Raw genomic sequence first — 135,889 nt, forward strand, 5'->3', positions numbered from 1 at the left:
GTGACACAGGGTGTGTGGGGGGTAACATGGAGAGAGAGGGGTATTGCTAAGGGTATTAACAGAGAGCCTGAGTAAGAATGGAAAGGAAAGTATGAATGAATCAATATAATGCTGGAGAATAGAAGAGTGTGTTCATCTTAGAAATCAGGGGGGAAAATCGATTAAACTATTCACATCCTCTTGAACACCACATGTTCTGCCTGAAGCCAAGAAACAGAAGAGCAGAGAAGATGGTTAGAAGTGGGTGAAAACCAGAAAGCATTACAAGACAAGCAGGGGCAGATTATTGGGGGGTAATTCCCCCCCTCCCCTCAAACGTTCATACATTGTTAAGATGCAACCTTTTAACCAGGTAGCGAGTCCATGTATCACAACAACTGACTACACTCCCCCCTATAGATATTCTAATGAGGACTTCATAGTTATAATTAGCTGCTGTTATGTGCCTCGCTGTCATCGTGACATGTTATATGCTGACCCGCTGTCTGCAATGGAATTATCTTCACTAATGAACCTGAGCGGAGTCAATGACTCAGGATGGGAGAATGTTGTCGACAAAACAGGAAGAAGACTTGTGTGTGTGGGTGTCGTGCTGGTGTGCAGACACTGTGGGTGTGGATTCAGGCTGCATAGGGTGGAATGGCCCGACAGTTATTGGTGGGTTCTCGTAAAAAAAAAAAGGTATCGAGGCCGTGTTACTGAACAGTCGTTACGCACTGCGGAGCAAGCTATTATACCTGCAAGATTCCAGCCACTAATTTAGCCACATGCCACTTAACATGCGTTTGATATGAATCACAGGGTGCTCGCAGGAGCCGCCTCCTCCCCCCTAACCCTCCCTCCTGCGTGCAGCATGACCCCACTGCTCTTACTTCCTTAAAGAGCGAGTCGTTAAACAGCCGAGGAGGATCCACCAGCAGATATAATGGAGAAATAATGAACGCCGTTGCCTCAGGTATTTATCACAGCAGCAAGTCTCCGAGCTGAGGCCATTTTATTCTCTAAATGGCAGCGAAGGGGGGGGGGGGGTTTAACCAGGTGGGCAATTAACTTCAAAGTCTGAGAGCACCAGCCGTAATAGCAAAGATACAGAACTTGTTCAGCTGTGCATAATGTACATAAATTAAATTTCAAGACAATTCAGCTTAGGTTAATGCAGGTGTCCCGTATCTATGATCGGAAGAGAGTAGATTGAAAGAATGTTCTAAACTTTCAGCTCCTTCAAATCCCAGAGACAAACACAAGTCCAGCATCAAACAATGAACTCCTGCTGACACATCAGACTGGCGTAGCATCCTGGTGTGGACACATTGGCTGTGGTGTGTCTGGTGTCCCGCCACTGGCTGCCTGGCTGCGATGGGTGAGGCCGTCCGGCTCAGACCGGCTGGCTTGGGACTCGGTCGCTTCCTCAGTCGCTCGCGTCCCCTCTCAGACGTCAGCACAGGCCGGTCTCACCGCGGCTCCTTTACAGCCTGCTTTCATGTGTCCTTTTAATGAGCAAACCGCCGGCTCAGCAGCCTGCTATAAAACACAGTCAAATTAAAACACCCAAATATGAATCAGCTACGTAGCCTAATTCGGCAAGCCAGGGTCGAAGGCGTCGCTCGTCTTTGGGGAGACATCGAGAGGGCCGGGGTCTATTGTCTGCGAAGGCCGAGAAGGTGTTGGCGGCTCAAAGATGTCAAATCCTGCTACAACAAAAGCTCATAACATGAAAAGTGATGCTGTGTATGGTAACGATGGCTCCTTAATAAGATTCCTAATGAGATACTGAGCCTGTAAGTACTTCCCCTCTTTTATAATAAGATGGAGATAATCTTCAAAGCGAGGCAAGTGCACAACATCCCCAAAGAACAACAACAGAGTGAGTCACAAGCCCGCGACACAACTCCTGCCACCAGTGGCTCGCCGCAGTCTGCTACAACTGCGGCTGCCACTTAGACGACAGCAGCTCTATAAAATGTCGCAAAGAAACACCAGCCCTCAGGGGAAAAAAAGAGAGTAAAATAAAACAAAACCACATTTGTTTTTCCCCCCTCTCATTTCATTGTAATGATGGAAATAAGGGCATCATCCTGAGATTAGTGCTGCTATTTCTCCCTGACTGACGTTAAATGTTACGAGGGCCTGCTGAAGCGCTTTGGAGGAACAATGGAACAACAACCCACCAAAGAGCAGGAAGGTCGGAGCAGAGGCAGGTCTGCAAACATCAAGCTGCAGCAACAGCCTCATGAAACATGGAACAAGACCATGGTGTGAACAAGCTGACTAACACTTTTGCAAAGTTTTTCATTTCAATGTCTTGTTCTACACCAAATTACACTGTCCATCCCACCTCTGATTCAAATGAGGACTACCTTCACAAATGAAACCCGGTACACCTAGTTACATGTGGACCATCAGAATTCTCAGTTTAGTCAGAACCAAAATATAAGGCATGAAAGGTGCCTCAGACCACAGTTCCGATCAACGGACCCAAATTTTGTTTGAGCAGAAGAAGGTGGTCTTGGTCCGGATCAAACTTGGCCATAGTTTGGTTCATTTGCAATGTGAAATTATTTTGGGGATAGTTCACACTTTCGGACCAATGGCAAGAAGTTGAGACGCCATTAAAGAATAGAAGAAGAAAAAGAAGTGGAAGCGCCTCACTGGATTGCTTGCAGTGTTTGTCTCAGACTTTATAACCCCAGTTACATCAATTTTGCTGGTAGTATTACATTGGCAATTAACAAAGAAATCGGCGGCCAATTTCTGACCGGTTGGCTTAAGTTGGTCTGTCTGTTCACCCACTTTGGTCGAGAGTGCTTCTCTAGTTTGAATTGCCATGAAATGTGGTACAAACATTCATGGTCCTCTGAAGATAAATCCAAACAACTTTGGTGATCCCCTGATTTTTCCTCTAATATGTTTTTTTGTTTTTTTCTTCACAACTGTTGAATTGAAACTGTGGATTGCCATGACATTTATTTCACATATCCATGGTTTTTGCCAGAGTGTCTTTTTACATTTGTGTTTTTTTTAGCGACATGTCTCAGTAGATATTCGATTGCCTTGAAATCTGGTGCTGACGGTCATATCGCCCTCAGGATGAATTTGAATCACTTGATGATACCCTGACTTTTTATACCTTTAAATTTGTATAACGGGTTTATGACCAAAAAGCTGCTACGGTCTTGTCATTCCATGGTGAACATGCTGAAAATCTGCACAATAGCATCGTCGTTGTGACCATATTAGCGAGCTGATGTTAGCATTTAGTTCAAAGCACCTAATGTGCAGCCTCCCTGAGCAGCTAGCCGTGTTTCAGTAGGGAGTGACATAAAAAGTTGGTACATACACTAATATACAGATGGATGATATGACTGCTCCTCAAAAGGGAAATCAAAGCATCTTGATCGCCACCTGGTGGCTGGCTGCAGTATAGGTCACAATTCGCGCTTCCTCCATGTTACTGGATGGGGTATGGACCAAAATATAAGGTCAAAGTACAAGTATCGATGGTTCCTTGCTCCTACACAGACTGCGGCTCCAAATGTGCAGGATGGCGACGTTCATTCTTTGAATATTTTTGAGGGAGGAAGTAAAGACGTGTCGTCCATGACTATATACAGTATTGAATTGGGTACACAAACATGGCCACATCCGCCGATTTGATTTGTTGATATAGCTTATGTACTTTGGACAAAGACATAAACTGATTAAATGTGTTAAAACAGAAAGTACAGAACTGTTTCCATAAACAATTATGGTGTCTATTTTGTCATCAATTAACAGGTAAGATGACTATTGAGCCTCAACTAATCACTGACATGTAATTTGTAAGCTCTACTTTCCCAGTGTGCACCTAAGTCATTGAACATCCAACACTGAGAGGTAACTTCATGAGCTATTTTTAACTTCAGCAACACACTGTACTAACAGACCAGTCAAACACAAAATCCACATAACATCTTTTATTTTAGGCTACAGTGTGACGGAGGATCTGTTTCACAGAGCAAAGACAAACTGTAGAGACAATGAAAGAATTTTACTAAAAAAAGTGACGTTCTTTTAGATTCCTCTTCATTACTACACGACAATATGAATATACATTATGTACATTTGCTCATAGCAGGGAGGAACTGTTCCTCACCGACACATTACACAGACGTCATACATATGCGAGAAGGATCGACCTAACGGGTAAGAGAATGTGTTGGAAATTGAGAACATTGTGTAGTAAACAGTATAAAGTTTTAACAGTGTTGGTCACAAAATAATAATAACAATGCTGCAGTGGATAGCAGATGAAGACAGTAGTGGAGAGAGGTAAGTTATAGGAGATTCTGGAACTGTATCAAAATAACCCAGCACATCACACCGCGATGCACACAGTGCAAAAATAACCAGGTATTTATCTTATGGTGCACTAGAGAAGAACTGGCTGATCCACTGAAACTGTAGAAACCAAGAATTGAAAATACTTTAACTGAGTAAATATGATAACTGGATGATTCATGATTGAAATATTCAAGTTTGTATGTTGGCAGGAAGTCCCAGGTGACACCTGAGTGACCAAGTTCCTGCCAGAAACAAAGAAATGTAACAACAAAGGTAAACTCTCATGTACAACCAGTTTTGTAGTGCCGTGGGATTTTGTTTCCATGAGTGTAGCCCAAACTCTTTCACTGTCTCTTTAAAGAAATTTCCATCACTATGTAAATCCTTACTGTGTCTTGCTTTTGTTAGATTTCTTAAATTACTTTAACAGGGACAGATCCTGGTCATTTGAGTAACAGGCAAAAAGAGCAAACCTGACAAAAACATACTTTTATCATTCATGCAATTATTACTTTACGATCATCCATAAAATACCAAATACATTACGTCTGCCTTGATTTGTGTAAGTCTGCAGCGCCTCGTCCTACCTCTCGTCAGCTGGCTTTGTCTCCAGATACGTATCTAAGGTCAGTTTTAGCATTTCCCCACATTCAAAAGGGAGAGCCATGAATTCAAAGTATGATTCAGCTAATGCAATAAGGGGACATGTGTCAACATACAGTATGTTAATTGGATTGCTGATCTTTGCCTGAGGGCAAGGCCTTAGTCTCTCCTGAGCATAGTGGGATAAGGGGCACTGGGGTGTGTGGTTGAAGTGTGTCTGTGTGTGTTTGTGTGTGTGTGTGTGTGTGTGTGTGTGTGTGTGTGTGTGTGTGTGATGCTAATATCACAGTTAACGTTGCTCCCCCCTGCATTCACTGTCCTTCCTCCTCACGTAGGAATTGGAAGACAGATGAGAAGTCCTTGTTAGCATATCCGCGGGAGCACATGACTCTGAAGATCTGGTGGGCGAGGGAACCCAGAGGGACCGGCGTCTTAGTGTTGGTGGCAGTGATTTGGGCCAAACCAAGATCCTGGAAACAGAAAAAGAAAGATGGAGAATATGAGATAGGTAGACTAACATAATAGTCTTTTTTTTTTTGTCTAATAGCTGCACATATTTATCCCAACTAGTCGGTTCCCATTCTAAACATGTCTGTTATGAATGGACGGTTTTCTTGGCCTGTGTTGATGCTCTGGAGCTACTTCAGATTTATTCCCACTATTCCCAAATCGTCATTAGTGAGTCCTCTTTAAACAGTTTTACAAGATACTGTCACTATTTATCGTCTGTGTGCTGGACGTTGTGTGCAGAGCTTTTTATAAACAGTCTATGGTGCAGAGTGAAGCTAGAAAACGTTGTGTTCATCCTACCTGGTTTATCTGCAGTGAAGATTTTACAGTCAGTGTTTTCCATAAAATGAAACTGAATTTGCTTTATGACTATTCACACGTTACTTACTTATTATTTACTGAGCTGCGGTTATTTTTTCAGAAAATTGCATGTTGGATATTTCAGAGGTGTGCTAGGCAATTAACAATACACATGCCAAGTGTGAACCAGATAAGATGAGTGGTTTGCGAGACATGCGTTCCACATACAGACAGACATTGGTGGAAATAGTAGGTGGGTTCTTTCAGATATTCTTGAGCTGACTGTGTGTGACAGAACTGCATTGGCTGTGTATGCAGAGCACACATTGTAAGTGATTTAACAGACACCTAGACGCACCGAATAATAGACAGACTAACCATTACAGGAGAGCTAATGCAGTAAAAATCAAGTGGCACACAATAAGTCACAGATGGAGTGGTGAAGAGGAGAGCAGACAGAGCCACACTGAGACAATAGAACAGTGAGACAATGACACAGTTGAGAGATGGACAAAAAAGAGACTAAATAAAGAAAAGAACAGTAGAGAGAGTAGCAGCTGAAATGCTTAGTCAAGTGTTTGATTGATTAATGGAAGAAATATTGAGGAATGGTGTAATTATTTCATCATCATTTACCAAGCAAAAATGTGTGGATCTGTTACGTTTCCATGTTTATCTTAATGGTGAAATGAACATTTGTGTTTTGAACCGTTAGTTGGACGAAACAGGAATTGTGAAGATGCCACTTTTGGCTCTGGAAGCATGTTGTGGGTGTTCTTTATTCATTTCAAACAAATACAGACCAATAAAATAATACAAAAATGAACCTGTTAATGAAACAAAGAGTCTCAGATGATTTTTTTAAAGAAAGTGTGACACAAAGACTTGTACCTTTGCCATTAGTGTGGTTCCAAAGCCGCCCTGGTAGTTGTTGGCAGAGGGGACTCCGTCCATGACTCCAGGGACTGGGTTGTACGTGTCGCTGGACCAGCAACGGCCTGAGGACATGTTGAGGATCTTTGCCAGCAGCTTTGGGTCTAAACCAAGTCTGGGACAAGAAGAGGAAGAAGACAAATCAGTATCTTGTTTGGAAATGTTATCTGGGAGATCCAGAGGTACTTCAGAGCAGATGTGCACTGTAACATTACTGACTCTTGTCTATAAGATGTAGAAAAAAGGGAAAAGATGAATATGTAATTGATGAACAGATTATTATACCTCCTTTTTACTTGTTAGGCTAAGTCAGGACATGGTAGAGGTAAGAAAGGAAAGAGGAATTATGCAAGAAGTCTGGAAGAACAGGAACGCCAATTATGGAATACATTTTCTCAACATGGAGAAAGATAGGTGTGGGGGTGCCCTGTGATTGTAGTGACCCCCATTGAACCTTATTCCCGGCTGCGACCATTCCTCAGTGTTAATGGCTGAAGGCTTTGTAATGCCGGCTAATGCAGTATTGATGTTTACCGGCACATCTATCCTTCATCATCCCTTTTTCATGAAAAGAAAGAAAGTGGAGGAGGAGAAGTGGTTAAGCAGCACAGGGGAGCCATAAACCTTGCTGTCACATACAGAAGCATGCTCTTACTTGTGCTGCCCCATTTTGCAGCAACCTACTTCCATATGCAAGAGGACAAATCTCCAGGCTGCGATATGAAGATTTTTTTTTATTTTTTTAAAAGAGGCAAAGAGAGGACAGACAGAAATAAGCAAGGGGCAGACAAACCAAGTGCCAAGCATTACAGCAGGGAGGGTGCAACTACAGCGTCTGTGTCAGTAGTTCAATCTGCCTGTGTAGTGCAGCTTTTGTATATTAACATTTTAAAGGCCAGTGTAAAGCTGACCACATCAAGCCCTGGCTGTCTCACTTCACTGTTACTTACAGGCCCGTAACTCTATTCTGCTCTCTATATGACTATTAAACCATCATAGGTCCTTAAGGCCAGCAGCCTCCCCCCTCCCTCCACCTGGCTCTCATTCTGCCATTACTACCACAGTTTTTATTAGCTGTCTACCAACTAATTAAGAATGGGAATTGCATTTACACTCTCGCCATGTCTCCCTCTTCCTTTCCCCTTCGTCTCTTTTGTGTCCCCTCAGACACCCTCATTTTTGAAAAATGTATCTATTGATAATGTAGCATAAGTGACACTGTGTGTGTGTGTGTGTGTTTGTGTGTTTGTGTGTGTAAACACGTGTTCTAACTCATAGTTCTTTTTTTAATGGCAGCCTCACTCATGATGGCTTTTTTTTAGTTTATGTCTGTAAGCATCTCCCTTAACATCCTGCCTCTCCTCTTCCTCCCCCTCGTCTTCCCTGCTGACACCTCCCTGTCTGAGGACTCTGGGGGACATATGTTTGACATCGCACACAAACCCCCCCCATCCCATTTCTACGTGCACACACACACACAGAGAGCTCCTCCCAGTGTTCTGGGTCAGCAGCTGAAAAGGTTACTGGCTGAGCTACAATAAAGCGCGTCCGAGCGCACAGATCGTTTGTTATAGCGACCAGAGACGCTGACGGGGAGCTGTTGTCCTCTGTTAACGATAAATCAATGAAGATCCCCTCCTGCTCCCCTCACACACACACTCACATACACACATACACACATACACACAGTCGTGGTTATTAGCTGACACGGTGGTGGTGTTCTTCGCCTGCGGTAATTTGCGTGGAGAAGAGGACATGTCACGCTTTAACAGGATTGACATGGGTAAACACACACACACAGGCACGAACACTAAAACAAACGTGTTGCTGTGTGATGCCACTGCAGATTAAAGAAATGTGAGAGAAATGAAGATGGAGGTGGCAGTGGAAATAATAAAAGGGGAGGGCATTTAAGCGTTTATGTGCTGGGAGCTCGAGCAGGTGGAGTTCATTTGCAGCTCAGATATTAACTGTCTTTTCATGGCAATTAGCTCCTCATCCTGGTCTGTACCACGAGAGATGAAGCCCAACCCGTTCCCCATTTATTATTACATTAAAGAGCTAACAAGCACATATACACACAAAAGCATTTACTATTCCATTTATAGAGGCAACAAGCACATTTATCACCCAACTTTAATCTTCATCAGAGCATATGCTCACAATTCATTTGAGCTATGGTGAGAGGAGGAGGAGGAGGAGGTGTCTGTGTTCATGTGTGTGGTGGCAAACCTACTTCTGTCGCGACACAAAGGATTGTATGTTGCTATACCCTTTGATTCGCCGTTGTTCTCCCCGTTAAACAAATAAGGGAGTAAATGTGTGTTCCTACTTGTGTGCACCAATGGCCGCATGTTTGTATGGATGAATGAGTGCAGGTACACAGGTGTGTGAGGTGAACCGTGAGCCGTAAAAGCCTCATATCCCTCCCCGAGCCAGTTGTCTATTTCTCTCGTCGTCTTCCTGTCCTTTTATCTTCAAGTGTATCATTAAAATCACCACTGCCCCTCTATGCTACAGCTTCTCATCCCCCTCCATCACCGACCGGCTGGCTGCGTGCAGAAATTACAACAGGCAGGAAAGAGATGAAGGGATTAAAAGAGAAGAGACAAAATGATAAGGTAAAGCAAATAAAGATGGAGAGGAAAAAGCTGAAAGAGAGGGAAAGAAAGAAAAGCAGAGAGACGGGTGTGTATGGGCGTTTCGGAGCGAGTGTGTGTGTGTGTGCGCGCACGTGCGCACTCATAATTGTCATGCATGGCCATTCCTTGCACTAAGAGAACGTCACGCTCTGTTGGAGGCGGCCCAAGCTTCCATCTGAGATCAACAAATTAGCTCCACGAACAGAACTCTGTATGAGAGTGTGTTTGTGCGTCTGTCTGTGTGAGCAGGTAAGGACCTAGCAGGCACACACACATGCACACACACACACACTCAAAGAAAGGGCAGCTCTATCAGGCCCAAGTCCACAATGATAAAATGTTATTGCTGTTTTGCTTTAAATTGGCTGTGAGCGCTCAGACACCTTTGTGTCGGACTGAGTTGTGTGTCTGTGTGTGTATCAGCACACCTAATGCCTAAGAGAGCGTCCTCTCTGCATAAGAGGCCGCAATGCAGCATGGGAGATTTAAGGGTGTCGTCTCTCTCTAAACAATGACAGTCTCCGTCAAACCCTCTAATAAAGCCCCAGAGGTCAACTAGTAAGAAGAGTGAGAAACACGGTACACATGTATACTCACGTGACAGCGACTGAATATGGGTCAGATGATATAAAAAATAATTCAAATTCAAAATGAGGGGATGCAGTGGTTAGTATTCTCAAGGTTTTTTCAAGGCATACATTATAATGATGTGCACTGAGAGTATAGGTGCTGTTGTAGTTTGGTAGAAAACTGCTGTCTTCAGTGTCTCTGGATGTAAATTTGTGAGTCTAGGTGTGTGCGTGTGTGTGTGAGTGCATCAGTGTGACAATGTGTAAATCTGTGTTGCTCCCTTAATGCCTCCATATTTCAGAGGTCTAGTGTTGGGATTTATGTGCAACTGCTCATGCCAATTTTCCTCCTCTGTCTCAGCACAGATAAATCAGCTGCACTAACACAGCTGCACGGGGCGAAGAGCAACGCACGCACATGCGCACACGCCCATGCACGCACACACACGCAAAATGGGTCCACACACCATTTAAGCTGCAAAACCCATAAAACATATAGAGTAGACAGAGGAAACAGTCTATTATTGACGTGGGATATGTATAATCGGAGTAGAGAATAAATTCATACTTCCAAAGGTGAAAATCTAATCGGACGAACCTGGTAATTTCATTCATATGAGGAATAACAGATGTGAAGACGTTATGAAGAAAAGATAATTTCCTTCCAAAGGTACTGTGACTGTACTTTGGCAGACCCAAACGCTTTGACTGATACTACGACCAAATCAGTATTCAAATGCCATGTTTAAATAATAATTATTGGCTCAATCAAGGAGGTTATGTTTTCTGCTGTGTTTGTTTATTAATTAGCAGGATGTTTAGGTGACTGATATTTATGTGCTTCTTCAATTTGATGCAGATCCAAATAAAAATTCTGATCTAGTGAATTTAAATGTGGTTTCATAAGGGGACTGTTGAGCCTTGGCGGAGGTAGTACTCCACTGAGCATCCACTGGCATATCTGCATTTTCACAAATAGTAATCCAACTTTATTCATCATGCATCAACATTATATATATTAGGTAGATATTCTCAGACCAAGACATTCGAGCTAAGCGATAGTTTTGTTTGTCATAGCTGTTATCTAATGTTACAGGGTTTGGGCCACATGACGAGGCCAAGTAACAACGACGCTAGCATGTTGTCAAAAAAGTGTCTGAAATATCACAAATCTGCAATGATTCAAATCATGTTAAAACTGTATCTAGCAGCTGGGTCACCTTGAAATGCTACATGCTACCAAAGTATCACATTTAAGTGCATCTCCCCTCTCACAGGAATGGGAAAGGGATGACAGACTTAGGGACCCCACTGGTTAAATACACTGTCAACATACAGTATTTACGATATACGATACATTACTGCTGTGTGTCTGGTATCGTGCATAGTAAATATAGTATACACACAGTATATTTGTCATTAATTTACCCAAGCAAGTCTCATTAAGATTCATTTTAAAGAGTAACCTATTCAAGAGATCAACACAAACACTTTAGCAACAGCACTAACAGACAAATACAACACACAAAATACAAACAGAACACTGTTTCCAGTTAGTATGCACTACAAAGTCAAGGATGAAGACCCAGTTATGATGCATAAACATGCACAATTTTCTGTAAATTTAGGTGCAATCAAATTGAATGAGTACCATGTTCTCCATCCTTTTAAGCCATATTGATTGTACTGGTCGAGGACTTCATATCCCATCATGCTCAGTGCTCTGGCCAATGAGGCTTTGTGCAAGGACAAGGCATGATGAATGATGGGATTTCTAGGCGGCGTTCAGTGACAGGGGTGTGACAGGATACTAGTGAGAGCTCAATCAGCAGATGTAAATCAGAGTCTGTGGCTCTGCCCCCTCATCCATCTCTCTCCAGCAGAAGCAGCTCCGACTCTGGGCTGCACTGACCCCTTTGCACCTCCATAAACTGCACACACATGCACGTACGCATGCACGCACACAGACACACACCTTTCTAAACCTGTATTGAAGCAGTAAATTACTGCCACAGTTACAGCCATATCACTGGTACAGTGATTTCGTTTATAGCAATGGCTATATCTAAGGGCGAGTTCACATAGTCGTATTCATGCTTGGTTAAATGTGGAACCATCAATTGTGCTTCTTTAAGTTTGTGGTGATTGTACTTCTCATAATAACCAGATGTTGGTAAACATGTGTTGACTCAGGAGGATATGTCCACCTCTTCACATCCTTCAGAGAGGAAAATGAACCTCAATGGACCCACTACCTAAAACCCTGGCCACAGCCACTTTGAAGAGCCCAGTCACAAGTATCCCTGTGTCAGACTTTCTACCTGTGCTCTCCCACATAATAATTACAGTTGCTCATGTAAATGTAGCCACTGATAACTGTTTTCCTCTTTGTGTTTCTCTCTTCAGCATAGCAGGCTGGAAGCAGCTTAGCACAACACTGACGGACAATACCTGATGCCGAGGTTCATGGTCTCTGCTGTCCCGATCATCCCGATTGCCAGCAGCATGTTGTTGCAGATCTTTGCAGCCTGGTGAGGGTCAAACAGACAAAGACAGAGCACGTTGTGTGTATGTGAATGGGGTTTGTAAGGCAGCATGTAAAACAGATAGTGTAATAAAGAGCGTAAATACATTTAAAGGTCTGTCAGACATAGATGTGAGATGATCCCGCTTTGTAACAAACTAGTGGACACGCCTAAAAATATCTTTAACAGGAACTTTAACTCCAAGAATTAGTAACAGGTAAAATATTCAGGGTTATAGCTTAATATTCATGATGTTAAGCACAAATAGTATACTTAGTGTAAAAGAAAAAAAGATAGTCTTTACAACATATAAACACATGCCAATTTTTAAACCAGTAGTCAAAGATGTCTGTGTGTACTCACATTAAGCAACCTCATGATTAACTGTATAAACAGGCAGTATCCCTGAGGATTAAATACTTTGTCTTTATGTGATTTAAATTTGCTAATTGCTAAATTTGCTAAGTTTTTTTCCGATGTATTAGTCTGTAAGGATGATTATTAAATCCATACACTTTTATGGATAAAATATAACACATGGTGTTTGTGTGTCTGTTTGAATGAATAGAAAAAAACCTAATTGTATATCTACATTTGAGTAAGTGTATTTATATATCTGGATATATTTGTATTTAAATGACTGAACTACGTTTGTTCTCCCTTTCGTCATCAGGTCTCCCCCCCATTCGAATTTAAATTGCTACCTTGTAATCTTGCTTTTAATTCAGCCTGAATCTGATTCTGTTAAAGCCTGGGATTATTATACTTTATCTGTCCTTTTTTAACTGCGATGTCTTTTACTGTGTTTTTCTTGTCGTTTCATTGTGATTTTTATCTTTTTATCCATGATTTTGTTGCTTTTTTTGTGCCATGACTGCAAAGCACTTTTGCTCAACTCCTGTTGATTTTAATGTGTTGACTTAACTGGACTTAAATAAGTTAAATATTGTGTATAACCCCGGTCAAAAAAACCCACTAACACCTACTAACATCTGGCTTTTGTCTGCAGTGGGAATGGATACAATCGTCATTCACTCCCAGGTCAAATGACTCTTTGGCAAGACAAAACGTTGAGAGAGCTTCTCATCATGACATCGAACATGATGCATCATGGAAAAATAAGAGAGGCAGACTCCTCCACTGGCAATGGGAAAGGAGTCAATGACCTTTTTTAATGGGTTTAGCCGCGTAAAAAGAAAGGGGGTTCCGCTAATTTTGTTGTAAATGAGGTATATGTTAGTAGAGGCTGTTTGAAATGAAGAGGGGCATGCATGTGTGTGTTAGCATTTGTGAGTCTTTACCTGCCCAGTGCCGACCTGTCCACAATAGACAACATTGGCTCCCATGCAGGCGAGCAGCTCTTGTGCAGCGTTGTATTCCTCCTCCACTCCACCCACCATGAAAGTCAGTTTGGCCAGGCTGGCTGCCCCAACACCTAAACACACACAAAACACTTGTTAAAAGAGTTGAGCTTAGCTGAGGGGAACACGTACTTGATAGTATACACATTTAACATATTGATCCAAAGTACAGTAGCTCAACCCAGACCTGTAGACCTGCACCACACAGCATCTATGTATAAAGTGGAATAGTGAGTTAAAATTTACAAAGCTTTGAAAAGGCGCAGACTAATCATAGTCACTGAGCAGCGTTAGTTATTAGATACACAAAGAACATCATATATCAACTGTTTGACTGTTTCAACACTACCAACTGCGTCTGAAAGGTCAGCTGTGTACTTTTCTGTGTGTTCGTGTGTGAGACTCATGGTGGGACAGGCGTGTTAAGTAGTTGTGCACCAGAGGGACAGAGGTATCTTTAAAAGCCGATTGTTGCCATCATCCACTGCACAACTCTCGTGGGAGCCCTTGCCTTTTGTCCTGTCACCCCTACTCTCTCTCTCGCTTACACACACACACACACACACACACACACACACACACACACACACACACACACACACACCAACAGCTGTGCCTGAGGCACATGTCCCCCCATGGGGGTATCAGTGACAGGCGTGAGGGGTAATTAACTTTACACTTTATCATGTTCAATTAGGTGTCCCTCCCCATGCCTGATGGCTTAAGAAGCATGCCATGTTGTAGGAGGTAACCTCACCCCCCCACCTCCCCACAGGGTCCATAATGTAGCAATAACCCCCCTTTTCAGCATGGCTTTTACCCAGCTGGCCTAAAGCTCTTATGCAATGGAACTGTCTGTTTAATGTTTAAGTGATGAGACCACAGACATTAACACAATTAATTGATGGTAATCATAATATATAATGTATAAAAATAATAATGTGTACATATAATAGTTTGAAAAGTACTACATGAGCCAAAAAGTAGAGGAAGGTCAGAGAGAAGCATCTTTCAGACAAATGTGCACAAAGTGACCGACTTTCTCCACAGGAAGGAAAGAGAGAAAGAGAGGAGGATGGAGAGGGAAGAGTTCAATCTCTCTTTAGGGTGTTGTCTGGCTCTAATGAAAGGCCTCTTAATAGTAAAAGCCTAATAATGTTGGTGTTAATAATTTAAAGGGAATTACCAGGCACAGAAGAGCTGACATCACATTATCAGACTTCACTGCAGGAGAAGAGGAGAGTTACTGTAGATTTCCATGACCCATAAACATGAATGTTTCTCTTTTTTTTTTACCCTCCCCCTTCTTTAATTGGCGGCAGTGTTGTCAAGTGTTCGATGAGGCCACTTCACTGTATGTGTACAACGTGTGAGTGTCAGCGATGAGCTGTCAGTAGGCCATTAGGGCCACATAATTAAGACCAAGGCCCATGCTGCGGCAGCTGCCCACAGCGCACGACGAACACACGCTTAACATAAGGCCGCCCCACACACCAATCATACACACATATGGTCCACAGACCACTGACATGATAGATTCATCTCCTTTATGCTCTTATTTATATGTCTGACTTAATCTTTTTGAGTCTGGTTTTATTTTATATCAAGTTTTTATTTAGTAGCAGAGATTGTTGAGGCTTTTGTCTGTGACTAAATTGTATTTACATGGAGGCATCATGTAGTGCATAAAGTACAGTGCTGAAGTAGCCGTAGCACTTCTCTTGATGCGGTCATCATTATATAATTAGGGAAAAAATGAATAGATAAAGGTTTTTCTTTTCCTCTTTAATCACAGTTAATGGAAGTCAAAGTTCAGCCAATTACATCAGTTCTGTTCTGATTGTACAACTATCCGGATCTGCAACCATAACGTCACTTTTAAACACGTCATCACCTTAAATTACTATTATACATTTTATTTTCTTAGCCCATTTAGATTAAGAGGACTTGCTTTTTGTCCTAATAAGAGAAGTCCCCATAATGTGACTGTAGAGTTATACTTTTACCACACGCATGCACACACCCACACAGGTTTATGCAGCTTTCCTTATAAGGACTTCGCATTGATTTCCACTCAATGTGTACAGCCTAAAACCTTATCCCTAACCTTAACCATGACCAATTCATGCCTTACAACTAAACCTTAAACAGGTGCACAGAAATTAAGTTGAGCCTCGTCATGACCATGAGGTCCACTGGTCCTGACAAAGTCTGTGTTGATAGAAAAGGTCCTTAAGAGATAACAAAAATGAGCCGCACACACACACACACACACACACACACACACACACACACACACACACACACACACACACACACACACACACACACACACACACACACACACACACACACACACACACACACACACACACACACACACACACACACACACACACACACACACAGAAAGAGCAGTGTGACAACTGAGCTGGCTCATTAGTGGAGATCACTGTTCGCGGACGACTAAAGAGGAGATTATTGATAACAGAGTCAACTTGCTGATCAATAGATCCCACTGTGAATAGAGGGAAGGAAGGATAGGGAGGAGAGTGAGAGAGAGAAAGAGAGAGAGAGAGAAGTAGAGGGAGACGTAGATATGACAGCAGAGAAGAAAAACAATCGTTCTCTCTCTACCTCCCAGCATCCCTCCCAACTCTCCCTCCCTCAAATTAACTAATCACCCATAATAAGCTCTTATGATCTGTAGTGGATTTCTATAAGCAGTGACACCAGGATGATGGAAGATCCTCTGCGCTGGAAGAATAACATATCATTAGCATAACAATGTACGGGTGCATGTGCGCGTGTGTGTTGGGGGTATCAGTGACTGTTTATTGTGCATTTGTGCTTGCATGCAAGTCTACAATAGTGTCTACACTTTATCGTGTGTGTGCATGTCTGTGTTTCAGGGTTTATGTGGGTGTGTACGTCTGTGTGTGTGCATGCCGGGACGTCCTGTTCTTGGGCCGGTCCTGTCAGAGACGGATTAAAGAGGAATCCTAATGAGGTTTCCCGAGCACCGGGTCTACGGCTCATCCATCCCAGCGGGAGTGACAGTCCTGGATCGTTAGCACTACACAACTACACGACGCCCCCTAGGGGGGAGACAAGGTGTGTGTGTGTGTGTGTGTCTGTCTGGGTGTGTGTGTTGGGGGGGGCACCTATGATAGAAGATACAGGGTAGAGAGATGAAGAGGAAAGAGGAAAATAGGGATGACGGTACTAAGAAAAGGAGAAAAAATTAAGCTACACTATATAATGGTACATCAAAATTGACTTAGTAAATTCTCAACAATTTAAATATGCAATAGTGATAAAAACAGTACGTACAGGGAAAGAAAGATCAGACTAAGGAGGGAAGTAATTTAATGTCTTGGAAACGCACTAATGGAAACAATCATGCCTCTGGTCACTGTCTCTCATCCTAATTATAGGGATTTTGGTCAGGTGAGTCGTGGGTGCCTACCTCGGCACCCCAAATAACCCAACACCAATATTATCTGCCCATGTTGAAGCTGGATGGACTATTAATGACGTACTAATTTGAAGAAGCCTGACCGATATATTGGTTGGCTGACAATCTCGGTCATATGAGCCTTTCACAGACGTATCGGTATCTTTTTTTAAGTTTGCCAATATGTGCTGAACTTTTTTTTTACAGATTGCATGTTTACATTAAAATCTAAATAAAATAAAAATGCTTAATGGATTAGGGTTAGGGTCACGTTCTACATGCGTGGTTGTATTTGTGTTTTCTTCTCATTTATGCAAATATCAAGCCTCATTTAAATTTCTTTGTCAAAAGGGTTTGATCACGACATTGTATGACGTATCAGTGTCTGCGACTGTGTGTTTATGTGGCCCATGCTTCTTTGTAGTAGCAGACACATAGACAGCTCCTTCCACTGATCTCCTCTATTAACAAGATTCAAGTTAATAAGCAAGCAATCAAACACGATTAGCACAGATGCTTAACAGCAGGCTTCTACACATCAGGCATTAACCATCAGCATGAGAGGTTGAAACTAGTTGCGTGAAGGCATAGGAAGATCAGAGCAACAACTTTGGTTTTGGCCTGTTTGTAGTAAACACTAAATTCATTAGCACTTCTTACATCAACCCCAAAAGAATCAACCAAAGCAGTTCCTGACAGCCTTGTAACCGTTTAAACTTGGGCTGTTTTGAAGTGGCGCATGTACATACAAAGTAAGCGAGAATGTCTGTGTACATCTGCATGCAGTATCTCTGTGTGTTTCTGTGTTTCTGTGTGTGTGTGTGTGTGTTTGTGTGTTCCTGTGTGTGTGTGTGTGTGTGTACAATGCAGGGACAGGTGCAGATCCCAGAGCCGGCCGCCAATACGACGTCAGTTGGAGCTTCTGAGGCCATGTCTTGGAGTTACGAGCCGCATGTAAACCAGTAGGCACTTTTTATTGGTGGTGGGTTTAAATTAAACTACATTTGTGAATATGAGGTTGCGCAAACACACACAATCACAGACACACATGCACAAAAGAGGGGATGTTCCCAGAGTTTGGTAATGAATGACGCATTTGACAGCATGCCACAGCCGTGCTTTTTTTCCCCCCCAGAGTATATGGAAAAACACTGAGAGCAAAACAACACCTATAATGTCATTAGCGTTCCTTCAAACACCTCATTTCCTCAAATGATAATGTAGCTGTTTTTACAAGAAGAACGGCAGGAGAGATTTAGGGATACACCAGATATAACGCCACACCTTCACGTCCAAATGTAGTTTGTGTAAACAAACTCAGGCTTTGGCAATGCAGTACCTTGTTTGCTACTAGGTTTTAAACTATGTGCACATGTAAGGTTTAAGTTTTGGCTCGGCTGCAGTCATCTATAATTCATACTGAGAGCGCTTTCACACTTAATAGTGTTACAGCCTTGAGTCAATGGGAGTTGACTTCTTGCAGTGTAAGCCAGTGGGGGTAGGATGTTTACAGGCCAACAACGCAGCCTCATGTGGTCGGCCATTATAATTACACCCAAGGGCAGAGATTTTTTTTCCTCAAACAAATTAAAAACCCAAACAGGGCCCGTAAAAAAGCGTAACGGATATCGAGTGAATAAGTCGAACAGTAAGAGGGTATGCGTTAACCAAAATCGCTCACATGCATAAAAACACACGAAAAAATTCAGCACTTTCAACAATTTATCTGCCAACTTTGCTAATGCCCCTCTGTTATGTTAAAAACAGACTCTTTATCGGCTCCAGTTTACGAGCACAGAGCCATGAGAACTGACTCCAACACACAAACGCTCCATGAGAACCTCGAGCAAGTAGGCGACCGGAGAAAGTTTGGGTTTTGGAAAGAAAAATGAAGGGGAAAGAGTCGGCACAGTTTCTTGTACACAAATGACACTCCAGCCTTAAGAGTTTTAGTTTGCAACGTCTGTTCACTGACCACCAGACTAGCCCTTATCATCATCGTCATTATCGTCATTATCATCATCATCATCAGTAACTGCTGTATTCCGTAGGGGGAGAGGCTGGTCAATGTTAGGTGACAGAGGATGGAGGGGGCAGGAGAGATCCACGATCAATCCCTTCCCGTGGCCCGATGAGACTCATCTAGGATAGAGCAAGTTAATAATGATCCCCAATTAGGCTGTTAGCAGGCAGGGACACAAACACACACACACTCAGTACATGGCTAAAGTGCAGAAACTGTCCTTCATACAGACAGAATGCTAATTCCCTTTTAGAAGTGACATGCAGTGTGACATTTGCGCTACGTTTGACGGACAGAGACTTTTTGTATGACTCATACACCAGCTGGCTATTTGTCTGAAAACACACGTGTATATGGACACATACGAGGACACACACACACACACACACACACACACACACACACACACACACACACACACACACACACACACACACACACACACACACACACACACACACACACACACACGACACAGGGGCAGAGATGTAAGAGCCAGTCCCCAGCTGCTGTGGGTCTCCCTCCATCTGGAGCATAGGCTAGAATCCCCCTATAACCACCCCTCCATCATCGCCATCCCTGGTCACTTACACCCTCCCACTGGCCCCCCCCACCACATTCTCCCTCAGTGTCCCCAAAACCTGTCAGTGAAAGGCTTGTTATGCTAATCTAGTCTTTGGACCACTGATGCTCTCTAGTGCTGGTTAGCAATCAACATGACAGACTGCGACAGCAACCACTGCCCCCCCCCGGCACATCCAAACTGATTACTTAACCTAGAGAATGACTACTAACTATTATTTGAATTTAACTTTGTTCCAACTATTTGTTGGAACAAGAGTGTGAGATAAAATCAGTGTTGATCTTTGTGGAAGAAGCTCCAGGCCCTGAATGCCTGGAGGGAGAAGTAGAGCCAAGACCAGTCGTCAGAGGAGTGGATTGGCAGCGCTGATTGACGAACCAACCGGTGCCAGGCTTGGCTCAAACAAGCCGCTGCAGGCTGGAGGATGACGTTCAAACTGTCAGCAAATGACACACTGCAACACTCAGGCTTCAGTGATGTGGTATGGATATGATTAGAGTGGCGTTAAGACTCAGCCTAAATAGGTAGTTAGCTGAGGATTATAAGGCCTCGCAAACAAGCAACATTACCCAGAGCTCACCGAGGCTCCTTCTTTCTTACGATTGCACCAATCACTGACTTTCCCTGCGCTGGGAAAAACACAATGAAAGGTTTTTTAGAGCCTTTTTAAAGCCACCGTCCGTTAGCAAAGTGGCAGCCCACCATGGGTACACAGACACAAACACGAGCATTCTGGGTAATTACTGCTAACGACCCCGTCGCTCGTAGCCAGACCTCCTATTTTTGCCATCGCTGTGCCAACACCCGAGCCTGTGACATCAGAGCTTGTTTTGTTGTGGGTCAACTTTGCATGCGGACGCATTTAATGACACCAGACAGTGGTACAAGTGTGTGTGTAAGCATATGTTGGCATGCCTGAAAAGCCAGTGTCTATGTTAACATAACTGCGTCAATTCGGGAGAGTGTTTGTATGAGGCCAAGACAATGGTCAAAGTGCAAGACGGAAAGCCGATGAGAAGAAAGTGAATTTTTTATTGATGACTCTTTAAGAAGGGTTAGGACTCTTCAATTCAAATGCCACAGTTTGCTACCAAACCTCCAGTGACGCACACGGAGCACAAATACACATTTCTGTGTAGAATACACCACCTCACCTACCACACATGAAAAGATTTATTTTCTATCAAAAGAAAAATCTAAATTAAAAATACAAACAAACACAGACGCCACAAAGAGAGAAGGCTGCATCTGCAAAAGTTTAAGACCACAGGAGATCACACCAAGTCTGTGCTCAGTATGTCTGTGACTTTTAACTCAATCTGCTTCAAACCAAACTCATTTGGCTGAACTAACTTAAATGTCAATGGAATCATATGTCTCCAAAACATATAATATATATATAGTATTACTGTATAAATTAAGTAAAGAATTAAAAATACATCTTTATGTATAATTGTGTTTGATTTGTGAAAAAAGTAATAACACGAGAACATACACACACACTTTTGTGAAGCTACCCTTATTAGGACTTAGCATTGACTTCCTCTCATTGAGGACAGCCTAACCAAAACTTTATCCACTGCATTTATCCCTCACCTTAACCAATTCATGTCTAACCCTAACCTTAACCTAACCACAATTCACATCTTATCCCTGACCTTACCCAGGACCTCAGAAATTAAGTTGAGCCTCATTAGGACCGGGTTTCTGTCCACTTAGGGTCTAATGGTCCTGACAAGCTCAGTTTATGCCACACACACACACACACACACACACACACACACACACACACACACACACACACACACACACACACACACACACACACACACACACACACACACACACACACACACACACACACACACACACACACACACACACACACACACACACTCTTTATGAATCTGACAGTACCCTATTTGGGGTAGGGTGCCATCTCCTGGTTAGAACACAGCATGTAAACTCAGATCCCACCCAGAGATGTGTTAAGTGTGGTGAGGGGATGGGTGGGTGAATGGAGTGCAATAAGGTCTCTGCTATTTTCTGTTGTGTTGCCACAAAGTGGAACACATTTTCATGACCTGTCACTAAAGGTTTAACCTGGCTTATCAGGGTCACACCATCGCCACCAGCCAACTTTCATTTCCTAGCTCAGAGTGGGGCTGAGTGTTTCAGTGTGTGCATCAGTGGACTCCCTTTAAGATGTATCGATTAACTGTTTTGTCAATAAAATATCTGTGAAAAAGTGAAAAATAGTGAAAAATCAATCACACCCATCTCAAGTTCATACCTCAAATATTTTACATTTACAATAACATAAAACAGAGAGAATTCTTACATTTCAGTTGCTGGTGGTAGTTATGCATCATAAACAACTTCTCTGCTACTTTACACTGACCTAGTTATGTACTTAAGGATGTCTAGAAGTGACATTGGGTGGGTGGGTGCATGCCCTGTGTGTGTACATGTGCATGTGTGACAGAAGAGTGTCTGCAGAGCTGAGTGCAGAGGCCAGAGGTAGCAGGTAAATCATTGGTCATCTCAGGCTAGTAAAAGAGGCTTAGTTTAAAAGACAGCAGAGGAAGAACCTTCAGATGACTGCACGCATGAACTGTGCACTGTCTATAATATGTAAACAGTGTGTGTTTGTGTTAGCGGAAAGTAACAGGCTTAAGGCTCTGATCTCAATGACTGCAGTCGGGCTGCTCTTTTGACGCCAGCTGGTAAACATGCCCGTGTGGGCCAAGTCTATGTTTGTATGGCAGAGGAAGGGAGCTGCAGTGTGTGTTGTGCATGTATGAAATGATTGTGCAATAAAAAGCAAATAGACTATGATCAGAGTGAGTAGTCTGATATGCAGGAGTGTCAGGATGTGGAATACCTTAACTTCACACCTGATTCCAAGGAAGTGTGTGTGTGTGTGTGTGTGTGTGTGTGTGTGTGTGAGAGAGAGAAAGAGAAAGAAAGTAAGACAGAGACAGAGAGATGGACAGTTTAACAGCGGTGTGTCTCCTTCATTTCTTATCTCCCTCCTCTCCTCTCCTGCACTCAATGTGAGAGCAGTTTCTCTCCTCTTTATGGCTCTTTATCTGACATGAAAGGCACTAACATGGGATACCCGCCATTACGGCTCCATCAACATGAAAAGCTCTGACATGGGATTCTCCACCGTGGCTCAGCCCATTAAGGACGACTGGTGATCCTGTGCTCTGTCAAGGAGCCGTCACAGGCAGACAGCGCCAACATAATGAGGACTTAAAACCTTAACCTTGCCTTCAAGTCCCCTCCGGTCAAAAGCAGCTATAAAAATCTCCGGAGGGCACCTACTGGCTGGCCCGCTAAGCAATTACAACCCATGTCCTAGCACTAAGCAAAAAGGTCCCATAGTTTAGATATACAAAGGAGTGTAAGACAGTTGAGGGGTCATAGGCCTAACAGCATGATTCTTATTCTCAAATGAACAAACTAGCAGTCTGATTCTGGTTTTTAAACCGTCACCTTGTTCTCTCATTTCTCATTTCCACTGAATATCCTCTTTGATAAATAAATAAACCCAGCAATAGCATTTACAAAAATGTTGTATCCTCTCTTAGGACACACATTGGGGCTTCATTGGTGTAAGACAGCAAGTCAAAGAAAGGTGAACAAGATTAATTATTCTTTCCGCGACACGTTACCTCCTGAAACTGGAGCATCCATGAACACGGCACCCATTTTCTCTGCAGCTGCTGCCATCTCTTTTGAAACAGACGGGTCAATGGTGGAAGAGTCAATCAACAGTGTTCCCTTCTTTACCTTCCTGAAGAGAGCAAAACAAATGGCATTAGCATTTCATGTACAAGAGGTTTTGTCAAGCCAAACCTGTTCTGTTTGTACATTAAACACCTAATGTGCACTTTTTGCCAAGAGTTTCCATTGAGGCAGAACGAGGTTAATTGCATAGTGTTTCACAGTGTGATGGTAAAATGTGCTCACTTGAGGATGCCATTTTGGCCAGTGTAGACCTCTATGACGTTGGGACTTGACGGCAGCATTGTGATGATCCGATCGGCTTTTTCTGCCACTTCTGCAGGGGAGTCCACAACCTGAATGTTGGGAGTCATCATCAACACAAAATAAAAGGTATTATAGCTGTTATGTGTAACGACCTGTTGGCTCAGAAACACATACTTTGTTGACTCAGCAACTGTTGTAAGAATTAGTTCAAAAAGGGTGTATGTGTATTCATTAGCTTTCAGATACTATGTCTTTGCAGATTAGGCCTGTTCAATACAAGTTTAAATGTGCACATGTTATTTACCTGAGCACCCATGTCCTGCAGTTCCTTGCTGGACTCTGGGAAGTTGTCAGTAGCAATAACAGGATAACCGTTCTTTAACAGGTTTTTGGCCATGGGATTGCCCATGTTTCCCAGACCAACAAACCCCACTGGTGTTTTTGAAGCCATTGATCGCATTGACACTGAGGGAGGAAAACAAACAGGAAGTTTTAGAATAATGGTGAGACCTTTCGTTTAGCTGAAGACCAGAATGTTTGTCAAACTCAACACTTTGACATTCAGAGAGGCTGGAGAGAAATTTAAAGAATTGTGTTTGGCATGCAGGAGTTATCTAAGACACCATGTTGTTGCAGCAGTTATAGTTTGATTCTACTTGCCTAATAAAAAAACATTAATAGCTGTAACTCACTATGAAAACCATTTGGCTAATGAGTGTCAGTTAAATGTCAGTGAATAGAAAATGTAAATATTATGCTGGAAATTCTCTGATTAGGATCAATAACAACAGAGAAAATCTGGATCTTTCTGCTGTAACATACCAGCAGCTTTTGGGAAGTCTGGCCAAGCTATTAAACACTGCTGGCTCAGCCAAGGTTCAGCCAGGTTAACAGACACTAAACTCAGTGGAAACTCTGGCAGTGGGCCATCCAGACTACAACAACAGTATTAGACTAGGAGAGTTAAGACCTAATAGGAAGCCTCACCTTAAATTCAACCAACCCTTTAACGCATACAGATACCACAGTCCTGTTACTTCTGTGATGATAGATATTTATCATTGCCTTCCAGACAACACAATATTCTCTGATGCTGGACTAAAATTACCAAGAAGTACATGCATTGTTAAGGACACACCAGAATTTAGTAAGTAACAATGATATTAATTAAAAACAACAACTTAAGAGAAACTTACTCCAGGCAGACAGGTAGCCATAGCACTCTAATTTACACAGCATTGCAGTCCATATTTTGTCATTGTACCCTTTTTCTCCAAACTTAAGAAGAGCACCTTAGCCTCCTTATAAAATGTAAGTCATATGTAAACATGTCTTCCAAGAACTGGATCATGTTTGATGTTTTAATTATATTTTACAACATTATTATAACTACATGTTTCTGAAGTAACTACATGTTTTTTTTCTCTTTTGCAATTCTGTAATGTGTAGTTATAGTAATGTAATTGTAAAATATAAGTATAACTACATATTTAAGAAATGCAAAAGATAAAAAACGTTGTCTTGTTCTCTCTAAAATGGTCCTGATTTGGTTTGAGAGCTGCCTTCAATTAGGGGACTATTTTCTATCAATTAGTAGCTGCACATCACAATGCATGGAGTTCTGCAAGGGCCAATTATCGGACCTCTGTTATTTGATATTTACATGCTCCCATTAGCTGAATATGCACAAAGATGTTCTTGTCACACACAAATACACAGCTGTGTCAACAAACAAGTACAATTTAAAAGCCTCCTCCAAAATGTCCTCCACATAACTAAGACAATATTTAAGGATTAAAAAAAAGAAAGAAAGTCAAAAAACTATTGCTTGTCCATAAATTGACAAGAAACCAATTCCTAGATACACACAGATCTCTTGTCACGGTATAAACGCTGCATCTCTCAGGTCAGCAGTTTCCTGATTGCTCTCAAACACACATGATAAAGCTGTTTTTAGCTTCTATACTTATAAACAAATTGCCAGAAGAGCTCACACTTGAGACAGTACTTCTTTTATATCCAGATTAAAGACCTGTTCTGTTTGGCATCGTTTTTCATAAATTGCACTGTAATTTACACAGTTTATGTACTTGCATAACTGATTTCTGACAGTCTAGCGCTTTTATTTCTGTCCTTATGATTTTGGTTTGCATGCTTTTACAAACTACTTAATGTTTTTATTGATTATATTCTGTGATTTTGTTCCTTGTTTTTATTTTTTGTGCTTTTGTTTCTATCCCGTCCCTGTTCTGTGCCTGTAACGTTCTTATGAATATAAAAAATGCTTTATAAATAAATTTGCTTTGCCTTGCCTTAGAATGAGATCATTGTTCATATTAAAAGTGACCTTATTTTCTAGCCTGTTCTTTGCATGACCCAAATATGTATTTTTGTCCTGTATAGTCCTAAGGAAGGGTGAAACAACCTGGTGTCACACTGAATTGCACATGGTGAACTGAGCCAACAAACTCACCATTGTTTCCTTGTACAATCTCAGACATTATAAATGTTCACAAACAAATGACTGTAAGGCACATTCTAAGGCAGTCCTTATGTTTTTGTTGAATTTTCTCCACCATACATTGCTTTCTCCGGGTGTATACTCATATAGTGTTAAACAAACCTGTACAATAGAATAAACTAATTATTATTTCCACAATAACATGTCGATTTTTTATGAATTTATCATTTCTATTGTTTCTCTATGCCAAAGATTTTATGCTTTGTATAAAAATAAGTCCTGCACTATTTTGAATTGTTCCCAGTTTACAATGATAGCACTCAGTTAAAAAGATACTTATAACTTGATATTCATTTTCTTTTGAATAATGAATCTACAATCTAATTGATGGGCTTACCATTTAATTTAATTTAAATATGTATTATAAGCAATTATGCCACCGATTGATTTACTTTAAAAGAGTGATAGAAGGAGACATAAATATACGTAAACTCAAGTTGAGGCAAATAGGGTGCATATAGTTTCAGTAAAGTCACTGACATAGATAAGTTTTATAAATAATATGAATATTTAAGTGTATTTAAGTGGAATGATAAATGTAGAGTGGGGAATGGGGGGGACAGTGTTGGGGTGAGACTTCAGAGGAAGAACCATCACAGAAATATGAAAATGTATTATCCAGTATTTCAGGGTTATGAAGAGTTACGGGCTACATACAAGCAGCATATCTATTACATGGAGGTGGTCCCTGGATTTCAGGTAGCATCACCCAAATCAATGTCCACTGTTCCTAAATCAGAAACTTGTGTTGCATTGTGGGATGGGAGAGGAGGAGAGGAGATTGAGGAGGCTTTGTGGCAGAGTTGGACTTCAAGGCTTATCCATGTTTGTGTGTGGTGAAGAGCAAACTGCAGTATTGTGACAATATAGAGTGACACCTTACATGGATACAACACATTTACATACATGTCGATAAAGAGATGCTATGTGGGCTAAGATTAGCCATTGCTTCACACATCGCTCATTACGCACAGTTTCCATGAGTGAGACGCACACAGCAGGTGTCCAAACTCAGGGACACTGTGTCCGCACTGAAACATTGAGCTAACAGGGACAGTGGGGGTTCATACTTATCAGAGGGCTAACAAGCTAGCTAACAAGGCTGGAGCTGAGAATGCTCCGCTAGCACTTCGCCCCCTGGACACACACACACGCACACACAAAACAGGGGGAAACCGACAACATGAAGCGAATACGTTACCGTTGGCAAGGTCGACATGCTTACTCCACCGTAACAATACATTTCGTGACCCTCTAAACAACGCAGCCATGCTTCTTTGCCTTGACCTCGGCGCACAGTGACAGCTGTCAAACCAGGAAACCCCCACAGAGGACTGCTGGGGTTGAAAGCCAATCGCAGCTCTCGGCGAGGCTCGACAGCCAATGAGGAATGAGGCAGAGGCGGGACTTCCGGTGCTTTTACTCTTCAATGTCCTTTAGACGCAACTGTCTGTGTTCATTTTATATCATAGAAAAACCGCAAAATTAAATAGAAACAATTATTTAGAAATTTAAAAATTACTGTGTAATAGTGTTTTATTTTATTTTCGCAAGGCTGGAGACTGTAAATAAATTAAACCCTCCAGCTACGTGTACACTTGTGGCATTGGTTTAAGTTACAAAAGGGTAATAATAATGATAATAATAAAGTCTAAAAGAATTAATCTGATATTTTCATTAGATCATTTTTAGTTGTTTTAATAGTCATAGAGAACACATTCACCGTCTGCTCGTGAGCATCCTCAGCATCCTCTGCGCCGCACAGCATCCCGGAAGTGGGGCATCATCTGCTCCTTCAGGAGGAGACGCATCATCGTCTGAGCTGTTGTCAACAACCAGGACAGAGGCGAGAAACCCTTCGGCCTGGTCGGGCAGAAATCCACTCTCCCCCCCTGCAAGTGGAGTTCATATGAGAAGGGTACGCTTTTCATTTTCAAGCTAACTGAACGCCTCGCAATTCCCGTCTGTCGCGTGTCTCTGGGAGGATGTTTAGCTAGCTGGTGACTTGACACGACATGGCCTGTTCGCAAGCTAACGTTAGCTGCCTAGCCATCGTAAATAAGATTATCCTCCGGGCTGCCTGGGCCACGATGACACGACAGAGCTGTCCTGTGACGCCTTTACGACTCGTTCACTAAGTGCTGGTCAATGTGGCTCGTTGTACAGACAGTGTTATGGAAGCTGGTTAGCTGAACCGAGCCTCAGTTATGACTCACTGTCATTTATCTCAGTCACCAGTCCAGGGTTGGGTCACATGCAAATGTGGGGCAGGGTGGTTTTTAGTTTTTTTTTTAGCCTTGATGTCATCCATGGCAGGGATGCAAAGCAGCTGCATCACTTGCAAATAACCACGCACGTTCCCACTGGCTCCTCTTTCTCCTCTCCATCACACCACATGCATAGTTTGAGCAATTTAAATTCAGTTGTCCTGCAGCGAGGTGCTTATTTATGGTGGTGTGATGGTGCATCAGCTCCATTTTCAACGTGGTTAAAGAAGAACTGTGATTAAGAGGTGCGGCAGCAATTTGTTATCATATTTTCATAAGATCTGATGAGAGATTTTTGAAAAAGAGTGGTTAGGTTGATGCCACAGATATGTCCTGGCTATATTTCTGCAGTATTTGTCATGTTCCAATAATACCGGACGCTGCATTATCTGTAATGCAATATAAAATCATTATATCCTTATACTGTCAGTGCCTGGTTTAAGCCCACAACCTCATGTAGTCACCCTCCCTCAGGACAAGTTTCACTACTGCTTTCATAGACTGAATATTACCTTCTCAGTCTGTAAATCTGAAAAATCAGAGTTCCCCCTTAAATAAAAGTACAATCATACACTATAAAAATACTCCCATTACCAGTAAATGTCTGACCTACAAAATCATGCATTTACAGACTGAAGGGCTTTTTGTTGCACGGGAAGGACAACGCTTGTTCAAATACTTGCTGCTTTTACAAGGCTCTACCTAAACAACAGAAGACTTCTTCATCTTCTTAGTCTGATCAGTAAGTGCCACCGTTTACATTAGACGTTATTCAGCGTAATTGGCTGCAACATGAACATCTATGCACGCACCTTTAACAACTTTAGTGGATCTAGAGTACTAAAAACCCCCGTGTCCAGAGGTGGTTATGTATCATCCATCTGTTTTAACAATAGTCCTCAAACTGGGGGTGGGCATAGAGCCACTGCATAGGAGGCTTGGAGGACTGCTGTCATATTTGTGTGCATGACTCAGGACGAGTTGTATATTTCTCTTTTTATACTCATTGTCTGACTTTTCTCTGCTGCTCTTCCCTTTCAGACAAATGAAGTGACCACCAGGATACAATGTCATCTTTCCAGGTGGTGGACTCGTCGCCGGGCAGCAGCGTCAGCATCATGGAAACGTCCAACTTCGCCCACGTCATCTTCCAGAACGTGGGGAAGAGTTTCCTGCCGCAGGCGCCCCTGGAGTGTTGCTACACCCTGACCCCCTACATTACACCCAACCTTAAAGACTGGGTGGGCATCTTCAAGGTACATCTCACACACACACAGCTGCTGTTACTAAGAGCATCCTTCAAAGACACCACCAAGCACAATCACTTCAGGACCAGGCTTTTATTAATCTGAAATCACTTATCGTACAAAGATCTACATAGAGATTGGAGCTGTTCCCAGCCCATTACAAGTGTTTGTGACATGTATTATGTGTTAGGGTTTTATTAATTGGTCATAGGTTTGAACTTGGCACATTAACACATGCATCCGCCCCGACACTAATGCCTCAACTCTTCACTACATGCCTAACACCTCACCACAAGCTTTGGTGTGGTTGCTGTGCACGCAGAAAGAGGAAGAGTGTACATGGTGGGCTGGTTACAGTGTGTCTCGCTGGGGGGCAAACATTTGTTGCTCTTAATGATCCACTCTGATTCTTATTAAGGACCTCTTCCCCCCCACCATCTTCACTTCTTTGTCCCCCCTCTGTCTTTCCATCAGTCTCTTCTCCGCTTCCTGCTAACCAACCTCCCCCCTCGGCTTCGCTCTTTTATCAAGGCCATCAAATCTCACACGTAATTAACAGGAAATGTGAACTCGGAAACTTAATGTCTCGTAAAGTCGAAAGACAAACATTTTATCGTTGTTTAAGAACTGACTTCAAATCCACCAGCTCAATTAAAAAAGAATAAAGATGCTGGGTTTATTTGGAAAAAGTCAATTGGAAAATTTAATTGTTGTAATGCATGCTAATGAAACCTGTTTCATGGTTAGCGCCTCATGTCAGGGAACAAGCAGACTGCGCTTCTTTTGAATCCTTTTGACGCACTTGTCTGTCGTCTTGTGTGTTCATTCAATTCATGTTTAATTCCGTCAATATGAGTATATATTTTATTAGGTTCAGCTCATTTCTTCCTTCTATCAGGATGGCATGTGGAAACAGGTCTCAAGGTGTGCTTTTAGAAATAATAATTAGCAACACCACTATACAAATACTGAAGAATCGAATGTTTCGCCTTCGGTGTTTGGAAATTATACAGAAAAAAAATCAACAGGTTGTTGGATTATATGAATGATTTATTGGGTTTGAATTTCCCACTGAGCGCCGATGATCACCATTGATAAAAATGTGCGTTCTGTAATCTGTAATGTGCTTTTGACTCCCAGAGGCGAAACCTTTGTGCAGGGATGACTCAGGGAGAGAGCATGTTTCCCCCCTTTGCTTTCACATCTATAGGCGTTACCTGTTTCAGACAGAGAGAGAGAGAGAGGGGAAGAGAGACTGAGCCATAAAGCTGAGCTGCTGTAAAAATGACTCAGACTGCTCTGGCAGGCGTTGTTGGTTTGAGTTGTGCACAGACACCACCTAGTGGCTGGTAATGTCCATACTACAATAATAATGATCCTTGTAAGAGAAACTCTCTGAGATGATGGGGATTTCTAACTCGCTCACATTTATTGTATACACAGTAAACAGTGTACAACAGAGCTCTTTTACAAACATGGACTCATACATTTTTTTCCTGCACTTGTCAAGAGAAAGTTCTGTTTAGCTTGACACACACACACATAACTCCTAATAAGCCCTGTGGAGCTTCTTTTTTTTTTTTTTGGGTCGTGGCATGTTTGTTGGGTCGACAGGGAGAAACCCGTTGTGTGAGTGTATAATTAACGTGTCATCATGCTGTTCCCTCACACCTTGGTTGAATGATTGATAGCTGCTTTGCCTGTGATTATTTTATAACATCACTCCCGTGTTGGAATGCCAAACCATACCTAGCTAAATGTCAGTCAACTTCACTCTGCAATTAGCAAAATTATTTATGTCCGTTTGCTCTTAAGCAAATACACGTGAGCACACAAGCGAAGTTGGAGGGCGTCCATCGCTGCCAAGCCTCTCACTGAGATACTGTCGGAGGCGGAAAGAATGTTCTTGGCCTAGGTTGCCATGCTGGCTATCACTTTGTTTGGAATAGCATTATACTGAGTGTAATAGGTCGATAAGGCAAACACTACAATTATCTGTCATGCAACAGAATAATTTTACCTGAGATTTTGACAAATGCTTCGAGTAGCTCAGTTGATTTACGGTTACCGGGTTAAGCTTCCAAATGCTTTGGCCAATTCTTATTTTTTTCTGGGTGGGTTCATGTAATGGGGTATTTTTCGATATCCAACTGTATAAATGGTTTTCTGGAATTTATTAGCACCTTAGTCGTCAGTTTTGGAATGTTATAGCTCATTTTGAAAATTAAACAAAAAAGGCGAGTAGCCCCTCCCAGTGTTTTGTGCATCCTGTAATTTTCTATACAGCCTACAGTCGTAAAGCAACCACCTTAACGGCAATATGATACGATCATTACCTGACAGCTGTCCAAATAACGAGGCTTCTCTCTCGTGCCACTTTTGTGTCGTACAGTGCCCACAGGTGGGATTTACTTGGGCACAGCTGAAGTGCAGCTCCATAATGTCACAAGCACGTATCGCACATGTGAGCTGAAACGAGGTGTGTGTGTGTATGAATGCTAGCAGCCCAGTGTGCAGTTTGAGCGCGACAGATTTACGGCGCAGGACCTGAGTTATGATCTTCACAACTCCATGTCATCGTCCATCACCTAACAACACATGAAATTCATGAAATTACATCTCCCTTGCCATTTGGTGTAAAATTTTCACCTTTTCGTCCTCTGTTCTCACCCCCCTCCCTCGACCTTTCCACGTGGGACATTCTGTGCCGTCTCAGGAGTCTGTGCATGTGTGTATACTTACACACAGAGCTTTGTACACCCCTGGCTTCCCACCCCATTCTAACACCTTCTCGGCCCCCTCTCTTTTTCTTGTGAGCCCAGAAGGGGTAGGAAGTGAGGGGAGGAGAGGGTGTGTGGAAGAATGAGGGGGCATGGTTTTAAATGTTTCCATTCTTGCCCTGACCATTGTATATAAAACTCCGGATTCTTTTTATCAAGTGTGCTGTCGAACATTTTTATGATAAATAAAACCTGGCCGTAAATCTTAAATCCAAATGCATTTGACATGTAGGATTTTTCAAAATAATATTGATAAGATTTACACTGTCCTGTCGAGCACTATTTCTTATCCTGGAACATCATGTTTTCTTTACATTGCCTCCTCAGGTGGGTTGGAGCACAGCCAGGGATTACTATACCTTCCTTTGGTCTTCTATGCCTGAAAACTATGAACCAGGAAGTACTGTGCACAGGACTGTGGTGTTTCAAGGTACACACACACACACACACACACACACACACACACACACACACACACACACACACACACACACACACACACACACACACACACACACAATGTAAAACCACTATACAGACTCGAGGTATTCCAAAGTAACTCCTCCATTTTACGGCACGTATAAAAACCAGCACTTTTATTTAATAAGGGAACACAGCCGCAAACGACGGCCTGGGACCTGAGCACCTTTGAAACCACACACATACACACGCAGTCGTTGAGAGCCTGCAAACTGGTTTTACTGGGCCTGGAACGGTCAGATATTACACAGTGAAAATATGAGAGTGTGCTGTGGTGTGTCAGGAGTCAGTAAAAGCAGTTGGCTGCTGGGTGGTTCCGTACTTAACTCCTCCGTCCCAGAGAACCAGGCCCAACACATCAATAATTCTCCAGAGAGATCTCACTGGCATATAAAATGTGATGTGTTACCCAGAGAAACATTCACTTGCCACTGTGTAGTGCGCACAGGACAGTGCTCTTTGCTTTTTGTATAATATAGTATTTTTTTATAAATTTTAGAAAAAAAAGTGAATTTAACACACCCACGTTTGTCTCTTTGCACTGTAGGGTATTATGTCCCTAAATCTGACGGAGAGTTTTACCAGTTCTGTTATGTCACACACACCGGGGACATCAGAGGAGCCAGCACGCCCTTCCAGTTCAGGTCAGCTACTCCCACCGAGGAGCTGTTGACCGTTACCGAGGACGACAGCAACTCAGACATACTGGTCGTCACCACGAAGACGGGCCTGTTAGAGGTAGGCCTCACAACAACAATGTACTTCTGATTTAGTTTTTCATCTTGACCCATAATTAAGTGGTGTCATAGCTAAGCCCATGACCCATAACAGATTCACAGGTGGACCTGACGTGACCTCTGACCTCACTGAGTAGGAGGAGGAGAAGAGCAGAAATTATTTATATTGTCCTTGATATGAACTGTCTTTAAAATTACAAAACCAGGTGAATTGATCACCATAATCTTTGGAGAGCAACTACCATTCTCATCTTCTCTCTCTGTCCCCTCAACCCCTATCCTACTGCCTTATAGAGAGTGGAGGAGGCACAGCAGGAGCGCAGGGAGCTGCTGAAGGCCATGCGGCTCCTGCAGGAGGAGAAACATCAGCTGCAGGAGGAGCAGAAACGACTGGCCAGGGAGAGGGAGCAGGAGAGGGAGACATGCTGTCTGCTGCGGACACACAACCAGGTTAGAGGAGGGGGGGTGAGGTGAGGTAATGGCAGGCAGGCAGGCAGGCATGCAGAGGGACCTTATGTTTTTTTATGCACACACAACATAACATGATCGGTTGTAACAAGTGGATAGGATGACTGCACAAAAATAGTGTTTCTAAACTAAATGTATAAGTACAACATTCAAATCGGACGTGAGGTATTTTTTGTGTATTTGTGCAAGTGGGTGCAGAGGTGAGTGCATACACAGACAGTTAGCCTCTGTTTGCATAATGTGTGTGGAGCCGGTTCCTCACCAGTGATCACAGGTCTAAAAACTTCAAACGCCCGAATTCATGAATAATCTGTGTCCCTGTTTTGAGACGCACAAAGAGCCACAATGAGTGTGTATGTAAGTGCGCGCACACACATGCGCATGTAAGTGCGCACACACACATGAGCATGTAAGTGCCAGTGTTTCTCTCCTTTTTTAACGACCCGACTCAGTGGGCCAGAATGGAATTGGGACGCAGTTTTCTCGGGCATCTGGCGTCAGGGAAGGTGCCATCGCAACCACAGAATGAACAAACATGACGTCAAACGCACAAACACACACATGCGCGGGCGCTTATACACATTCACAAACTGCCCCCCTTCAAACTCACACTCACATTTGGGTTCCACACCACAAGGCCTTTCTAATGTGCATTCACACATGCACAAGCGTGCACACACGCACAAACACACTCATTATGCCACCCGCTTGCAAACCCTTTTAGTCTGTGTGTGGAATGAGCAGGGTAGTCCGCAAAACCGCCTGCCTGAAAAAAGGGCCCTGCCCAGCCTCAGGGACAAACACCACTCAGTCACGCGATTTCAGTGGCCACTGCTTTCTCACTGTCTATTTTCTCCCTGTCTGTCTGTCTCTCTGTTCCTGTATGTCTTTCTGTTCTTGTATGTCTCTCTGTCCCGGTCTGTCTCTCTGTTCCTGTATGTCTCTCTGTTCCTGTCTTTCTCTTTTTTAAAAAAAGTGATTTCAGTTTAGAGTTTATTGGCATGACCTGAAAAGAGATCATTTTGCTCAGGTTAGGTACATAAACATACTCCTCATTACCCTTGTGCCTTCTCCGTTCACTCATTGACCAGGCTGAGTCAGATTTGAGATTTTAGTATTTTATGACTTGCTCGTGTGATGAGCAGTAGCTTGGCACACACACCTAAAAACCAGTCATGTCGAGGAAACTCAATGAAAGCAGAGAGGTCTGTTGTGAAACAGCGCCTGGAGTACAGTGAGTTTGAAACCAGTCTCTTATCGCCCCCTGGTGCAGCTCTCAGGTCCAGACTCCAGAGTGAGAACAGGCTGCTTTGAGTTAGTCCGCTGCTCTTTTCTTTTTTCTTTTTTTTTTACAAAGGATAAAATCGCCATAAATTACGTGGTAATACAGACACACACTGTTATTACTGTTCTGCTTTTCATTCAAAAGTCATGTCCATGTGTAGATATACGACTTGTGCGAGTAGGTGTGTGTGTATGTGCGTGTGTGTCTTTGTAGGGCATTTACAGTAGGTGCGTTAGCTCATGCTATGACGATGAAAATATCCTTTGAGTTTAACATGAAAACATAAGTACATATTTTGTGGCTGCTAATTTTACGACTACACTTTTTATAAGGTCTTTATGCACTGCTAAAGTGCTTTCCAAACGCCAGCAGTAAAAATCATACAGTAATCTATGCAGAGCCAAGCCCAGAGGGAGACAGGCTTGAGTGTGTCAGTTTGTGCGCATGTTCAGTCTATCAGTTCTGGATTGATGGCTGTACCCTGCACATATCTGCCTGTCTCCATATGTCCTTGAGTGTGTAGCTGTGTGTGCCGTCCTCCTTAAGTGTGTGTTTGCGAGTATGTGTGTGGGCGTGCTACTAATAGAAGGGAGTGTGTGTGCAGAGGTATGTTGTTATGTCCTATGAGTGATTTAATGTCCTTCACTGCTGATTAGCACCAAGTTCAAACAAGGTATTTCCTCTGCAGGAGCACAACGTGGGTGAAACAGACCTTACATGATCTGTGGAGCGATAACATTTTTTGGAGCTCACCAATGCTAGGCAGATTACATTTTTTTTTTTCCTGCAAGCATTCAGTTCACACTGCTGCTTTTTGTTCAATAGAACATTTCAGCTACCTTAGATACTAAATGTGCCTTTTGCAGCCACCGTAATCTGCATAACCCTCTTGATAAGGTAAGACTTCAGAGATGCCTGGTGGGAAGTTTCACTTTTTGCAGCTGTCCTATAAATATGTACTATAAAAGTTTACAAAGTACATACAATTTATGTGTCATAGTATTTTACACTATATCAAAACAAATTTGCTAATATTTGTGCAAATGTACACTTGCAGTTTCCATAAAAATGTAACATTCAAGAAGGTGCTGCAGTGATAAACTGCATTAGATTAATATGGGTTGCAACTGGTATAAAACATAAATACAAAATGCATAAAAGCGGTGCAACATACAGCATGTAATATATGCAACATGACGGCCCTGCATCACATGAAAAATGACCATCTGTGTTTAATCATGAGTGTTGCCAAAGCTTCAGCCGTAGTCCGGCACTTCTTCTCCACCCCCAAATCTGCCGTGATTGGCTCCTGCCCCTGTCACTGTGATCCACGTCTGCCTCCTCTGTCATGCAGGAGCTGCTGCGCTCGTCGCAGGGCCTGTCAGAGGAGAGGGAGGAGGTGAGGCGGAGGCTGACGGAGGCCACGGACCGGGTCCGCCAGCTAGAAGAAGACCTGCTGGGAGTCAGCCAGAGAGGCCTGCAAAAGGAGACGGAGCTGGACTGGTTAGTGGTGAAGGCTAACACATGTCCATCAATCATGCAGACTCTGTGAGGAATAACTCTGTTTGAAGCAGGTTTCTTGCCGGCTTTCTGCTTGCTCAACATTTTCATCATTCCATTCGTCCACATGCAGTGGACAAAATTAGTTCAAGCACAAACCAGGGCCTCAGAAATTGTCATTGAGTGGAATCTGCACCACTCAAACAATAGTCTCAGTTAAGGTCTTTGTGTACCAAGAGTGCCATTGTCGCATGTTTAAAAACAAATACAACTTCAAGTTTTCGTGAAAGGTTGCATTTTTCTCATCTGTCAGAGTTGTTTCAGAGAGTTGTTTGAGCTGTTGGGGATCAATTGGATCACATTAATTTGTTTTCTTTTTTAATATGCAATCTCAGTGCTGGTAGCGTATCAAACTGGACCACTGACATCCTTAAAAGACTTGGAAGCGATCTGGATAATTTCGTAGTCCTTGTCCCTGGTGGCTTCTTGGGTATCTGTGTGTGATAATTTTCATTGGATGACGGATTTTAAAAAACATACTAAATATGCACTTGCTGTGCAAAGACCTTAACAAGTAATTTCTTTGGACTCATAAATATATCATTTTAATGAAGGGATTCTTGGTTAGTTTAAACAAAGTTGGAACATCTTTCTGTTTTTCTTCGTCCTTGTAAACGTTTGCATGCATGTGCACTTCCATCCAAATGCAATCAAAGCTTTGCCAAAAACATACCCAACCAGGAAGTGTTGCTGCATAGACATATGCCAGATCAAGCTTTTTCCAAAGCAGATTTTACAGCCTGCTAAAGTTGCATATTTAGCTAATGAACAATAAGTGAGCATTCCTTGACACCCCATCTTGGACTTGTTTTTTTCCCCCAGTCTGCGTGATCGTCTGAAGAAGCTGACGGCAGAGAGAGACATTCTGGAGAGCCAACTTAAGAACGAGAAGGATGAAAGAGAACTCTACAAGGTGGGGGACAGCTCTGCTAAAAGACGGCCTAAATGGAAAGCCGTTACTCAAGCATTTTTCTCTTTCTCCGTGCTGTCGCATGCGTAGGTCCACCTGCGCAGCACTGAGCTGGAGAACACGAAGCTGAGTGCAGAGCTCCAGATGTTGAAAGCAGTGGAGCTGAACCGCGAGGTGACCATTGCCCAGTTCCAGGAGGAGCTGGAAAGGCTCAGAGCCTGTCATGCCCAGCGGGACAGCTTAGAGAAAGAGCTGCTGGTGCACAAGACTGATAAGGTAGTAGTGGTTGTTTTAAATATCAAACAGCCACAGTATAAATACAAGGAATACATGTCTACCACACTTATACCTGTGCGAACCTTTTTAGTAAAATCAACTAATGTCCACTTTATGTCTTTAGGCAGAGCTGGCCCGTATACGCGAGAAGCTCCGTCAGGCCGAGGAGCAGCTGCAGGCGTCCCGGCAGCAGGCGTCCTTGCTGGCCTCGGAGCTCCGTGACTCAGCCTGCGCCCGTGACCACACGATGACTGAGCTGTACCGCGCCCGCTTGGAGGCTGACAAGCTCCACGCCAGTTTAGCTGATGCTCAGGCCGAGTGCCAACGCATGGAGAGCCAGTTAGACCGCATGAGGAGCACTGCACAGAAGGAAGTGGTAAGTACTAGAAACCCTTAATTTGTGTCTTTCGCTCTCTGTGAAGTGATTGGCTAGGAAGAGCATAACATTTTAATGAGAAATCACAACAAAGAAGAGATCGTATTTAATGTAGAGTTGACTAATATCCCATAAAAGCGGTAGAACATAATCGTCTTGTGGCTAAATCCTATTTCTGTATTGCATCAACATGTGCTGCTTTAAATTAGACACGAATAATGCTTCATTTTCTTATACATCTTTTCCCCTGTTTCAGGGTGTTGGGACAAGTGGGGAGGTGACACCCAGTCTGATGGTGGTGTCAGAAGCAGAGGCTGAGCTGCAGAGGGAGGTGGAGGAGCTGAAACTGCGTCTCCACATGGCTGCTGAACACTATAAGGAGAAGTACCGGGAGTGTCAGCGCCTCCGCAGGCAGGTCGCTAAACTGAACACAACTGAGTCACAGGGGGTAAGCTACTGGACCGTGAGACCCGCAGTATACTTGCTGTTTAATCGCGTGTAGAGAACATAGAACATAGAACGGATCTTTCTGCTGCTTCTGGATATGTGTGCGGTAAACATGAACAAAAATGGCAACACTCAATGAGATCAACATTTGTCTAATGTTAAGATCGAGACAGAAAAAGCGACGACACATTCATAAGTGGTATTTCAGACACATCATACAAATGTGGGTAATTTCAGACTTGACCTCAAGCTTTTCTTCAAAACTATCTGCCATTTCTGTTGCTGATGATGAGCTCCTAATGACGCGCCCACTGACCCTGTCAAGGACTCGCTACTACCCCAAACTTTATGTGGGTATTGCATCTTGTGTACGTGATGCAGGATAAGCAAGCAGCCATTTTGTATACGTGTATGCGCAGTTGACCGCAAGTACATTCCGGCCCTACATGACACGTCCGAAGCCTTCAGATAGATTTACGCCAAAACAACTCGGTGTAATCAGATTGTGTTGATGTATTGTTCACATTGCTGTGTGTCTGTTTGCAGGAGCCAAAAAGAAATGCATCGACTGAGACGACACACGAACCGCTGACCCCTAGTCCAGAATCACCCACAGCAGGTACAGTATGTTTTTTTTTTCACCGAGTCTCCTCATATTGCTTCGTAATTGCAAAACATATTTCACTGTGAGCTATACAGACCACTTTTACATGGCTTTACATGACTAGACTTTTTTCTTTCTTCTTACTGTGCAATTACTATTTCTGTCTTCGCCTAGACATGTGAAAATGCACATCTTTAGACAACAAGTTCAGGCAGATACTGAGATTTTTCAAAAATCATTCATGGAAAAAGGAAATGAATGAAAGCCGAGGTGGATGAGCTGGGGTGATGGAAAAACCAAAAATGTTAATTACAGACCTATGATAAAAGAGATTCCAGGTGTTGTTGGGAAAATAAAAAGCGATTATGTTAAAATGTCCGTAATTAGCCCATCATAGTAATTATTAATACTTCAATCAAAGCAGAGGATGTTCAGATGATGTTGTATACCTTCTGTGTTTTTACAGGAAACATAGCTACTGCAGTTCTACAAGAAGCAACTGAGATAACACTCATCCCAGAGCTCCTGAACAGGAAACTTACATCCACTGACACATATCTCAGTACAGAAACAGAAGACAGGCAGACAGAGTATATGCAGAAGGAGAGGGCCGAGGCAGAGGGTGTGGGAGAAGGGTACCGAAATGAAAACAATGAAAAGGAGAAGAAAGAAGAGAAGGAGAGCCTGCCGGAGGAGAGCCTGCGGATGACGAGCTGGGTAGAGGTGGAGAGCGAGAGGCCGGGTGCACTGAAGCTAGAGGAAGTGAGGCACGTCGAGGAGGAGCAGGTGCTGCTGGAGGTGGAGGTGGAGGGGATGAGCATGGAAGAGGCGGAGATAGAGCAGACTCGCTCGGTGGAGGAGGAGCTAGCGATGATGGAGGAGAAGTGGCGGGAGCAGTGCGCCATCAACGAGACGCTCAAACAGAGGCTGGCCAATGAGGAGGAGCGATTCAGGGTAACGCACACACACACACACACACACACACACACACCTCCTCAGAGTGGCTGGAAATATGAGGTAGTGTTGTCTAAATGTTCAGCAGTTGTGTGAGAGCCCTTGAGCAAGGCAGCTACAGTGCCACCAGCAACACACATGCTCCAGTAAAGACAGTGATGCACTAGTAGGCACATATGTTTATGTATATAGTGCTGTGAGTGCGCAAAATGTGTGCTTTGACTTATAATTATTTCATTACTGATTAGCCTTAGCATTTTTCAAATTAGACCTTAAAATGTCCCTTAATACTTCTAGGCCTGACACTTTTTCCAAGACTAACATTTAAGTTTGTTGGAAAGCTAAGAGGTGAGCCTGCATGTTTGTTGTCGTTAGAAGAGTAAGACGCAGGACAGCTTTACTCGCTAGTGTCGTCCATTTTCATAGCGAAACAACATAACAGTACTGGCTTATTCACCTGATAGGTCAATAGGGGCATCTAATAAGCTGATAGTGAGTGCCCTCTGCTGGCAAACTACTTGGGTCAGTCTGGTGCTCTCCTAGCGTTTGAGTCGAGCGGGTATAGCTAGTGGTTGCACTTGAGTAAATGTACATATTGTGGGTTGAAATCCATTTTCTTAATTGGTTAATAAATTGCAACAAAAACACTTTGTTAAAAAGCATGCATTTAACTGGCGCTGCCGCATGCACGAACATGTAGCTGCTGCATCAGTGCCGCACATGAGCCAGTGTGTGCTCTTTGAGTTTGTGTGACTCAGTACAAGTATTGAGCTTGTTGCCTCTACGTGGACCTGCTGCATTTTGCGTGTGAACGTCCGCCAAAGTACCTACTGCCATTTAATCTCCATGAGTGAGTGTGTTTATTGGCGCTGTAAATAAGACTCTCCCTGTCTTCAGAAGAGTCTCCCGTCTTAGGCGAGCGCCCCGGGCCCGGAGCCACTCTTAATGGCCCCGGAGACTGACAAGCACGGCATCCGCAGAACGCCATGCTTTACGGCTTGTTTACATCAGCCGCCCGGAGAATGGAGGCGAGGGAGAGGAATAAGACGGGGAGAGTCGAGAGGGGAGGGCGAAGCTTAGAAATTCACTGCTGCAGACTCCCTTCACCTGAACTTAACCTTCTAATGCTGCGCTGTAAATTTATGAAAAGAGGGGAGCGAGCGAGAGAGGACAAAGGGAGATGAAAGGGAAGGGGGGAGCGAGAGAAGCTTAGAGAATTTAAGAGTGAGAGAAGCGGGATAGACACAGACATGAAGCAGAGAGAGAAACTGCAGGAGACGGGGGAATTGGAACCTTTGTAATGGGTTGAAATAAGAGACGTGCAGGCAACTAGTCACGTAAACTATCCCACAGGGTCAGTCCTGTTAGAAAGTCTGATATTTACTACAACCCCCTCTTCTCCTGTCTGCCCTGGACACAACGTGATTGTGTGTGTGTGTGTGTGTTTCATAATCACCACACATTTACATCAGGGTGATGTTCCTCTTCATCAGTCGACACAAACGGAGCGGAAACTTAACCTGAAAGTAAGACAAAAGGGAAAAGGTTGTCGGCAGTGCCAGATAAAATGAATCAGTTACACGAAACTCGTGAATTTGTCATTAACAAATATAGTGTGTGCATTTTGGAAGTCATGGAGTCAATGAGCAGAAAATTGTTACTCAAAGAAATACACCACAACGAGAGCAAAGATACATTCATTGTGTTCTGATTGTACACTGTATATAAAGATAAACAACTTGGCCCCTAGTTGAAATGGACACAATAATTCTATGATTTCATCATTATGATGATCTCTGCCTTGATAGAGATAGTTAATGTTTTTTCTGTGTGTTTTCTGTCTGTAGGTGCAGATGGCCGAGCGAGCCAGTGAGGTGACGGAGCTGAAACGAAACCTGGCCCAGGCGCTTAGAGACAAGGAGCAGCTACAGGAGGTAACCCGTCAAACCTGCTCCTAAATGAATAAGCCTTTACTGGATCGGTTCTTCATAATTCAAAACGGCACCTTTTTTTTTGTTTTCATCGTAAATATGAGTTAAGTTTGATTTTTAAAAAGCTATAAACCATCTGAATACCAATCTCTACTTAAAGCCGCTGACTGCACATACATTATGCAGATAATGTAGGCTTTCAATTGAATTCCATTGAAATATCATCACCTTTTAAGTGCAATGTCTGAGCTCTTTTCTGTAAATTTTCCTTTCCCTTCACACTCCCCCACTATCCACTAATTAAAACATCTATACTTCTCCCCTCGCCCGTTGGTACAGTGCCATTAGACAGTGCAAATGCCAGGCGACGTGTCTGTTTCACCTTCCCAACCCTGGTTTAAATGTTAAACCTGATAGCAGCGCACTAATGAAGTCGTCGGGCGGAATCGCGTGGGGAGGGAGGGAGGTAAAAAAAAAAAGAAGAGGGAGAGGGCGAGCGCCTCTATCAGCGAAGCCAGAACGGAGGGAGCCAGAGTCTGACACCCATTACAGTAATGAGTAGGGTACTAATGCTCTTGCTTCAGATATAATCACAAAGGGCAGGGACAGTGTCGAGGGAAAGTTAAACTCTCGAGCTGAAAGAACCGGGTGCCCGTGTGGTCCCAACAGTGCACTTAATGAAAATACAAAGATGCCATATATAATTTAGAAGTAGTGAGAATATTCTATGACAAAACGCTGCTGTAGCATCTGTTTGTTGTTTAAGATTGTTTTCAAAGACGGGTGCTCTCTCTCTCTCCTCCAGGAGCTGCAGCGTTATGTGTGCAGGCAGAGGGAGCGGGAGGCTGGTGCCCAGGGTGCTGAGGCCAGGCAGCCCATGGTGCTGCGCTACCCGCTGCCCTACCCCCAGGACCCCTCCCCTCCACCGCTGGTGCCGCAGAGGCCCGCCGAGCTGCAGTTCGGCAATCCCTACTCCACCGACACCACGAGAGGTGGGAGGAATTCAAACTTCGGCAAACCATTCTTTCATGCTCCTCTCTGTCAGGATGTCTAACTGTTTTTCTCTTCTTTTTTTTTTAGACCGGGTGGATGTTGCTCTGTCTCCTGAGCACATGTCCCGTCCACCACCGGAGGCCCCACCCTGCGCCCCTCCCTGTGCACCCCCGATGACACCTCGAAGCCCCGAAGCCGGGGCACCTGGCTGGGACCGAGAGGTGGTCTGCATCCAGCCCTCTCGCAGCACGAGCCCCCCTGAGAGCCTGGAGCATCCACCAGAGGAGCCACGAACTGTACGTCCATATAAATACACATCTCTGCTAGGGCACAGCTGTCCCCGAAGTCCAATCAAGCTGCACCAAATTTCACACACTCATAAATATCAGTCCCCTAAATGTGCCTGATTTTTTTTTTTTCTTTTTCATCAAGATCCAATGAATCATTCCCTGGGAAAGTGGTTAAACTGGCAAAATGCCCAATAATCCAGTGTAATCCACACCAAAATTGAATTGGTTCTTACTTTGCTAACATCATATTACTCCACTCTGTTGAATCTTGCTGAAACAACCAACAAACAAACGGGCAGGGGTGAAAACATAACATCCTGGGCAGAGGCAACTAGGCTGGTGGCTTCATCTTGTATGGAGTATGGGTATTAACTAAGATTTTACATGCATTACATTATGCGTCAATAATGCATACATGAATACCATCTGTTTATTAGTCGATGAGTCATAAAAGCATCACATCATCAATCTGATCTCAGTTCAGCAGTACATTGGGATATTAACATAAATGCACAACACACGACTTTTGGTTCAGAGCCTTTCTTTTCCATCCTGGCTTTGTGTTTTTGCAGCCAGCGAGTTCCTGTCATGCTAATCCCTTGCTTATTTCACCCTGTCTCTGTCTCTCGTCTCTGGAGTGCTCCTCCTCGCTGAATGAAGGAAAATGCAACGCGCCCTTAAAAGATGAGGCTTTGAACTCATTTGCATAAAGCTCTAATTAACGTCACTCCCTCAGAACTCGAGAGAGACGAAGATAATGAGGATCAGGAGAGAGTAATTGGGAGGGACTTTGCACAGGCACAGACTTCAGATCATTTAGTGTTTGCCAGATTATATATTATGCTTGTTTTGGGAGGTTTTGTGTATGCTCCTCTCTAAAATAGATACTTGGCTCTGCATGCATATGCACTCTAATCTTTCCTGGCTCAGATCATTCTGTCAACCCATCTCCTGATTCTATTACATTTGCTCAAAGTAAAAAAAAACAACATTCATTCTTTTCTTAATGTGCTTGTAGGTCACTGACGGGGCTCAGCCGTCCTGTGAGCATCAGTCCAGAAGACGCACTGAGGCCAGGGGCAGCTTCTGCTTTGACTCCAGGTAAAACACCTCCTCAAACAAGACATACAAAATCATTCCCCAAAAAACGACACAAGAAAACAAAAAACGAAGCCAAGGGAGTGGGTGTGTTCATTTTCCAGAATTATATACAGACCAAGACAATAACAATAAGTAGAAATACAAAAGCTATAGTTTATTTAGTTATAGTTATAAAATATATAAAATAAATCTCAAATGGAACGAAAAAAATATTGTACATTACAATAAAATATATATATATATATATAAAGGAGAAAAACATTTACGATATCAATTAATTTGCCAATTACTTTTGGAAATGAAACCACTTATAAATTCTATCAGGAGTTTTATTTGGATCCGCACCAAGTTACACACACCAAATTACAATGGCACTTCTAATAGAGCAGAGCATACCTCTACCTTACTTTTCATTTACTCAAGCAGCACCAAATTTCAGACACTTGCCTGATTTATAATTTTTTTTCATCAAGGTTTTTTCAAAATGTCACAGGTTCCCTTTTGGCCCATGTCCTCTCTTTCGTGGAAATCCGTTCTGTAGTCTTAGTGTGATTCTGCTACAGCCAAACACCTTCCTTGGCAGAGGAAAGAATAATATATCTAGAATGACACTTAGAGAACGTATACCTTTACCAAGGCCCAACAGTCCCCCTATTTGAATTCGCTAGTTTCGGATTTTTATTTGGATCTGCACCAAATTGTACACACTGGTAGTTTTTTTCATCAAGCTCCATTAATTATAGTCTGAGAAATCGACAAAAACCTATCTCACAATCTTAAACAAAGTGAAAATCAAACCCTGGATCCACCCACTGCTCTGAATCCACAACCAAACTTAACGGGGTCTTTCTTGGCCCCACCCCTCCACAAAAGTGACTGGAAATTGGTTGGGTAATATTTGTGTAATCCTGCTAAATCACAAACAAACTCAGACGAAAATACAACCTCCTTAGCATTAAAGCTCAAATCTTGTTCACCCCACTGGATCATTTTCATTCCTATATAAACAACATATATAAAATCTTCTGGTAAATATATCCATTGATGATAACGTCTAAACACAGGTCGTCACTTGAAGAGAACATTATGTGCCTGTTCTCTACCTCAGGCACAAAATGCAGATAATAAACAAGCAGGAGGTAACGCAGTCGTTGCATTGTAACAGTGATTTAACAATTACTTTCCTCGCTGCTGAAATTCCTGTCTTCCATGAGTTATATTATGGTCTGTAGAGCAGAAGTGTCCCGATCTGCTGGAAAGACTGTTTGATCGTCACTACAATAGAGACACTGCTGCAGAGCCATAGATTATCGAGTGTCAACTACAGTATTTCCACTCTTTCTGTCTCCTTAGTAACGACGTTCACAAGCGCTGCCCGCTGTGCGAGGTGATCTTCCCGCCCCACTTCGAGCAGCGCAGCTTCGAGCAGCACGTCGAGAGCCACTGGAAGGTCTGCCCCGTCTGCTCCGAGCAGTTCCCGCTCAACTGTCAGCAGCAGCTCTTCGAGCGGCACGTCCTCACGCACTTCGACGGCCACGTGCTCAACTTCGAGCAGATCGATTGAAGGATTTATGGGGGGGGGTTTTACACCTGGAATCGTGGCATACCGTATGGGTAAATGTGTGTTTGTCAGCCATTAGTTCATTTGGATTGGGGTTTGGTTCAGTTGTCTCGTTGATTTAGAATCATTCACACTTTTCCGGTTCCTGAAGGTTACAAAAGAATGTAGTTTACTCCTGAGAGGAAGCAAGAGGCCGTGCTTAAGACAGCTACTCCACCGAGGTGTTTGTTTATTCGTGTGGCGTCCACCTAAATACACACTGGGTAAAGGGATCATGAATACGTGGGAACAGTTCACACGATCCTTTACTTTTCTATCATTTTTTAACGCTCATCTTTCTGCTTCGATGGACTAGAGCACCATTTAAAGAGCATGTATTTATTCTGTGTTAAAAACAGTTCAACACTACAAAACTAGAACGAAGAGAGTCAATTGTAGCTTTGAAGGGAGGATTTAAAAAAAAAAAAAACCTTTTAGCATCTCAAGTATCTTCATTTTAGTGGCCCTCTCAATATTCCTTTACAGTAAGTAGGATTCTCTTGTGATAAAGCAGCCGAGAAAGTGCTTCATCTTTTCCTTCTGTCGTGGAAAGGCAAGGAATGGACAGTTTCTTTTTTAAGTGTAAATGCAGAGATCTGAATATATGATGTCTTAAGAAGTCATCTGAGCGAGTATATAGTGTATTATGACGGATGAAGGATAGTGGAGATTTTCTTTGTTTTTTGACTTGCAATCTATGAGCTACTGAACGAATGACCGTGTTTTTTGCGAACAGAGACGTCAGGTGGTTCGAACAGAAACAGCACTATGTTTTCATGTATCTGCACTAAATAAGGCTTTATTCTGAATGTACTGTACATATGAAAGTACGTCGAAGTTGTGGAGCGACTTGTGAATTACTGTCGTGACCCTGCCTCCCCTCCCCCACTGTAAACCTCCCTCATGTTTTAGTGTTGAAAGAATGGCGGGCCAATGAGGTTTTACTTCCCGGTGATTGCACTTTCTGGTCTTTGGTCGGGCCGAAGGATACTGTACCATGTTGAAGGGAAATAGACAGCTGAGATACACTTTTATTGTTAAGTACTTCCACGTTTTGAAGTTCAAACTGTGAAACGTCATTTCTTTGTGCGCTGCTCCATGAGTGAATGTCGCCGCTTGTCTATTTTTCCGTCATTCCAACAGTGTTTTAATCAGGCTTTAAAAATTGCACATGCCCAGTAATCACAAGGCAAACGTTTGTGTGTGTGTGTGTGTGTGTGTGTGTGCGTGCGTGTGTCATGTGTCTGACGCAGCCAATTCACGTGAGAATGTCTGGACGATGGTTGTAAGTGTGAACTGCAAAGATCTTTATGAATAAAGTAAGCTTGTTTAAATGCATTTCACCAACTTGTGTGTCACTCGGGCTGAAAAATGAAGAACGAGCTCGACAGAGATTTTCACTTTATTTTGCTGGGTTTTTTGTTTTGTTTTCATTCATTTTCTGTTTTACATTTAAGCAGCTTCTCTTTTATATAGAAAGACAGTTTGACATCATTTACAAGTCACTCATGTCACGACCTGTCGTCCCCCCCGTACAAAAAGGAAACATCGGTCTCCACGTTACATACGAAAATATAATTTAAAAGCACTTGACAACAGACACACATTACAATACATTCACTTAACACAGTATATTGAAATCCCTCCCTCATCCCCTCCTCCTGCACACAGCCTCCGCTCCTCCTTTCCCACATGTGTAATACTGCATTTGAAGATCAAACTGTTGCCATGGTGACGGCGGTGTCCGTGAAGACGGAATGTTTTTTTTGTGTTTTTTTTTTTACAAGTCGCGGTCCATCTTGGCCATAGATGCCCCCCCCCTAATGCTGACAGGCAGGAATGAAGCATCTCTATCGCACGCAAACCATTATCTCAGGGTTACTTTCAGGGTAGCGTGTCCAGAGATGTACTTTGAAACTGATACTGAGGTTTTTAAAGATCTTGGTCCGCTTACTGGTGCTGCAGAATAGACGTGCATGTCTTTCAGGCAACGCTTGTGCTTGTTTGGTAGGAATTGCGACACTTAAAAATCCCTGTCAGCGCGGGTACATGTTGGTTACTATGTAACAGATCATTGATGGGACAACGGTTTCTTAATCGTCATTTTCTGATATCTGCCTTGTGTAAAAAAAAAAATAAAAGGTCCCTTTGCCATGCTAACCCCGTGGGTTTCCATGGCAACAGCAGCTTGGAGGACAGGAGGATGTGTGCGTGGCAGAGGTCACTTTACCCCATCCAATGAAGAGAAAAACCTTGTGCATGATGAGGGAAATGATGTCATAGATGAATGTGTCTTGGCACCGCACCGCTCTTGTTTTTCTAGAGGCAATGAATGATGAAATCCCCGTCAGGGCAACAACACGACATGAGGCAACAGCACACAGGCGGCCAGCCACACAACCATCCTGCTCCACAGGAGTCCAACCCAGCGGCCTGGCACTGAAACACACTGATTACAGTAACACTCAATAGGCTGATGACTTCTGAAAACACGCAAACTCATAGCACACATACAATGAACTGGAATGCCATTGTCTACAACACACACGCACACACACTCATGCAAATGACAGGTTGTAGGTGGTAATCAGATACAAATCCACCCTGGTGCTCTCTCACACATTGTTTCTCTGCGTTTCGACACAGAAAGCATGCGTGAAGACATTCCGTCGATTGTACATCCCATCATCTGCATGGAGGCGCAACGGAACAAGAAAACCCATCGCCGCGCGCTTCGGCGACCTCCTGGTTCAAACTTTAAGAACCTTCCTGCCCCCCTACCCCTAACCCTCCCACCCCTCTTCAGGCACATGGTATGGTCACTGTTTGGCAGTGGAGAGCTGTTGGCAACGATCGTGGAAAAAAATGAAATCAATGACAAAAGATCTTGGCAAGTGGAATACATACAGTATGATGCTTAACCTGCTTTCTCGGCTCTGGCACTCTGAGTGAGGCAAACACTGAAGATATGAAATACACACGGATGGCTTTCTGGTGGGGAGGTGAAATGTTTAACGGTGTGGAATATTCGGCCCCTGGCCCTGGTTCGAATACGTTCTCTTCCTGATCAACAGTAAAATATCGCATTCAGAGTGCGTCACGCTGAAAGGCTTAGGTATATACGCTCGTAGAACTCGACTAATCAGCCGGGCTGTACGGCCTTTTCCTCTGATGTGACAAAACTCAGCAAGTAAGGAATGAAAGGAACGCTTACATAGAAACAAAACACTATCTAAAACAGACAGAAATATATAAAATAAAGCTTGAAAATAAAGTAACTATTTATGTATATGCTCATGAATACCTTTTATATATTTTATGTACATATCTGGCTATTGTTTATATATCAATATATCTATTTTAAGTATAACTGCACTCTGGTACTTGAAACCCCCGTGAAGTTCAAGTGAGAGCGCAAACCGATGCTCAACAAATTCTCACAGGCAGGGAGTGTTCTGACTCCTGAGCTAAGATCGGCGCCAATATCAACTTCCTCCCACACACGCACGCACGCAGGAACGCGCGGGAACACAAAGGGGGGCAGGGTCTGGTTGCACCTGTTTCGCGACTCCTTTTTACCCCCCTGCTTCTTTCGTTTGTTTTTTGTCTTTTCTTTCTGTTGTTTTTTACAGTTAGCACCTTATGTGAGTGAAACAATAGAAACCAAAATAACGTGATAGCATATATACGAATGTGCAAATGTACAACGATAAAAATACTACAAAGATACATTTTTTGTTTTCAAAAATACAAGTGATATACCATGGATAGAAAAAAATAATGTAACAGAAACAATAAGTTTAAAAAAAAAAAAAAGAATTGAACAACTTAAAGCATGCACTTGATCCTTTAGTGTGTGGGATGGGTATAAAGGGGTTGGGGTAAGGAGAGTCAGGGGAGAACAGGGCTTTGTTTGGGGTAGTTGAGCGAGCGGCTCTAGCCCTGAATCTTGCGCAGGATCTCGGTGGAGACGGGCGGGTGGAAGTTAATGGTGTGGTGTCTCAGGCCCTGCGACGTCTTGTAGCTCTTACCGCAGCGACACTTGTAGGGTTTCCTCACGCGGATCTGCGTGCGATGGCCATTCTTGGCGTGGTACTTGATACCATTCACATTCTGAACGAGGCGGGGGGGGAGAAGAGAAGAGAAGAGGAAAACCAGTTACAAAAAGCAATTATTGATGTTGCATATCAGACCCCTGAATTACACAACCATGATGCAGCCTGTTTTAGAACTAGGGCTGGTCAATATGGCGGAAACGTATATCAAGTTCAAATATTATAATTATTTCCATAAATGGCTGATTATTATTTCTTTTAAGTTTAAAGGTTGTGGTTTTAAACTCTTCTTCGTGAGTAGAGAATGACAAAAACTTGATAAACAGTAAAACATTGTCCATATAAATGTATATATAATGGACTTTTGTTACATTGCTATTGATGAAAATTGAATTGTCATAATTATTGACATTTTTTTTATCTCCTTGCCTTATACAGTGCCATTCAAATCACTGTTAAACTATAGTATTTTTATATATGATTTCTGTATTTAGACATGTTTTTTACCCTACATCTTCATGAACGCAGAAAGAAATAATCACTTTCCTATTCACACTTAAACACATTTGTTTACCTTTGGAAAATGTCAAAGGTTTTTAGTCTCATAAAAATAAATGCATCAAATCACATTCAAGAATCATGTTCAAGAACCTGAGATCACCACGAGTAAAATCTGACCACTTCTAGTTATGGTAATTTGTATCCAAACTGAAGGATTTTTAAAAATCTGCTATGAAATATTGAACTTATGTATCAATCCCGGTCAATGTAGTTTAATGATTATTGTGATATTGTATCTGACTTTTCCTCTGGCGCCACCATGAGGCTGGTATTTGTGATCTGTGCCTATGTACAGCTTCCCATAGCTTGTATGTAAACTCTAATGCTACATCCATTCTACCACCACTGTTGCTACATTTACGCCTGGCGAGTTTTTTGTTTGTTTAGACACCCTGCTGGGATTAAAGAAGACATGTGAACCCGCTCAGATCATCAGCAAAGGAGGCTTCATCCCACGTCACTGTTTGGTCTTAAAAAAGAGTTTTAAAGAGTTATGTTCCCACACTGTCCATTAGCTAAGGAGCAGGGACGACAAACTGAAAGAGGTTTATTGTGGCCGGCTGTAATCGAATTCAACCAAAGCAAATACCATGAGCTATTTATTATATTTATCACAGCTTCCAATCGTGACATTCTAGATTTATAATGTCCTTTTTCAAACATTATGTCCAGACATGTGATCCCCAGACAAAGGCGCCAGTGTGTCGTACGGCTGCTCGGCTGCGACTGACTGACTTCTCGTATCCTTTGGTGTGGCCGTACCTTGTATCTCTTCTTACAGCCGGGGACGGGGCAGGCAAATGGCTTCTCCTCTCCCCCGTTCATGCACATGGAGCTGAGGATGGACTCAGAGCTGATGGCGCTTTCTGTGGTCCACGACTCATCGCTGTCCGACTCCTCGTAGTCTACCTCCTCCTCATCATACTCACTGCCTGCAGGCACAATGGAGACAAGCACAACAAAAAAAGATCTAGTCATCGCAGATGAAATATGGACGGGGGTTTTTACCCAAAAGGACATCATGCCCTGGGAATTTACCAAAGAGAAATTATTTGTGACTTTTCAGGAAAGCTTTTTCTGCGTATTCTTCTCCTGCGTGGATGCTTTAGCGGCCCACGTCACTGCGAGCACTGTTCGGACGAAACAGCAGTGGATTGCACGTGTGTGTGTGCTTCTGTGTGTGAGTCAAAAACACAGGGATTGGCACTGAGAAAGAGATCATTAAGTGGGAGTGATCCCCATCGCTCTGCCTGGAAAAAGTGCTTTGCTAAGTGCAGAACATTTTCCACTCACATGCATGCACATTGCGCACACACACACACACACACACAAAAACACACACAAGCATACACACGACACATCACTGAAATGTTCAGGCAACACACAGACACATAAAGGCCCGCTGACCCCCCACCGTCTCACAGGAAATGCTGCACCTCAGCATGAGGAAATGGATGGCACCCTGGCACATGTTGAAAGGGTGTGTGAGTGTGCATGTGCGTGTGTGTGTGCAGAGCCACGCTGGTGCATGAGCCCAGACCTAACACTACGTTTGGAACCATTTGTGCTGGAATTGGACATCTGCTTCTGGGCTGTGCAACACACGGCCCCATGCGAACACACAGCGTGACAGCTGCTATGTAATTAGCAGAGTGTTGACTGGCCTGCTCACTGCGGGAGCCACCGTACCCGACAGACAAACAACACACGTACATGCAGCAGGCAACAGATACTTTGATTTTAGTCTCTTCGTTTTGGAAAGTGGAGTAAAAAAAATCGGAGGAAATACGAACATGTAACATTTCCAACCTATCACAAAGCAGCTTTTCATGGTTAAAAGTGATTAATGTGCGGTTTGTATTTACAGGTTGTATTTTTGAGGTGAGCAAGCTCGTGCGCTCGTGGCAGATATGCTGGATTTATGTGTTTAATTTTCCTGCTCAGCGACCAGGTATGAAATGAGCTTCATTCCATTTAGGTTACAAAAACCTTCATTTGCTCATCTGTGCTGTCGGAATTTTGATGAAATGCTCCCGATGCCACGGCCATAACTCTGAGCTTTTATTTTTTTTTTACTTCTGTTACTGCCGTTGGGGTTAATTTGTATTCGTCTCAACACCTCCATTCACTCCACACTTAAAAGCAATCCATCTTTCTTCCTCTCGAGCACACATCTCAACACGTACACCGGTCGTACCTGTAGGTGTGCTGCTGCGGAAGGAGGAAGACGGGGTGATAGGGGGCGTGACGGGCGGCGTCAGGTTACCGCTTGTGTGGCGAGGGGGCGTGGCCGTGCTGTTCCTGGACACTCCACCCGTGATGGACAGGGACAGTTTGGGCGTGGCCTTCTTTTTCATGGTCTCCTGCTCCCGGCGAGCCGCATCTGTCATGAACCTGACAGCACGGAAATGGTGTAATTAGTAAAAAAGATGTAATTTGTCCCTGTTACAACACAACTGACAAGACAGACAATAGTGACATTAATATTTAGGAGTTTTAAAAATATCTCCCAACTAAACATGGTTTGTTCCTTGCTGCTCGTCTAATATATCATACTCAGGTTTTAAACTAATGTAAATGTGAAGTAATCATTCTTTATATGTACAATTTCATATATGTGCAATTCTTTTGCAATCTGTTTACATTGTATTTATTATATTTCTTTGTATTTACATTTGTATATTTACTCATTATTACTGTTACTAAGTGTATATTTTTACCAATTTTATAAGGCAAATTTTTTCCATAGTTGGATTAACGGAGGATTAATTTTCTTTTTTTAAATTATTTTAATACTTTTAATATTTGCATAGAATACGATCCCTTACAGTGGATATTTTTCTCCAAAAGAGAGAATAAAAGAAAAACTTAACATCTTAACAATAATCACTGTATATCCTCACATCCCAAATTGAAAACAATCAATGAATAAAGTCGTTATTATTCTACAGCTCATTATAAAATTTAGATGATAAGAGAAAGTAAAATAAATCAATAATATAAGCAGTTATTCACCAAAATGAAACAATAATTAAGTGAAATGAAACCGTATGTTTGTTTTTTTTTAATCGTATTCATTTGTTGTACTTTTTACCAACAAAAACGTAGATATGGATATGGATTTTTTTTTTTTCTTCTTTGTTTAAATCTACTTTCAGGGACATTTTATATTCGAAATATTAATTCTTAAATGCTCGCTGCAGGCCTGGCCAAATAACCAGTCAAGTTCAAGTCCCTGCCTGTCATATTGTCATTATTATTATCATGTTGATTTCAAATTATAAAATGCACCTAATAGACGGAGGCAATGCTGGAGGAACAAATCACCACACCTTTCCAACACACTGACTTGCCAAACATCACTAAAACAAACACATTTGATCCGTCAATCTTTCCTTTTGTTGTCATTTATGACCTACAGGATAATTCTGGTTTATTCAAACTTGGGTCTTATGTTTGTGGTTTTGGCCGTCCTCTCTATCGGTTATGATAACAACCGCACTCAAAGTAATTGTTAAGTGCTTGGAACAAACGCAGACAGCACTACAACAAACTCAGTGGAGATAACAAAGTGGTGAGATGACAAGACAGCTTGTAAACAAGTCAGCAGTGAAGCCAGATTAGAACTTTATCTTGTAAAACAAAAGAGTAAGTGCACCTATGATGTTGGTAATAATCCATCATTGTGAGGAGAACTATGGCAGGTATGTTATGAGCGAAGTGAGGCAGGAAGTCGAGTCTTTGAACTGTGCCGAGTCCAATCCCCTGTTTTTCTTACAAATAAATTAAGGGATGTTTAAAACCTTTTTTTCTGCCTCTTCTAACTTCTTTTAGTGATCAAGAATTAATTATAATCATAGCTTAATAAAGCCATATTTTCTGTACCACTCTTTTATCCTACTTTTGAACTTTCTGTAGTGTTATCTATTGCTTTAATAGGAGCCTTACAGGTTTAATATCATCTAATTATGTCTGTTCTGCAGACTGTGGCTTCGAGAGGTAAGTCTCAGCTTTAACAAGACAAAACCGAGCTGCTGAACGAACTGCCCCTTTAAGTATACAGTCATCACAACGTTGTACAGTAAACAGATGACATTTACAACCTTGCCACTTGGAACAATTACCACACAAAAACAAACCTCACTCTCTTTTTTTCTGTCTCCGATTCTCTACCGTTATCTTTCTCGGCGCTTCATCTTGGAGTGATTTATGGGGATATTAAGTGGGACGTGACACATCGGTTCGCCACACAAAACACACACACACACACATACATGTCGCAATCCCGAAAATGCTGCCTTTGGCTGGGCCGTTGGCAGCGTGGGGAGTCAGGAGTTGATTGTGTTGTGTGTGGTTTTTTCTTTTCTGCGCTGGTCTGCGGATGAGTCACCGCCGTGTCTATGGGAAGACATCGGTCTGCAGAGCTGCTCCACCACAAGCCACATGAACATTCTCTCCCGCAAACATCAACCGACTATCAACTTCTGGAGCAATGCTGCCCTCTGTAGACTTGACACCTTGGGTTAAAGGCTGTGTGAATGTGTGTGTACCTGTTTATGTAGCTTAGGGCCAGATAAGTGGGCTGCTGTTGCTCCTGCTTCTCCAGAACCCGCGGATCTGTGTCTGAGAGAGAGAGAGAGAGAGAGAGAGAGAGAGAGAGAGAGAGAGAGAGAGAGAGACATTCAGATTAACCATGGCTCTCTGTGGGAGGGAAAATGTCGTGTGAATATTCTCAGTATGTAGCTGAGTCATAGATCCATTCTTCCTGCCAGACTGGCTGATAGATTACTGGACGTTTCTCACACTGCATTCTCTGTATTAGTCCGTAATATATGGCAGCCTGCAGATACATTTCGAACACTTTCATAAGCGGCGCATTATTACCCAGCGTCAAACCCGCTCTAATTTAGTACCAATGCCTTTCCCTAAGTGACCCAAGGCCGCTTAATCATTGCTGGAGTCTGAATGTGGCAAAGAGGAAATTTGTCAGGGAGTGAAGGAGTGACTTGGAAGCTCTGATGAATGTACACAGTGTATTACTCAAACGGACACATACACACACACACTTTTTCCAGTTGACTTGCTAAGTCAGTAACACTACAGTGGCTAACTTCCAGTGCCTCAGGGAAACAGTGTTTAAATTTAAAACCCCACCTCCCACATCCCTGGAGAACAGGAGCAAGTGAGCATGAGAACATGCTGCCGCTGTTTGCATCTGTGAAGCACCAGTGCCACCAAGTGTTCAACAGGGGGAACGTTCACACAGAGTCAAACTTAAAGACAACTAGTGGGTTTATGTGCATGTAAGCATAACTGTAGGAGCATATGTAATGGCTAGCAGATGTATCACGACTCAGATCCAAGAGCTGGATCATATGTGCAAAAATTAACGCACTCCTGGCGCTCCTTTCAACCAATCCCTAGTGTGCGTGTGCGCTCGCATGTTGGCCTTCTCAGCCCTTTGGTTTTCAGGCTTTCACACCTCATAATTAAAAAAGAATGCAGACTTCCCACTGTGCAGAAGAACACCAAGGAGACCAGCAAACACGAAAACAACCCCAGGCAAAAATGCAAACTTGTACCACTAGTACCGCTGCTGCTGCTGCTGCTACTGGAGTACAGACCAGTGTCTTATTCATTAGTACACAAACATATCATGAAAGGAGGAAAGGGGGAAATAAGGAGCAGGGATACCAGGCACCAATGGACACAAACATAGGCTGACGCACAAACTCTCACTAACACACAACTGAGGTGGTCCACAGAGGTGGTCTTTGACAGTCTTTTATAGCTGAGTCTTAATAATCCTACCTGCTGCTCAGATGAAGAGACCAGAGCACCCACACGCACACACACACGCACACACACATACACACACAAACAGACACACACTTAGACCTACAGCATTGACAAAGCTGAGTCATGCAACAGTGTCCAATAGGAAACCACTGAGTTGGAACCTTTTTGCAGCAGTGCTAGAACAAGTTCTAAAAATGCAATTAATAAACATGAATAATCCCCTTTTTGAATATAATGTGAAGATATTACTCAGGATATTTACAGATAAGAAAGAAATAAAGAAGGAGCTGAAAAGATTAGTCATTTCATCTTTTAGTCAATAAAACAACTTTTTCAAGCAAAAGTACCAAATGTTTCTTAGTTCCACCTTCTAAAATGTGTGACTTTACATTTCACGATAGTAAATGTATTATATAGTTTTGGACTGACAGAAGAGAATTAATCCATAAGGGAAATGATAAGGAAATGACCCATAAACGTAGAGGCATTCATTGCTTGTTTACCTTTTGGAGTGGTAAACTGATGACCTCAAGTAAAAGATAAATTGCAGTAAAACTATTAAGTGTCTGTAAAGAGTAAAAAAATGCCGATTAAAATTCCACAGAGCCATCAATGATGTCTTCAAATTGATATTCCGAACCTTTTCAACATAACATCACATAACTTACGAAAAGCACATTCACATTTGAGAAGCTGAAACCACTGACCGTTTGGCATTATACATTAAAATATAACTATAAAAACGTAATCTTGATAAATGAACTCATTTGATGGTTCATCATTGCTCCAATATGGTAGTATACATTGAGAAGTACCACGACGAACACTGTAACCAAGGCCAGAAGTATTTAGACAGGTGGGTTTTTTTCAGGCTCTGAGCTTCATTCAATTTGAAGTAAAATAATGGATTTTACATTTAAGGGCCAAGTCTCTGCTTGAATTTGAGTAGGCCCATCCATTATCTATACAGCTTATCTTGTAAGGGTCGAAGTGGGGCTAGAGGGAAGAAGTGGGAAGAAGGTGGAGCACCTGGAATAACCCACACGAGCACAGGGAGAACATGCAAACGCACACAGACACAGAAAAACCCAACTTGCTGTGAGGCGACAGTCTTTGCCATCTTTGTAAGCGTAACTGGACATTGGTAACATTACATTTCCTACTCTGCCAAAACAAGGGCCAGCTATGTTCTTCAGCTATTTGGAGAGATTTCAGGACATGAAAAGCAAAAAAAAGGTACTGAAAATATATGTAATAACCAGCTGATGTGCCTAACTTCCTACGAAACAAAATCCGTTAGCTGCTAACCAATGAAAAGCTGAAAGCTACAACAATCCCCCTGTGATTGAGGTCTATGAAACTATATGTACTACAAGCTGAGGATACTCCAAATGCTGAGGAGAAAAGTACTGACTCCTTCAAAGAATCAGTTCTGCTCAAGACTGACAGACCCAAACATGGAAAACATGCTGTGAGTATCATCATCATCTTCATCACTACCATCTGACATCAGACAACTCAACAAAGGGTTTCAGTTTCAGGCATTACATTAGAGACTTTTGCAATATATTCAATAATATAGTACGGCACATGAAGGGTTACTCAAAAATGTAATGGTCCTTGATAAGAGAAAAGTTCTACACCTCTGGGACGAGGGTTAGGAAAGTAGTAGTTATGGTTAAGGTTATGTCCCAAAAATCCAAGTCAACGTAATGTCGTCTGAAGTCCGAGAGACACAACTGCGTGTGTGCGTGTGTTTGTGTGTGCGTGCGTGCGTGCATGCGTGTGTACATGGAGAGGAAACAGGGAGAAAGGGTGTTGGAGTAAGCCAGGTGCACAGAGCAAGTTGCAGTAAATGTTCACTGGTTTTATGACTTCCACTCACTGAGCAGGACAGGAAGCCAACACACTGCTGATCCTACCGCCGGAGCAGGAAGGGAAACAACAAATCCACACAAAAATTCACATAGAGACTTACTCTAACCCTGACAATATCCACAGCTTGCCTACCCTTACTTTAACCACTAACCCAAAAATCTGCTTTACTCAATTAGGGACAGGGTAGCACAAGATGTCCACAATTAGCTTAATTTTTTGTTTGAAATCTGTCCCCAACATTAACCTACGAGAGATACACACACACACACAGACAGACAGACAGACAGACAGACAGACAGACAGACAGACAGACAGACAGACAGACAGACAGCAGAGAGAGACAGAGAGAGAGAGAGGAGAGAGAGAGACACTACCCAAAGTTTAAGATTTAAACTCTACTGTGCCGGCAGCCTACTCTGTTTTCCATCTGTGTGTGTGTGTGTGTTGTGTGTGCATGTACATGTTTCAGTACATGTGTGCTGCATGTCTGAGACATTGCAGAGTCTCACGGTGCCATAAATATCTCCCTAATTAGCATTCCTGTCATTAAAAGCAGCACCCAATCAACAGCCACTTCAAGCATTTCAACACAGACATCCATCTCTGCCAGCAGCACACTGCTGCCCCCTGCTGAATGCCTAGTGTGTGTGTGTGTGTGTGTGTGTGTGTGTGTGTGTGTGTGTGTGTGTGTGTGTGTGTGTGTGTGTGTGTGTGTGTGTGTGTGTGTGTGTGTGAGTGTGTGTGTGTGTGTGTGTGTGTGTGTGTGTGTGTGTGTGTGTGTGTGTGTGTGTTGAAACCAGGCCAAGAATGCATGGCTTGTTCAGCAGGCCGCTAATTAAGCCACAGAGTGCATTTTAACATGTTTCAAGAGCAGCAGGAAACCGGATGGAGGGAGAGGAGAGGAGGAGGAGAAGGAGAGGGAGCAGGGGGGACATGGGTGGGGGAAAAGGCTAACTTCTCTGTAATTACACTTCCTAGGGCTCGGTTGGGCGCTCGGTCCCTGCAAATTCCAAAAGGTGATCTGTGTGACTAAAGCAGACTAAAGTGTGTGTCTGTGTGTGTAGCGTGAAAAGAGAGGGCCTGCAGTTTCCAGCTTAGGATGCCAATCCACTAATTGCTGCGCTACACCCTGACAGGTCATTTAGGAAGTATGGTGAACACACTCCCACACATGCACAAACACACACAAGCCTGTCGCACCTCGGAAAGTAGGATAAGGACCAAGCTGGCATCTGGGGCTGGAAAGTAAACATTTTAATAATTATGATTATTTTATACATCAGGATTTATTGATTTTTGAGTTTTAGACTGTTTTTTAGACTATAAACACTATGACATTTTACAGACCAAAAAAATCAACTATTTATCAAGAAAAGAATTGCAACAAACATTAAATGACCTAAATGAAAAATAGTCAAATTTATGATCAAAGCAATGATCTGTTACTATTAACAACAAACTTGTCTTATGTGTAAGACAAAAACTTAAGTTATTTATACTGACAGTAACTGCCAATTATTTTTACATTATTGATTGCGTAGTTTCTTGATAAATCAATTCATGTTTCCTCCGAAGATTTTTAAAACTAAAAAAATGCTTTAAGGTGAAACAAAATGTATCCTTATTCAAAACACTAACAGCAGCAGGACACAGGTTTCTATAAGTCACTGCCTGACAGGTAACAACAACTACACCATGGGGTGTTAACACTTGCCTTTTCTTTCAGCCCCAGCAGAATGAGGACTCGAGCCAAATATGTCCTGAGGGCAGAACGATTGTTACGTCTTTAAAAAATGACTGGAGATTCTTTGTCGACACGCTTCAGCAGCACCGGCATCATTACACATTATTACAACACAACGCTGGCTCTAAGTCACAGCTCACCCTTTGATTCAAGCTGTAAAATCGAGTCTGAATTTAAATAAAGTGTCCAAACAAAGCTGAGGTGTTTGGGGTTTCCCTGTTTACTAGACCTCATATTTTCCCATTCTTAATCTCCACTTTGTAATCTCTACCCCACTTTGAAGCCCCATCTGCCTCCCTCCCTCCCTCCCTCCCTGCACTTCTTTGTTGATGTAAGAGGCAGGTATGTGCCTGTGCAGGTGAGAACACAGCACACCGCTGGCGTGCACGCAGGCACACTAGCCTGACATCATTGCATTCCTTAGACCTTAGCTAGAGTCCCCCACACAAAGCCTGCAACACCACCAGCCCCACCACACCAAACACAGCTCACCTGACCCATTTCCTCTTGCTTTCAGCTGTGATCTAAACAGTGCGGGTGTCTCATTGGAGAGCCGCGGCACTTTCTTCTGGGATGAGGTCAGCAACGCCGACCGGCACATCACGCCAGTTCTCTCACGGAAAGGATCACGGCAGGATCATCTGGTCTGCTGGCTGCCAGATATCATGTCAGAGGAGGCGGCGGTCCAAAGAAGTTACAAAGTGAGATCATTGAGGCTTTTTGAGGCTATGCAACACAGGGGACGCGTCACCACAAGAGGGCAGCATTGTCTACTGTAATGACCGAAATCCATCTGCACCCTGACCTGAAAAACCACTGACACCCATCTACCACTATTTATGTCTGCTCTCACAAGCCCGTTATCACCCCCAGGTTATCTGATTTATGGTTAGCGCCCTCTTTGCTCATAACCTGTCTGCACACTGCGGGACAAACCACAAATCAAAGCTAGTCTGTTATCTCCAAATCCTCAAACAGCTTATCCCAGGTCTCAGGCGAAGGGGTTAAGAGGATCAAATTAGCTTATCTTTGACTGATTATTGATCACACAGCATTGCACCGCTTCAAAACCAAGGGAGAGTCCGTGCTAAATGCCACTAACCCCCCCGCCCCCTGAGCCTCCTCTATCTCCCACACTCTCACCTCAATCCCCTCCATCTGTCACACTCATCCCCGTTGTCACTGATCTGCAAGCGGTATTGATCAGACTGTTCCGGATACCGCCGATGACCAGCCGCAGTATAAAGCGAGCAGACGGCGCACTCATTAATTCAAGCGACCTGACTGGTAAACTGCCATTCTGCTCAGCTGACTGCTGGGGTCAAAGTTCAAGCTACGAGGCAGATGGGGCATCTCTCAGCGGCTGCGTGGTTTTTGGCTTTGTGATTTTAGAAAACCTTTAAAATGGGTTTAACTGAGGTGTTGTAGGAAACAGTGTGGCCCAGAGCCACAGGTGTTCGTGAGGATTGGTAAGATAGAAGAGGGAAAAAAAATCTAATGGGCAATGTCATTTTACCCCTCATTGGTCAATTTGGAAGACCCTTGGATCATTGGGTAGGATGAAAAAACCCAACAACCCCTCCACCACCCTGCTCCACTTTCCCTCAAACCCAACCCCCTTCAAACATCAGCCCCTGTCCTACACGCTAGTGATGCCATGTCGCCGGGTGTCCTCATCACAGCTGGCTGCATGGGTTGGGGGGGGCGCTCTTTGTTAGCGAGACAGCAGGTGTGCAATAACTCAGCCAGTATTACTGCCCCCAACCCCTTCAGAGGCTGCCAGTTGCCATGGAGACAGGCTCAATGAAGCATCCATTCTAAAATCCCCCTCACCTCGCTCACCCCACTGCCTCCTGAAGGATGGATACACGGCGCAAATAACGATTAGCCCACAACAACTTTGTTACAGTTTTTTTTTTTGTTGTGGTTCCCAACTCCCCAAGTATAATAAATAACCGCTCTATAGTGGATTTTAAATTAAGTTTGATTTATGCTTCAGATGTATAGTTGAAATATCAACAAGCATCACATTGCAGGTTATTGACGAGATACATCCGAGTTCATTTCCACTAGCATGTCAACATAAAAGCAAAAGCAGCACTCCCTCATTAAACCTATGCCAACTATTTGAATCATACATGCTATTACTAATATGTTATATACTGAGAATTCATCTGCAGCTTATAACATTGTCATTAAAACTTTACTTGTGTAATTTTCTCCTGAAGTGCCCCACCATTTGTGACTTGACTGATAAAGTAAAGCCATCATTTGACAATTGGCACATCAAAATAAATGAAATGCAAGGATTTCCTTTTCTCTGCCGCAAATGAAATAATAGGTAATTAATTGTATACGTGTCCCAACTGTGGTGTTTACCCACTATCTTGTGTTTAGTGATGGTGAAGCTGACAGTGATGGGTGCCAGGGGACAGTGATCACAGGGTTTTACAGTCTAAATCGAAATGGAAAATCTAATAAGCAGCAAACAGAGGCTGGTGGAGCCGAATCTGATTTAAACCCCTGCATGTCTGTCACAGCCCGGTTTAATCTGATGCAGCGTCAATGGTAATGGACTGACACCATCTTACTGCAGAGATGTGATGCGCTGACGAGCTGAGACACCCGAGGTGACAAAAGCAACAAGCCCGTGGAGCAGGCGACACTCGGCGGCGCCGCAGCTGCATCGGGCCCGCGGACGTAAACACTCTCTCCTGCAACGTTAGCTGACAAGCCGCTGCCTGGCCGGGATGCTAGTTACACCTATGAGACCTCCGCGGCCCTCGCAGTGGGGGTTACCGCTGCAGAAGAGGTAACTCTCGCGGCCCCAGTGGGACAGAAATGTGCGGGACACGTATTTCACGGGGAAGCGGTGTTTGTTGTGGTCTCGCCGGCGCTGGGGAACTCCAGCGCCGGCGAGACTCGACGCGCAGCGGGCAGCAGGAATAGCGGAATGCCGGAGCCTATCTGCGTGAAGCTAACTAGCTCGGACGCTACGGCTAGCGGCAGCTAGCAGCCTAGCTCCGGCTGCCCCCCCCCTCCTCCCTCCGGCCCGACTCACCGATGTGATTATCCTCGATGTGGACGATGAGCTCGGCGAGAGACTCGAACTGGAGACCGCAGCCCCCGAACCTGCAGGAGTTGGAGAAGAAAGAAGCGGCGGCGATGCCCGTCATGATCGCGGGCGCTGGTGCATGCACCGGGCGGAGGGGGAGGAGAGGGTTCGGGGAGCCGGGGGGTGGTGAACGAGGAGGCTTCGGGTCCGGGGCGGGAGAGGAGCAGAGCAGCGGGGCAGACACCGGGGGAGACAGACGGGACAGCGGCGAGCGCAGCTGGGAGGAGGCGGGACGGTGGGGGTGGGGATGGGGGAAGGAGGAGGGCTGGCTGGTGGGTGCCTACGTCATGACCTGCCTACCTGTTGGGTGCATATATATATATATATACAATAACATTATTATAGAAATTATTATACTAAACTAGTAATAGGAATATACCTACCTACCTGTATAAAATAATAAACAAATAAATATAGATAGATCTAATTATTTTATATTAATTCTATTATAGGGAATTATATTATAGATAGCAAGATTATTTTAAAATGTAACTTTATTCAATATAAGATGTGCATATGTCGTCAGGTAGAAAGCATCATTACACGATACAAGAAATCTGATAACAACTAAATAATAGTGTAAAATGTTGACACAATATTACTATTTACTTTCTCATATACTATATATGTTTACTGGTAGAAAACAAGAGATGAATAACATGATAACAGATGGACATATAAAATAAATCAAATGCATATATAAATATAATATATACATTGTATTAATATATTTTACTATTTTTTATTTGTTGTCAGATTTCCTGTATAGTGTCCACTTTTTGCCTAATGTAATATGAATACAGTTTAATATATAATAATTAGATCTATAATCTATTATAATGCAAATAAATCTAAACCTATTGAATTAACAGCAAAGAAACCCATATTGTGCATCAGACTGTGATGGCTTATGCTATGAACGTGGCTTATGAACACTTTTTTAAAAATATTATCTGCAGAGTTAAGACATGTCATTAAAATTATAAGGAATTGGTCATCCAAAAATTATATGGAAGAGTAGCTAATAAAATCTAATATGAATGATACCCTCAAAGTTAAATCAAAGAAATAAAAAAGTCTGTAATGTTTTATAGAACTGGAAATCATTTACTGTAGATGACCTGTGACATGTAATATTCTATACATTTGATCTGCTATTGATGCTTAACTTTAAGCACTAGTCTTTAATAAAACACATAAGAGTCCCTATAGTACTTAAGAGCTGCGTAAATGAATAGGCCTTAGCAGTCATTATAGTATCTGTTGATGTGGACAGAAGTCTGGAGTAGGATCTATAAGTGCTGGGTGACAACTATAAAAAATATCATCATAGTCACAGAATAGCATCTGGTTGTGAACTTTTGATATTCGGTAAATAGTTGCTGTATTACATTTTTTCCAAATATTACTTTTGCCCAGGAAAGATGAATTCTGCTCAATTTCTTTTCAAAATTGTAGTGTAGTCACTTTGAGGAGCATCTGTGTATGAAATGTGCTAAATAAATACTTTCCCCTTACGTTACCTTTTTGTTTTAATGGAGCTGTTTGTGATTATATGATTTTTTCGAAAACATGTAAATCAATCATGGTTTGTGTATCATTTTCAATTGTTTGTTTTCAGTCACTGGCAAAATCACCCAGAATGAACTTCACCCTATATTTGAAATGAAGGTATCTGTGTGCATGAATATGTAGATAATAACAGTTGCCTCTAACAAATTGCCATAAGAGTCTATTACATCCATAAGGTTTAATGATTAATGCTACCCCGTAATGACTCAGTGGTGAGGAGCGCATTTTGTTGTATGTGTGTGTGTGTGTCCTTAAATCACTACGGTTGGCTAACCAGGGACGGCTGGCCTGTGTTGGACCTGTTAATCGAGCGTTAAAACGGCCCGTCATAAACATCTGGCTACAGACTTCTGCAAACAACCTTAGGACCTGGGAGCACACTCTCTCTCTCTCTCTCTCTCTCTCTCTCTCTCTCTCTCTCTCTCTCTCTCTCTCTCTCTCTCTCTCTCTCTCTCTCTCTCACCGCCCTCTGTCCACCAAACTGTATGAAACACAGCAACACACACACAATATCTCAGAAACCCACTCATTCACTGCTACACACACTCCCACAAACAACATGACATCACCAGCATCCACGGTCTCTCGCACATGTACAGAACTGAGATTCGGTGACTTCATCGGCCGAACACAGATGTTCTCTCTTACACACAAACGTGTAGACACACACTCAACATAAACACACTCATTACACACACATGGTGCATCGGACCTGTGACAGTGACGCAGTTCCAACACCATTACGTAAATGAGAAGTGCTAGCATGTGTTGTGGAACGCAAAGGGAGAAAGGGGACAGACACAGAGAGAGTTTATGGTGCATGACATCATCTGATCTGAGGTCTGTGGGCGGCGCACAGTGTAGCAGTTTTGGGGAGAGATCCCAAACTCGCGTGGATTTGCTGGTTATGAGCCTTTTATTTGCTGCAAACAAACAGCCCCAATCAGTGCGATGACCAAAGCACAACTCCGGGTTTACACATGCTGCACATCGTGTGGACCAAACAAAATCATAACAAACATCCGAACCCACCGGTGGTCTGCTCCTGAGTGGATCTGCATGCGAGGCCAGAGTTTGATGTAAATTTAACTCTAACCATTACATAAGCGGATGAGTCTAACTTGTATACTTGGATGCTGTTGGAAGTATCTGTTTCCATTTACTTTTTAAGTCCGCACATTAGTCCCGCGTTATGCTCCACAATTCACGGATAGAAATAGTCGGAAACCGCAGTGTATCACAGCAACAGCTGAGCCAGAGGAGTGATGTAGCCACAGTGCGCAGATAATGTGACACGGGCTTTGGAGGTCAGTAAGTTTGTTTGACCTTTGACCTTTTTTTTCCCTACAGACAAGGTGACATCAAGCTCCAAGTGGGCAGCTCTCTCAAAGCTCCCACTCTGACTGCTAAGAGCCGAGCGGAGGTGAAGATGCCAGATGGTAATGGCTAGTGTTGCCACTGAGTTATAGAGGCAGTTGTAATCTCAGTGGCATTGTCTGCTCCAGGGCAGCAGCCAGAGACTTCCTGGCTGCCGTCACACACTCCTCAGTATGACTGCATTCTTCCCAGGCGCACTCACACTCACACTCACACTCACACTCACACTCACACACACCAAGAGACACACACATGCTGTAAAACATCCCTTATCCTCACTGAAAACAAAACTCGGTGAATCACATACATGTGGGGGAAGAGCTCAAAACACAGAGTGACATCATCACAACTTCCTGTTTCTTCTCTGTTGCCACGGAGACCTGGATTTGCATACTTTAGGCGATTGGTGGATGATGAGTCAGTACAGTTCAGTCCCGTGTTGCTCTTCAACCACAACAAAACCATAGCCCCTACTCTGTTCAGCTCCTGCCCGGCCTGGAGCACCGGAAAGCTTTGACCAAACATGGCTGAGATGTGACTCCATGGCTCAGCTCAGTGGAGGTGTGAATGACCAGAGTCTCTCCTGCATGGGGTTTGTGTGGCCAATGGGATTTCATGACATACAACATGTCAGTTCCCTAACAGTGTATATGTTTTTGGTTTTGGAAACATTAAATCTGTGCTAATTGACTGAAATCCTTAAAGGGGATACAAAGGCCTTTACACTATAATGAAAAGTAGGTGGGGTAGAATTCAAAGCTTTATTATCCAACACTTACTTTCACTGAATGGCTTTTACTTGATTGTTTCTTGCAATTAGCTAAATGAGCTTGATTGTTTTTTCTGCTGTCATTGATTTTAGATATTCTATCATTTGCTGTATTTGATTGAAATGACATTCTTGTTTTTAATTTGTCCTCTTTGTGAAGCACTTTGTAACTGCTGAAGGGGCTTTATAAGTCATTACTATTATTATTACAATATATTTTGTGATTACTGTAATACAATATGTAAACCTTTATGTGTATGAATCGTATCTATTAATTATGTTTTTTCTGCGCGATTGTTGGTTGTTTCACCTAAGATATGTCATGTTGTGCTTGCTGGTTAAATGACTATAAGTTATTATTATAAATGATAAATGTTATAAAGTGTTATAAATGTTTTGAGGTCTTCCATGAAAAATAAATATTTATCTCAATGAGAGCAACTGATAGAAAAGCCTCATTAGAGAAAACAGAGGCCACTGCAAAATGTATTATTATAGCTTATATGTAACAGTTGTCAAGGTCGGACGATGGAGAATGTAACACAATAATAAACCAGTTCTCACAAGTTTCCAAGTCAAAGTATAGTTTGTAACTTAAATTGTGCAGAAGACCTTCAAACTTACAAGGGATATTCACCATCTTGTCCGATGTTCTAAAATGTCCTCACACTAGACTCAAGTCTAGATAAACAATATTTTTGTATTGAAGTGTCCATATTATGTACATATTCTGTATTTTCTGTTTATACATCTTTTTATGTATTTATTCTATTGCCCTTTTTTTATTTTTTATCTCTATTCTCTTATCTACCTCACTCTGACAAGTGAGTTACCCCAGTGTTGGATCAATACAATTATACCTCACAGCAAATCCCACACACACACACACACACACACACACACACACACACACACACACACACACACACACACACACACACACACACACACACACACACACACACGAACACACACACAAAGCCCGTGCCCTAAACTTGCCTGAATTCTAAAAGATATACCAACAGGCTTGAAATTAAAATATGAAAAAAATGTATATTCTCATAGTAAGAGAACAAACAGCGTCATAATTCTGAGAGAAGTTTTTGAAAGAAGCTGTTGCTCATTTAGACGCATGAACTCGATCCAGCCGCCGGGACGTCCCGCTCAGACACAAAGTGAGGAGAGGGTGAAAATAAAAAACAACTCATCCTCCCCCACCCCACCCCACCCGGTCTGGCCCCGTTGTCCCGTCACGTTGCCTCCGGTGCGTGTGACTCCACCGGCGGTTCCAGCTCCACCACTTCACCGCGGCTCCCGTCCCGTACCGTCCCCCTACCGGCCGGTGCCGTAACCCCGCCCCCCTTCCCCTCTCTCCGTACGGGACCGCAATGATTTAGAAGTTCAGGAATCCCACGTGACGTCACCGGGAGGATGATGTAATGCTTCTGTAAATAGAACGTATTGTAATCTCGCTCCAGTCCAACGTGGTTCCTCCGGAGCGCCGCTCGTCCCGCGCGACTCGTCGGTAAGCGATCGACACCCTCCATTCAGGGAAACACACTTTAAACTCACCGCACCGACACAGCAAACCCGCACACGTCTGTTATTCATGTTTTTTTTCCATATTTTACTCTCTTAGTTATAAGTTTTTTGTTTTTTCCATCGCGTTGAGCGCTGGTGTCTATTTGGGGGGTGTGACAGCAGCGGGCTCGTACAGCTGGGTGCCGGTGTTTTATGAAAGGTGGGGGGTGGGGTGGGGGGGGGGGCAGGTTGACTTCACGGAGCCGTAGATAACGGGGACCCACACCGGGTCATGTTGCCCGGAGTGGCCGGAGGATGCGCCGCTCACTGCCGCTGTACTTGGGCTGATCGCGCTCCACTCGCCGGTTGTTGACGTTCATCCGCCGAAACATGGGAACTTTGAGGGGCAGTGAGTCGCTTTTAAACTTTCTGAACTTGTGTCTCCATCCGCGAGCGGAGAGGTGTTTAAAAAAAGAAGAAGTTCTGTCGTGTCATTCATCGTCCGTTGCTGTCGTGATCATGAGGAAGAGGCGGGAAATATAAGTTTTTTTCTAATGTATTATTGGTGCTTGTTAATCCGTCTTAAATGGGCAGCGTGTCTGTTGGATTTATGTATTATAGGGGTGACGTCACTGTGCATTGATGTAACCACTGTGACAGAAGGTTTTGGGGGAAATGTGCTGAGTCTGCTCGTGTGCTACAAAAGCTGCCAGAGCAAGAGGGAAAAAACTGTTGAGGACAGTTATGATTATCTTTAATAGTGTTAGTTTTTTGTTTGTATGAAATATCACATTATGTTACATGATTACAAGAAGTGATACACACTACATTTTAGTGACATGAAATGTATTAAACAATGATAACCTGTGTTTTAACTGAGTTATCATGCCTTTGTATTTACCTACAAGTGGGGTATTGTGAACACATTCTGTCTTATAACACACAAACCTTTATGCCCACACTCACACTAACGCACACACATGCGCGCACACATGCACGCACGCACACTTATGAAGTCACCTTGCCCGGGGTTGGAAAATGGGGGCTGAGGCAGGTTCAAACCTGTCAGGAGAGCAGGCCTAACAGCGCTGCCCTCCCTCTGCCACCTCCCTCCCTCATTCCATTTCTCCTCCATTCATTGTGTCATCCTCCTCTCTCCCTCTCCCTCTCTCTCTTTCTCTCTGTCTCTCCCTCTCCCTCTTTCTCTGTCGCTCTCTCACTGCCACTTGCCCTTTCCATTCCCCTCTCCATCACCCTAATGTAACCCACACACACACACACACACACACACACACACACACACACACACACACACACACATACACACACTTTCCATTTCTTATGGAAGCATGTACTTTTGGCCTGTCTTTCCACGCTGCTTTCTTTAGCTCTCACTGTTTCCCATAACATCAGGACCTGCTCTCGGCTCATGTAGTAGACCCAAAAGTTTTAGAGCGCTTTTACCTGCGAATATGTATCCAATGCATAACTCATAATCTCCACCTAAGAGACACTTCTTCTTCTTCTTCTTCTTCTTCTTCTTCTTCTTCTTCTTCTTCTTCTTCTTCTTCTTCTTCTTCTTCTTCTTCTTCTTCTTCTTCTTCTTCTTCTTCTTCTTCTTCTTCGACCTGATGACCTCTGTGTCATCTCTGGGAGTGTGTGAATCTTCTGGTGACATGCGGCTCGGAGGAATGCCTCGGGTCAGGGAGGCTTCTTCCTTTGCTCTCAGTGGAAAATGAAGGGGCCAGTAGCAGTTGCACTTTGTCATAATTACCCCTCCGCCCCATCACTGGTTTAATATCTCCTCATCATGGAGAGCAGGCTGGGTCAAGCCTGGGTTAGTATTGAGGTGCAAGCGAGTTTTGTTATTATGCTCTATTCTGCGTTTGTGTTGATATTTTTTGTATCCGAGCCTATGTGGTGACTTGATTTTTATGTCACGTGACTACACTTTGCAAGGACTTTGAGGCCCTTTGGTTTTTACAGTAATGGATAGTTAGGAAAAACACAAAGTGCTTCTCTGTATTACAGTATTTGTCCTGAAAACAACGATTTGTGTTCAGCAGAGATTTGTGACATCCATCATCTGTGGCCTCTATCTCATTACACACCTCTTCAACAATGCTTCCACGACAATATGTCATGTTCGGAGGAGAACTGTATCATACACAGTTACTGGTGGTGGGAACTGTCTGTGTAAATACAAATGTAAGCGTCATGAGGCAGTGTGATGATGCCGCAGGTTAAGTTTGCTCTTCTTCTGCTTTTGTAGGTTTGTGGATGACATGAATGAAAAACAGGACAGGCCTTATGTGTGCGGCGCCCCGGGCTGCTCTCAGGTTAGTTGTGTGTACTGTGTGTGTGAGTAAGACCTTCGCTAAAGAGGCCACAAATCCCAAAGAAAAATAATCATTATAAATCTTATAAATTAAACAATTAAATGTTGTAGACAGGATTATTTCACATGCTTATTAATTATGGAAACTGAGTGTTATATGAGGTCAACTGTGCAGGCTTGGTGTCTGTTTGCTGGGAAAAAAAGAGAGTGGATTTCCAGGCTCATAATTATAGGATTGTTCAAGACTTAAGATGTGATTTGTCATATAATCACACAATATGTGTGTTTACCATACTCCTAAGGCTGTCTGAGATTAATTATTATATTATTAGAATAGTAGTAAAAACCAGAATCACCAGCACCAATTCACTCAAGCTGCAACAAATTTCACACACTCATATAGTTTCCTTAATGTCATGAATTATTCTCTGGGAAATTGGTTGAAAAAATAATCTCACAATGTTAAAGAAAGTGAAAAAAAAAATCCCTGGATCTGCCCCCTGATCTGGATCTGCACCAAAAAGTTAAGGATTCTTTCGTGACCTATACTGCATCCATTCACTATGTGTCATGGAATTCTGCCGTTCTTTTTGTGTGTAATCTTGCTCACAAACACACAAATAAAACCAACAAACAAATGGATAGAGTTAAAAACACAGCTATAACTGAGTGATTTTTTGTTATATGAGGTCAACTGTGCAGCCTTGGTGTCTATGCTTGTGGATTTCCAGGCTAATAATTATTGGATTGTTCAGGATTTTAGATTAAATGTTTTATTTGTAATATGAACGTTCAATATGTACACATAGCGTACTCTTAAGGAATAGAAAAAGAAATACAATGGATGTAGCACAAAGCACCAGACCTGGGGTGACAGGGTTTATTCCAGTGCTGCCCCTCCCTCTGGAACGGTCTCCCCAAACTAATCAGAGACTGGACTGAACTGTCCACCTTCAAAGCACAAATTTAAAAATCACCTTTTCAGAGCTGCTTTTAATGTTTGATTATGATGTGTATCATTATTTCATTATTATTATTATTACTATTATCATTATTATTAAAGATAATATGTCTATATACAGTAGTTGACCATTATGACTGATAAGACAGGCCAAGGGGCTGATTTAACCAAACGTCCCCTCCTGTGTGTGTCATGTCGAACAGCTGCACGCATCTCTTCACCTCTTTCTCACTCTGTCGGTGTGCTGCAGCGCTTCCAGTCAGAGGAGCACCTGATCATCCACAGACGCAAGCATGAGATGACCCTCAAGTTCCCCGCCATCAAAGCAGACACGGCCTTTACAGGTGAGACGCACGGCACTTGAGTTTCCTCCGACAGCCACCGATCATGTTAAAGGGATAGTTTGCTTTTTTAATTTGCAGCTTGGTCCCTTTATATGCCCATAAACACTGTTAATCTTTTCCCCCCCCATCTTTTTTTGCTCAGATATACTCCAGGTCACTCAGTTCAGCTGTTGTATCACTGCATGTTTCTGTGTGTGTGTGTGTGTGTGTGTGTGTGTGCGTTTGTGTGCATGTGGTGACCCCTTCTCAGGATCAGTGCTCGATGAGCAAATGATGGTGCGTGATATTCAGTATGAAATCAGATAAGCTCGACACAAGCTTCCTTCCCTTCAGATAGGCTGTGCTGTGACATGGAGCTGCTCATGTTGCAGCATGAACACTGTACCCCATCAGATTAGACCAAACATAGTGATAGTGCCATTAGCGACAGCCCACTTGGATTTAGAGCAGTGGGGCGGGGGTCCAGTGCGCAGGGGTCAGCACAAGTCATCTTGAATATTGTAATCTTTATTTGGATATCGGGTAAAAGTGAGGGACAATCTACCGGGAGAATTGCATGGATGTTACTATGTATTTACTCACAGGGAACCTTAATTTAGCCTATAGCACTTAACCCAATTTGTTATCATGTACACCAGGGATTGTGGATTATGTTAATTTACTGCTACATAGACAAAATATTTATCAGTATCAAATTCACCAACATGAGTAAATCACTGTAAATCAATTACTTTTATAACTAAATAATTTGCCCTTCACTTCCTTGAATAACTGTCAGAAAAAAAGTAAAAAATGACAAAGAGACCAATGTATGTGTTCGGATAGATTTTCTTCTCCAAAATCTAAAGATGTTCAATTTTCTTTTCATATGCAACAAAGAAAGGCAGCAAATACTCACATTTAAGGTGCAGGAACCAGAGAGTGTTTGGCGTGTTCACTTACCGAATAATAATTACAGAAACAATTAATTTTTGTTGATCAATTAACTGATTAATCAGCTTATGATTTCATCTGGAAAGTGTTAAGATATATCTTTTAAAAACGGACTGCTTCTTTTAGAGATTTTGTACATTCCTCATCTTCCTTCTCTACTTTCGAGGCGTAATTGTCGTCATTCAAAAAACATCTGCTGACCCGACAAGAATCTGTTATGGGAGTGCACAGATTTTGTGTCCCATTGTGTTGTAGATGCCTTTCGTGATAGAAAAAATGTCTTTAAAACTCAAACAATGTAATACTGAATATAACAATGAATCATTTCAAATAAAAACATGAAAAAAAATGCTATTAATTAATGGCAAAATCAGTGATCTATTAGACAGCTCTAGAAATGCTTCACAGCTTTAAGGTTGTAAATATAAAAGCGTCCACGCAGCTAATATAGGATGCACAAAAGCAGCATGATGAGTGGCTTAACTATCCGGCCTTGGACCGCCATGATGCACCCACTACCAGACCACTGTCATGTGACACTGGCTGTAACCATAGAAACAGCTGTCTGTCTGCACATAAACATCAGCCTGACATCTGACCTCTGCGCTCTGTGTGCATGTGTGTGTGTGTGTGTGTGTGTGTGTGTGTGTGTGTGTGTGTGTGTGTGTGTGTGTGTGACTGTCCTGCAGCTTGTCACATCTCCTGCAGGAAATCTTATGTCAAAACAAAGAGCCCGGCTGACCTTTGACCCCTGCATGTTTAGATGGCTCAGAGAGTCAGACTGATGTTATCTCAGGCAGAGACAGAGCGCGGCAGAGAGGAGACTTGTTTCTCCTCTAGCAAATAAGCCAATACATGAATGTCTCCTCGTTTTTTAAAAATCGCTTCTCCTTTTTTGTGTGTTTATTCATTCGCGATGACTCTAGACCAGACGCCAACTCCAACACGATTTTTGCAGAACTGTGAAGAGGTTGGTCTGTTCAAGGAGATAGAGGAAGAGTTTCTTCAAGCACAAGAAGAGGAAAAGAGCAAACAGGTGAATTCACAAGAAAACATAGTATATAAGTAAAATTACAAAGAAATTCACATAAAAAGGAAGATTGAAGACAGACTTGTTACTGGTGTTTGCTTCTGAAGTCCGTACATTTTGTGTTTTGATTGACACTGGAGTGTGAGGGAGATAAAATCAGTCAGACCCAATTAGGCGTCTGCAGATATCTGACCTCCTGCGAGGAAACACACACCAGACGATCACATTCTGCCCTGTAAATGAAATAGCTAGACATCAAACACACCTACAAAACATTTACACATGCATGTACCTCAGATCACAAAACACACACACAGTGAAAGCAGATATTGCTGTCTGAGTTCAAAAGTGGTCCCAGCTGTTTGTCACTCCCGCCTCTCCCCCGCAGACGCTTACCCATAATGGGCCGTCCTGTATGAGCCAGCACCAGCTCAAACCCCAGCTTCAGCTCCAGCACACGCATCCCCAGCCTCAGCACCCACATCCCCAGCCACCGCTGCACCATCCCCACCCCCACGCTGTGCAACGTCCACAGTGTCATGGCCCCATGATGGGCCCCAGCTGCAACCTGGCTGCCCAGCAAACGCTGTCCTCCTCCCAGTCCGGATCGGTCATCACCCAGGCTTCTTCCACGCTCACACACTCAGGGTGAGTATCAGTGCACACTCACACACTTTAATATTGATTCATTCATGCAGCAATGCTTCACATACATACATATTCCTTTTTTCCTATCTGCCTTTTCTCACCCTTTCTTCCTCACCTTCACCCCGTCTCGCCCTTCCTGTTTCTGACATATTATAACTCATTCTGTCTGGTGAAGACTGGCATTTCCCCCCTGCATAATTTATCACTGCACTAATGAACTGAGAGAAATAGCGGGTTAAAAAAATTAAATTTGTCAATTTACTAAGAGAACAAAGTAATAGCAAAAGAGATGGAGAACCACCGAATAACGACACCACCGTTATGTTTAGGGTTATGTTTTTTTTTTTGAGACTCCGAGTCTGTCAGCGTCTGGGCAGCTTCCACGGCTCCCTGGTTATCACCCAGTTCAAGAGACAGATTAGAGGAGTTCCTGTCTTTCATCTGATCAGCTCCCAGCAGCTGCTCCCCCCTTTTCCCAACAGCTCAGTTTTTAGGATTTGTGAACGGCAGTAGACGCTCAGCCATGTGAATATTAGATTACATAGTGAGTTTAATGGGTTAAGTGTAAATTATGACAGCAATTTCAATCTTGGCCTGTATTGTAATGAGAAACAGTTTTTGGTTTGATATTACCATGTCAAATTTGAATGAATGCAACAATTTAACACAATTTAATCATTTTATTAAATTAAAATGTCACATGAATTAATAACTTTTTTTAAATAAAACTCTATAAGACTAAAAATTCTAAATTCTTTAGCCACAGGCTGGGACAATTTAAATTTTAAATGAAGAATTAATGAATTAATCTATATTAAAATGTTATGCTAATTTATATTACATTAAATTACATAAATACATACATTATATTACATGACAGTACATAAACTCATTTATATATTTCACCATTTTAATTTGAAGATTTAGCAAATTTTATAATTCATAGATGTGTTCAAATTTGAAGTGTTTCACTGTATTTTCCCATTTATATTATATTATATTATATTATATTATATTGTATAGTATAGTGGGCTTTTTGTAATTTTTGTACTGATGCGTCTCCAGTGAATAAATTTAATTCTTTGGTTTCATGTTAACATTTTTTAACAGCGTTTATGTTGTTGTTGTTTTTCCTCTGATAATTTTTGCATTGTAATTGATGTTTTGAGAATATAGGGTATTGACATCAACCGTGGGAAGAGATGGGAATGAAATGGTACCAGGCCTCAAGAGAGATTCAAATGGGGAAGTTGCAGACATTGTCAACACTTAGAATCCCACCAGAGTGCCTGATATTTATGAGATTATTCTTTATAGTTTGGAGGCTCAGAAGGATTTTTTAACTTTTCTTCTCTTATCTAAAATCTTACACTTTCTTATCTCCTCTCTACGAACCTATTACTCATGAATGCTTGCATCAGATAGAGCAGAGAAACCAAGCCTCTGTCACGGTGACATAATAACGTCCGCACATCTGTCCAGGACCAGTCAGGACAGTGAAGAGAGAGAGAGAGGGAGAGGGAGAGAGAGAGGAGAGGGGGGAGAGGGAGAGCTGACAATAAATCAGTACCAGCTGATTCTAGACACAGCGTTAGTCAGTGAAACCAGCAAAGTGTAACTAAATGAACCATGGATTGTGAGTCTGACTGTTTCTCCTCGTGTTTATCACCGGTTTCCATAGCAACCTGGTCTCTGAGTGTCTGGCGGTTGGCCCGGTAGAACTGTTGTGGTTACATTAGGAAATGTTGTTTTGGTTTGTCTGAACCATGTTGTGCGTTAAACGGGGGCCACATAGCCCAGATTCAGTGATGACATCATTGCCGATGACCTCAGCACGGCCACGGAGGCCCACGCTGTCTGATTGGCCGGGAGCCAGAGCGGTTAGGTCAGCACATGGCACCCTGGGTTTCTGCATTCCCCGCTGTGATCCCTGAGCTTCTCTCCTCCCTCCCAAGCTGCCACTTTTTTTTCCTTCCCTCCCTTTTCTTTCACTTTTTTCGACTCGTCATAGTTTCCATTGTCATCAGCTCACCTCGAACCTCTGTTTACGCCTTTTTACTCATGTACGATAACTCTTTTTTTTTTGGGGCTTCACATTTTTGATCAACCAGAACAACCAGAAGTGTTGGTTCATCCAGGTTACAGCATATTTACTCGCTCACTTCCAGTGGTTTTCAGCTGTAGTTTCATTTTTATGTGCCCACATTTTGGGGAAATCTGCCATTTTTTTCTCAACTGGGTTGTGATCAAATTATTTTAATCAGCATATGCACTCATTCAGCTGCATCTAGACAATGTGAAACACTTAATCACACTAAAGAAGAGCACAAGAGGAAACATTTTATTTACCAAGACCGGATAAAAATTACTTTAAGAAGGCTTTATCACATTGGTAAGAAAGAATTATAGTTAGAACAGGAGAAAATAGGCCAAGTTCAACTGTTTAAATTATATACAATTTAGCCTACAATTATGGCAAAACAGTTTTTGTCGTTGTAGAATGACAGTGAAAAGAATTAGACTTGTGGCGCAACATTTAAAAATAACATATTTAGCCTAATAATTCGATAGAATCATCTTTTTCCAATAACAATGTGTTATCCTGTGTGAACAACTCTTCACAGTAAAGGTCTGTGATAGGTTATCCATTAAAAAACACAGGATTGTTTCTGAAAAGACACATTATTGTTTTATAATGTAATTTTTCCATTCACCTTCATTGTTTTGGGGTGAAGGTAAAAATCCAAGGAACAGATATTTCAAAACTGAAAACATTAACCGGAACTAGACTCATGTTTTGATACCTCTAGAGGTAAGTGTGAGGTTAAGATTCTTTTTTTATTTTATTTTTTTTTATTTTGGTGAACAAACCCTTTGAAATAAAAGAAATACGGGCAGATGGCTCTTGTTGACTTTCTCCTTTGAGTCATAGTTAACATGAGTAGTAGTGTTGTGGGTAGCACTGTCGCCTCCCCCGGTTCGCCTCCTGGTTTCATTTATCTCTGCATGGGTATTCTCCGGCCTCCTCCCGCAAGTTAATTGGATACTCTAAATTAACATTAGGTTGGAATGTGAGCATGAATGGTTGTTTGTCTCTGTGTGTTGGCCCTGCGATACCTGTCCAGGGTTTACCCCGCCTCTCGTCCAATGTCAGCTGGGATTGGCTCCAGCTCCCGCCTGTGACCCTCAAAGGTTAAGCTGTAAAGATAAAGGATGGATGGATCTATCTGAAACTCATTTTCTATTAAGACAGCTAATAAAGGTTTCACTTTGTGACCCGTCCCTCCTTCTCTCTGCGCACAGCCCAGTTCCCGGGCCGCTGTCCTCCCTCCTTTACATGCGGAACAGACAGAGGCAACCGTTGCCGGCCTCCTTACCTGGCACGCTGCCTGATCCCGCCATGCAGGGAGCGTCTGCGCAGCACATGCCTGTAAGTATAATACAAGTTATCCACACACACACTCAAACACACACACACACACACACTTGCATGCATTATCATTTATACATGCAGGTAAAGTGGCCAAAGTGGTCAAGATCCCCCGAGTTAGAAATATTCATGGCTGACAGAAGAATTCACTTCACTCTTGTGGATGAATTAATGAAAAGTGTCAAACTCCAGATGGATGTGACCTTGAGGACCGTGTACGTGTTGGTGCTGATGCTTTCTCTTGTCACGGTTGAAAGGTTATTTTTGTGTCAATTTCTTCTTTTATTCAGATAGAGAAGCAGATGTCTTGTCTAATGGGGATACCAGGTCCCGTACACAACCCCGCCTGTTCCTCGCCTCAGGTACTGACCACCAGTCATATTATCTTTCTATCTCGGTGGAATATTCTTTTTCTTCCCCCGGTGATAACGCTGTGCTTTGCTGAGGGAGTAATAACCATTTTAGACAATATTAGGTGTAACGGCTAGACCGCTAGTGGTACATGCATGTGGTTTTAAAGGAACATAAAGGAATATTTTTGCTTTCTGGCGGAGGGTTAGAAAAGTTTGAAACGGTGAGTTTAGCTCTGTGCAGCAGGAACAAAACTAGCCTATAGCTGTGTTCCAATTTAGGGGCCGCCTATAGAGGACACGGTCTACCAAGCCCACGAAGGAAGAGGTCCTTGTGGGCCGTGTAGAAGATGAAGGCCAAACTGAAATGAGAGCATTTGTTCGACAGAGGCTTTTCATGATTGGAGTGTGATACCCAATCACTGGGCATCTCGTCTCATTTCCTCTTTGAAAAATGGTCTGTCATCGCGCAGTGAATCCTGGGATAGGTTGTGTCAGTGTAAGTGTAATACGTGTAAAAAAATAAGACTTTGCTGTTGGGCCCAGACATAGCATATAACCCTCCGTAAAACAGTGAGTTACATTTTTTTTTACAGATTAAACCAATGAAAGATAATATGTTAAATAAGGCAAATGTTTATATCTTTGGACAGATCCATTGTAGATGTTACCCCCCTGTTTTAAATCTTTATGCTAAGCTAAGCTAACTGGCTACAAGCTGTGGTTTCAGATATGAGAGTGGTACTGATTTTCTCATCTAACTCTCTGCCAGAAAGAAAATCAGTGTATTTACTGAAATGTCAAAGTATACCTTTAACTCTATGATATCATTCTTCTCTTCTCTATACACATCCAAATATTATGACAAGTGTGCTGGCATTATTATCTGGGAGTATTCCAGAGAGGATCTGTATTAATAAAAATAAGCAAATAAGCAAAGAGCAAGGAGAACGAGGTATCACTGAACTGTCAGGTGATTCAGTTTAGATTGCATGGGCGCACTTGGGCCTGGCTCGGTGAACTCGGGTACAATGGCAAATCTTTTACGTTTGTGCTGCAAACAAATCCAACAGCCAGTATGTTTAAGCAAACACATGCCAAAAAAATGGCAGAAAAGCAGCTACATTATATAACAGTAGTGGAATGGGGCTTGAATCTTTCTAATTATACTTGTTTAGCCGGCGTCAAAGACTAAGTGCTTGTCCACCTTTTTCGGAGCTGTCTCCCAATGGGAAGTGACGCACGGTGGAAAAAATGGACCACTATTCAAATATGGCAAATATGGCAAGAAACCCGAATAAAAATAAGCTGGACAGCTTGAACACGTAACAATATATATGGGGACTATGACTTGGCCTGAAATAAAATTCGATGAGAAGACTTTCATTTTTGCTTTAATCCCTGAGTCTCCTGTAGTTTGCCTGATACTGAAAATCTGTTCAGTCAACACTTAAGTGAAAAGGTTTGAAAAAGTATTTAAGCGTTTTGGAACATTAACACAGCACGTGTTGGCTTTAAGCACCAAAATGAGGAAATATGCTGAATCAGACACTCCTTATGACAAAGGTGAAGTTGATTTATTCCTTTTTAATCAGGATATACAGGAAACCGTGATTCAACACTTTAACACACACACACACACAAGACAGGACAGGACGTCACCATCTACATGCTCTCTCCGACTTTTAGGTTGTTATATTTTCCTTGTGTCAACATGCTCTCAATCTCTGCCCTCTTTAATAGTACATTTCCTCTTTCCAGGGGCATGTAGTATGAATTGTTAAATATGTGTGCTATCAAAAGCAACTTCACAGGGAAAACTGTGAAATCACCCTGCAACCACACACACGCGTTCTCCCTCCACACACACACAGTAGAGTCTCCCCGACTTCAGAGGACTTTACGTTGACTTACATTCATTGGATGGAGAATTACTTTAACCTTATCCATACTTACAACGAACCGTTATTTTAACCTCACCTACAAACATGTGTTCACCTTAAATTTCTTGTCAGTAATTATTATATTTCATTGTTTTCATCATGGGGACTTGCAGAGCTTGTGTATAGCGTGGCAAATGAAAAGTGGTTTCAGCTTTCAAAGCCTCTCAGGTCGTAGCTTCAAATCTGAACCTCTCTTCATCTCTTTTACACACACACACACACACACACACACACACACACACACACACACACACACACAGTCATGTCTCCATGACATTCAAGGACATGAAATTGATTTATATTGATTTCCTGGAGACGTACACCAAACTTAACGATAGTTACTCACCGAACCATAACCCTTACCTTAACTTAAACTTAACCTAAATTTTTTTGTGACTTTTTGTCACCATAATGTGACCTTGTAAACAGATCTAAGTCCCCACAACAACAGTAATATCTGGACCACACACAACACACACACATTCTTCAGATTCTATAGTAATTAAGTTGCATTTGATGTTCTGCATTGTCACAGTATGAGAGGAGACTTTGTCTTCCTTAAAAAATCAACGTATTCGATGTATTAACCTCTGTTGTACAGTAACTCCACACTTGGCTCAAGTCGAGTAAAGTAAACATTTGACGAGTGGCTCAGTGTACAGTGTACAGTTTCATGTCTTCATTCACTGATCCCTCCAGACAGAAATATCAGCGTGGTGTGTCATCCAGGCCAAGGCGATCCATGATGTAATCACCAGCCCCAGTGTCAGGGTGTTTCTATGTAGTAAACAGAGAAGAATTACTTGTGTCCCGTCCTCTTGTGTGTGTGTGTGTGTGTGTGTGTGTGTGTGTGTGTGTGTGTGTGTGTGTGCGTGCGTGCGTGCGTGCGTGCGTGCGTGCGTGCGTGCGTGCGTGCGTGCGTGCGTGCGTGCGTGCGTGCGTGTGTGTGTGCGTGTGTTTGACTGGCAGCCTGGCTGGCTGGCTGGTAACGCTGGCACAGACAGCTCAGTGACCTCATCCTTGGCAGCCGCTAAATGTGCTCCCTTTTTTTTTTTTATCACTGAATGGTTGAGAGAGAGAGAAAGAGAGAGGAAGAGAGAGAGAGAGGGGAAAAAAACCCAGCTTCTTCTCTTAAAGAAATATTGTGTAACAGGGAGCAGATAGCAATATTGCCTGGGAGGGGGGGTGGGGAGAGGGGTGATGTCATGCTCCAAACATGACCTCTCCCTCCTCTCTCGCTCTCCTCCTCTGCTGAGCGTAGGAGAAAAGTGAGACGAGGTTTAATTTAGCTCTTACAGTCTGTTTAGTCAGATGATACGCTGGAATGATAAAGTGTGAAGATATCGAGCTGCGGACGGAACACGTTGTCCGTCTTATTTACGGTCGTCTTCACGGGTTGTGTTGTCGAGGATTAGGAGAGACGGTGGCGTTTGACCACGTGGGAGTTTATGGCTGATAGGAGTTATTTACAGGTAGAGGAATATCTGTGGGGATTCTTACCTCTAAGGTTTGGCTGCTTGACCTGAAGTGGTTTGTAGGTCGGGAGGTTAGATCTGCTGTTGCTAATTTAACTGGTTCCTGGAGGTGAAACACACCCCACCCGCCATGACAGACATCTGAAAGTGTTTCCATTGAATCACAAACTCTTCCCCTGTGGTGTTGATGTACCAGCTCAAGTGTACCGACTGCAATGGAACATGACATATCTAATATCTAAATGCCACAGAGGTTATGTTGTATTCAGCATTTGTTTGTTTGTTAGTTAGCAGCATTACACAGAAACTACTGGATTGATTTCCACAAAACCTGCTGGAAGGATGTGATATGGATCGAGGAAGAAGCCATTCAAATTTGGGGGTGGATCCAGGATTATATTTTCACTTTCTTTAACATTGTGATATTGGGGGTCTTTTTTTTTTCTCTCAAGCAATAATGAAGAGATATTGATTTTAAAAAATCTGGTATGTGTTGAGTGCTAATATCTGTGAATAGGTGAAATGAATGATCTGGATTTTGTGAATCTAAATAAATATTTGTGTCACATGTCTCTCTGATGTATATATTGTATATTTGTAGAAGAAAAGTGTGTATACATCAATTCATGTTTTCTAATCTTTTCATCCGAACTCAGAGATCCAAACAGACACTGGGTCATCATTTCCAACAGCACCACCCAGGAATGGTTTCCATCCACAATCCCGGCACATCCATGGGTCATGTGATGGACATGATGTCACAGTGCCACCAGGCCCCTCCGCTACGACACCACCATCATCCTCACCATCCACAGCTTCCAGCTCCAACCCTCCCTTACCCACAGCGGTGCCAAGGCCCTCCTCCGCATCACCTGCAGGGGAACTCGCTCAACCACCAGCTCCACCATTCAGGGAACGCACCGCACGCTCAGGCTCACCAATCACCGCCTTCTCACCTTCACCAGGCATCACCGCCTCCGCTGCCTGTTTCAGCACAGGTACGGTGCTTTACATCTACATGACCCTGTGTTTCTGCACTCAAGCACAGTTAGGTTACCGGTCTTGTTTTTGTTTTGTTTGCAGTTATCACCAGTTGAACAGCAGATGCACCCTTCGCACCATTCTCATTCCCAGCTTGACATGGAGGCAGGGGGTGGCGGGGCACGAGAAGGAGGATGCAGCAACCGTCGCCGGAGGACGGCAGAGCAGGATCCCGACGAGCGCAGGCAGAAGTTTCTAGAGCGCAATCGGGCTGCGGCCACCCGCTGCCGGCAGAAGAGGAAGGTGTGGGTGTCGTCGCTGGAGAAGAAAGCTGAGGAGCTGACGCACACAAACCTGCAGCTACAGGTGGGGCACACAGTCAAGTACACACACACTCACACACACACAATCCACACTTCAAGGATACTGAGTGTTTCTCTGTGATGTTTCCAGAATGAGGTGACGTCGTTGAGGTCAGAGGTGGGTCAGCTCAAGCAGATTCTGCTCACCCACAAGGAATGTCCTGTCACCACCCGGCAGAGAGAATCACAGGGGTACCCCAGTGAGTAAAACCCCCTTACCCTGTACCCGTCGCTAGAAATATCACCAGACGCCTGAAACCAATCATCTCCATCCACCGCTGAGGGTATAATCCAGTCTTGTTATACCAAACCGACCCTCTACACACACAGGGACCTAAAATTTCAACTAAACAGCACTTGAGAGTCAAAACTCTGCTTTTATCCCCATGAGTGCATCCGTTCCTGCACTTTGATTCCTGTGGAGAACCAATCAGGAAGAGGCACTGCACTCTGAACTCTCATTCAAATGAGAATATGTTTCATTTTTCATTCTCATTTAATGAAGCAGCTCTTGCCGGTGTTTAAAATACCCTGGAGTGCAGAGCTCTTGTTGCACTCGCATGAAGTTAGCATGCAGCGAAATGCAGACCATGCCCATCTTGCACTCCAGCCAGGCTAAAGTTAATGTTCAACAATAACTGAACCTGTAACTGACCTTAAAAAATTTAAATACTGCACCTTGTGGCTTTAATGGAAAACAGCCATTACGATTTAAGTGTTGAGCTTTAGAGAACAACGACGGATGCAAAGTTGGCATGTGTTGTATCCATATATTTCTACTGTTGTCTTTTTTTTTACGTGTATGTACAGTATTCAATTGTTAAAAATAAAAGAGATATTTTTCTTTAATCTGTAAACTGTTTTCATTCATCCGGTGGCTCGTATTATAAACCACGTGCGGTCGGGGCCCCGCACCTCACAGAGCGGACAGTCCACACAAGGTCAGTGACTTTGATTGACAGCTGTCTCTGTGTCCAGCTGCAGGAGGAAGTCCCACTCCTGTCGGCCCCGCAGCGTCTCATGTGCTGGCCATCCAACACAACAGCATCTCCACCTCCTCGACAGCTGCGGGCGACACAAGCCCCGACGAGGAGGGGGTACGATTGGACTGAAATATGGTTCTGTCATGAAAGTCTCACCCGACTGTGGATCTCTTTACGTTGCAGATGAAATACTGAACTGGATGGTGAATTTATAAATCCATGTGAACACTGAGGGATTATTTTTTTCAACATTATTCTCATTTTTTTCAAGTTTTCTGCTTCAGAAACACATGCTGAGAGATTTCATTTCCATAACATGTGCAACTAGAGTGGCACTCAGTCAAGCGCATATCTCCGCCAAGGCCCAACAGTCCCCTTAAGTGCAATCAAGGTGCACATACTTATAGAAATCAATCCCTTTATTGATTATTCACAGGAAAATCAGTGAAAATATCAAAGAAAGTGATCAAATAATTCCTGGATCCGCACCAAATATTAAAGGGTTCTTTGTCCCATACCCCATCCTTCCACAAAGTTTTGTGGTGATCCGTCCAGCAATTTTTGCATTATTTTACGTAAACCAACCAACCAACCAACCAACCAACCGATTTGGGTGAAAGCATAATGTCCTTGGCAGGGGAAAAAATGCCCTTTTCTGAAAGCCTTGTTGAAAACTGTGATGCTTCGTGGTGACTGCATCCCGTGTTTGTTCAGAAAATGCCTGTTTCTGTTCACAGCAATCTGACATTGCCTGCTGCCCACTGACTATGCACACCCACACACACAGACACACACACACGTATCATCATATCATAAAGCATAATTTCAGTCTTCTCTCGCTCTAATCTTGCACTAATTTAAAAAAACAAAGCCTATGTATTAGTTTATATCTTTAACTGAGCAGCTGCAAGTGCACACCTTATGCCATTCTGTCAAAACTATGTATTTTTATATATATGTATAACTAATGGAAAGACAAAGAATAAATGTTTATTTTAAGATGTCAAATCAAACCCACGCCTGTCTTGGAAAGCCATTTAAAATACGACTTAACAACTGCCTTGAGATATACTAAATGCCTCGAAGCAACACTTCATGTCTCAAGCCCTGACACAGTAATTTAATTTACACTTTTTGCACTGTAAAGATGTTGACAATCGCTGTAAATCTAATGCTAAAATAAAAACATTTATTCTGGTATTTTTGTTGTGGGTCATTTTACAAGATAAACCCAGTAAACTGTGATTTATGAGATCATCAGTGTGATTCTGGACAAACAGTATGGTCTACTCTGCCATCTAGTGACTGGTTTTATTAGGTGGTGGCTGACCATGATAACTGTAGTGGTCAGCAACTAGATTACATCCTGTTTTTAAGTGGGCTTTTGCCTATTTATTTAAAAACATGAGTAAAAGAAAAGTCTCCCAAACTTACGAGTAAAAAAAAAACCTCTGTTACAGAATACAATCTGGAATACATAGATGTTTTAAGATCTTGGCTCTCTGATGATATGAAAATAAGTTTGTGTGTGTTTGTGTGTGCGTGTGTTCGTGTGCGTGTGTCCTTGTGAGAGTGTGTCCTTGTGAGTGTGTTGTGTGATTTGAACTAAGTGTGGGAGGCCCTCCACCCCCGTCTACTCAAACAAAAGGGACTGCTTAATTATTGCCAGATCTCATCTGGACACGCATACAAAAGCATGGATGCACACACACATACACACAAACACACACACACACACACACACACACACACACACACACACACACACACACACACACACACACACACACACACACACACACACACACACACACACACACACACACACACACACACACACACAGTTCAGTGTATCCCTCACACACTGGTTTCCCTCTAACATCCTCAATATCCGCTGCACAGGAAGAACATCTCATTGTTTAAAAATAACAAGCAAACAAAGCTAATAAATGAAAACAAGAACATGACCTGCTTTGCTGAGTTCAAGAGGTTGATGCAAATAATCCTTGTGTATGAATGTATTATTTTTATGAATATATAAATAGAGAGGGTGCTCTATATATTCCTCTATTTCAGGAAATATAATCCCCTTGTAATCAGTGGATTAGATATTTGAAAGCCCTGCATACAGAATGTTATAGCATTGAATCATTCATTAACACTCAAATGACAAAATCAATCACATTGTTGGGGATTTTACTTCTTCATGTAATGCACAACGATACAAACTTTCATATAAAAGTATAAAACATGATAGATGTGTTACAAAACCAAAGTGTTTTCTTCTCCTGCCAACCAGCAGCCCATCATTACATACTGTAGAAATATGAGACATTAAGATGTCTATGAACTCAACATTAGCACCATAGTTGAAATCAGTGGTCCCATCATTCACGCGCACACACTTACACTCAAAAACACATTCAGGAAAAAGCCGCAGGTGTGAGGAAGTGATGGAAGACAAAAAGGCACACAGCAGGAAGAGGAAGTCGGAGGGAATGGACTTCCTCTGGTGTCTGAGAAGGCCCTGATGAGCTCAGCTGTTTAGCAGTTGTCTTGTGGTTCCAGTGAGAAACCCAAATTCAAAATGGTGGGATTACTGAATTGGTTTGTTCATAGCCACAAGCACACATACTGCGTCGACTGAGAGGAATTATATTTTCTGCATTCTAAACACTCAAGATTGTGGCACAGACCAATTTGCATATTGCTCTGTTGTACAGTTTCAACATTTTAGAATAGTTTTTATTGATCTAGTCAGAGAATCTCTGCATGTCACTGTCCCTGCGAGCGCCGCTGCTGTCCAGAAAGCGGTCACAAGGGAACTCAATGAGATCCCCCTCCTCCAGTGGTGCGAGTCGGGCTGGACGACTGCTCTGGTAGCAGGTGAAGTCAGCGGACACGGAGGCAGAGGCCACAGTGGGACGGAATGGTCGCCTGGTGGAGTACATGTGGCGCACATGCACGGCCGACTTCCTCCTTTGCAACCTCCTCTTCAAGCACCGCCCCAGCCAGACCCCGCCGATGACCAGCAGTAGAACGCCGTTCCCGGCTAGCGTCGCCACTGTCACCAGCTGGAGGTCAGAGGTCAGCGTGCCGCCACGTGCGAGCGCCTTGGGGAGAGTGACCAGCCCTGCGCAGTGGTCCCGAGGGGCGACCTGGCAGACAGATCCGCTGACTACTCCTTCCACGCAGACGATGTAGGTCAAATCTGAGCTGAGTTCTCGAAGGGTTACAGAGCGAGCTTTGCCACGGGCGTAAACATAACGGGGGAAACGATCTGTAGCACCGAACCGGTCAAACAGAATGCGATAGTGGATTTCTTCCAGGCCCGGCCCAGATCCTGGTGTGTAGGGGTGATGGTCCCTTGTGGTCCAGAACACAGTGACAGTACTCGTTGTAACTAGATCCACTGAGACGTTAGTGATAAAATGGCGGTTGAACACACATGGATCTGTGATGACGGGCAGAGCCTCCTTCTGATCGGACCTCAGAAGATCAAACTTCTCTCCTGACTGCTCAGGAGAAGTTGTGGTGTTTGAATCAGAGTCGTTCCTGTGACCTGGTGTGGAAATGGCCGGTGGATCCGTTCTGGAAATGACGTTTGACCTTCGTCTCCCTTTGGCACGTTTCCCAGCTGCCTCTCCGGCAGGTCGTGACCTTGGACTGAGTGACTCCTTTGGTTTCTTTCTCTGCAGTGAGGAAGAGGTTTCTGCCACCTCCGGACCCTCCTGGTCTCCCTGGATCCCCACCTCTTCCTGTCCCCCTCTTTTCCATTTTTCAGCTTCTTTCTGCACCATCACCCCATCCCGGTTCCCCTGTCTTAAATCGACACCTTCTGTCTCCTCCAGCTGACCTCCTCCACCTCTCTCTTCCTGCTTCATTGTATCTGTGATTTCTTTCCCCTCCACTTTTACAACTACATCCCCTCCCCGGCTCTCCTCGGGCCCACCTTGGCTCATGCACAAGTCGGTCCAGTTTCCGAGGGGCTCCAGCTGGGAGCTGTTCACATAGTCCAGATATATCCCCCTAAGAGTTGCAGGGTGATGACACTGCACAAAAACAGTCAACAATTTGCCCTGAGAGTGTGCAGCAGTCATCCATCTCTTCAGCTCCTCCAGGCGACAGTCGCACGTCCAGTTGTTGCCATGGAGATCCAGGTCGTAAAGCACGTTGTTGAGGGCGAAAATGTCACCAGAGAGACTGGTGAGGAAATTGTTCTTCAGCTTCAGCACCTTTAGGTGTTGGAGTTGAGAAAAAGACAAAGGGTCCACAGTGGAGATACGGTTGCGGCTGAAGTCGAGCTCCTCGATGCGCTCCAGAGGGTCCAGGAGACCGGCGGGGATTTCCTCCAGCTCGTTGCCATCAATCAGGAGCTCTCTGAGGCTCGACAGCCCCTTCAGAGCCCCGCCGTCCAGGCGAGAGATCCTGTTGTTGCTCAGGGACAGCTTGGACAGCTTTTTCAGGTTCTGGAAGACGTGGTTTCCAACGTATTGGATTTCATTTTCAGACAGCAGCAGCGTTGTCAGGGCTTTGAGTTGGGAAAAAGTGAGGGCATTATGCACGGCTGACTGCTTGTTGCCTGCCAGGTTTAGAAAGCGCAGGTTGGTGAGTTTGGAGAAAGCGTTTCTGTGAATGTGCTGCAGCTGGTTGGATTCCAGATGGAGATAATGCAGACTGGTCAAACTTTTAAAAACAGAGTCCTGCAGTGCTTCTATTGAGTTGCCATCCAGGCGCAATTTAACGAGACTCTCCAAATTGCCAAAGAGCTCCGGTGTAATGTTCTTAATCTCATTATTATTCCCATAGAGGATTGTTAATTTCTTTAGGGGCTGTAAAGTCCCGGCAGGCACACTTGATAAGAGATTATGTCCCAAATACAGCTCCTCTAGCTTGGAGAGTTTCTCAAACGCCTTAGGATGAATCGTTTGGATTTGATTGAACTGTAGGTTTAACCTCACCAGGTCACTGTACCGTGTGAAGTCGAAGGCAGAGATGTTGGTGATGAAGTTTCCCCCGAGGCTGAAGATCAGCACCTCCTCGGGCGCACGCGTGCCTGGTTTGGGCACGCTGCGCAACCCGCGGTTGGTGCACATGAGGTGCTGCGGCTGCTGGCAGTCGCAGCGCTCTGGACAGAAGCTTGTCGCCGCCGAGGCAGATTTGAAGCCATGGAGCGACAGCAGGAAAAAACATATCCCTGCCAGTATGTGACCGGTATCCATTCCCGTTCTCTCCATGCTCTTCAGGTGCAGTCGCCCCTCTCCTCTCTCAAGCCGGAGACCATAATCCACTTGTTGATCGGAAAAGTGGAGAGACCGATGATGTATTGATCAAACGCGCGGCTCCATCACTGATCAGCATCATGTTATATAGAGCGAATTAATTTGCGCAGCGCTCTGATGTTGTCTGAAGAAACACTCAGCTCCCCAGTAAAGAGTCCGTCCCCCCAAGTGGTCATCTGCTGCGCATTACAGTGCAGAGCGTGCTCGCACGCACACACACACGCGCGCACACACAAAGTATAGTCCCTCCTCTGCAACTTTGCGACCCAGCCAAAAGCAGATGTGCACAAGCCTTAACGCACGAGATCCAGACTTTTGCGCGTGCACGCAGGTAATCAAACACACACACACACACGCACGCACGCACCCCCACCCCCACCCTCCCGGCACACACACACACACACACACACACATACACACGTTTGCGTATCTCTCGTTATTAGGACTTTGCATTGACTTCCATTCATTGTGGAGAGCCTAATCAAAACATTATCCCTTAACTTAACCATGCTACATCCTAACCTTAACCTAACCACAATTTACATCTTACCCCTTAAACAGGACCAATTCGTGACCAATTCATGCCTAAACCTAAGGGTCCGGACAAGTTCAGTGTTTATGCAGGAAAAGTTTTTAAAGAGGTCACAAAAACAAGTTCACACATACACACTAGAGTCCACAGTGAGAGAGGGAGGGAGAGAAAGAGATTGAGAAACCCTCTGACCGAGTTTTGTGCGCGCCCCCGCAGCCGCCAGGGGTCTGAGATCTGGATCAGATCCCTGGTATGGACAAAGCAGACAGGAAGATTTTCCTTCCCACGGAATCCCAAGGGAACCCCAAAGTCTTGGATTCCCTCACAGGAGCGGGTGCGCACAGAGCAGAGCAGTCACTCATAAAATACTCAACAAAACGCTTCAGTTCATATCGTCATTGTTTTTTGATAATATATGAAAAATGATTCATAAAGGAGAACAGCTATATATATCCTGCAACCCAGAGGACATCCTGTCTGCCCGGTAGAGACACTGCACACACAGAGTAAAGTAAAGCAAATCCACACATCAACAGCCCAGCATGCACTGCACTCTGTACAGTAGGAACGTAACCATTACGCATGCTTAACTGTAATTAACCATTTCCCTCATTAAGGCGCCCTAGCTGTGTTGCAGGACTCCATAAGGAGCACAGATGGTTCACATTTGTGGATGAGGAATTCGGGTCGTCAAGTGTGAGTTGAGACTGACGAGGAGAGGTGCCAAATCTGAGTTAAAGATCTCCAACATGAAAGAGAGGGGGTACAATGCAGGGTGAGACTGACGAATGGAGCTGGGCTATTGTACATGAATGTTCCTGTTACAGTCCAGTCTGAGAAGCATTTAGAGTTCCTGCCAAGACATCTGCACATTTAGAGCACATGAGGTATAGAGTCACCCTCTAAACACAGTGTGAATCAGTGGTTCCTAAACTGTCTGGTGTACCCCCACAGTCTACATCCACACCAGCCATCAGGTTTTCCATAATTTATATAAATGGATTATTTTTCTTCCATGCAATTGAATCGTCAGCGCAATTACTTTGGTTTACGTTTGCAAACTTGTGGCAGATGTATTTTTTCAACCATCTATTCACACTTTTAGCTAAATATTTCAACTCTTCATCCTTCATCTATCAATTTTAATTTTTTTATAGATTCATTTCTCAAGCTTCTCTGTTCACTTTCTGACATGTCTCACACTCAACTGCATCATATTCATGTTTATAAATAGAGGTTTGGCAACCATGGGAGGAATATGCAGTCAGATAAGCATGTATCAACTCTGGGGCTGCATCCTTCAGAGGCTGCATTTTAATGTTTGAATGCTCCCTTCAAAGGCTCCCTTCAAATGCGTCCTTCCAATCCCGAGCAACGTGACGAACCGTTTTTCAAAGAGGTATTGGTGCCGGCAAGCTATGAGACATCCAACGTTTGAGTAGCACACACTCAATTCAACCGAACCGCTAATAGTAAACATGTAACCAAGGGGCATTAAAACTTTTTGAGCGTGTCTAACTTTCGCTTTGTTGCTCAGCAACAGCAATTAGAGCAGGAATGGCTGGTGACGCAGATCACGGAAAGCCTCTGTACACCAGACAGTCTCATTTCTGTTCGGCCTTCGTGGTCTACATGGCACATGAAGGAGAGGGTCTTCGTGGAGGTAAATGGGTCGACCGTGTCCCCTGAAGGATGCAGCCTTGAATGGAGACACAGATAAATTCTCCCACAAACACACACACACAAATGCTCAAAGACATTTCCAATCACCCTGGAGATTTTAAGTGATACAATGGTTACCAGAGTTGCTCTAATGCCCAACTGCTGTAGCTCAGTGCATTTCCTGCGCAGAGCACAAAAGAAAAAGAAAGGCGCTCCCCGATTGGCCTCATTCACATGCATATCTGCTGGTAGACATCATAGTCACTGCATTACAGCTCTGTATGAGTGAATCTCTGAGAAAAAAGAAGGGCAGACAGAAATACAACCCTTGGGGAAGCCCCCTCTCTCTCTCTCTCTCTCTCTCTCTCTCTCTCTCTCTCTCTCTCTCTCTCCTCTCTCTCTCTCTCTCTCTCCTCTCTCTCTCTCTGGGAGGTCATTTCCCGTCTGACTATGTCTCTATAGTATTTCTGAACACACACCCCCACACCCCCTACCCCCAATCTTTCTAGTCCCCCCCCGCCCTCTCTCTCTATCTGCGGAACACACACATTGAGAAAACACTCAGAGATCTGGCCCCAGACACAGTGGGACCAGTCCAGTTGTTGTTATGGCAGTCGCCTGGTCTGTGTCAGAGTTGAGAAGGGATACACAAAAAGATTTCATCAGCGTAAATCGGCTTTCACTGCAGCATCACAAACGATCTGAAATGTAGTTTAATGTTTAAGGCGAAAGAGTCCAGTGTGACACGGACAGATATGGATGAAATACGGAGACATTGTGAGACAAAGTAAAACCATCTGAGGAGAGATCAGAGGAGCCGGGGAGGAGAGGAGTGCAGGGTTACACCGATGTCGACGCTGTTGTGTGTGAGGGGAAAAGGCGTCCTGGACTTGACCCAGATTCACAAAGACTTTGGCACAAAAGGCAGCGACGAGGACCTCGCAAAGAGCAGTCTGCCACTGTGCCTGCTCACAATGAAGGCTGCAGTCTGGTTTCACAAGCCCATCTTTTCATCACCCCTCTCTGCTCTCAGTGCCTCTCAGGGCCTCTCACTGTCCAATCAACTGGCCATATGACATTTCAGTCACTCAGCAGAGTGAGAGCAGGCAAGTGTGTGAATGTGTGTGTTTGTGTGTGCATAGGAAACCCAACTCCATCAGGGGAAGGAGAGGGAGAGAGACAGAAAGGCTTGTATATCTGCCTGCACCTGAGTGTGCCTGTTCCTTGTGACTGACAAAAGTGTGTGTGTGTGTGTGTGTGTGTGTGTGTGTGTGTGTGTGTGTGTGTGTGTGTGTGTGTGTGTGTGTGTGTGTGTGTGTGTGTGTGTGTGTGTGTGTGTGTGTGTGTGTGTGTGTGTGTGTGTAAATGAGCTGATGCTGCAACATAAGAAGGTCCTCTTGGTGTGCCATATTCAAGTCTTTAGGTGTTTCTCTCTCACAAGGAATATTATACACGGGTTGTATTCCATAAACTGTACACAGAAAGCAGCTGAATACATTTAGTATTCCCATTTTGTGACATATGCTTATATTTTTACTACACTACACAGTTCAAAAGGAGATATTGGGCTTTTGAGTATTTCCACATGTATTAAATGTGGAAGACATTTTTGGGCACTATGGCCTTTACTGATAGCACATGTTCGAGTCCCATCTGGGGTGAATATTTTAAGGTGTGTCCCATAGATTTGAATCAATAATCTATGTCAGCTGTAGTTGGCTCCAGTCTCCATGTGACCTGCAAAGGATGAAAGGTAAGATTAGGGATAAGATCCTGGTTTGGGTTGAAATAAACCCTTTCACAACATTAACCTGAAAGCCCCAAAGGCAAATTTCTCCCATTCACACACTCAATTAAAATGGCAGCGAGCAAATATAGTGCACTCATAAGGGAAAACATTCAGCCGAACAAAAAGTAAAACTTCATTGGCTGATGATGATGACATGACGTGGTCAAAAGCTCCAGAACAAGTGAGTTAGTTGAATATAGCAATGCAGTACTGGCATTTTAGGATGTATAGGCCTACTTATTCAGGGTTTTCAGCCACTTTTGTTGATTAAGTGGCAACCTGGCCAACTGAGACAACAAATAAACTGGCACATATTCCCTCTATCTTGTTTTTTTATACTTTTTGTACAGATTAAACAAACAAAACTTGTGAACTTGTGAAATTAAAATGTGCTGCAAAGAGTGAAGCTTTCGGTTTCCCTCTGTACCCAGGATTTAAGCACACTAAGCTAACTGACTGCCAGTGCTACCTTCATATTTATAGTACAGACGAAACAGTGGTATTCATCTTAGGCATTGATTTTCAAGTACTTCAATTAAATTAATATCTTTCATAGTAAAGAGCAAGGTTAAAATTCTCCAAGTTACCATGCCATGTCAGATAATGCCCCCAAATACAACTTTAGCATGTAACATACATGTACACAATTACACACAGGACTACAAAAGCACATACGACACAAGGGCTGACACTCTTTACGAGGTCATTAATCATGTTTACCACACATGCAGACATACAAAAAATGCAAACACAACAGGCCTCGCAGAGTATAGGGACTAATGAGCCTCACGCAGAGTCACAAACTTGCAGGAAGTTGTGCTTGTGGGAACATGTGCATCCCATTGTACCTCAGAGTGCAGGGATCGCTTCGGCTTCACAATTCCCTGCGGGCCCTGTAACGTGCTTCACATAGACGGTCCTTGTGCGACATATCCTGGTAATACAACACTGCAGGAAACTAGCATGTATCTGGGGCTTATCATAGTAATCGGTGTAAAAGGATGGGCTGTAATGAATAAAGATGTGCGGCAGATTTGCTCAGATTAGCCCCCCATCTGCAAGCGCTCTTATCAACAGGAAATGCATCAAACAAATAACAGATTGTCCCTGTGTGTGCGCGGCAGGGTTGGAAATTGTGCGTGGATACATTTGTTCATGCAGTACATGTACTTTAGCATGTTAATAATCATGTATGTGTCTATGTGGATGCTACTTGTATTCTGTATAAATAAATGTGCTGGGATGAAGGCATGGGGGCAAAGCAAAAGGAAGGAAAGACGGAATGAGGAGGTGGGATTGTGTGTGTGTGTGTGTGTGTTGGGGTGGTAGTTTACATGAGCAACAGCTGCTGGGATCATTAAGTGCTTTAGCTAGAGCTGGGAATCATGGACCTAGCCCATGCTTGCAGACATTAGCTGTGTGTGTGTGTCTGTATGTTTGTGAGTGCATGAGTGAGTGTGTTTATACACTTAGAGCGAGATGAGGAAAGAGTCTCTGTCCCCTCTGTGCAACACATGTGTGCAGCTGCACTGACATGCCGCTGTGAGCAGAGCTAGAAGACGCTCTCTGTCACTGTATGTCATGCAGGAGACGCTGCCACAGTTTTGGTGCACCCAAATGAATAGAACTGAGTGAGAAAAAATAAGCGCAGGGAACACCTGGGCCCCATGCCTGCAACCCTCCACATTCCCAGTGCTCCCCTGCTCCACTCGCCCAGCTGGTTCCCATCTCAGGAGGGGGGGGGAAAGGAGGGCAAGATGGAGGAAAAAGTGTGGCGGCGACAGAGGCCATTTGCAGAAACTGAAAGACTGCTCTATGCCGAAAAAGATTGCAACAATCACAGTGAAATCAGAGCTTAAGCGCACGCCGCAAACAGCTGGCACTCTGAAAAAGACCCATGGACCAAATGGCTAATTACCACAACACAAACCCATCGTGCAATGTGGGAAATGCATTTCCGAAACATTCCTTTCTGCTTTGGGAGCGCTGCAGCCTCTCTTGCCCCGACCTCCAGGGGTCACGTTTTGTCTCTGAGACCAATATGTCGAACAAGTCAGGAGGGTGGGAGTGGGGTGAGGGAGGAACGAAGAAGTTTGGGGGTTGCTGTGGACCCTGTGAGGGTCAAGACTGGAGGAAACAGAGCGAGGACAAAGTGGAGGGGAGGTACTTTACATCTGGAAAAAATTAGAGAGTATGCTGTTACCCTGTTGAAAGGGTAGAGAGCCGGGAGGGGGAGATAGACGAATAAGGACATTAGTGTAAAGGATAGCATGTGTGTGTACGTGTGTATGAGGGCAATGCTTTGATCTACTCTGTCTGATAGAAACTCCGCTTGCACATAATCAGCCTCAATCACATAATGACACTTAGAGAATGTAAGGCCTTAAGATCTGAAGATCCCTGGGCTTCACTGAAGATAGCGCTCATGCTCAGGAACACAAACTCCCTGTGATAGGCTGTGCAGGGCTGCACAAAAACATGAAAGTGAGCTCCAAAATGCACACATGCACATGATCTGTGGATTAGCATCGCTCACTCTAACACAATGCACACAGAGTCGCAAACAAGAGAACAGAAATGTGGGTCATTAGAAGAAAAAAGTCGTCAGTCAGTACAGAGAGAGCTGAGACATCTGATCTGCAGCTGTCAACTCAGTCCCCCACACTGCTTTGCTTCCGTGCAACGTCGCCCTCTGCAGACACACAGCTTTATAGCATATGGAGGCAGCAGTATAGTATTATTGTAATTGAGTGCTGGTCCCTATCTGACAAACTTTATTTTTTTGTTGCCTACTTTCACTATATTACCAAAGCAGGCAACTGCACCTCAGCCCCAGACCCCATAGGGACCCATACCACTCCATGTTGATTCTGTGCCATTAACTGTTGTAATTCAATGAATTGCAAATGGCTCTATGGATGACAATACCAATAAGTCAGTCGGTCCATTTGGGTCCACATTGAAATATTTGAAGAACTACTGGATGGATTGCCAGGGACTGTGAATCATGATTCACAGAAATGAATCATGACCAGAGGATCTAACACTTAACTTTAGGAATCCCCCCTTTTGCTTTTAAGGCCTTTTTTATTCCAGCACACATTGTGCTCACAGGACGAATTTCTTAAAATCAAATTGTGTTTAGTCAGATTTACAAATGCAAATGACAAAACACTAACTAAAACGTAAATAATTCAGAGTGAAAGAGAAAAGAAGGGTGAGGATGGGCCTTGTTAACTTTTGGAAACAGCGCCCCCTAGTGGGTCAATCCAGCCCAGGATCAGAGGTCAGGTTCAGTTACAGATCAAAGACTATCAAAGTCCTGCACTCTTAAGGGCACTTAAGACTAAAAGAGCTCCACTATTGGGTGTTGTAGTTGAACTTCCTTGTAGTTGAAGTCTGATTGTGCCGTGCGCGTACGTAAGTAAATTACAGACTTTATGATGCAGCGCAAAATAATAATAAAAAAGCCTCTGTTAAACAAAGGTCCACATTATCTGGCTGACAGCAGCACTCTTTGAATTTGCAGCCAGCTGCTCAGTGTGCTGAAACCACTTCTAACCTATAGAGGACACTGCCACACACAATCTGCTCTCACTGTATGTAGAGCAGTCCACAGCAACTCCCAAACGTCTTCGTGTGTGCTGTGAGTGACAGAAAGATGACAAGGGATTTAAATAACTCGGCTGTCATACACAGACATAAAAGTGTATGGATCACCTTTAATGTCATTGTTTTGCTTGTGACTTTCTCAAAGTATCATTTAAAATCATCTAAAATAAGATTTAAGCTGTGCTATTAATACAAAATATTTGAAAGTCAGCCTCAGTGTATAGTGAGTGTTGTGAGTGGTGTATTTTTAGTTTTTCCACCTCACTGTATCCATATACGTGTAGACAGGCGTGTTTCAGATTGTGCATCTCTGGTGTCGGGTATGCAAGGGTGTGTTCCCTTATGCATGCAATTAGGTAAGTACCGTAAGTCCAATGGTTTTGACAATGAACAGATCTGTTTTGTGAAATCAATAACAATCTGCTCTTCCTCTTTGTTCCACTTCCAAGATCATACGACAGCAGTCAGCGTTCAGTTTGTTTTATTCAGTCCTGACGCAGTGGACCAACATTCCTTCAAAACACTGCCATTAGTTTTCTTGGTTCTTGGTTTTTAGACACACCCCGGCTCTGACTCTTCCTTTCCAAAGACGTTTTTTCCCCTCTCATTCTTATGTTTTCCCTTCCCTCTGTTGCCATAGAAATAAGCCCAGACAGGAAGTGACAACCTCATGCCCATGCAAAGGAGGAAATTTGCTTTGTTGGGTAAACAAATCCGAAGCATGAAGGTGGATTGGAACGCTGCAAGGATAATAGAGGTGGACTGACCGAGCAGGGAAGAATACACAAGGAGAATGACTTTGTCAGGGAAAGACAGACATTGAGTGGAAACACACAAACACATGCTCATGGCTCACCCACACGCTTGTTCCGCCTTGGTGCAATCACACAACTTCTCGCACTTAGTCATCGTTTCAGACAACAACCAGCACTTGTGGATAAAGACATCTTTTGCAACCAGGGTTACTGAGAGAAGACACAAAACAATCTGTCATTGGACTTCGCCGCCATGTTGTGAAGCAACAAGACCAGACAGATTATTAAGACATACTTTTTCCCACTGGTTTATACACAGAGTGCTTCTTATAACACATCCCTGGTATTAACATAAAAATAATAAAATAGCAAAATAACAAAAGTGACAATTGCCGGATTGTGGGTCTTTATGCAAGAATAGCGACCAAACATTCCCTGGTTACAGCAACAAATTACCTGCTTTGTCTTTGCCCTTGGCACGGTGGCCCTGAAGTGCAAATCACAACAGCAGAAAGAAAAAAAAACAGGAAACAAGAAAACATAATGGCAAATTTGGTAAACGTCCGTCAAAAAAGGTTATGCCACGTGTTCTGTGATTTGTTGTGTTTTCTTATGTGTTGTAGGGTTTTGTGATTTGTAGATGTGTTTTGTGATTTGTTGATGTGTTTGGTGATTCCCACCTCAGGGCCACCGTACCTTCCAGGATAATACACTGCATATGTTTGAGTTTTGTTCAAACCAAAAACAGAAGCAATTTGATTTGAAACCATACATTTCCTGAAAGTTGATCCTTGGACTTTCTCTGACTTCTGAAGCTATCACGGGCTATACACCTGTGAGCATAAGTAGCACTGTAGTTCAGCTCACACAATAATACATGAAAACAATACCTCACTAAATCTGTATTCACGTAACTTTACGTCACTTAAACGCTTGAACTTACGACTCTCACCTTCATCTTTTTTTTCCTTGGCATTTATTCGCCTACGTCACATTTACGTAGGTCCGCCTCTACACGCTACCCCGCCTATTTTGCTAAACCCTCGACCGCGATTGGCTGTGACGAGCGCCACTCACTTTCCGCCCACCGAGCAAACCCCTCCCCGTCCACAGCGCGTCGCTCGGTCAGTGGAGCGAGGATCCTGAAGTCCGTCAGCCGCCGTGTGTGTCTCCTCTGCCGGGGTGAAGATGCTGTAGCCGTCGCCGCGGAACCGTAAGCTTTTATCTTCTCTAATACCCGCGACTCGCGTGAGTTTGCACCCGTGTGCGCTTGGCTGTTGCCGCCTCACTTCCGGGTGGATTCGGCGGCGAGAGTTGACAGCGGCGCCGGCTCGTGTGGGTCCGTTGAAATGAGACACCGCTCTCGATAGAATAGTTAATGGACTTCCTCCTGACATGTAGTGGCTCGGTTAATGTGTGTGTGTGTGTGTCCGTGTAGCGTAGCGTGTTTAATGTGAGGTGTTCTGTCGAGGCTGTGTACGTGCAAATGCTTTTTTTTACTGGACATGTTCAAGTTTGAATATCAGGGCTGCGCACACACCTGTGTTTCTCTCTGCGTGGAGTTTGTCCCCATCAGACACTGTTTGATTCCTGGTTCCTGCGCTGACATGGCACACACGTATTCACCCCTTATTCAGCGGGTTCAAATTACACATGGCGATTAAGTTCAGGATGTGATCTTGCTCGTCCGGTTTGATTTAATTCACCCAAAGCTGAGTCTGTCTGCTGAGTGACTTATAGCAATGGCTGTGGTTTGCATTTTATTTAAACGCAGAACTGTGTCCTAGGAGGATAACATGAGCTGAGACGTAAATCCACACAAACGGGCAACAATTCAGATTTCAGTAGTTTTCTATAAATGTAAATAGAACCAGACCCAATGGATTCTTTTGGAGCCGATATCCATATTTCTGAAATTGATATAGGCAATCATTCCTAAGATGTTGTCATGAAACCCTTATGACAATTAAATGTCATTGAGGCTTTTATATTTGACAGTTTTACTACAAACTTTACATTTTTAATATATTTTGTATTATTATCAGTGATTATAAAACAGCTTTACGACAGAAAAACTCAATTCATCACCCAACCTTATAATAATAATGGGTGGACTATTGTAACTAAAAAAAAAAAAAATACGTGTGTATTCTTTTTAAAATTGGCAATGATTCCTAATATGTCCTCATCAAACCATTGTGACAAAGAAATGTGATTGAGCATTTTATAATTTTACACACAAACACAAATAAGACAAATATAACCAAATATATAGAAAAATAAATGTACATCTTTCTGCATTATTTATTCTGTAAAATAAAAGATTGCAGATTGGTACATATCAGCAAACACAAACGCCGATGGTGATTACGTCGGCTCAAATTGACTGATTTTACAGGCAGACTGATATATCAGTTGGGCCCTGGATGTAATTTAAATATCTTTGGGTATTGGTCTATAGGTTGAACAAAACAAGCCATTTGAAGGCGTAGCTTTGGGGGCCGGAAATACAATGAAGATTTTATGCAGCAAACAGTCTGTCGATTAATCATGCAACTATTTGGAAGATTAATCAATTATGAAACGAATCAATGCTCTCATTCATCAATTCACGGAATATAAATGATTAGTTCAGTGCTTTCTTCCCCTTCACGTTTGTGAGGTGCTTGATTGACCGTTTTGTTGTGCTGTAAGTAGCACCTCTTAGACCAGACAGGATCAGAGTACGCATGAGTGGTGATTCAAACACTATCCCTGTGCCATTCACTGTCACATGATTGCCTGTGGGTCCACATTGTCATTCCTGTACCCAGCCTACTGTAAACAAAACTGTGACTCTGAAGGTTTTTTGTTTTTTTAGGGTGAGGCTATTGTCCATAAAGCTGTAATGAAGGTAAAGTATGCGTGTATAGTTTGAAACAAAAAGATTGATTATCTCATTCCAGCCTCTCTAATATGAGTATTTTCCTATTTATATAATTTTAAACAGAATATCTTTGGGGTTTGGACGTTTGTTAAGACCAAACATGACTTTTCAAGATGTTACCCTGGGCTCTGGGGATCTGGGACCTTTCTGACATTTCATTGCCCGAATGGTTAATCAAGTAGATAATTGACAATTGAAACTAATTGAGGATAAATGGAAGTTTAGTTGCAGAAGTAGGCCGAACAGTAGCAAGAGGAGACCGTCCAGCTATCCAGCCACCAATGTGTTGGTATTCATCTGCTCTGTTGAAGTGCCCTTTAACAAGATGTAGAGAAATCAATACAAGCTCCACAGGCCACTGTTCAAATCTGCCCACCACTTGCACTCTAGTGAGCTAAAGAGGATTGTGCCACAGGCATAAGTTTTAAGTCCCTGGACTGATCACTGTCCAGCCAAAATATCGCTCCCTGCTACAGCATTTCTGAGCATAAACATCCAGCGTGGCCAACGTGAGTCAGCGAGTTATCTCTATGTCACTCTACCCTTTTACACAACACCCACTTAAAAGCTGGTAAATACAGAGCACTCCTGCCTTGACTAATACTCCAAGTGGCCACTCCGAGAACAGCGCGCCTGTTATCTCTTATGGTTTCATAAGGTTATAAGATGCCTTACTTCCAGCCAAACTGGCTGGTCGATACAGAGACTCATGTGAAATCACCTTTCTGCTGGTAGTGGCACAGGTTCTATAAATAGTAGCATGTTTTATGCCCTCAGATTTTCCATAAAGAATAAACAATCTGAATATATTCTTGCCTTCGTTTTTTTTTGTATCCATAGCAACCCGTGATTGAGCAGTAACACAAAGTGTCCCTTGTCTCAGCAGGAAAGAGACAGAAATACATCTTTTGTGATGCAGCTTTTCAAAAAATGCCTGGGTCAGGAATCTATGGGCATGCTGGTTTTCAAGCCTCTTGTCTTATGGTTTCTCTTTGAGTGCACTTCAAAATAACTGACAGTTGAATGTCATATTGAGGCAGCTTTTTACCTCTTGTATCACTCCCGGATGCCCACATTAGTTTTTACTCTGCCTGCATACAGGAAATACAGGCACTGTGCAACTTTCAGATGAAATAGTATAAATATCTTCAAACAAGCCAGTGCTATTAACAGCTACACTCTGTCAGATAAGCTCCTGCCACCAACCAATCCAAATCCATATGATCCATCACACAATTTTGTTATAAAATTTGGGTTTAGTTGTATGAAATAATGTTGCCAGATGTGCTTCTATTTAATGCGGGCTCTCAGTCTGATAATCAGTGGATCATGCACAGCTTTAACTCCATAAATCTGTGAAGAAGCTTTACCAGAAGAGTCTGCTCCTTTATTGTTGGGAGAGTCACAGATGGTCCATCTGTGAGGACCTTTTCGCCGTCCCAGTCTGCCAGTAATGGAGTAATGGGAACGATGTACAACTGTGTGGACAGTCAGGTTGACTGCAGTCCTGTGGCGGCAAGAATGTGTATAGTCAGAAAGCAGATGGACTGGCTGCTAAGTCAACACTTGTGTGTTTGTCATGCCAGGACTGCAGACTCCAGCCCGACAATGTTGCCATGTTGCCCTAAGAGACTGTCGCGGAAACGACGGACGAGGGTTCCCTTCGTGAAAGCCATGGGGGTTTCTGTAAATATGAACTAAATGTGTTGCCTGTAGCCATCCTCAACTCAAAGAGTAAACTGGATGTTGAATAAGTGTTGTTTGAATTTTATTTGAATGATCTATCTTCTAATTATTGAATCTAGAAATCTCTGTATGTGGTTTGCATGACTCGAGAACTGTTCATCTTCTGGCCTTCACACTTGGCGTGTGTATATTTAATGGGCCACAGGAAGTGCAGTGTCGAATTGGTGTGGTTTGGACACAGGATACATTCAATGTTAATAAATTCTGAATCAACAGGCGATCAGAGCTCTGTAGCAGTATCGACTGGGACTCATCAATATAAATGACATTGTCAATCACGCCAACCGTGTGGTCATTACAATGGGCGCATTCACGACAACTGATTCTCCAGTTTGGGTTTCTGCATACTAAGTGGAGCTTCACTGAACTTTGAATAAACAAGTGAACAGCTGTTTGTACAGCAGCGGTGCCGCGACTTCAGGGTTCTGTGGACTGAGTCCTACAGACAGTTTTTACTTGCTGCCACTCAATTACTGCAGGTCACTTTTACAGTTTCAGAAAGAAAGGTGCAACCAGCATTGAACACAGCCAAGTAAACAGGCAGGTTTAGAACAAGCACTTGCTTGTGTGTCTGTTGCAGGAAAGCTTTATTTTGTAAGTTGTTTGAGTGGTGGGCCTTTCCAGAAGGCTTGGCACTTTGGTTGCTATGAATGAGACAAGTGGAAGAAAAACTCTCCCCTCAGTGTATTGAAAGAAAAGACACACTGGTGTTGTACTATTAATGATTGACTCTCATTACGTAAGACCCAAGGCAAAACCCCTGCCACTTCTAGTCTTACAGTGCAGGAGGCTCAGCGGTGTACGATATTACAGTAATCACTCAGTCGAGGTAAGTAGGGCACTCGGTGGGATGTTCGGCGACTCTTCTCTCCCAGTTTCATCTGCAGATTTCACGGCACATCCATGGCAGGATGTATTACAGATTAACACACAGCTTCCACACAAGCTTTTAAGCCAGTGAGACGCACAAAGTAGTGACCCTTGAAACAGAAATGTGTGCATCTGTGCTCAGAACATGTTTGAGGCTGTGCTCTGAGGAAGTGTTCTGTTGCAAAGTTTGCTGAACATGTTATGTAAAGCGGCGCATGGTGCTGCTGCCCTTACTCACCACTTATTGTGTGTATAATCATGGGTGTATTCTTGGAAGAATTGAGCCAAGGCTGGAAATTTTCCATTGAGCTCTTACAATGTGCCAATCCTGAATGTTTTATGGCTGGATGCCCCTTTTGTCATTTAAAGTCTACGTTACACACAGATGTGTTCACACAGACGTAACTATGCAGGAGTGATGCGTAATGAATTCCTGAACTCGATTTTTATCTATAAAGCTTTAGACAGCACAGCACTGCACTGCAGGCAGGTCACAGCTTGAACACTACAGCTTATGAGACAATTTAATCTCCCCAAGTTTATCATTTGAAACTTATTCAAGAAAACGTAGTCTGCCCTTTTAGTCTCTCCAGAGCCGCAAAGTAAGCAAGTATGTGAAATCATCCAACTGCTCCTGTCTGCTTTTAGCCGCGTGTTGCCCGGTAGCTAGCTGTGTGTGTTGTGGTGTGTCTGGGGTATCGAGGCACAGAGCACATTCTTTCCTGTTGATGACTCATATTCAGGGCTTGGTAATGACTGTAAGCGGAGCCCCTGGGAACACACCAACCTAAACTACCAGACTGTTTGCACCAGATGCACATATCGGCATGCTTAACAATCAACCGTTTACACACATTTGCATGCATGTGACCACAGACAAAGACCACAGGCGTTCCCTTACTGTGTTAGTCCACCTGACAGGGATGTGCCTGGCTCACATGACCAGTACACGTCCACACAGCCCCATTGACTTCAGTCTTAAAGTGTATCAGCGTACACAGGGCGTGGCTGTAAAAAAACATATAGGCGCAACATATCGTACAAATGCATACAGTACAAGTAGGGGTAGGTCATCAATGCTACATCACATGGAGAATGTAAAACTCCCTTCTCACCTCATATAATACTACAGCTCTGTGAATATGTAGAGGCATGTAACAAAGCTCTTAGACATCAGATTTAATGATCATGCACTCCAGCAGGGGCTTGGATTCACAACATTCAATCAACACATGAAAGAAATGTTTAAAATTGTAACCTCAAATGTTTGAAGAGGAGGAGGCTGGGGAGGAATTTGCTGGAAGTGAGGCAGCGGTTTAGGTTCGTTAAAGATCCAGTAGTCCTATGCAAATGGGTTGAGTGTTGAACGTGATCTGCTTAAGGCAAATTCATTCAAGCAATGGACTGAAATTGTAACTTTTTTTAGTCTTAGATGTATTAATTTACTAGTTACACACAAACGGTGGTAGTTACATCTGGTACATGCATATGGAAGCAGCCACTGGAGTCATAACTTTATAATGATATTTCACTGATTGTCTTGTTTTGTATGATACTCTGTATGTTCCAGTGTGAACTGCAGCCTGAACCCTGAACTGTTCATGTGTTCATGACAAAGGCTTATTGGCCTATCATGTATTTTTCCTGCTTCCTTAAAACAAAGCTGCTTTGGACTTTGGGGTTTTTATATCCACAGTTAGGCTGTGGACAGACACAGTGAGTAAGTGATTCCTCACTGTTATTTGTCAGTTCCTGTGTGCTGCTTCTGTTCTCTTTTTAAAATGTGCTCCCCTGACATCACTGTGTTTTAACCTTTCTCCACAGTGCCGACTGTTGTGGCGTGGCCTTCAAAGGTCAGAGTGATGCTCCTGGTGGCTCCGCTGTGATCTGCATTACTGCGGTTTCCACAGAAACAGAACAACAGTGGATAGAAGGAGGTGAAGTCGCAAAAAGATGACGTCACCATCGCCCACTCACAGTGACAGCAGCAGCTCCTCCAAACAAGACAGCAACCAGGTGGGCTTGTGGTTCTACGTATGTCGTTTGTGTGAATAAAGAAACTTGCAGCCTTTGTTAGCATTTCAGCTTTTGTTTTTCCTCTCCCTTCATATCAACTAACCTCAGAGTTGCTCATTTTAAATACACTGTACTGCAATTTCCCTTGGAATATGATGCAGGTTAGATATTATTAATTATTAAGGGTTTCTTTCTGTGACAGTTAAGCAAACCACACCCTTTATAAAGAGCTTCAAGCGAAATAAAACTGTTTTGACAACAGCTGATATTGCAGTAACCACAGTATTGCACCTAAAGGAGACATACTCACATTCAGGCTCATCATTTTAATTTGTGTTATTACCTGAAAAGGTTTACATGCTCTAATTTTCAGAAAATACATCCCTTTCCTCGTACTGTCCGTTGCTGTAGCCCCTATTTTCAGCCTATATCCGAAACACTTAGCTCTGCTCTGATAAAGCCCAGTCTGCTCTGATTGGTCAGCTGGTCTACTCTGTTGTGATTGGTCTATCACTTCCAGCACATGTAGGAAATGTGGGCCCCTGCTCTCTCTTTACCTGGCTTTGTTAGAGGGCATGCCAGACTAGCCGCTGGGCATGCATTATGCAAATGTGTGGCATTGTGATATCACGATGGTGAAGTGATATGACGATGGCTGTTTAACTCTGCAGACCTTTTGCATACACAAATAAAACTATAAAACATTAGAAGAAAGAAGCATCATATGTCTCCTCTAAGTGGTGCCTGTTATGATGACACTGTGTTTTATACTGATTACAGGTTTTAGGTTGTGATATAACCTTGTTATTTGGCTGTCTAACCCATGCAGTAATAAATACCCTTGTATGTCTCTCTCCAGGACAGCTGGGAGATTGTGGAGGGGCTCAGAGGGGTTCCTGCCAGCATGCAGGAGCCTGCCAGGCAGGAGGGTTTCGTGCTCAAGAGGAGGAAGTGGCCCATGAAGGGATGGCATAAGGTCGGTACCTGACCTGTCCACTTAAAACCCCAGACAGCAACATGTTACATAACAACACTTTCACCCTGGTGCCATCTCATAATGAACTTATTGTCACGCTCAGCTTTTTAACAGGCTGTGTCAGACAATGAGCTGGAGTTTGCTCACATTCTGAGGTTGTTTATATACTTTTTTAAATATCCTGCACTGTGTTCATCATGTGTAGTTTTGCTTCTTAACACCTGGGCCAAATTGCGCCTGTGTGTAGCCAAATGCGTTGCTTTTCATTTAGCCCACCCCCCCCAGCCATCAGGGTAGAGCAGCCACACTGCTTGCATGAGCCAAGCATACTGTTGAGTCCTGGCATTTAGTTATGTACATAGACTTTCTTTTATTCGAGGAAATACAGTAGTCATACCAGAAACAGACGTGTGTCCATTTTTGTTAAGAACTACTAATGCATTTTAAGAGTAATGCTGTTCATTAGTTAGATTTTACTTTCTTTCTCACTGGTCAAAATTATACAAACAATACTTTTACTTCACCCTAAATGTCCAACTAGAATTCTAACCTGCTGTCTCTTTATACCTCCAAGCTATTTCTGCATTTCCTCCCCTTCACCATTATAATCCTCCTTTATTTCCTTCTTTTCATACTTTTATATTTCCTTCGATTATACTGTAACCCTCACTCATCTTCCTTTTGAGTGTGCTCATGCATACCTGGAAACTTCTGCCTCGCAACATGACAGAATTGCCACATTCATAGACAATTTTCTAACCCCCAAGGAGGCTTCAAGTAATGTCAAAATGTAGTCTTTTTCATTGTTAAACTAAAGTGAGCAAACTGCTTGTAAACTGTGGTTATTATATCACCTGCTTCATTGTTGCTGTTTTGAAATTTAAAAGGTAAGGTCAAGGGAATGTCGAGTTATTGGTGCAAAACTGCACAATGTCTGCATACCTTTTATTTTTACTGGTGTCTTATTGTGTAACCAAAGAGTGCAATAAATCCATTATTCCAGGAAGGCAACAACTGGACATCTTGTGACTAAATGCTGACTGAGTTTGTTTTCTTCCCACCTAGAGATACTTTGTGTTGGAGAAAGGCATCTTGAAGTATGCAAAGCGTGGAACTGATGTAGGTATCACCTCAAGAGCATAATCTATTTGTCAGCTATTAACAAAAATCTTTCTTGCACAGACACATGCTAACAAAGTTGTTTTTGCACAGCTGAAGAAGGGAAAGCTTCATGGCTGCATAGACGTCGGCCTGTCTGTCATGTCAATAAAGAAAAAAGCCATGTGCATTGACCTGGACACAGAGGATAACATCTATCACCTAAAGGTATTGTACTGTATATGAGCCAAGTCTATTGGTCTCAACACCTGCACGTGTTTTTCCTTCTATTTCCTGTGTCTGCTTCGTACAAAAACACTCACTGCACTTCTCTCCAAGTTGCCGCTCCTAATTTGACTTTATGGCACCCAGGTGAAGTCTCCGGAGCTGTTTGAAGAGTGGGTGTCAAAACTCCGGCATCACCGCGTGTATCGGCAGAACGAGATTGCCATGTATCCCCATGAGAGGCACCTCTTCCACCCCGGCGCCTCGTCCTCCCCCTCCCAAAGTGACTCTCTGAGAAAAGTAAGTTGTTGCAGTGCTTTTCTTGTAGGAAACACTTTTTTAGCTCTGAAATTTGATGCACTTGGTATGTGAAGTTATCGTCATCCATCTCTCTTTCTCACTCAAACAGAGAGCTACTCTTACCAAGCAGGCGTCAGTCCACCAGGCTAAGATCAGCTCTTGGCTCCATTCCTCAGAGGACATGAATAGGTGCTGCAAAGGTTGGTTGCTTTTGTTGTTTTGTCTTTTTTCTTTCTTGCCTTTCAACTGGTCAAAAACCCCCACTAACATCTGGGTTTTCACTCCAGGGTCAAAGGACATTAGACATGGGTCCAGCTCTGGTTTGCAGTGACATGATACCTTGGTTAACACGCTATTTTCTTCAGTTTTTATTTTTGCAATTTAGACGCTTATGCTGCTCTTTTTCCGGCGCAATCTTGACGCATATTGAACTTCTTGGTGTTGGCACGTTATTAGCGTTGAACATTTATGTACTAATTGTTTTTTACATCTTGGCAACAACGTATTGTGCAAGATACAACACCGTTAAGTCTGCAAGGTTAGAGAGCTTCGTGACATCGAACAGGACTCATCAGGGGAAAACTAGAAATAGAAAAGGAGTTAATCGCCTTTTTCTGGCAGGTGTAAAAGAGGTATTATTGTCTCGATCCAGCAAATGTTAAAATATTCTATTTTATTCTCCTATCACTGTGCCTGCATTCACCCCCAACTTTCATCTGATAATAATCCATTTCTCTCTCAGACTTGGAGGACTGTGAATCGTACCTGCTTGAACTCAACCTGCTGCTGAAGAGCATGGAGGTCATCCACCGCACATACTCAGCTCCAGCCATCAGTGCACTACAAGTAAACAAAGACACTCACATGAAGTTGACCATGATGTAAAATTTTGACACATTCTTTGTCTTAATTAAAGCTGATTCCCAATGAAAATGCATTGGCCAACTTTGTTGGTGTAACAGAACGGTCGAGTAATATGCAAAATGTTGATTTTACTTATGTAATTAATGTAATATTTTTGGGTGCTCGTGTCAGTTTTGGAATTCAATTTTTTTCCTACCCCCTAATAAATTTTTGGTGGCACCATAGGCATGTACGTATGACATCCCAAAAAAGGAGAAGAGGCCGAGGAGGTGGCGATCCAAAAACAGTGGCAAAGAAACCAAAGTCACACTTCAGGTACATGTCCATTTTCACTATTATTACCTCTGCCAAGGAGATTATGTTTTTTACTTTCTTTGTCTGTCTGTTAGTTAACAGGATTACACAACAAACTAGTAGACTGATTGCCACTAAACTTAATGGAAGGATGCAGCATGGGTCATGAAAGATCCCGTAAAATGTTGGTGTTTCCAACAGAATTCACTAAATCTATGTCGGTAAAAGAGTGAAACACAAGTTGTCAGAGATAGAACTGCATTTCATGCCCCTTGTGGGTACGCACACAACTGCAGCTGAAACTGTGAGGTCTGACTGTCTGCGTGAATGGTAACAACTTTATGGACACTAGCATAAACATGTGGCAAAGAATGCTGCACACAGCTAATCAGTTCAGCAACGGAGCAAAACCCCAAGTCAGAGATCTGTTATGTTATTATGAGAAACAACTAAAACTGCAAAAGAGCTCCTGCACACTGTCCAACTTGCAACATATTAGAACATATCTGACCGCCACAGTGTGGGCAGTTAACGGGAAACACTCATTTGAAATGGTGAGGGCATTAGCCTTGGCAGAGGTATGCACTGTGAGCACCCCTCTATTTGAAATCAACAAGCATTATAGTGTGAGAATGAAAGCAAAATAATGGTTTTCACTTCACCTTTTTTCTGTGTTTGTCCCCCAGGTCCCGAGCTGTATCTCCTCTAATTCCCCTCGTCTTCATGCCTCCAACCCCAACCTGTCCACCACTGAGTCAAATACCCAAGAGGCCTGTCCTGAATCTCCAGACTCTCCTACAGATGTGTCCCGTCTCCAAGTGGACTTCTGCAGGCTGGCAAACAACCGTGAGTGCTTGCCTAAGTCACCACAAGATTGCTCAGATTATCTATTTACGATCTATATGCTTTTTTTGCTTCTATATGGTGAGATAGTTTCCATGACAACTCTATATAAGTCTTTGTTTCTGTCCCTGGCATTTGCTTCACTCCAGTCCACACCACACTGAAATCGACCTTCAGTTCCTTGGTAGCAGAAAAAGACAGACTGAGGCACACCATCGACATGCAGCCCCCACAGCCAGTGCAGGTCATGGGCTTAAAGACTGCTTATACCTCAGTGAGTGACTCCGTGATTCAGAACTCTCAAATCTGCAAAATCCCACCACAATCATTTTTTTTACCACATAACTGGTTTTCTCATCATTTAAACAGGAATGTCCAGGCGGCTCCCACTCCTTGGTCCACCAGGCGTCCAATGATAGCAAAGCATCTATCCCTGAGTCGATATCAGAGTTCTATGATGCTCAGGAGTACCTTCTCTCCTCTTCCTCCTCCGAGAATGAGGTCAGATACTATTTTGTACCTCCTCCCCCTCCTATACTTCATGTTAAAAGCTAAATGCAGGGATCTTTTTATTGAATGAGTCTATGAAATGTGAGAAATTGGGGGAAAAAATGTAATGAGACAACGAGGTGACATTTTTTAGTCCTACAACTGGGTCTTAACTAAACTCAAATACCTGCATCTACAAATGTACAGTAAACAGCCTTTATTTATTTTCTATTGACTGGAAAGTCAGGGGTTTATGTGTTGTTGATTTTTTTGTCTTTTGATCCTGCGCTTTGGACGCTTTCTGACCTTTCACCATTGATTTTCTTTTATCTCCAGGCGTCCGACGATGACTCGTACATCAGTGATGTCAGTGACAGTGTCTCCATGGATACCTACAGCAATGAGGGAGGCAGTGAGAGACACAATTCTGGTATATAATACAGTAGCAAGTTGTGTATGTGTGCTTGAGTACAACAGAGTGAAATACGGGGACCTCATTCTGTCATAGGGGGGCAGGACTTGCCCTCCCCTGTGCGCTTGAATGCGACTGCAACTGAGCCTCTGTGGGTCCTATTGTGTTTTCTCAGAGTTTAACACAGTAAATAAATTATGAATATCTGGAATCAGAGATATTGCTCACTTGCTGAGGGAATGTGCTAAACACTACTACTGCCAACTTCCAGACATGTTTACAAACTCGGTGCAGTATGTGACGAAACATCTGCGGACATGCATCATTAATTCACTGCTGCAGATGTTGTTTCCTCTATATTTTCTCTGCATGAATCTTTACCTCCATGAGGAAACATTCATTCAACTAGAATATCACTCAGCAGAGTGCATACCTCCGTTCCCTTATGACACCACATTTAAATTCACGAGATGAAAATTTGCATGAACACACTCATTGATACCAGCCCCACTAAATATGTAAATATGTCATGGTAGAGAAAAGTTATGTTAAAGAAAGGTCCTGGATCTGCCCTCTGATCCAGATCCACACAACGTTTTTATGGATTCTTTTCTGACCCATACCACATCCCTCCTCAGAGTTTCGTGCCAATCCATCAACTAGTTTTTCTATAAACAATCTGACAAACAAAAGTTTTTAAATTTGAATGAATTTCTTAGACTTTCACATTAGCTTGATTTTTCAATGTCAGAGTAATGAGTGACATTTTTTTTTACTGCTTCTCTCAATCCTCATCTTCTTCACATCAGTGTTGGACATCAGAGACTTTACGACATCAAATATTAGACATTGTGCACATATATGCACCAACTGTCTAACATGTCATCTCTCCCATTTTTCTGTCTCACTCATTGTTGTTAAAAAATGTCTTCCTTCTTCTTCTCATCTCACCGTCTCTCCCTCGACATTTCCCTCCTGCAGTCAGCAGCGTGGTGAACATGAATCGCCGGCGCACCAGGTTGCCCTCCCCGTGTGCCGCCAGCAGCGTGAGCCTGTGGAACATCCTGAGGAACAACATCGGGAAGGACCTGTCCAAGGTGGCCATGCCAGTGCAGCTCAACGAGCCGCTCAACACCCTGCAGAGGCTGTGTGAGGAGCTGGAGTACAGCGAGCTGCTGGACACCGCCAACCAGACGCAGGACCCTTACCAACGGATGGTGAGAGGAAAAGAAAACACACATGATAAAGCTGCATGTATAAATCTGCAGAGGGAAGATGGAGCCTTGTAAACATGGAGCTCAGTAGAGATGTAAAGATAATTATTCAGGCCTCTGATATTCACGTCAGCAAAAGCGCACAGGTAAAAAAAAACAATGACAGTGACTGCAGCAAACTATAGATAGGAAATGTCAGTGCTCTTCCTCAGGCAGCTTTTTAAATGATACTCTGATGTTTGTCTTTTTGCTCCGTGCGCGCTTCTGTTAAAGGCTTCATTAAATCAAACAAAATACATTTTCACTCATCTTTTTTTGTTTCTGTGCCGTTTTGGTCGACCCAGAGTATTTACAGTTTATAGTAGTGATGGCGAGATGAAGCTTCATGCAGCATTGAAGCTTTCCATCCAATTGGTTCACTCATGGGCCGAAGCTTCATGGTGCTTCATTTGCTCTACTGTGCCATCAAGTGGACAATAAATGTAAAACAGGCAGAGTGATTATGACTATAATGCCTCAGCATAGATGAGGTGTTATTGTTGTATCCAAGTTCTTTTGAACACAACAGACACTTCACCTTTTAAAATACCAGAAATTAGAAGAAAGACATTTATTTACAGTATATTACGCTAGTTATTATTACTATGTGCATAGCTTAATAGAGATCAGCTCAAAATGTTCCCAGACAGGGGCAAATCTCCTCTTTCTTGCTGGTTCCATCGCCAAAAAAAGAAGCTTGAATAGATTGCAAACAAACGCGCAATAAAGTCCCAAGTCCACAACATGTGAGGGGGGATCCATTGTGTTTCGCTGCCCCTTACATTTCGAATCGCACGCCAAACCCGCGAACCATTTCCTGAATCAGTCACGTGGTACGGCCGGCTCGCGAGGCTTTGAACGTCACCACATACGTCATCAACACAAGCCTCGATACGCGCTTCAGAAAAACCTCCTGGATCGCTCGACACACGCTTCGAAGCCTCGACACGGAAGGACACATCACTAGTTTATAGTCAAAAAGACAGACCGTCGGCTAAACACACAAAAATATCATATTCACAAGTCTCACGCTTCTACATACTGTATAAATACTGTACACACTACAGAGATGTAGTATTACTTATGCCTACTTGTTAGCAAACACATTTACGTGCTTCTAAATTGGTGTCAGACCCTCACCTCTCCTCTCCGATTTCCTATACAGGTGTATATTGCTACTTTTGCAATATCTGCTTATGCATCCAGCTTCCATCGAGCAGGAAGCAAACCCTTTAACCCTGTCCTGGGAGAGACGTACGAGTGTGACAGACCTGATAAGGGCTTCAGGTTCATAGCTGAACAGGTAGAGGTCACAGTTTGCAACACACACACACACACACACACACACACACACACACACACACACACACACACACACACACACTCACACTCACACACTCACACTCACTCACACACACACAACACCATTTACTGCATGGGCATACGAAGAAACACAAGCTTTCAATAAGAAATTGAGATCAGGTTGATTTTCCTGCTAATTAAAGGTATTATATTTGTTGAATTGTATGTATTTCAGGTAAAGTTGCCACATTTAAGCATTTTTCAGACATTAACTTCAAAAAAAGGGGCCAGACAATTTCCGGAGTTTGCCTTTCACACATGAAGAACACAGCAGGAGATTGTGCGGGTCAAACGCGTTCACAACAGGAACATTTTCCGTGACATTCAGGCAAGCATGCAGGAGGCAGGACATGACGTATATATACTGCACAGTGTTTTTGTTTACAGCACATCAACACTAATCGTCAAAATCTGAAGTTGACATCTTCATCTGTAGCTTCTTCGTGTATGGCACCTCTTTTTCATCCTGAGATATTTGTGTTCTCTTCCTGCTGTACTCTCACATGGGCTAATTTTCCGGACATTTCAATAGGGGGCTGGCAAGAAAAGTTACGGAAGATGTTCAGGGCAACTGACTTAGACCTTTGCACATACCCTGGAAAATTTCAGGAAAATGTCTGGACTTCATTGCATGTCTGAAAGCAGCTTTAGTCATTTGAAACACTGGTCTGTTATTCTCAATTTAATTTTCAAATGTCTAGCCTATCAATGAAGACCTTGTCTGACCTATCAATGAAGAACAGCGCCCTGTTCCTGTGGTATGCTTTAAAGCAACTGACAAGACTTGAAACTAAATCCAATCCTACAAATCCTGCACTGACTTGCCAGTCATCTCTGCGGTGGTCGTGTTTATTTACAGTAATTATACTGATCTCTTAAAATGTTTGTATTAATGGTTTAAGGCTGTTCACTGATTGATGAATACAGCTTCATGAGCTACAGTGTGTATTGTTTTAGATGAGGTGCCTTTATCTCATCTTGTATCTCTTCTCTCTGTTTCCCAGGTGAGTCATCACCCGCCAGTGTCAGCATGTCACGGTGCTTCAAGGAACTTCACCTTTTGGCAAGGTGAGCATTTCTGGAATAAACATCCCATTTTCCCTCTGCTAGGCTTGGATTATATGGAAAATGCCTCAGTGGTGCCGCACCTTTTGTTTGAGTGTTGAAGTTAAAACCGATATTGTGCAAGATTTAAGGAACCTCATTTAACTGTGTGGCCTTGGTGTTCTCTGTAATTTTCCATTGTGTGATAATACTTCATATTTTTTATTTTATAACAAAATTGCTGTGCAGATTATATTCATGAGACCTCATTTGTTAAGTCAGACACTGTGTGTTCAGAAACAACTGAGTAACCAATGATTGTCAGAGAAACTACAGACTGTTGCCTTGTTTGCATTCCTGATTGTGCACATGAATAAAGACGCCGGTTTAAAAAAAGACACTGATGTTTGCTGAAGAGACCAAAGAAAAACCCATTGAAGATATAAATTAAGATAGTATTATGATTTCTATTGTTACAAGAGGCCACCTGCTAATTTGTCCTCCATTCTCATTCAGATGTCCGATGGAAAAATAAATTCTGGGGCAAATCCATGGAAATTGTTCCCATGGGAACCACACATGTCACACTACCTGCGTAAGTCATTTACTTCTTTACTTGCTGTGTGTGGGTGTTTTTGAATGTGCGTATATGTGTATACACTCATGTGTTTTCAACATGAATGTCCACATCACCATGCACAGTACTAGGAGCAAAACATAATTTTTTTTTAGCGGTTAAGTACAGTTTATGTGTGATTTCTGCAGCTTTGGGGACCACTATGAATGGAACAAAGTGACGTCCTGCATCCACAACATCCTGAGCGGCCAGCGCTGGATCGAACACTACGGAGAGATGGCCATCAAAAATATCAACAGTGACGCTTGCCAGTGTAAAGTCACATTTGTCAAGGTTAGGAAACACAAATATTTATATAACTGAGAATGTCTGGTGTTCTGTTGTGATTTTTACTCTGCATCTTGACAAGAAAGAAGCTATGGTGAACATGTCTTCCAATCTGAACTTGGTCCTTCAGTGAATTTCTACTGTTGTGCTATTGTAGAGACAAACTAAACCTAGTTTGTTTGTTTTGTCAGTCACAGTCACATGAGCCTCTGACACCCAGGGACTTAGCTGTCACTGCCTGGTATTAGACACTGGATTTTCAGCATCGTCATTCTCTGAGCACATACTTCATTCTTTTGTAAAAAATAAAAGTACTTCACTTTTTATGCAGTGCTGCCCACTCAAACAGACCGTACACTATCTAGGCACAAAGCACCCTCTGCTGGCCAAAAATAGAAAAACAAATAAACAAGAGAAATAAAAACTACTGCACATTACAACACTAATCCTCAGTGACAGTGACACACGCCGAAATCATTAAGCATTTTTTTACATTGTTGTTTTAAATGTTTCACTTTCAGTTTCATATTTCACATAGAATTTTTACTCTTTCAGGCAAAATCATGGAGCTCCACAGTGAACGAGATAGAGGCCGTGGTTACGGACTCGAATGGAAAAGTTGTACACTCCCTTTTTGGAAAATGGCACGAGTCTGTGTTTAAAGGAGACCCGCCTTCTGCCACATGCATCTGGAGAGCAAGTGAGTTATTGGTCCCTGGAAATGTCAGTCTAGCAGCTTTTACATGACAGCAGTTCAATCGGAAAAACACAACTACACTTGAAATGACAGCTGCTAATTTGTATGTGTGTGTGTGTGTGTGTGTGTGTGTGTGTGTGTGTGTGTGTGTGTGTGTGTGTGTGTGTGTGTGTGTGTGTGTGTGTGTGTGTGTGTGTGTGTGTGTGTGTGTGTGTGTGTGTGTGTGTGTGTGTGTGTGTGTGTGTGTGTGTGTGTGTGTGTGTGTGTGTGTGTGTGTGTGTGTGTAGACCCCATGCCGGTGGACCAGGAGCAGTACTATGGCTTCACCCAGTTTGCAGTGGAGCTGAATGAGTTGGGATCCACTGTGAGACCTCTGCTGCCCCCTACAGACACACGCCTCAGGCCGGACCAGAGGTTGGCACAGTCTACAATGTTGATCTCTGTTTGTCCATCCACAAACATTATCCCTAACCTTTATTGAAACTTAATACTTAATTACTTTTGTTACTGTTATCGTATTACTCTAATGTCCTGTGCAGATGACCCTGTAGCGTAAATTGATTTAAAGCTACCAAAACTGTCCTTAGGCCCAAACAACTTACGTAACAATTTGAATTTCATTGCGGTTCATTTTATTTTTAATTGTGATGCATTTTATAATAGTTTAGGCACTTTATTTGCCACCACAGCAGACTGACAAAGTGACAAGGATGTGATGAATTCATGGGAATTGGATGAATGTGCTTTAAATATGAATTTCCTGACATGGTAAATATATTGTGACGGGAAGAGGAAGTTGCCACAGCTGCTACTATCAATAAGAAGGAGAGATTTCCTGTTTTGCATTTGGTGTAATGGTTTTTGTAAATGATGATGATGCTCTGATAAGACCAAATTTCTCCTGTTCTTCATCGTCACTCTCTCTGTCTCTTTCGTCCAGGCTGCTGGAGGAGGGGAACCCAGAAGCAGCTGAGGAGCAGAAACAGAGGATAGAGCAGCTCCAGAGGGAGAGGAGGAAAGTGCTGCAGGACAACAACATGACACACCAGCCGCGCTTTTTCAAGTATGCTGCTCTTTTCTTGTTTGTGCATTCTCTGTGCATGAGTCTCTGTGTGCAGTCAGACACAGTGTGTGCATGTGTGCACGTAACAGATGCTCTGCTCATCATCACATGTATGCTACACCAAGAAAACACTAAATACGATCCTCCCTTACTGTCCTAAATGTTTTTAAATGTCTGTTCTATGCAAGTGAAGTCGAAAAACAGAAATGGGTTAGCCAAGAGACTATTATCTACATTTAAAGACACAAACATTTTCACAAAATCATTTTTAGATGTGCAAGTTAATATCAATATTTATCTAAGTATTGTATTATACAATTATATATATATATAATAAAATTATTTGCAGTCGAGTGGCTGTTGCTCAGGAGGTAAAGTGGTTGTCTGCTACATTCTGAACCTAAAATTCCTCCCCGATGTAAAATTAGTATCAGCAGTGTGTGACTGTGCCTTTTTTAGAGAAGTCCTATGTGGAGAACAAGTGCTGTTTGAATGTGTGAGAGTGAATTTGTCGGTGTGACCTGTAGTGTAAAACACTGAGTGGTGGTTAATACAAGAAATGTGCTTCATAAATGCAAACATTTTACCATTTTATATTATTCTAGAATCTGATCAATTCTTTCAAAGCAATACTATGTACATTTTACTGAGCAACAGCGCCCCCTGCAGCCACATACAAGACATTGACCAAATAATACAAGGAGGAAGAACAGTGAAAAGAAAATATAATAAAAATACTAATATTCTTATAATAATAATAATACATTTTATTTGTTATAATAATATAGCCACTGTGATATTAATATTATTATTACAACAGAAATCTTTACAAAGTAATAATGAAAATCTTGAAAAATAAAAAATACAAACAGAAAAAAGAAAGGGAGTAAAAAGTGTATTAATAGCCACCAATATTTTTTTATTATTACTATTACTATTATCATTACCATGACCAATAATTATGAACATCAGTCAGTTCCACGCTTCTCACAGGAGATCGTACCCACTCACATTACATAGAGCAACAACAGTAGTTCAGGGGGAGGATGGGAATGAAAGTGATCTATCAAAACAAAATTTGAAGCTTCTGTTTTAAGATGAAACATAAGTTGCATAGTGTTGCTTTAATATTGTTATATAGTTATAAGTAGTGGTGCACCGATGTATCGGCCGTATATCGGTAGCGGACGATATTCACCTCGTTTACTGCCATCGGCGTATCGGTAATAAACTTGACTTTCACCGATAACATTGGCCGATGTTCATTGGTATGTTTTCTGCAGCCTGCCAATCTGGCATCCAGATTATGGTACACTGGCCGGGTTACACGGGCGCTGAGGCGCAGCGCAGCGCAGCGCCAAGGAAAGCCAGGCGCCTCCCATCCACCCCTGTTAAACCTTTGTTCGGTTCACATGTGCTGCGATCCGCCGCGCCAGCGCAGCGCCTGTCACCGATGGTTTCGGCGTGGGCAGAGACGTATCGCGCCAGAAACAGACTGAAAAATGATTTTAAACGATATAAATGACATATTTTATATGATATAAATGATCAAATATGCATCCCATACTTTGTATTCCCTTCTGTTGTCCTGGAGTTTTAATTTTCCCAATTTTCCCAATTACATAATTAAATGTCCCCTCTGCCCATCCACTACAGCCACACAAGCAGTCATATAGATAAAAGAGAGAGAGGGGCTAAAGTCTTGCTTGGAGAATACTCATTTACCCCCGACACCCGACATTGAGCAGGTTACATACAACAACAAGCAGAGAGCGGGCTGACCGGTGCGGAGAAATGCGGGTCCGTGTGAACAGTCAGGCGGCGGCGCGCGAGTGGCGCTGCGCGAGGCGCTTCAGCGCCCGGTGTAAACCCGGCGTTACACACCAAGAAGGCCACATGCAAGTAATAAACAAATATCAGTATCGGTATCGGCTATCGGCTAGATTGTTGTTTTAAATATCGGTATCGGCCAAGAATTTCCATATCGGTGCATCCCTAGTTATAAGTTTAAAAATATCTGTGATTTTTCATTGAAAATGTGTTGATCAGGTTTATTTTCTTGTTGTGTCGACAGGAAGTCTAAGGACGACATGTGGGTGAGCAGCAACTCGTACTGGGAGCAGCGTAGAGACCCTGGCTTCAGCAAAATTGACTTCCCTGTGTTGTGGTGACCTCAGGATACAACCAAACGTCTCCACTACAACATCACAGAGAGGGAAGTGTAAAACTGAACTGATACCTGCCTCCAACTGTCCTGACTGGGTCAACATGAATCAATCCATGTCATAGTAACCCAAACTAAGAGGGACTTCCTGCTTCCAGGGAAGAGCAGAGCCTGTAGAACTTCTGTTATTGTTTCACATTTCACCTTCTCTTATTATCATGACTGTAATTTACACAGTGTCTGTTTAGACTAAATATTCATATCATTATCGTCTGTTGCATCTCAGCATTTACCAAAGTGCCTTTTATTGCAGGGCTGCACTCAAATCAGCTGCTTTAGCAGTTATGCAAAAACACTTTTATTTAGAGACTTTAGATGATGTCAGTGTACAGTTTGTGGACTTCAGAGGAAAGGAACAGGTTTGTATTTCAGCTTTGAATTCTAATAGAGGGACTTCAGCCTGATTTCAGAGTGCTGCCTTGTAGAAATCAGTCTTGACTGTCAGGACTGTGGATACAGTTTTTTACTGATGTGACAAAAGCAATAATACTTCATGTTAAAAGAGGAAATAAAACTGAACAATGGACAGCCAAGTTATGGTTATGTGATTACTTTTTACACTTCCTTCTTTTTTAACTGTTTTGGGGTTTGGGGTCAGGATGAGCTTCAGCTTGTTGCTCATTCCTCACACAGTGTAATCATTCCGGTGTCCATCTTTTTGTGCGGTTCCTCTTTGAACTCGATTTTACGCATATAGGCAAATGTTTAAGTGGTGAACCTTCACTTCCAATCTGTGCGAGCAAGGAGGCAAATAAAACATTTGCTTCCTGTGGCGAGCCAAATTGCAGCTTGGCTTCGCATGGAGTATATGACCGTGCCGTTACAAATGAGAAGGGTCCCGTTCCAAAAAAGCTGCATGGTCACCATACTGGTTAATCAAGATGTTAAATTTCACAATTCCAGTGCTGAATTCTTTATTCAAGAGTTTTCTGTCAAAAAGCTGCAGCTACTAAACCATGTTTTAAAGTACTGTACCATGAGTGGGGGGGGTCCATTACTCTTCAACAGCAAACAAATATGTGACATGTGTCCAGTTACTGTCTAGTTATTAAAAGTTGGGTCCGAATTGAAATGTATTTCCCATCACTTTATAGTTTTTACTACACAGCTAATGTTACAAGGTAGTTTCCAAGTTCAAACATTGCAAAGATACAATTTGATGATACTGAAATGTTCGATTGAACCACAGAATTTGCAGCTGCTACAGTAAAATCCTACTTATACAATATGATGATATCAATTATAACTTCATGATAATATTTATGTAATGTTACTCACATGGGGGATATTCCGCGTAAAAAATTTACGCTTTAGATTTGGACTGAATCACAAAAAAGTAAGTTCTTCCTCTTTGGTGCACCTTGCAGCGGGGAATCGACAGTAGGTGTCACATGGAACTACACTTTCTACATCACTGCAGCGAGGCAACGTTGTGTTTAACCTCAGTTCATGTTATAAAAATGGGGTTATGGCAATATGCATGTTATTGGACAGCGGTAGTAGGTAACCTAGTCAGGTTTACAGGGCAGATGTGGCTCAGTAGGTGGAACACCATGTCCTCTAACTGCAGGGTCAGCGGTTTCACACCTCGCTCTATGTGGTCGTATCTTTACGTGTCTTTAATTGACATACAGGCCACAGACTTGGTCCTGATGGTCACAACTATAGCTGCATTTCTGAGAAGTGAATGGTAACAGGTGCATGTGTGAACAATGTCCATTTCACATTCACATATTCCACATTTACTCAAATGTTTGTCAGGTCGGCTACTTGTACTTTACAAGGAGCGCTGGCCCCAGCTGAAATCTAATTGGCCCCTGAAGTGCCTGTCAGTAGTCTTAAAGAAACTAGTCACAATAGTAAATACTAACAAAAAATAATACAATGTATTTAGAATTTATATTATTATATTTTCTATTATTTAAGTTTTCTTGAACACAATGTTCTTGGACAAGGAACCATTTCAAAAATATATATTCACTGATGTATGGCTTTGCTCAAAGCGATAGCGCTAACAACAAGGAATGACTTAAATATGCACCTTACTGAATCAGGAATTTTGCACGGATGTTGGTCATATAATTGGCCCCTCTGTGTAAATTGTGGCCCTTTTATGGCCCCTGATTTAGAAATATCCTAAATCTGCCACTGCTGCTACTTTATACTGCTTCACTATAATTCGTCAGGTATTGTTTTACTGTTTATTCCACTTCCTACTTAGCAGATAAGGATTTATATACAAAACAGTGATCCTTAACAGCTTATACAATAAAAATGTATTATTACATTTACTCAGTTTTTGTGTAATCTTGCTGCCAAACAAACAAATAAATAGACAGGGGCAAAAGCTCTCTGACTGGGGTCATTCTATGTAATGAAGGCTTTTATTTTGCACCGTTTTGCTCATGTATTGCGAAATCATTACTTCTGCTTAAGGAAAACTTGTGAATACCTCTTACCTGACGGCCAACAGAGGGACACTTATCCACATGGTAGACTCTCAGTCATCCAGGTCATGGTATCCTCAGGAGTTGGGTAATTGCACACAGTCAACTGGACTTGCTTGTGTTCTTCAGAGGTCTTCACTTCTAACTGGAAAACAGGAGGGTTAGATTAGACTTCATGGTGTTAGAGCATCGTGGTGCATCCATACCTCTGGGTAACAGAGGGTCGTCATCTACATATCTGAGTGACAACTCCCTGACAGCCCTTAAAATGTTACTTATCACCACTGATAAGCATAGGTCACAAATGTATACATTCTCCCAAACCTGTTCCTCAGTATTTTACTTCAAATCTGACCCCACATATATGAACTATAGGCACCAGCTACAGTCACAGAAAATTGTGTCATTACCTCCAATAAGGAGGTTATTTCGTCTCTATTCGGGTTTTTTAAGGTTAATGCAAAAATTACTCTTCTGACTTTCTTTAGCATTGTAAGATAATTCATGGTTCTTCATGGTGATATTTATAGAGTGTGTGCAATTTGGTGCAGATCCAAATAAAATCTGGATCTAGTGAATTTAAATGTGTCATGGGAGTTTTGGGCTTTGATATGTGTGATGCCCAGATATGTTTTTAAAATATCAGTTTTTGGTCAAAAGGGTGAAGTTACGTGATTTTTATGATGAAGGATTTCACACATCACTGAACTGCGACGGTGCTGCTCTACATTAGACAGGATGTGGTTTGTGGCAACATGTGTCATAAACCACCACTGTGACTCAACCAACAGGGAATCACCTGCAGATATTTAAAGTTTTAATTATTTGGGGGGAAAGATAATCAAGAAGACAAGTCAGCTCATGTCCTGAAACACGCGCGCACACGCACTAACATCAGTTTATAATTAAGATTCCAGTGAGAGTGGGAGGAGGAACACATGCATAAGAGCACAATCCCACCACTTTCCCCGAATCCTCCACAGTCCTCATCGCTCTGAGACTGAGGTGGCACGATAAGACCCAGAGCTCGATTCCTGTCCGCGGTGGAACAACTTTTACGCATGGTAAGCCAAGGTGCCACTCCATCGCTGACAGCTGGACGGACGAAGTCCCCTGAACGCATCACAGTCATTGCAGAGCGGTCTTTCAGCTTAATTGAGGTAAGCGACACTTTTTTAAATAAGGCAGCAACTGAGCCATTTTATCTGCGTTTGTTGCGACAGAAAACTAGAGGAGAGGAAAAGAAATGTTTCCTAATCGAGTGTGGCCGAGTATAATAGATGGTATAATAGACCGTGGTGCGTTTGTTTTGAATTTGCGGTCAAAAATAAGTTGTCTCCTCTTTAGGTATTTAAATCAAAGGCATAATAACTCTCATACACCCTTAAGGCTCGCGCGCGGTTGATCTCACCGTGCAAGCACGCGCCGAGGGTGGCTCGCGCTCTGCAGTCCACGTTGGAAGCTTAGGCTGCCGGGAAGTGCGTGCTCTGGCACACGTGTTTTGTGTGCGTGTGTGCGTGTGTGTGTGTGTGTGTGTTGACATGAACTTAAAGCAACTTTGGTATCCGTCATTGGAATACATAGCTAATACTATTACTATTACTATAGTATTTCCTATATGATGATAATGCATTGGAGGTATAGAAACCATTATTACATAAGCATAAACTATTATTACTCTACATTTGCTCTCACTTACCCCAGACTTAGTGAAATGCTTATGAATGCCACCCTTAATCACATGTATGTTGCTTTGTGTACTCACATGTTAAATACTAATTCCTATAATTTTGTATTTTTCTTCTTCCTTGTTTCCTTGGTCCGGATCACACTAAACAAAACCAACATGACGTATTTAGAAACAATGTATTTGAGGTGAGAGAAAGGTTCCCGCTGACATACGACAACCCATTCATCATTCAGACCAAATGACTCAATACAGTGAAACCGTGTCAAGTCAGGGCGAGTTGGCAGACGTTGATCAGAATGAAAAAGTGTTGGCGTTCTTGATCTCATTCGCCTGAATTCTCCCCTGTTTTGCATTTCCTCTGACTGGATTATTTCTCTGTCTCTCTGCCAATGTTGAATTCTTTCATGAACTCCAATGTTCCTCAAACCAATGGAGCTTTCTTCCCTTCATTGTCCCTCTCTTCCCTCACAGCACAAATCCTCTTTTACGCCAGAGTACTTTAAATATTTATGCTATGAAAGCTGAACCGCGGGAGTTAGAACGCTGAGGTGTGTGTGTGCGTGCGTGTGTGTGTGTCTATTTGAGGTCACTCTAATATGTTAACAACATGCAGGGGACTTCCTCAAGGCCTCGTGAGTCACTGCCTACTGTTGGTTGCAGCACACAGAGAGGTTTTGGGTTACATGGTGCTCACACACACACCCACACAGGGGTTTGGGACTTATCAAATTTCTCGAGAGGGGGAAACAGGGTGAATACTAACGGGAAACTGCCTCTAGTGGTTAAGTGCTTTGGAAAAACTCCATCAGAGCTCCTCTCTTTGCTCTTGGTGCCTTCCAGGGGATTAATTTGTGTCTCTTCCCTTCCAGCGGTCTGCGGTTTCACGTTTGCCTTAGCCATGTTTTCCAAGGCCACTGCCAACTTTGTCCGTCACATTGACCAAAACGGAAGCCTCATCCACGTGTCTCGAGTGAACAACTCATGCAAACTGGTTCCCATGGCGCTCGTTGTCAAGAGCAACCGCATCTGGTTCTGGCAAAGGCCCAAGTACCAGCCGACAAATTTCACCCTCAGCGACTTGCTGCTGGGCGACAGGGAGCTCAGTCCTGGTATGTAGGTGTGAGTGCGAGGCTGTTTGTGTTTTTAAAGAAATGTTCATTTGTATGGATACAATATATCGTTTTGTTGTCTTGAATTTTTCTTTAAGGGTGAATCATTTCTGTGTCATCAGAGGTGTTTGAGACAGAGTTGGTGACCTACGAGGGGACGGTTGGAGACAATATCTGTGGGAAGCTGGAAACCAAGGTGGGCTCTGTCTGTGGGACAGTAGAGGGGCAGGGCACCTGCAAGCTCCAATCATGTTTTGGCAAGCTGAAGAAACAGGAACTGGATGTGAAGAAACTGTTACATGACTCCAGCAACAGGTGCTTTCACGACTTTAATACTTTTAAGATAGACAGTGTGAAAATGTAGTGCGACATCAGACATTTGACTCCTCATACCTCAACTACAGACATTGTAGTTAGCGCTTTCATCTACTGCACCAATTCATAAGATTGAATATCTCTTTCAAATACGCCTTTTTCGTGTGAATCTTTCTACATGCACGTAGCTGTTGTAGATTAAGACGTGTTCCCCTTTCCTCCAGGCTGGTGGACATGCAGCACGTGCTGATGCAGCAGCTGAAGAAGCAGGCCGAGGTTCTCGCCATAGTGAAGGAGCGGATCCTCACCACCGAATCCTGCTCCATCACCCAGTCGAAAAACGAGAAGTACATCTTCCAGGCGGTGTTCGGTCTGGTGGGCATGTTGGGGAGCTTTGTTAAGGTGGGTGTGGATGGGGTTGACTTCATACCTCTGCCAAGGAGGTTATGTTTTCACCCCTGTTGGTTTGTTTGTGAGCAAGAATACACAAAAACAATTCAAGGGATTACCACGAAACATGTGGAAGGTATGGGTCAGGCAAGAACCCATTACATGTTGGTGGGGATGGATCAAGGGATGTTAGTCAGTCTCACTTCACCAAGTGCCATTCTAGTTACATAAGCAGCAAGAATGGCACTCAGTAGAGCTCATACTTCCGCTAAGTCCAAACAGTTCCCTTAAATCTCAAGATCCATGAATTACTACCTGGTAAAAGTCAATTTTAAGATGTGCAATTAGTAGAGCTTCAATCCATGAATATTGCAAACAGTATCCAAATCTATAAATCAAAGCTTTGTATGTGTTTTTGTGAATAAGTGTGTGCAGGACAGCAGCCACGTTGAGAAGAACAGCAATGTTCTTTTGAAGATCCCCTCTGACACAGTAATTGCGTACAGCATCCTGGAACTACAGATTAAGAAAAATGGACACTACGGTAAGTGTGTGTGTATGTGTGTGTGTCATTTACCACACCTAATGTTTCCTCCTCCCTGTGTTTATCTATGTCGTGTGTGTATTTTCAGATATATGCCTGCAACCTGGCACAATCGGAGGCTTTGAGGGAGACTCACCCGTTATGTCCTGCCCATCCTATGATCCCTTCACTGATAAGGTGGATGGCAGTGCCTGTCCTGTACCTGCCTCGTGTGCATGGAAAAACGGTTCGTGTCCATTCACTTCAAAATCTCCAGTCAGTATCCTGAAGTGACGGTTATTTCACTTATTTGGACTCTTTTTAATGACAACCTGGGAGATAAACATCACATTTTGTTTGAATGTAAGAATGTAGACCTTATGAGTTAGAGAGAAAAGTATTTGCCAAAGTTTTATCGAATCAGCCCATCTATGTTTAAATTAATTATTTTACAACAAGCAGTCAAGCCTAAAGTTATTTGTACACTGGGTGCTTGTTTGCAGAATGTCCTTCCTTTGTCTAAGTAGCATTTGTTCAGCCATTTTGTGTGCCATTGTTTTGTTATTGTATGTCCTGTTTGTGCTCCATACCATGTGATCATGGTCTGAATGAAATAAGATGAAAGTAATAGACATGGTTTATAAGGATAGATATAGTATATGTTGGTGTTAAGTGTAAAAACCTAAAGTGCTCTATAATGTATAACAATTAGAGGATTGAAAAAAAGATAGAGGATTTCAAATGGTTGTCAGGGAGGTTGTCCTCTGAACCATCCAGTGTAGTGCCTCCATCATACCAAAGGAAGATGAATGAGGCTCGTAACCACTGAATATTGTGTCTGTGTAGCTTCAGCTAGTGATCTGATGAAGTGTTTCCTGGTGTCTTACAGGATCACAGGAGGTGGACCTGTCTCCACTGGCGGAGCTCCCCCAGTTAACTCGACATGCCTTGTGCAAGAAGCTCCAAGAGACAATGAAGGACAGAGCTGCTCTGTCATATCTGCAGTGTGTGGTGAGTGAGGCAGTGGCATTACCTAAAAGTGAATGTGAAATATTACTAAAACCACAGTTTATTACTTCCTAGACACTGAGGCTAGAGTACTTCCTCTTATATACTACAGTTCCTCTGTCTGAACATTATCTGTTTTCTCTATCGTCCTTCTCCTCTGTCTGTTAGCTGGAGGAGTTGTGCAGTGGTGAAACGCTCGATACGGCCGAGCAAGAGGAGCTGCTGGAGAGTCAGGGAAAATCATTGTCTGGCAAAATGGAGCAGCCCAACTCAGACAACCACTCAGAGTGCAGCCATCCTGCCGATGCTGCTCACCTGCATGCAGCTCACCTGTTGGTCAGTGCTATGGAAGGTGAGCGGTAACTCCCAACCTTGAGGGATGTAAAAAAAATGTCGCCATTAAAGGAGCAACTAAAGGTAATAAAAAAACATTTTCCGCACTTTAATGTAATCCTGTGGATTGTTCTTGCAGAGTTGTCGGATGAAACGCTGAGACTCCTGAGTGAGAGTCGTGCAGATTTTCTCTGGGCCTTGGACAAACTGGTTCGTTAACTTGTTTTTTTTTTATTGCACATCTTTAAACATTTAAATAAGAACCTCCTGACCGATTAGTTTTTTACATTTATTTTTAAGGTTACATTTAGTATTTTGACAATTATGCTTTTTTACTTTTGGGAACATGGATATTTGTTTGGGGGGAAGGTTGATATCCCTCTTATGTCTGTGCAGTAAATATGCAGCCAGTTAGCTTAGCTTAGGATAAAAGAATAAACAGATAACCTGTCTCCATTTGAAAAAAAAAAATTCTTCCTACTGTAGCAGTACCTCAAAAGCTTATAAATCAACATACTGTATCTCATTTGTTTAATTTAAACAAAATAACCTTTCCTGGGATTTCTTGGAGACGAGCCGAGCGGCTTTCCAGTTTGCCAGCAGCTAACTAGCTGCTGGCTTTAGCTTCACTTTTTGCATTATTCTACCCTAAATAGTAAATGTAAAGCTACATTTACTATGATTCTACTCATAATAGCCACAGCTAGTTAGCATAGTTTAGCATAAAGACTGGAAACAGGTGAAAACAGCTAGCCTAGTCGGAAAATAATGAAATCCACCTGCAGTAGCACATCTAAAGCAGACAAACAAGCAAATCATCTTATTGTATCTCATTTCTTTACTTCAAACAAAAACAAAAAAAAATCCTGAGATTTCTTGGAGGCCGCAGCTCCAGCCAGACTAGCTGTTTTCACCTTTTTCCAGTCTTTATGCTAAGTTAAATAGCTGCTTGCTATAGCTTCAAATTTTCTACTGTTCCACCCATAATAATCTGTTTGTAGTGTAAGGTGTCTTTAATGTACACATCTCTACTTTTTTATATTTCAGTTTATTTAATGGCATATTGTATTCTATTTTGTACCTTCACTGTTAAAAATAATTATCAAAAAGTTAGCGAAAAACGTTGCTAACCTGCAGGCTCTGCTGACTGTAATGTCCAGCATGCCCTGCAGTAATAGTAGTAGTGGTAGTAGTAGTAGTAGTAGTGGTAGTAGTAGGCGGCTTCTTCTTCTTCTTTGTTTGGTTTATTGGCGGGTGGCAACCAATGTCAAGGTGCATTACCGCCATCTAGTGTGTCTTCTTCTTCTTCTTCTCTGCTCTGCCCAAAAACACCAGAGAAAACTTTTAACTAGCACTTTTAAAATCGTGCCTTTGCATCAAAGAGCTGTTTATCTTTATTTCACCAGATGCGCAGTGTGAGGGAGAGCAGCGGGCCTCTCTCCATCCAGTGTCTTCCCGTCCCGCTGCAGGACAACCAAGCTTTCCACCTGGCCGAGCAGCTGCTCAGCTCCACCAACGTGACGCTGAAGAGAAACACTGACAGCCTGTGGACGGAGAGAGAAGACAAAGCGGGAGTCCTCCCTCTGCTCCTCTGCCTCAGCATACATGGATTGTCCCTGCTGTTCAATGGGCAGAAGTAGTGCCATGTTTTTCTTTTTCTTGGACTATATTCTGCCCATTTCTTTCTTTCTTTGTAAAGTTTATTGACCCTAACCTCACTATAGTTTATTGCGTACCATCTTTATATCATTGCTGATGCTGTTTTTATTAATATTGCCGAATATTTGTTCGAGTAGCATACAGAAAATATATATTTGTATTACTTAAAGTAAGCGTTTACATTGTTTTATATACACACATATAATATAAACATGTTTTCTACTTGATCAGGCTCTTGAGATAAATAAGACTTATTATTCTGTATGAATCCAGTTTAATTGTTTTTATTTGTCAATCTTTTGTTCACAATGTAAATGTGTCTTATTCATCAATAGGTTGAGAAAACCCAGTGATCTTTGCAGCTATTGGATCAACTGAAAATGAAATTCTCAGTGATTAAGCTTAAAGCGGTTCTGATTTCTTTAGTCAAGCGTTACATGTCATAGATTTCAATATTTTTTTCTATTAACTACAAAGTCTGACATTTGATGCTTGCCAACGGTACACGAAATTGACGCCCCACATTTGGACGGTGTCATGAAAGGTTTTGTTTTTTTTGATGAGGCTGCATAATATCGCCGCAACTGCTTATTGTCATCATCAATCATTGTTACTGAGCTAATTGCATTTAAAAGAAATTTTATATAATTAATATTCCTTTAAATACTGCCATTGAAGGTTAAGAAGCTGTAAGCTATTATGCTTAAAGGAAGAACATGTCATGTATTTGCACAGAGACAATTATTTTATGAATCTGCAGACCACTTTCTTTTGTCATTTGAAATTGTTATTTATTGTTGTTTGGGGGAAAAAAAGCTTTATTTTATCCCATATCAATACATTTTGATATTAGTATATTTTCTTGTATTCTTTGCACTCAAGCTTTTGTCTGTGGCATAACTATCAAAGTTTATCACTTTGTCGTATGTAAATGGAAAATAAAATATATAAAACATTGAAACAATTGAACGTTTTTTATCATCTTTTAACAAGTGTCAGTCTCTGGATTACCAGTTGACAAAGTTTTAGCAACATTTCCAACAAAAACTGAAATTTAACAAATCTTTCCAAACTCCAACTCACAGGGGATACATTTGTTAGAATTTTTCCTAACTGTGATCGCAAAATTAAGGTTAGATTAGGTTAGGTTAAGGTTAGTAAGATGTGGATTGTGGTTATGTTAATACTACAGGACTCACGCACCCTGACTCGGGCCATTCAAACTAAGACTTCCAGTTTCCTCAGCACTTACTGCATCAGCACTTTACAAACGCAAAGCAATAACTACCACTGAATTTTGTTGTATTTTTTGTTTTAGTGTATTTACAAGCACGTGTGTGTGCGTGCGTGCGTGTGTGGATATTAATTCTAACTGCCGCGCGAGGTCGCTGTTGTTGCTGCCCAGCCGTGACGTGAATTTGCTGCGACCCTCGCGTGTGCCGAGGGATGAAGCTTCATGAAGCATTGGAGCTTTCCATCCAATTGGTTCACTCATGGGCCGAAGCTTCATGTTGCTTCATTTGCTCTACTGTGCCATCGAGTGGACAATACATGTAAAACAGGCAGAGTGATTATAATGACACGATGGCTTTGGTGTGTGAAGCTTTGAATTGAATAAATGGATGAGTGATGTTTGTGATGCCAATACAATACGGGGGTCCATTGCGTTTCGCTGCCCCTTATATCTCGAATCGCACGCCAAACCCCCCGAACCATTTCCTGAATCAGTCACGTGGTACGGCCGGCTCGCGAGGCTTTGAACGTCACCACATACGTCATCAACACACGCCTCGATACGCGGTGTGCCTCCTCCTTCTGCTTCCCGTGCATCGAGTCGCACAATAACACTGTGGCGGAGCGGGAGAGGGGCCTCCGGTCTCAGAGGGGAAGAATCCACCGAGTTTAACAGAATCAACACTTAGGGGAAATGACGATTTGCAACTTTTTCATCCAGGGTCGCTGTCGTTACGGCGATAACTGTTGGAATGAACACCCGAAGGGAGGAGGTGGAGGAGGTAGAGGAGGAGGAGGTGGTGGTGGTGGTGGAGGAGGAGGAGGAGGATACAACAACAACAACTACAGCCGCTCCTCTGGTCAGCAACAGCCCAGAGGAGGAGGTGGAGGTAAAACTAACGATAACATTAGTTTAAATGACGTGTTCTCCCAGTGAAGTGTTTCTATAGCAGATCTGCTCCGTGGAAACCCTTTCTGTTCCTCATCCATTCAACATGGCGCTGCTTTGTTTACTTTCGTTTGGAGCCACTCAACAAGACACAACGTAAAATACATGATAGGAGAGGTAGGCAAAGAATGTCACAGATTTGGGGGGCAAATCCTCGCTTGACCTTACAAGAGCCAATTCTAGTGACATTGACAAGTGACATTCTCTATCCTTAATCCTCAATTCTGATGAGAACACACCGATCACATACTCAAAAGCACTGTTGTGGCTGTTAAAACAGAGAAACAGAGGAGGACAGCCATGCTACCAGTGGGGAGATAGAGGTCGTGCAGTTACAATGTGGAGGAAAAGAATAACTGCAGTCGTTTACCACTTCATTAACATTGTTTCACTTTGGTATTCATGCATTTCAGGGTTTGGGAACAGAGTTTGGGTGAATCCTGACCAGCAAAAAGGAAGCTACATCCAGCCTTCATCCTTCTCGTCTCAAGGAGGAGGCGACGACTGGGGCCGAGGAGGACGTGGAGGAGCGGACTGGGGCAAAGGAGGAGGAGGAGGAGGAGGAAGAGGCGGGGGAATGACTGGGGCAGAGGAGGAGGAGGAGGAGGAGGGGGAATGACTGGGGCAGAGGAGGAGGAGGAGGAGGAGGAGAGGGGGAATGACTGGGGCAGAGGAGGAGGAGGAGGAGGAAATGACTGGGGCAGAGACGGAGGAGGAGGAGGAGGGGGGAATGACTGGGGCCAAGGAGGTGGAGGGAGAAGAGATAATGTGAAGAGTGCAGAATTCAGCTTCTCTCAAAACAGATTCTCTGCGCTTGATAGTCCTACCACCTTTAACAGGGGAGGAGGAGGAGGAAACGCTGGTGATGAAGATGATGACAAAAAACTGTAAGTCTACTTGTGTTTGACTGAATGTTCGTCTGTCGTTAGAAGTTAATTTAATGTGATGCCTGTGTCATGATCACCCAGGGAGGTCATTCAGATGGACATGGAGATCTGGGAGAATTCGCATCAGTGGTGCCTCTCGTGTTATTCCAGCTCCAAGGCACCTTTATCTGGTCGGTACCGAATATAAGTTCATCACATGATTTCTGATGTCATTTGTTACCACAACTCCAGTTGTGCATGACGTGTTTATCATATCAATCAACGAGAGATTTGATTTTGTATTTTCTTCAGGTTTCACCGATCTCTCTCCAGAAGAGCTCAGGTTGGAGTATAACGCCACAAGAGCCTCGGGGGATCTGCAGAGCTACGTAAGTGAAGTGTCACTCATTAATGCCATTCCTGATATTTGTCCGCAGGCCACTAAGAAAGTCAAGACAGTGCTTCAATATCTAATGTGAATTTAAGGGGTGTAACAGTCCACAAAAATCACAGCTGACACAGTGTTATTCAGGATCAGGTCAGGTTCGGCTTTCTACTTTATTTATTACACTGTACGGGCCTGTAAAACATCGAGGTCGGGTCGGGACACAAAATATAGAAAACCTGTCTGGCTCGGTTAGTTTTCACACAGCTCGGTCATTTCTTCGGCCAGGTCTGTATTGATAGCAAGAGGCTTGTGTTTCATTATTTTTGTCACACAACCTTTAATAATCTGGTGTTTGTACAAACGTTGGATAATAAATAGCAGATATTTCAAAATGTGTTAAGTCTAACAAACGCACGTTGTATGTGTTTAGCTGAATGGTGTCAATCAGTTGCTCAACCAGTGGAGAAGCAGAGTCCAGGAACTGAAGGTTATGAATCCAGCCACCCGCACTGCTTTGGTGAGACACACGTACACACACACACACACACGTACACACACACACACGTACACACACACACATGTACACACACACACACACACACACACATGTACGTACACTCACAGAACATTTGATAACGTTTTGATATGATGTATATTTACTTTCCCTGCAGCTTGCAGAGTTAAACAACCCAATAGCTCAGGCACCTTCAAGTGGCTTTGGTTCATCGACAGCGACTGGATTTGGATCCTCAACATCTGACTTTGGAAGCAAAGGTGAAGATTAAGCATTGCTCAATTTTAATTATTTAAAAGTTGTTTAACGTTTAGGAAAATATTTTCATAATTGTATGAAGCCCAGCCCATAAATGCATTTATGATTTGTATTTATAGAATACAAGTCATAAAACTAGCTTACCATTGTCTTGTCTGAACTTTCTTTTTTGAAATCTCTGATGACGTAGGCTTTGGGGCTCCGGTGCAGGCCGCCAGTTTAAGCTTTGCTGCCGCAGGTGGTGGTTTATCTTCCTCGGCTGCACCATCATCCTCAGCGGGATTCGGTAGTGCCATAGCAGCTCCGACACAACCGACCTCAGGATTTGGCGCCACTTCTGCTCCGTCAGCTTCCACATTCTCTTTCGCGGCTCCGACCACCGACAAACCGGCAGCCGCTTCAGGATTTGGCTCCGCCTCTGGGTTCAGCTTCTCCTCCACAGCAAATACTGGAGGAGGATTGGGAAGCGGTTTTGGGACAGAATCGTCCGCTGCAGCAGGAAGCGGCAGCGCTTTTGGACAAATGAGTGGAGGGTTTGGGACAGCCACTGCTCCACCTGCAGCAGGGGCCCGGCCTGCTGGCGCTGCGCCGGACAGTCTGTTTTCACCTGAGGGCAGTCTGACTCCAGAGGAACTGAATGAGTTCAAGGCTAAGAGGTTCACGCGCGGCCAGATTCCTTTGAAACCTCCTCCAGTTGACATGCTGGTTGTATGATACGTGGGGAAACTTCACAAAGAATAAATACATTTATACGAACATTATCTCCACATAGAGCTTTTCTTAAATACAAATTCCTTAAATGGTTTCATTTAAGATTTTTGTATAAGTATAGAGCATGTGCAGCTTTATAGTCAACCGTATATATATATTTTTCAAGTGGCTTTTGTCATAAAATACTATTTTAGGGGTAGCAGAATGTGAACTGTTGATGCTCTGAAGCAGTTTTAGCTTCTGCCAGATGTACAGTAGACGACAGCAGGATCCGAAATTCCCTAATGACATTACTATTATCTGTGTGTGTGCATAGTGTGGTTTGGTATCATGGAGGAGTAGTGCCCCCCCAGGTCTTTTTCCCCCAAATTCCCTTGAAATGCTGCTGCCTTTTACTTATGTACCAACCTGAGACCAAGGGAGTAGCTTTTGTAAATGTTGTAATTGCACCTCTCAACCAGGCGAGGGCGCCAAGAGTATTTAACGTAAGTCACGCACGAAGACAAATGAGGCGATTGTGAATTAACTGTACTTTTGGACTAATTTGTAAAGAAGGGGTCTCCTAAGGATGAATAAAATTACATGTGTGACACAACATTGAAATTGAAACGTTCCCTGAGTTCTCAACCATCCGTCCACACCAGCTTGTAGGTCTTCATCCAGTGAAAGAGAGGAGAGTGTGAGCTCAAACGATAATGAACGTATGAGTTATTCAATACGTATTCATTAGGTGTTCACAGGGAGAGGAATACAGCGACAAAGAGACACCAATAAGCTATTCTGCTGCTATAGGGGCTCTGCTGACGGGGGCATATTTTCAGCTGACAGTGAGTTTGTGAAATCAGCAAGAGGTGCAAGTGAGCTGTGAGCTGTGTGTGTGTGTGTATTTGTGAGTCAGATCATCTCCAAGTCCATTTTTCATGTCCCGGTTAGAAGCGCAGTGCACATAGCTAATACAATTTCTACATTCACATAACTGAAATCCCAACATTTACTGCCAACAACAGTGTGCAACATCCTAATACCTCCTGCAGTAACATCCCACCCCCTTGTGAGCAGATAACACATAAATAATTGAATGTATTAATGAAGGATTAAAATAGAGACTCATAAAAAGGCTCATTCCAGTAAAAACATATATAAATCTTGCATCCACCTATAGTGATTAACAGGGACGTTTGTGAATTTTAGTTTCCCCAACAGTAACTAAGCAGCAGATCGAATGACCGACTGCTGCAGCATCAAATCTGCCTGTGTTTATGTAATGTGTTCTCGAGCTGCACTGATCAGAGCACATATTAAAAGTGAGGGATGAGCCTTTAGACGCCTGCGTGCACACACACACACACACACACACACACACACACACAGCTAAACAGAATGTTTTACTGGGAATCTTTTACTTGCTCTGGAGTGCATTAAGACAATTCAATCATA

The 135,889-nt window shown here is 42.9% G+C and overlaps 8 protein-coding genes across 14 annotated transcripts; 5 read left to right on the forward strand and 3 right to left on the reverse strand.

The window, feature by feature from the left end:
- Positions 1–3,938: 3,938 nt before the first annotated feature.
- hibadha (3-hydroxyisobutyrate dehydrogenase a) lies at positions 3,939–27,693 on the reverse strand. Its single transcript, XM_035182150.2, has 8 exons — positions 27,548–27,693; positions 24,130–24,290; positions 23,805–23,914; positions 23,507–23,628; positions 13,704–13,837; positions 12,329–12,405; positions 6,625–6,781; positions 3,939–5,393 (listed from the first exon to the last, which is right to left on the reverse strand). Exons 1-8 carry the CDS (start codon positions 27,615–27,617, stop codon positions 5,235–5,237), a joined length of 990 nt encoding a protein of 329 aa, XP_035038041.1. The 5' UTR covers positions 27,618–27,693; the 3' UTR covers positions 3,939–5,234.
- Positions 27,694–28,101: 408 nt separating this feature from the next.
- Positions 28,102–47,990, forward strand: tax1bp1a (Tax1 (human T-cell leukemia virus type I) binding protein 1a). 2 transcript variants are annotated; one of them, XM_035182148.2, is made up of 17 exons: positions 28,102–28,264; positions 29,655–29,869; positions 32,968–33,070; positions 33,668–33,858; positions 34,152–34,307; positions 36,965–37,158; positions 37,993–38,083; positions 38,171–38,356; positions 38,481–38,732; positions 38,989–39,180; positions 39,726–39,798; positions 40,250–40,737; positions 42,585–42,671; positions 43,474–43,660; positions 43,749–43,957; positions 44,970–45,052; positions 46,406–47,990. In XM_035182148.2, the coding sequence occupies exons 2-17, from the start codon at positions 29,681–29,683 to the stop codon at positions 46,614–46,616; spliced, it is 2,892 nt and encodes a 963-aa protein (XP_035038039.2). In that variant the 5' UTR covers positions 28,102–28,264; positions 29,655–29,680; the 3' UTR covers positions 46,617–47,990. The 2 variants fall into 2 exon arrangements, with proteins under 2 accessions (XP_035038039.2, XP_035038040.2); XM_035182149.2 differs by having other exon boundaries at positions 36,965–37,113.
- A 48-nt stretch (positions 47,991–48,038) lies between these two features.
- On the reverse strand, positions 48,039–64,036 carry jazf1a (JAZF zinc finger 1a). Its single transcript, XM_035182151.2, has 5 exons — positions 63,751–64,036; positions 55,819–55,891; positions 53,466–53,662; positions 52,031–52,200; positions 48,039–50,765 (listed from the first exon to the last, which is right to left on the reverse strand). The coding sequence occupies exons 1-5, from the start codon at positions 63,863–63,865 to the stop codon at positions 50,589–50,591; spliced, it is 732 nt and encodes a 243-aa protein (XP_035038042.1). The 5' UTR covers positions 63,866–64,036; the 3' UTR covers positions 48,039–50,588.
- Positions 64,037–68,872: 4,836 nt separating this feature from the next.
- On the forward strand, positions 68,873–86,027 carry LOC118124791 (cyclic AMP-responsive element-binding protein 5). Of its 6 annotated transcripts, XM_047344154.1 has the most exons (12): positions 68,875–69,047; positions 71,316–71,382; positions 72,546–72,686; positions 72,829–72,839; positions 74,546–74,655; positions 75,038–75,297; positions 78,601–78,727; positions 79,018–79,089; positions 83,152–83,493; positions 83,579–83,842; positions 83,930–84,038; positions 84,817–86,027. In XM_047344154.1, the coding sequence occupies exons 6-12, from the start codon at positions 75,065–75,067 to the stop codon at positions 84,948–84,950; spliced, it is 1,281 nt and encodes a 426-aa protein (XP_047200110.1). In that variant the 5' UTR covers positions 68,875–69,047; positions 71,316–71,382; positions 72,546–72,686; positions 72,829–72,839; positions 74,546–74,655; positions 75,038–75,064; the 3' UTR covers positions 84,951–86,027. The 6 variants fall into 6 exon arrangements, with proteins under 6 accessions (XP_035038824.1, XP_047200110.1, XP_035038825.1 ...); XM_035182934.2 differs by lacking the exon at positions 72,829–72,839; XM_035182931.2 differs by lacking the exon at positions 72,829–72,839 and having other exon boundaries at positions 68,876–69,047; positions 72,593–72,686.
- Positions 86,028–87,000: 973 nt separating this feature from the next.
- tril (TLR4 interactor with leucine-rich repeats) lies at positions 87,001–90,292 on the reverse strand. The gene has a single exon (XM_035182930.2). It carries the CDS (start codon positions 90,056–90,058, stop codon positions 87,575–87,577), a length of 2,484 nt encoding a protein of 827 aa, XP_035038821.1. The 5' UTR covers positions 90,059–90,292; the 3' UTR covers positions 87,001–87,574.
- Positions 90,293–99,531: 9,239 nt separating this feature from the next.
- Positions 99,532–120,592, forward strand: LOC118125054 (oxysterol-binding protein-related protein 3). Its single transcript, XM_035183406.2, has 22 exons — positions 99,532–99,666; positions 105,820–106,011; positions 106,871–106,987; positions 108,053–108,106; positions 108,200–108,313; positions 108,458–108,610; positions 108,720–108,810; positions 109,353–109,456; positions 109,700–109,789; positions 110,455–110,614; positions 110,761–110,885; positions 110,981–111,112; positions 111,437–111,530; positions 112,494–112,729; positions 113,931–114,068; positions 115,132–115,195; positions 115,688–115,766; positions 115,937–116,081; positions 116,631–116,775; positions 117,060–117,186; positions 117,713–117,835; positions 119,910–120,592. The coding sequence occupies exons 2-22, from the start codon at positions 105,949–105,951 to the stop codon at positions 120,004–120,006; spliced, it is 2,451 nt and encodes an 816-aa protein (XP_035039297.1). The 5' UTR covers positions 99,532–99,666; positions 105,820–105,948; the 3' UTR covers positions 120,007–120,592.
- Positions 120,593–123,381: 2,789 nt separating this feature from the next.
- On the forward strand, positions 123,382–130,494 carry LOC118125209 (gasdermin-E). Its single transcript, XM_035183609.2, has 10 exons — positions 123,382–123,666; positions 125,066–125,305; positions 125,428–125,620; positions 125,845–126,022; positions 126,437–126,554; positions 126,643–126,780; positions 127,423–127,544; positions 127,710–127,893; positions 128,014–128,084; positions 129,281–130,494. The coding sequence occupies exons 2-10, from the start codon at positions 125,095–125,097 to the stop codon at positions 129,512–129,514; spliced, it is 1,449 nt and encodes a 482-aa protein (XP_035039500.1). The 5' UTR covers positions 123,382–123,666; positions 125,066–125,094; the 3' UTR covers positions 129,515–130,494.
- Positions 130,495–131,315: 821 nt separating this feature from the next.
- nup42 (nucleoporin 42) lies at positions 131,316–135,061 on the forward strand. The gene is made up of 8 exons (XM_047344331.1): positions 131,316–131,656; positions 132,129–132,254; positions 132,389–132,602; positions 132,684–132,772; positions 132,894–132,970; positions 133,400–133,486; positions 133,641–133,743; positions 133,932–135,061. The coding sequence occupies exons 1-8, from the start codon at positions 131,461–131,463 to the stop codon at positions 134,453–134,455; spliced, it is 1,416 nt and encodes a 471-aa protein (XP_047200287.1). The 5' UTR covers positions 131,316–131,460; the 3' UTR covers positions 134,456–135,061.
- The last annotated feature ends 828 nt before the right edge of the window (positions 135,062–135,889 follow it).

This window comes from Hippoglossus stenolepis, chromosome 17, assembly GCF_022539355.2.
Source record: "Hippoglossus stenolepis isolate QCI-W04-F060 chromosome 17, HSTE1.2, whole genome shotgun sequence".
NCBI classification, from domain to species: domain Eukaryota; kingdom Metazoa; phylum Chordata; class Actinopteri; order Pleuronectiformes; family Pleuronectidae; genus Hippoglossus; species Hippoglossus stenolepis.

What these genes read in the sequence shown, in the direction of transcription:
- hibadha (XM_035182150.2), bottom strand. Translation starts at nt 27,617, where the DNA reads ATGGCTGCGTTGTTTAGAGGGTCACGAAATGTATTGTTACGGTGGAGT. An exon ending in GGCCAAAATGGCATCCTCAA is followed by an intron (nt 23,629 to 23,804) that starts GTGAGCACATTT and finishes TGCTCTCTTCAG; the next exon opens with GAAGGTAAAGAAGGGAACAC. An exon ending in GACAGGTCGGCACTGGGCAG is followed by an intron (nt 12,406 to 13,703) that starts GTAAAGACTCAC and finishes GACCCTCACCAG; the next exon opens with GCTGCAAAGATCTGCAACAA.
- tax1bp1a (XM_035182148.2), top strand. Translation starts at nt 29,681, where the DNA reads ATGTCATCTTTCCAGGTGGTGGACTCGTCGCCGGGCAGCAGCGTCAGC. An exon ending in ACACAACTGAGTCACAGGGG is followed by an intron (nt 39,181 to 39,725) that starts GTAAGCTACTGG and finishes GTCTGTTTGCAG; the next exon opens with GAGCCAAAAAGAAATGCATC. An exon ending in ACAAGGAGCAGCTACAGGAG is followed by an intron (nt 42,672 to 43,473) that starts GTAACCCGTCAA and finishes TCTCTCCTCCAG; the next exon opens with GAGCTGCAGCGTTATGTGTG.
- jazf1a (XM_035182151.2), bottom strand. Translation starts at nt 63,865, where the DNA reads ATGACGGGCATCGCCGCCGCTTCTTTCTTCTCCAACTCCTGCAGGTTC. An exon ending in CATCGAGGATAATCACATCG is followed by an intron (nt 55,892 to 63,750) that starts GTGAGTCGGGCC and finishes TCTCTCTCTCAG; the next exon opens with ACACAGATCCGCGGGTTCTG. An exon ending in GCCCTAAGCTACATAAACAG is followed by an intron (nt 53,663 to 55,818) that starts GTACACACACAT and finishes CCGTGCTGTCAG; the next exon opens with GTTCATGACAGATGCGGCTC.
- LOC118124791 (XM_035182931.2), top strand. Translation starts at nt 71,329, where the DNA reads ATGAATGAAAAACAGGACAGGCCTTATGTGTGCGGCGCCCCGGGCTGC. An exon ending in CGTCTGCGCAGCACATGCCT is followed by an intron (nt 78,728 to 79,017) that starts GTAAGTATAATA and finishes TCTTTTATTCAG; the next exon opens with ATAGAGAAGCAGATGTCTTG. An exon ending in CCGCCTGTTCCTCGCCTCAG is followed by an intron (nt 79,090 to 83,151) that starts GTACTGACCACC and finishes ATCCGAACTCAG; the next exon opens with AGATCCAAACAGACACTGGG.
- tril (XM_035182930.2), bottom strand. Translation starts at nt 90,058, where the DNA reads ATGGAGAGAACGGGAATGGATACCGGTCACATACTGGCAGGGATATGT.
- LOC118125054 (XM_035183406.2), top strand. Translation starts at nt 105,949, where the DNA reads ATGACGTCACCATCGCCCACTCACAGTGACAGCAGCAGCTCCTCCAAA. An exon ending in ATGCAAAGCGTGGAACTGAT is followed by an intron (nt 108,107 to 108,199) that starts GTAGGTATCACC and finishes GTTTTTGCACAG; the next exon opens with CTGAAGAAGGGAAAGCTTCA. An exon ending in CGCCTCAGGCCGGACCAGAG is followed by an intron (nt 117,187 to 117,712) that starts GTTGGCACAGTC and finishes TCTTTCGTCCAG; the next exon opens with GCTGCTGGAGGAGGGGAACC.
- LOC118125209 (XM_035183609.2), top strand. Translation starts at nt 125,095, where the DNA reads ATGTTTTCCAAGGCCACTGCCAACTTTGTCCGTCACATTGACCAAAAC. An exon ending in CGACAGGGAGCTCAGTCCTG is followed by an intron (nt 125,306 to 125,427) that starts GTATGTAGGTGT and finishes CTGTGTCATCAG; the next exon opens with AGGTGTTTGAGACAGAGTTG. An exon ending in TTACATGACTCCAGCAACAG is followed by an intron (nt 125,621 to 125,844) that starts GTGCTTTCACGA and finishes CCTTTCCTCCAG; the next exon opens with GCTGGTGGACATGCAGCACG.
- nup42 (XM_047344331.1), top strand. Translation starts at nt 131,461, where the DNA reads ATGACGATTTGCAACTTTTTCATCCAGGGTCGCTGTCGTTACGGCGAT. An exon ending in ACGTGGAGGAGCGGACTGGG is followed by an intron (nt 132,255 to 132,388) that starts GCAAAGGAGGAG and finishes ACTGGGGCAGAG; the next exon opens with GAGGAGGAGGAGGAGGAAAT. An exon ending in CTCCAAGGCACCTTTATCTG is followed by an intron (nt 132,773 to 132,893) that starts GTCGGTACCGAA and finishes TATTTTCTTCAG; the next exon opens with GTTTCACCGATCTCTCTCCA.